Below are 143763 nucleotides of genomic sequence, written 5' to 3'. Positions count from 1 at the left end.
TGTCAAAGGTGCTAGGTTCTAAGTGGAGCTTCTTATTAGCCAAGTAATATTTCAGAATAATCACACCAAAGCTAAAGGTGTTGTTCCCTGCACCATTTCTTCATTGCATGATTAGAGGTTGCTTTGCTGATACAATATCACAGAATGGCTCTGGTACAAGGAATGGTAGTACTCTCGCTGCTACCTATGCTTACATGACCAGGACCCAGCCGAGAGTTACAGAGTTGCGTGTGGAAAGTTTGCAGATGGTGTTGAAGCACTTCCAAAGTGACTTTACATTTGAGGCAAGAGCCATCTGACAGCTAGACTAAATTACTTTCTTTTGTCTTGGTAGTGTCTGGCTAGTCCTATTGGCACAAGCTAAGATGTCACAGATTTCTTTCTACCTACAAAAATAGCAGAGTGAAAATTTAAAAACGTACGTTTTCATGTCCCTGGCCTTTTACTTCGTAGATACTGGATTTGTAGTTTATTATTATGTGTTTTAATATTTTTTGGGACGGGGGCAACATGTTACACACATTTATTTGGTTTAAAATAGGTTCTAGGTATTTTTTTTTTGTATTTTTAAAGTCTCGAAATTCACGACCATGACGTGTCCCTAGGGTACATTTTCCAACTTTCACGCTGTTTTTAGACTAATTATTCATGCCGAAATATATAAAGCCATATTTTTATGTCATCAATGGTTATTAAACTTACAAAAAAGGAGCATATTTTAATTTTATTGTCATTGCAAACTGACTTCCATGACAAAATAAGTCTGTCCCTCGATTTGGCGTCACGACCATTTGGGAAAAAATTTCAACTTTGGAGCACGACAGTGACATGCCTGGCGTCGATGGAGTCAGTTGGTTTTAGAGACTAGTTCGGGGTGTACGTCAGGATTGTAGTGCCGGTCGTTTCGAGTTGAAAGGAGGAATTACAAGATTAATAAAGGAAAGATTGTGTTTTTTGTAATTTTGGTGTGTCCATGACCGTGCGTAGTCATTCGATGAAGTAGACATGGTGTTAATTTTTGTTTATAAGATATTCAATAAAATTCAATAAAATTCAGATATTTCAATTGCTAGATTAACCTAGGAGTCCACTTTGTATCATCGAACATGAGGTGCAGGGCTACCGCCAGAACAGAGCCAAATAACACGTAATTTCACGACCAAAGTTTCACGACCATCGCGGGTTTTTTCACGACCAATCCAGCCTTATAAATTATAGTGTGTTTGGTCGTGACAATAACTTTAATATAATTGTAAATTGAACAGTTTAGTTCAATTGAAACACATAGTTTTATTATAACTACCTAACAGTATAATTGAAGGATTGTTTAGAAAGATTTAGATTATTCCAGACAATTCACGACCGTACCGCTTGGTCCCTGACCATCACGTTTATGATTTCTATCATAAAAATTTCAAAAATTAAAATATCGTAATATTTCAATGTTTTATACACAAAAGAAGTACGCCTCTATACAAACATAACGATTTTTCGGGTCTCAGGTAAGTTTTTTCGGAGTTATACAAACTTAAAAAAATTTTATTGGCTTTTTTCAATTTTTTGAGTTTTTTTATTTTTTTCTGGAAAGACCAAATACACCAAAAGCTCAGTGACCTTTTTATTGTATAATGGTCATAAAAGTGCGAATTAGTTTATAGCAAAACATAGTTATAAAAATAATATTAATTATTTTTAATATTCATTTAAACGTCCGTTATGGTCGTGACAGGATTTTGTGTTTTTCCACTAAAGATGCTCTTTAAAAAAAACCTACCAAAGATATTGCGTTACCATGGACATTTTATGAAACTTCAAATGTTAATGAAATAAAAAAAAATAATAAAAGTTTTGAAAAAATGGGGAAAAAATTTGCAAAGTGCTTTTCCTGAAAACGTACGTTTTTAAATTTTCACTCAGCGCAGTGCACAGTATTGTCAAAGACTGGCAAAAAGTTCTATTCTGTGCGATTAACTGTATACTACAAAGCCTGGTTTTCCATCGATGAGGGAGCCGTATGTGTACCAAAGGTCTCTGTAGTTCTGAGATAACCTTCCTTATGTTTCCATCCATCCCTGATGAGGAATTCAAGAGAGAAGGGATTGTTCATCAACTCTCTGTGTAATCAGGACGTCTGAGCTGAGGTCATGTCAGGCACATGACACGCAGCCACAGTTTTGGCAATGGCACAGTGGTGCCCCATATAGGCCTTCCAACCACAGAATTATAAATTTCAAACGGTAAGCTGCATTGAGGGCTTCAGCATTAATGAAGATGTCCAGGGGTAGAAGCCCAAGAGTAACTTCTAGAGTTGCTGATGGACTGCTCCTGAAGGCATCAGTCACTTGAAGCTTTCCAAGCCTTTGCAGACTTTCTAATTTGGCTATGACAGTTACCTGATTCACTTTTGTCCACTAGACGAGCGAACAAAATAGGTAAATTTAGGCCTCACTACAGACTCATAAAGGTAGCCAGAGTGCTGTGTGGGGTTTAATTGTGCAAGTGAAGTGGCTCCTGAAAATCTCCTGGACATCATGAGCCCCCATTTGGCCTTATGCAGTGCGTTATTCAGGTGGATTATTCCACGTCAGCTTGGAGTCAAGTGTCAGTCCAAATTCTTCTGAATTTTAAGTTTTTTTCTGGAATACCTGATAAATAAATAATATATTTACTAAGAAAAATTTAACACAATCGGGATGAGGAAAACCATCATTTAAACACATTTTCATAAGTTTAATTTAATTTGTAATACGAGATTTGTATACAATGATAAGCATATATTGCCAAGGAAACTTATTTGTTTCTAAAAAAGATCCTAAACTATTATAAATTTGCTTGTCTAGAAGTGAAATATATTAATTTATATAATACTCAAGATAAACCAAGAAATAATAGGTTTACTTCACTATTAATTACTAAAATATTAATAAACAGTAGGCCTACCTACTCTAGCATAAAGTATCCTCATTTTAGAACAGAACAAGTTAAAAGTAATACTCGATGTACGGTATACAGAAAGAAAATGACAAATAATTACAAGAGCCAAACCACTTGTCTTAAATGTACAAAATAATAAACTAGTAAACTGGTATAACTAACGCTGATCGTTCCAAACTAAGTATCAAAACGACGTATTTTCAAACAATAAAAATAAATTTTCATGTTTATTACAGCTTGATTTTAAACCAAACTTTTTAGTTTTAATTAAATTGCCTGATGTATATATATATTAGAATAGTATTATTTGAAGCACAGCTGGATTACTGGTTGTAGACTCTAGGATAAGAGAGTTTATTGTATAATAAATGCAGAAATAAAATGATTCTGAATACAAATACTAAGAACTTTTTAAAGAGCTCAGCTTAAAACTAAATAAACAACGAAATCTTATGTATTAAAAAATTTAGTTTTTCTTTTCCGAGTGGGGGGTAAACTTCGATATGGTGGACTGTATAAAAAATGAGGGATGTGAGATATATTATGTTAAGATCAGCTTTAGAGACACACTGTGAGCACAAAATAATAAACTTTTAAATAGGAAGAAATGTGATTTGGTACCTTCCTTTTTACTGAAGTGATGTCTAGTAGACCGTTGACGCACTTGATGTTTGCTGGCCAGCTTTCGCGTACGCGACCGGTAGTTGCACCAAGAACAGTTTGAATACAGTTTTTAACTATTCAGTTCACTTTTTTGTTAGGTGTGTCACAAATAAATACATAAGATAAACATACGATAATATAAGTTCAATTTATATGCCACAAATAGAGTAGGGGAATATTATAATACAAAACTAGGGAAAATGGCGAGAACATGATGCCGGGTTGAAGAGTACATGAGGAATGGGGGAAATTGCCAGACATCACGTGACAGGGCAAGGGTCAGAACAAAATATGAATGAAGTCTGGATTCACCTGGTTGCGTAGATGCTTGAATACGGAACATGCCGCCCGCCTTGAACCATACATGGTTCAACAGAGATTCATAAATTGATTCATTGACTCATAAATGGGCACAAGTAATACAATGTAGATATATATACACAATAGATAATGATGACACACCTAATTATAAGATATGATATATATGACAATTATAAATATAAACATGAAATAGGACATTAAATAGAAATATTTTGTGATTAGGGGAGCGGGTACACCTTGGTAGCAGGGCGACAGAAGATTCCTCTCGAAGTCTTGATGGAGACAACTCGAACGATGCCATCTGCTCCAGGTGATGTCTTCACAATGCGACCAAGAGGCCAGAGAAGTGGTGGTGTTTTTGGGTCATGGATAATGACTAAATCGCCTACTTCAAGATTCTTGTTTGGCTTTATCCACTTTTTCCTTTGTTGAAGCTGGTGCAAATACTCTTGGTGCCACCTTCTCCAGAAGCGCTGATGTAGAGCCTGAACTGTTTGCCAATGCTTTAGTCGATTGTCAGGAATATCGGATACATTTACTTCAGGTACTGCAACAAGAGATGTCCCGATGAGGAAATGACCTGGGGTGAGTGCTGTGATGTCAGATGGATCTGCTGATAGAGCTGTTAGTGGACGAGAGTTCAATACTGCTTCCACCTGCGTGACAAGAGTTATCAGCTCCATTAGTGTTAGAATTTGATCTCCAATTACTCTCTTGAGATGGTACTTTGAGCTCTTTATGGCACTCTCCCAAAGGCCTCCTTGGTGAGGCGCGGCTGGTGGTTGGAAATGAAAATTAATTGAATGATCGAGGGCAAAGTTCGTGAGAGCATCTTGAGTATTCCTTTCATCAATGAAATTCTGGAAGGTCTTATTCAGTTGCTTGGAGGCACCGACATAGTTCGTTCCACAATCAGAGTATAGGTGAGCACAAAGTCCACGACGAGAAACAAATCTTTTAAGAGCAGCAATGAATGAGTCCACTGAGAGATCAGTTACAACTTCCAAGTGCACCGCTTTTGTGGTAAAGCAAACAAATAGGCAGAGGTATGACTTAAGCTTTTGAGAATTCCTAGTGGTGTGTACTTTCACTTCAAAGTGACCGCTATAATCCATGCCAGTATGATAGAATGGTCTTACAGGCCGTAGTCGAGTTTCGGGTAAGTCTCCCATAAGTGGAGGTTGATTTGTAGGTTTCAACTTAAAACATCTTTGACATTTAAAGATTACAGATCTGATTACACTACGAGCAGATAATATCCATACTTCTTGAGTGAGGATCGATTGCAGCAACTGAGGGCCTGCGTGTAAATATTTGAGATGATAGTGCATGACCAACAGTTTTACAACATTATGAGATTTAGGTAACAGGATTGGGTATTTGGCATCTTGAGTAAGGTTCGAATGTTTCAACCTACCGCCTACTCTTACCAAACCGTTATCGTCAATGTAAGGTGATAACCGAGCCAGTCTTAAGCTGCACTGAGTGCCCTTTTTCAGAGCTGTGATGTCATCCTTGAAAGATGAAATTTGAATGAGTTTGAAGAGATTCATTTTAGCAGAAGAGATCTCTTTATAACTAAGTTGTCCAGCTAGTCGGGCGTTCCCACGAAGATAATGGATGAATCGTAGAACATAAGCAGTGACATTTACAAGTTTTCTAAAGCATGAGAATTTTTCAAGTAAATCAAATCTGTCATTTTCTAACTTTTCAACGTTAACTAGGACATTCAAGGGATTTGGTTTGACTTCAAGAGTGTCTTGATCAGTGATTAAACTGAATTCGGGCTTTGGCCAAAGATCTGATGACAAGTATAACCATTCAGGTCCCTTCCACCACAATTGGTGGCTTAAGAGTTGAGATGGGGAGAGTCCTCGGGTTGCACAATCTGCTGGGTTGTCTAGGGACTTGACGTAATGCCATGATTCAGGAGAAATTAATTCTTGTAGTTCTGAGACACGGTTGGCCACATAAACTTTTAAGCGATAGGGGTGAGTGCGTATCCATGTAAGAACAATGGTAGAGTCACACCATGCATACATCGAGTCAATCTTAATGTGGGACGAAAGAAGATTTGAACAGTATTGCAGGAGCTTTCCAAGTAGGTGAGCACCGCACAGTTCGAGACGAGGCAGAGATACTCTTTTTAGTGGGGCGACTTTAGACTTGGCCATTATCAGATTAATTTTAACATCATTCGATAAGTTGATCACACGGAGGTAGACTACTGCAGCATATCCTTTCTCCGAAGCATCGCTGAAACCATGAAGTTCTGCAAGCTTATGAGTTGAGGTAAAGATGTACCGTGGGATCCTTAGGTTTTGGATCACGGGTAGTTCTTCTAAAAAGGAAATCCATTTTGTTCTTATCTCATCTTGAATTGGATCATCCCATTTTAGACCTGTGGTCCAAAGATATTGAATGAGTGTTTTAGCCCAAAATATTACAGGTGTGAGAAATCCTGGGAGATCATAGAGTTTAGCGATTGTTGAGAGAATCATTCTCTTGGTTAGCAAGTGGCCTACTTCAACATTCTTTACTTTGTATGAGAGCATGTCTGTCTCTGGGGTCCATCTTAAACCCAATACACTGTAGAAGGCCTCACTACCATCAGTCAACTCCACTGGTGATTCTTTGTGTTCGACTGGAATCTGATCCAAGAGTTGGGGTGCATTACTGATCCACTTACGGAGTTCAAAACCGCCTTTAGACAGCAATGTTTTCAGTTCATTTTGAGCTGACATAGCTTTATCGAGATCTTCAGCTCCAGCTATAATATCATCATAGAAGATAGACTTGGTCAAGATATCAGAAGCTTGTGGGTATGGTTGACCTTCGTCCAAAACTAGCTGGTGCAAGGTTTTGATTGCAATAAAAGGGGAACAATTAAGCCCATATGTAACTGTATTGAGTTTGTACGTTTGGAGTGGATCATCTGGACTAGCGCGCCAGTATATCATTTGATAACTTTTGTCCTTATCAGAAACCAAGATCTGACGATACATTTGACGTATGTCACAGGTGAATACAATTTTATGACATCTAAAATACAATAAAACATCACTGATATCATTTTGAAGTTTGGGACCAGGCATGAGAATGTCGTTCAATGATATGCCATTAGTAGTTTTAGCGCTGCCGTCAAAAACAACACGTATTTTTGAATTCGGGGGATTCTCCTTGAAGACACCGTGGTGAGGCAAATAATAGTATTCAGAGGTAGGAGGTTCTTTACAAATAGTCATATGACCTGATTCAATGTAGTCATCCATAAATTCAGAATAGAGCCTTTGTAACTCGGGTTGATTAGAGAATTTCCTTTCCATCGAGCTAAGTCTCAATTGTGCTTTGGTACAAGATTCACCAAGAGGGGAATGATTTGGTTTCTTGGGCAGCTCGATTATGTAACGACCTGAGTCATCACGTCTATGGGTGTTTTCAAAATGTTGTAAACAGAGGGTATCTTCCTCAGTCTGAGCCTTGATCCGTATTGGGGGTTCTTCTAGCGTCCAGAATTTTTGAAGTGAATTATGAAGATCCAAATCATGAGTTGTCAAGAGTGAGATGGGAAATGTGTTTGATGAGTTTCCTGCTACAGAGGCTACAGGAGCGAGGCCCATCACAACAAAACCAAAAATGGTTCCAAGAGCTTGAGGTAAATTTTGTCCTAATCTATGCTGTTCGCCTGTGAGGGTTAGGGCAAATAAGTCTGCACCGATAAGTAAATCTATCTCTCCAGGCTGATCGAAACAGGGATCGGCTAGGATAAAATGTTTCAAAGATTCCTTAACCTGGTGTGAAACTGGTATCTGAGGCAGGGGTGATGTGATACTACTCAAAACCATACAAGGATGGTTTTTAGCCAAAGGATTTCCATTGATCGCAGACATGTTGACATGTACGATACCTCTAGAATTAATAACTGCACCAGAGATTCCTTTTATTTCATCATGGAGTCGAGTACGTGGGGCGTTGATGAGTTGAATAGCTTTCTCTGATATAAGGGTAAGTTGGGCAGCGGAGTCGAGCACAGCACGGAGTACAGTATGTTGACCATGTTGTGAAGAGACATGAACTAAACATGTACCAAGAAGGATTGTGGTTTTAGTTGGATTGAGTTGACTAGACAATCCTACAAAAGCGTTAACGTTTGTAGAAGCAGTAGGATTAATAGTTGTTGTATTCTTTGAAGATGAATTAGGTGTGTAGGTCTTATTTTGAGGAGACAGCTTAGTTTGATAGCTTGACTGTGACTGAAGTGAACTACGTGTGGGCTCATGCAATAGAGTATGGTGATGTTTGGAGCAAATCTGACACACTTTACTTGAGGGGCAGTTGATTGTGTTATGAAGATAACCGAGGCAGTTTGTACAAATCCTATTCTTGCGAATAAACTCAGATCTTTCACTCACACTTCTAGCTAGGAAATTTTGACACTTGTATATGTTGTGATCTGCAGCTTGACAAAATCTACAAGAGTTGGTTGTGGCGACAAGAGCAGTTTTTGTATGGTTGGTGAAATGTGGCTTACTTTCACGCGTAAACTTATTAGGCCTAGTTATGTTTGTAGGACACTTTAGGCCAGTGGAATACTTTGAGGTAGATGGTGAACTGAGACAAATACTAGCACCTTCTAAACGTTTGAATTCCATTTCAAGAAAGGTCATTAAATCATTAACAAGAGGGATCTCATTGTTTAAGGCGCGAGAGTCTTCAAAAGATTTTCTAATATCAGCTGGGATCTTCTTTAAAAGTGTTAAGACTAACAGGGTGTTTTCAGTTGTAATGTCATGATTTAAGTTTTTCAAAGCTTGAGTATTTTCCTTATATACAGTGAGAAATGATTGCAAGCTCTTAAGCGAACCACTAGTAATGGGCGACAAATCCAGAATTTTTGTAACGAGCTGAGTGACAATACGTCTCTTGTTTTCATAGCGATCCTTGAGAAGTCGAAGGGCTACCACATAGTTTTCAGGAGTAATATTAAGACTCTTAACCAAGTCTAAGGGCTCACCACTCAGGGCACTAAGCAAATACTGAAACTTATTCACTGGGGAGACAGAATTATTCGCATTGACAGAGGCTTCAAAAATATTATAGAAACTAACCCACTCTTCATAGTTACCACTAAATTTAGGCAACTCAAATTTAGGCAGGCGCAGAGAAGCTGGAGGTGGAGTAGGTGTTACAACAGGTTCAACTGGCAAAAGAACTTTAATGTCACTTATGAGGGCTACATACAAGTCAGAAAGTTCATCATGCATTGAAAATGATTCCTCCTCATCACAATCAGAAGCAGGGTCATCAGTCACAACTCTATTAAATAAAGTTTTAAAGTCAGTAAATAGATCTCTGACCTCCTCATTATAATTGTGTAAACGCTGTATATTAGCAGGAGTCAATTCTTGACCTTCAGTTCGAGGAAGTTGGTTTGACAAATATTTATTTATTTTCTGAAACCTGTTTTTAACAAGTTTTGCTTTTCTTTGTAGGGTAGTGAATCTCATCATGAACAAACAAATTAAATAACACACAACAAGAATAGATGAGTTTTCATAAAATAGCCCAAAATCTTAAATTAATAATGATCTCATAAATCTAGGCCTACTGAAGTGCATAAATCAATTTGCAATTCAACTTCAATAGTAAAGTGAAGTCAATTATCAATTTGTTATTATCACCAATAATCTCTGTTGACAATAATATTTACAATAATGAATAAAGAGAGCATAGCAATAACAATAATTACCAGTTTTCTCCAGTTCAGGACCCTTTTCAATTAGTATTTGATTAAATAAATAATGTCTTCATTTTTCAACAACATAAACAAACTTGCAGGTTATGTTGATATGTTTCAATTCAATATCGGGTTATATTTAAACAAACAGCTGATGTAGATGAACAGAGTTTTGATGAGTTGAGTTTTCAGTTTAATAGCAGACAGGTGATTGGTTCGTCCTCAGTTCCACCGTTTCACTAATCTTGTAGGTAATTGGTTGCCATGTAGCGCAGAGCGATCTGTTGGCGAAGTTGAGAACTACCAACTACCAAGGTGTATCGCAAAGGACAGAACGTTGTTGCAAAATGGCGGACAATGGGATAGAATATTTCAGGGAAATAACTACTAACTAACTTTGCAATTTTATTTATAAACCCAAATAATAAGACTGAATTGATTGTGAGACCTTATTATTTAAAAGGATTTTATGGATGAGATGTGAATAAATATTCAATCCTAAAAATGTTCTACGCTTGATTTATTTCAAGACAAACTAGGTAGGCCTAACTTGACGTGATTTAGGTGGCAGTGACAAAATTGAACATGAAAATAATTGTCTGGTATGAAACAGGAATGGACATTAAAATTGTTCGTAATAATGTTTCACAAGACAAAATATTACCAGTTAGGGATGTGACACTGATCATAAACATTCATTTGAGAAATAAATTATTGTACTGTACTGTATCAATTATATTTTAATTGGCAAATGTAGTCCGGGTCGACAGGACCAGCGAATGGGGGGTAAACTTCGATATGGTGGACTGTATAAAAAATGAGGGATGTGAGATATATTATGTTAAGATCAGCTTTAGAGACACACTGTGAGCACAAAATAATAAACTTTTAAATAGGAAGAAATGTGATTTGGTACCTTCCTTTTTACTGAAGTGATGTCTAGTAGACCGTTGACGCACTTGATGTTTGCTGGCCAGCTTTCGCGTACGCGACCGGTAGTTGCACCAAGAACAGTTTGAATACAGTTTTTAACTATTCAGTTCACTTTTTTGTTAGGTGTGTCACAAATAAATACATAAGATAAACATACGATAATATAAGTTCAATTTATATGCCACAAATAGAGTAGGGGAATATTATAATACAAAACTAGGGAAAATGGCGAGAACATGATGCCGGGTTGAAGAGTACATGAGGAATGGGGGAAATTGCCAGACATCACGTGACAGGGCAAGGGTCAGAACAAAATATGAATGAAGTCTGGATTCACCTGGTTGCGTAGATGCTTGAATACGGAACATGCCGCCCGCCTTGAACCATACATGGTTCAACAGAGATTCATAAATTGATTCATTGACTCATAAATGGGCACAAGTAATACAATGTAGATATATATACACAATAGATAATGATGACACACCTAATTATAAGATATGATATATATGACAATTATAAATATAAACATGAAATAGGACATTAAATAGAAATATTTTGTGCTCACAGTGTGTCTCTAAAGCTGATCTTAACATAATATATCTCACATCCCTCATTTTTTATACAGTCCACCATATCGAAGTTTACCCCCCATTCGCTGGTCCTGTCGACCCGGACTACATTTGCCAATTAAAATATAATTGATACAGTACAGTACAATAATTTATTTCTCAAATGAATGTTTATGATCAGTGTCACATCCCTAACTGGTAATATTTTGTCTTGTGAAACATTATTACGAACAATTTTAATGTCCATTCCTGTTTCATACCAGACAATTATTTTCATGTTCAATTTTGTCACTGCCACCTAAATCACGTCAAGTTAGGCCTACCTAGTTTGTCTTGAAATAAATCAAGCGTAGAACATTTTTAGGATTGAATATTTATTCACATCTCATCCATAAAATCCTTTTAAATAATAAGGTCTCACAATCAATTCAGTCTTATTATTTGGGTTTATAAATAAAATTGCAAAGTTAGTTAGTAGTTATTTCCCTGAAATATTCTATCCCATTGTCCGCCATTTTGCAACAACGTTCTGTCCTTTGCGATACACCTTGGTAGTTGGTAGTTCTCAACTTCGCCAACAGATCGCTCTGCGCTACATGGCAACCAATTACCTACAAGATTAGTGAAACGGTGGAACTGAGGACGAACCAATCACCTGTCTGCTATTAAACTGAAAACTCAACTCATCAAAACTCTGTTCATCTACATCAGCTGTTTGTTTAAATATAACCCGATATTGAATTGAAACATATCAACATAACCTGCAAGTTTGTTTATGTTGTTGAAAAATGAAGACATTATTTATTTAATCAAATACTAATTGAAAAGGGTCCTGAACTGGAGAAAACTGGTAATTATTGTTATTGCTATGCTCTCTTTATTCATTATTGTAAATATTATTGTCAACAGAGATTATTGGTGATAATAACAAATTGATAATTGACTTCACTTTACTATTGAAGTTGAATTGCAAATTGATTTATGCACTTCAGTAGGCCTAGATTTATGAGATCATTATTAATTTAAGATTTTGGGCTATTTTATGAAAACTCATCTATTCTTGTTGTGTGTTATTTAATTTGTTTGTTCATGATGAGATTCACTACCCTACAAAGAAAAGCAAAACTTGTTAAAAACAGGTTTCAGAAAATAAATAAATATTTGTCAAACCAACTTCCTCGAACTGAAGGTCAAGAATTGACTCCTGCTAATATACAGCGTTTACACAATTATAATGAGGAGGTCAGAGATCTATTTACTGACTTTAAAACTTTATTTAATAGAGTTGTGACTGATGACCCTGCTTCTGATTGTGATGAGGAGGAATCATTTTCAATGCATGATGAACTTTCTGACTTGTATGTAGCCCTCATAAGTGACATTAAAGTTCTTTTGCCAGTTGAACCTGTTGTAACACCTACTCCACCTCCAGCTTCTCTGCGCCTGCCTAAATTTGAGTTGCCTAAATTTAGTGGTAACTATGAAGAGTGGGTTAGTTTCTATAATATTTTTGAAGCCTCTGTCAATGCGAATAATTCTGTCTCCCCAGTGAATAAGTTTCAGTATTTGCTTAGTGCCCTGAGTGGTGAGCCCTTAGACTTGGTTAAGAGTCTTAATATTACTCCTGAAAACTATGTGGTAGCCCTTCGACTTCTCAAGGATCGCTATGAAAACAAGAGACGTATTGTCACTCAGCTCGTTACAAAAATTCTGGATTTGTCGCCCATTACTAGTGGTTCGCTTAAGAGCTTGCAATCATTTCTCACTGTATATAAGGAAAATACTCAAGCTTTGAAAAACTTAAATCATGACATTACAACTGAAAACACCCTGTTAGTCTTAACACTTTTAAAGAAGATCCCAGCTGATATTAGAAAATCTTTTGAAGACTCTCGCGCCTTAAACAATGAGATCCCTCTTGTTAATGATTTAATGACCTTTCTTGAAATGGAATTCAAACGTTTAGAAGGTGCTAGTATTTGTCTCAGTTCACCATCTACCTCAAAGTATTCCACTGGCCTAAAGTGTCCTACAAACATAACTAGGCCTAATAAGTTTACGCGTGAAAGTAAGCCACATTTCACCAACCATACAAAAACTGCTCTTGTCGCCACAACCAACTCTTGTAGATTTTGTCAAGCTGCAGATCACAACATATACAAGTGTCAAAATTTCCTAGCTAGAAGTGTGAGTGAAAGATCTGAGTTTATTCGCAAGAATAGGATTTGTACAAACTGCCTCGGTTATCTTCATAACACAATCAACTGCCCCTCAAGTAAAGTGTGTCAGATTTGCTCCAAACATCACCATACTCTATTGCATGAGCCCACACGTAGTTCACTTCAGTCACAGTCAAGCTATCAAACTAAGCTGTCTCCTCAAAATAAGACCTACACACCTAATTCATCTTCAAAGAATACAACAACTATTAATCCTACTGCTTCTACAAACGTTAACGCTTTTGTAGGATTGTCTAGTCAACTCAATCCAACTAAAACCACAATCCTTCTTGGTACATGTTTAGTTCATGTCTCTTCACAACATGGTCAACATACTGTACTCCGTGCTGTGCTCGACTCCGCTGCCCAACTTACCCTTATATCAGAGAAAGCTATTCAACTCATCAACGCCCCACGTACTCGACTCCATGATGAAATAAAAGGAATCTCTGGTGCAGTTATTAATTCTAGAGGTATCGTACATGTCAACATGTCTGCGATCAATGGAAATCCTTTGGCTAAAAACCATCCTTGTATGGTTTTGAGTAGTATCACATCACCCCTGCCTCAGATACCAGTTTCACACCAGGTTAAGGAATCTTTGAAACATTTTATCCTAGCCGATCCCTGTTTCGATCAGCCTGGAGAGATAGATTTACTTATCGGTGCAGACTTATTTGCCCTAACCCTCACAGGCGAACAGCATAGATTAGGACAAAATTTACCTCAAGCTCTTGGAACCATTTTTGGTTTTGTTGTGATGGGCCTCGCTCCTGTAGCCTCTGTAGCAGGAAACTCATCAAACACATTTCCCATCTCACTCTTGACAACTCATGATTTGGATCTTCATAATTCACTTCAAAAATTCTGGACGCTAGAAGAACCCCCAATACGGATCAAGGCTCAGACTGAGGAAGATACCCTCTGTTTACAACATTTTGAAAACACCCATAGACGTGATGACTCAGGTCGTTACATAATCGAGCTGCCCAAGAAACCAAATCATTCCCCTCTTGGTGAATCTTGTACCAAAGCACAATTGAGACTTAGCTCGATGGAAAGGAAATTCTCTAATCAACCCGAGTTACAAAGGCTCTATTCTGAATTTATGGATGACTACATTGAATCAGGTCATATGACTATTTGTAAAGAACCTCCTACCTCTGAATACTATTATTTGCCTCACCACGGTGTCTTCAAGGAGAATCCCCCGAATTCAAAAATACGTGTTGTTTTTGACGGCAGCGCTAAAACTACTAATGGCATATCATTGAACGACATTCTCATGCCTGGTCCCAAACTTCAAAATGATATCAGTGATGTTTTATTGTATTTTAGATGTCATAAAATTGTATTCACCTGTGACATACGTCAAATGTATCGTCAGATCTTGGTTTCTGATAAGGACAAAAGTTATCAAATGATATACTGGCGCGCTAGTCCAGATGATCCACTCCAAACGTACAAACTCAATACAGTTACATATGGGCTTAATTGTTCCCCTTTTATTGCAATCAAAACCTTGCACCAGCTAGTTTTGGACGAAGGTCAACCATACCCACAAGCTTCTGATATCTTGACCAAGTCTATCTTCTATGATGATATTATAGCTGGAGCTGAAGATCTCGATAAAGCTATGTCAGCTCAAAATGAACTGAAAACATTGCTGTCTAAAGGCGGTTTTGAACTCCGTAAGTGGATCAGTAATGCACCCCAACTCTTGGATCAGATTCCAGTCGAACACAAAGAATCACCAGTGGAGTTGACTGATGGTAGTGAGGCCTTCTACAGTGTATTGGGTTTAAGATGGACCCCAGAGACAGACATGCTCTCATACAAAGTAAAGAATGTTGAAGTAGGCCACTTGCTAACCAAGAGAATGATTCTCTCAACAATCGCTAAACTCTATGATCTCCCAGGATTTCTCACACCTGTAATATTTTGGGCTAAAACACTCATTCAATATCTTTGGACCACAGGTCTAAAATGGGATGATCCAATTCAAGATGAGATAAGAACAAAATGGATTTCCTTTTTAGAAGAACTACCCGTGATCCAAAACCTAAGGATCCCACGGTACATCTTTACCTCAACTCATAAGCTTGCAGAACTTCATGGTTTCAGCGATGCTTCGGAGAAAGGATATGCTGCAGTAGTCTACCTCCGTGTGATCAACTTATCGAATGATGTTAAAATTAATCTGATAATGGCCAAGTCTAAAGTCGCCCCACTAAAAAGAGTATCTCTGCCTCGTCTCGAACTGTGCGGTGCTCACCTACTTGGAAAGCTCCTGCAATACTGTTCAAATCTTCTTTCGTCCCACATTAAGATTGACTCGATGTATGCATGGTGTGACTCTACCATTGTTCTTACATGGATACGCACTCACCCCTATCGCTTAAAAGTTTATGTGGCCAACCGTGTCTCAGAACTACAAGAATTAATTTCTCCTGAATCATGGCATTACGTCAAGTCCCTAGACAACCCAGCAGATTGTGCAACCCGAGGACTCTCCCCATCTCAACTCTTAAGCCACCAATTGTGGTGGAAGGGACCTGAATGGTTATACTTGTCATCAGATCTTTGGCCAAAGCCCGAATTCAGTTTAATCACTGATCAAGACACTCTTGAAGTCAAACCAAATCCCTTGAATGTCCTAGTTAACGTTGAAAAGTTAGAAAATGACAGATTTGATTTACTTGAAAAATTCTCATGCTTTAGAAAACTTGTAAATGTCACTGCTTATGTTCTACGATTCATCCATTATCTTCGTGGGAACGCCCGACTAGCTGGACAACTTAGTTATAAAGAGATCTCTTCTGCTAAAATGAATCTCTTCAAACTCATTCAAATTTCATCTTTCAAGGATGACATCACAGCTCTGAAAAAGGGCACTCAGTGCAGCTTAAGACTGGCTCGGTTATCACCTTACATTGACGATAACGGTTTGGTAAGAGTAGGCGGTAGGTTGAAACATTCGAACCTTACTCAAGATGCCAAATACCCAATCCTGTTACCTAAATCTCATAATGTTGTAAAACTGTTGGTCATGCACTATCATCTCAAATATTTACACGCAGGCCCTCAGTTGCTGCAATCGATCCTCACTCAAGAAGTATGGATATTATCTGCTCGTAGTGTAATCAGATCTGTAATCTTTAAATGTCAAAGATGTTTTAAGTTGAAACCTACAAATCAACCTCCACTTATGGGAGACTTACCCGAAACTCGACTACGGCCTGTAAGACCATTCTATCATACTGGCATGGATTATAGCGGTCACTTTGAAGTGAAAGTACACACCACTAGGAATTCTCAAAAGCTTAAGTCATACCTCTGCCTATTTGTTTGCTTTACCACAAAAGCGGTGCACTTGGAAGTTGTAACTGATCTCTCAGTGGACTCATTCATTGCTGCTCTTAAAAGATTTGTTTCTCGTCGTGGACTTTGTGCTCACCTATACTCTGATTGTGGAACGAACTATGTCGGTGCCTCCAAGCAACTGAATAAGACCTTCCAGAATTTCATTGATGAAAGGAATACTCAAGATGCTCTCACGAACTTTGCCCTCGATCATTCAATTAATTTTCATTTCCAACCACCAGCCGCGCCTCACCAAGGAGGCCTTTGGGAGAGTGCCATAAAGAGCTCAAAGTACCATCTCAAGAGAGTAATTGGAGATCAAATTCTAACACTAATGGAGCTGATAACTCTTGTCACGCAGGTGGAAGCAGTATTGAACTCTCGTCCACTAACAGCTCTATCAGCAGATCCATCTGACATCACAGCACTCACCCCAGGTCATTTCCTCATCGGGACATCTCTTGTTGCAGTACCTGAAGTAAATGTATCCGATATTCCTGACAATCGACTAAAGCATTGGCAAACAGTTCAGGCTCTACATCAGCGCTTCTGGAGAAGGTGGCACCAAGAGTATTTGCACCAGCTTCAACAAAGGAAAAAGTGGATAAAGCCAAACAAGAATCTTGAAGTAGGCGATTTAGTCATTATCCATGACCCAAAAACACCACCACTTCTCTGGCCTCTTGGTCGCATTGTGAAGACATCACCTGGAGCAGATGGCATCGTTCGAGTTGTCTCCATCAAGACTTCGAGAGGAATCTTCTGTCGCCCTGCTACCAAGGTGTACCCGCTCCCCTAATCACAAAATATTTCTATTTAATGTCCTATTTCATGTTTATATTTATAATTGTCATATATATCATATCTTATAATTAGGTGTGTCATCATTATCTATTGTGTATATATATCTACATTGTATTACTTGTGCCCATTTATGAGTCAATGAATCAATTTATGAATCTCTGTTGAACCATGTATGGTTCAAGGCGGGCGGCATGTTCCGTATTCAACATTTTGGCATACATAACAACAAACTAGGCAAACTTAGGTTAGTTTGTTGGCTTTTCTACCCGACCGATTTTCACAAATTGAAGGTATGCACGCACAGATTTCACATCAAGCATCGGCATATATAAATCTATAGTCCCACTCGGCTTATACGTAAACGCAATTTGCTCCCCCATGTATTTTTAAGGAAGTTAAATTTGGGTTTTTCTGTTCCGAGTTCATTTGGCTCTTCTATCCAACCGATTGTCATAATTGAGAACTCAAATTGAAGATATTCAAGCATAGATTTCACATCAAGCATTGGCATATATTTATCTACTGATTTACTCAACCAAAAAACATAAATTTTTGAATTCTTACTTTAATTTAAGATGTATTTCACCAGTAATAATTGTGTAATCATATATATTTTTAACCTTCAGTGAAATACCGGCTTTCATTTAAGCTATTAGTTATTCAAATCGGACGGGTTACAAGCAAACACAAGGTGATCAACCAAATTAAAAATTATTTTTATAAGGATTTTCTATGATTTAAAATCAATAGCTCCAGTATTGTTGGGTCACCAGAATTTTATCCCCCTGGAATTTTACCCCCTGGGCAAACCTGACATCACTATGACGTAGTAACCTGAGCGCTCTAAAGTTTGTTCACGGGCGGAATTTTACCCCTGTGGATTTGGAAGTCTAATGAAAATAGACAGATTGTGATAAATTACGAGATTAGCAATAAAAACAGGAATAATTGCTCCCTGTCCATATAACTAGCGTTTAGGCAACTGTAGATATACGGCCCGGATTTTTACCCCCCAGAATTTTACCCCCGGATTTTTACCACCCGGAATTTGCCCCCTGGCCAGATATAGAAATTATTAAAAATAATAATTTTCTTCTTTCAGTTTTAATTTAATATAAACATTTTATTCTTAAGTCCCCTATCTTAATTTTTTTTGTAAACTCAACTAAGTAAACAGGTTATGCTGTTTAATTTTGATTTTTTTTTATTTGGGTTTGGGGGCCAACTGTTGGATAATATGTTTGTATAATAAACTAAGTATCTCATTTAAATGATAATGGGGTGACCAATTCTTAAATGATTGAATATACCACCGTAGAAAAACAATTTATTTTGTTTCTGTTGTACAGTAACACAATATGCTTTTTTTGTTTCTTCAGGCACAAACCACGGAGGTATGTATGGTTTGTACAAAAAAGGTCATCGCAATACCTATTGTACAATGTAGTTGTAGGCATCCGGTACAAAGTATTTGACCAACTGATGTTGTGCAACTCAAAAGTTCGTGGCCAGAATTTTATCCCCGTTGGTTTGAGACATCAGTTTTGCTCAGGGGGTAAAATTCCAAGGGGATAAAAATCCGCTACCCTTATTGTTTATGTTTTTTATATGTCTTGGACTTAAAATAATCAGTAAATTATAGGCTTTAATTTGAGCTATTGATCGTTTGAATCAGTTAAGTTCTCAAGATATGATATTTATTTCAACGCTGCGGAGCAGCATGGGTCCTCTAGTTATTTATTAAAATATATTCACTCTAAAAGCTAAAATTGCTAAATAATGTACTTGATAGCAAAAGTATATGTCCTTTTAAGGATGTCCTGGTAAGGCGTTATTTTGTTTTGTTATTAAAAGTATTTTCAATTTTAGTTACTGTTAAAACTGTTAGGCCTAGTGTCATATCATATGAAGGGCCCATATAATTTTAAATACTTTTATATTAATAAGGTTAAATTGTAAGAAAGGACCATGTGGACCTAGATTTGTCTCAGATAACTGAGTATTTTAATTAGTTCATTAATTTATTACTTAGAATAGTTTACTTGTATCGAAGGCCTGTTTCACATATACCTGGCTGTCGTGTGCTGGGTGTAGTTTAACCGGATTGGGTGAAGAAGAAAGAATACAGAGCCGTTTATATATCCACGACTTGGGTCGTTGTCGGTTAATCACTACCCGGCTGCCATGGACTCGTTGAAGGATCTTGGGGACCCTCGGTGAAGTACGACTGCCGGTGTTGGATAAACGAGCTGGCCGTGTTATTTGGGCTAGTGTCAAAAGTGACTGTTCACATACAAACGGCACTTGTCGTCTGTCTTCTGCATACAAGTGGTTTTTACTTTTGGATAATTGGTGTAGCAGTGCGCAAAGTTTTGATTATATCGGAAGTAGATCTTGAAATGCTTATTAGCACAAGGAACATCTAGTCTTATGGGACAAGACAATAGAAGCAATGAATACACAAACTATAAAGAAGAACACGTAGTATGTACAATATTCTAACAGTATTTTCAAATTTGGCGCGCGAAAGGTCTGTAGTTCTGCACTGAACCACCAGTTAGTGCTAGCGTCAAGTTTAGCACGCGGTGAAGTGCGAGAGAGAGCGACACACCATCTTTCTCTCTCTCTCTCTCTCTCGTCGCCTGGCCAGCCGTGTTGGTGAAGGTAGGGAGCAAATCGTATTTTCATTCCCGGTGGGCGTCGGGAGCCGCAATTACAATAAGAATGGGGATATTATGTTAATGACAAGATTTTTGGAATCAAACTTCAATTTTTGTAACGCTTTACTACATTTCTTGAGGTTTTGAGGTACATTTATTTGGGTTTGTTTCAAATTTGTAACGCAAAAAGGTGAAAAATGCCTTTTTTCAAATACAAATAAAAATTTCCAAAATATCTAAATAAAAAAGAGTTATTTTTAAACATATTTTTCATAATGTCAATACAAATATTTTTTTGCTTTGAGTATTTACATTATCGTGATTTTTACCAATTAATACTGATTCCAAAGAAAGGTTCCAATGGATGGGGTTATTAAACCTGTTAATAAAACACGTTTACAAATTAAAAGTAACAATGCATTCTTTGTATTTCGATTTTGTTAGAACAAATACTGAAATTTTAAAATCAATTTACCAATTATAACACGTAAATGGGGTGTTATTTTCATTTTAAAAGATAAAATCTTACAATAACACTTTGCTTGTTAATGACTAACTTATACGTGTTGAACATTCTTCAGCTTTTTGTTCAACTTATCTTCCTTGTCTTTCACACTGCTTCGTCGCTTGGATATATTTAAAAGAGCCCTGTCTCTTAGATCTTGCGATTTCCACTTAAGCGCGTAGTACAATTTGCACTTTACGAGGGTTGATAGCATGAAAAGTCGGTGATCTCGACACTGAGAAGTGAACCAGCCATGAACTCATTCAGTCTCTTCACTTATTTTTTCCACAAGACTGAAATGAAGTTTCTTCTCAGCTGCGTGCTCTTTGAACAGTTTGGAAAAGCACACTATTTGACCACGCACAATGTTAAAAAAATCAGCTGAAGGATGGTTTAGCTTTGCAAATTCTCCTGTATGGCACGTGAACGCCCTCATACGAATTAAGAAGTCTTCTTTGGGCGGTTCTAAGGATTGCTCAGCACAAAGAATGTATTCAGTGCAATTGCTGCAGTTAAATTTATCGATTGCCTTTTTTGCCAACCACCCAGCAACATACATGATGACGTTGTCCTCCATTGTTGAAGTGTCAGTGGGTGCTTCATTTGCAGCCTGCGGCATCGTGATTTGGGGTGTTTCATCTACAAATATAGTATGGCATATAGTATATATATATATATAGTATGGTAAATATAGTAATGGTATAGAGCTAAGTGTATTAAGTAAACTAAACATTTACGAATTGTTAGATGCCATATAAATAAATTTATGTGAAATTTGAAATAAACGTATTGCCAAATAAAAAGTCAAGAAAGAAAAATTTAAATTGTTATATGTAGTACAATAATAATATTCAATTATAATATAATTCTTTACTGCTTAGTGCTTACCAAGAACTTGTATTGGGGGGAACAGTTCTGTTCCAGTCAGAAGAGTACGCCCAGAAACGCCTGTTTCTTCGTTCATCACATTTCTTCATTCGGACATTTCATTCATTGCATCTTCTACATCTAGTGTAATGTCACAGTCCGGTTCACAATTGGCCGATCCAGGAGGGTTCATGAGACGTATAGACATAACATGCTGCAAATTTTGTCTAAACTGTCTTGCAGAGGGATTGCTGTTGTAACCTCCTCGTTGGCGCAGAACTCCGAACAAATTCTCAATTGGGTCTTGGTTAAGTCTTGCCGTTAGCAAATAGCTGTTGCCCTCTGATTTCAGTACAGTATACAGTGATAGGACACTTTTGATGCTCAAAAGAAGTCCGCCGAAACAAGGTGGATTCTTTTTAACATTGGTTAACTTCCACGATTCTACAAACGGAATAGCAGCTTCTAGGCATCTTATGACCTCTATGTTATCATCAGATAGTGGTCTTCTTAGGGGGCTTCTGTCGTAACAGTATTTGCTGTTTAAGCAGTCAAATATGTCATTTAGTCGTAGCAGGAATGATGCAGTGTCTAACGCGGTAGGGCTGGTCAATGTACCTGTTTTGCTTGCTGTTTGAATGCCTCTTGCAACTGACACACTAAACACTTGAGTCGCTAATTTAACACTCATCTTCTGGAAGTTTTGAGGTCTTATGTGACGTTCGGAAAGTTTTGGAGCAGCCCTACAGTCATTTGGACTGTTTTGTTCAATTTCGTAAAATGAACGAACGTCACTCCAACTAACTAATCTTCCGTTGACTTCAATGTCGTGATTAATTAGATTGTTTCTAATGCATTTTAATATGTGCGGAAAGGGACACTTCCATTGGTATTTTAGTCCCCGTAACAAAAATACCAGAGCGTGGCTTGCAATGTTAGCTGTCCTACCTAGAGGGCCTAAATCTTCAAATCCTTCTATTAAATCACATTTTGAGTTATATTCAAGAGCCTTTTTTATGCCCATTTCATCTAATAGGAGGACACACTGTTTCTCATCTTCAGTCATAGATAGTTCCTTAGTTAACTTTGCGACTACTTCTCCGGTGAATCCTGGAGACACGTTTTATACGTTGATCCATTTCCTGATCAAAGTTACACAAGGTAGCTTAAAACCAATATCTCGAAGAAAACGATAAGCACTTGGAGATTTATAGTAAATAGACAGAGCCATATTCTTCTCGTCTTCATTCCATGTTCAATATTTTTTATGCGTAATTTGCATTTTTACAAAAGTCAACGTTTCTCCTGAAATTAATATATTGGAGCTTTCTCAAGATTTCTTTTGTTTAATAGATTTCCCTTTTCTAAATGTTTAAAAATATAAAACCAAAGTATTTTCTTCTTTTCTATAAAACCGGTGTATTTTTAACATCATTAATCATTGTAATTATACGTTTAAAGTAAGTACAGTAAATGTAGTCTGAGTGACTAAATGTACTGCAAGTGTTGATAATAAAAAAAACTCAAATTAACTATTTATAGTGTATTCACGCTTTGGAACCAGAAAAAATAGCAATTTTGAAATGGTGAAAAGTAAAAACTTTATACCCCATAGCTAAATATTTCCTATTACTTTTAATTCAAGCATGTAACAAGTTTGTTCGAAGTCAATAAGATATCAGTTATTGTATAAAAATTCATACGGATAATTTTACATTTTATTCCTTTGACTCAGTCACAAATACCCTAAGTAAATGAGACCTACCTGAGATATAATGAGGTAGCATCTCCAGCAATTCATTTACAGTGTTTTTTCATCCTTCTATTGATAAAACATATTTTACTTCTAGCTCTGTTGAGAACAATTCTTTGTCTTGATAGAGATTTCATCAGTTTTCTCTTCCTCGGGGTTGGGCCATCAAGAGGATGTGGAGCTAGGTTTTTCCCGAAATTGCGGTGTGTGTTAGCGGTGTTCACATGCTTCTTGAATTTGTTTGGTGTTTGCTTGTTCTTGTTCTATGATATTAGTATCATTTATGTTTGTTGCATTCTCTCAGTCATTGTTTGGAGTAAAAACTGCATTACAATTATTATCTAAAGGTGGTGGTTAGGGTGAGTTGATTGGTTGCACTACAAAATGTGGTATTGGTACAGCATTGGGATGGTTTGGTAGCAATCTTTTACTCGTCGGGTTTGTGAATGCCTCATTCTTAAAATGTACCGCACACACTGCTCGGTGCTGTAGTTTATTATCTTCTAATTCTATTAGATCATCTTGGCCACAATTAACAATCCACGCGATGCACCTAAAAAGACATTTTCCAATGGTAGAAGATTGGCGTAAAACACCTTAATCGCACAGTTGTATATATGTTTTTTTTTATTTATTTATTTCTTTTTTGTTATGTCTACCTATGTGTGAAAGCCTATTATAGTATTTAGGGAAAGCTTCAATGTAATAAGGAAACTTTAAAGTGATAATTTATCCCACGAATGTCCTTTCAAGCGACTTGATGGTTTGTTTACTGGTAATAAGGTTTTAACTAAAACAAGTATGAGATCTATACAATTATACAGGGATTTCAAACAAGATGGGGACATATTTTACCTAGTGATTCCTTATGTCAAAATAAATAGGAAATCAAGAGTAACATAATATTATCCTAAATCATTCCGTTACATGTTGTTATTACATGTTGTTGTTATTTATGAGTATAATTATAATATAAGTAAGTAGTTATGTACTAGTAATGTAAGTAATGTAAGGAGTACTAGTTATGTAAGTAAAATCTTGTAAGAGTAACTGGACGTTTGCATTACGCACAATGATAGGATAAAATTTAGCCTTGGAATATATACTGCAGTATGGTAAAACTGAAATGTACTTTTACCAAGTAAACACTCGATTTCTCTATAGGTTTTTTGTGCTATAGTTGCAAGTTGATAAATAGAGCCATTTCCAAAAGTAAGAATCTATTATCAAAAAACGATATTGCGTCATTGAAAGTTACTAATCCACAAGCTCCCATACTCAGAGGCCTACCAAAGCTTCATATAACTGATGTCCCGATTAGGCCCCTTGTGAATTTCATGCCAAGTCCAGCTTACAAAATAGCCAAGAAGTTAGATCAAATAGTTTTAGAAAATAGTCATAGCATAAAAAATAGTCTAGAACTTGTTGATAAAATTAAGAACCATGCTGTCAAAGACAACTACAAATTGGCATCATTTGACATTGTCAATTTGTACACCAATGTACCCGTCCAAGAAACGATCACTCTATTGCACCAAAACCTAATTAAGAACTCAAATCTATCTACAGAGTCAATAAATGAGTTAGTTTCACTCACTAGATTGGTACTAAATCAGAATTACTTCCGTTTCAACAACGACTATTATTCCCAGAAAGAAGGACTGGCAATGGGTTCCCCCCTCTCCAGTATTTTGGCAGAAATTTTTCTCAACAACCTGGAAAATAAACACTTGTTTTCTGATGCCAACCGTTACAGGGAAAAAATTCTGTTTTATTTCCGATATGTAGATGATACTATTGTTTTGTTCAACGGCAACAGCAGACAGTTGTCGTTACTCAACTCCTACTTATGCAATATTCACAACAACATAAAATTTACATTGGAGGAAGAAAGCCATAATCGTCTAAATTTTTTAGACCTCACCATAATAAAACATCAAAATAAGTTGGAGTTCAAAATATTCAGGAAACCAACATGCACTGACCAGACCATTAACTACGAATCCCATCATCCTTACTCACAAAAACTAGCTGCGGACAACAGTTTTGTCTACCGTTTGCTCACAATTCCAATGAATGAACAGGATTATAATGAAGAATTAAATACAATAAAATACATAGCTGTAGCAAATGGTTATCCAAGCATTATTATTGATAAACTCATCTTCAAACATAAAAATAAAACAGGAACTAAAAAACAGAAAAACTACATCTCTGCAAAATATGGCACCTTCATGAGTAACAAATTTAAAAATCTTATGACAAAAAACAATATTACAGTTTCCTTCAGAACAGAGAACAAACTTGGCGCATTGTTAAAAGAGCGCAGTCCTTCATTGACGCAACCCTTAGACAGATCCGGCGTATACAAGATCAATTGTACAGATTGTACTAAATTTTACATCGGCCAGACGGCACGCTCCTTTACTAAACGTTTCAAGGAACATCTCCCAAAAGCGTCAACAGTACACCAGACATCATCTTTTGCAGAACATTTAATTTCTCAAGGCCATAATTATACCAGCATTAGTAACAACATGAATATTTTACATTTCTCTAAAGACAGATTTAAATTAAACACCTTAGAAGAGTTTGAAATTTATAAGGCAGTAACATCCGACCACGAAAATGTGTTAAATGACCAACTAACGTTTTCGTCCAATTTTATATATGACACTGCCATAAGGATACTGGAGAGTGGAAGTGTGTTAGGCAGGACTAGGACCTAACCTGAGGTGATAAGATAACGGACGTACACCACTGCAATGACCACCCGCAGTCTGGACTTAAACTCCGTCGGGTTAGCGTCGTCTGTTGTCGTAACTGATCAGTAAATGTTTCGTGTCCGAAACGTGTTTTGTGTTGTGTGTAAATGTTTATTTATTTTTACTTGTTAAATATGACGCTCTTCATATGAAGAAAGAAGAAGTCCTTGTACCGCCTGATGATGACTCCACATAGGAGTCGAAACTAGTTGCAACTGCAATTAAATGGATTGCTTAATAGCAGGTATTTAAACCTTTTTAATATTATTTGGCAATCCGGAGGCTACATCCACAATTAAAGCATAAATGCATAATCAATCCATAAAACACAATTATTAATAAATGAGAATTCAAACAACAATTCGTTCGCTATTTTATAGTAATTCAGTAGCTCACGCTCTGCTCGGCACCTGCTTTGCTGGGCCAGACGACGAGGACGAGAGAGAGAGCGAACGAAAACAGTGTATGTCGCTCTCTCTCGCACTTCACCGCGTGCTAAACTTGACGCCAGCGCTGACTGGTGGTTCAGTGCAGAACTACAGATCTTTCGCGCGCCAAATTTGAAAATACTGTTAGAATATTGTACATAGGGCGTGTTCTTCTTTATGGTTTGTGTATTCATTGGTAGAAGTCTATAAAGATTGAATCAAAACAAAAAGTGTCTGGATTGAGGTTTTTAAACATTTTAATGAAGGATTTGAGGAGATTGAACATGCACAAGAAGACCTTATTTTCTACCTTCTATACTTAAAAGTAACATTGCAACTGCTTTATTACGTTTCATTGCTATCCCTGGAGTATCTGTGTCGGCGTAATGTGATCAGTGCACCTGTGCAGGTGCCAATCAGAAATGAGGTTAACAGTATGCCAGGTATATGTGAAATGAGCCGAAGGTAACCGTTAACAATCCCGTAATTAGGTGAGTCGGTGCTCAGTCGGTAGGACTTTGTGCCCAAGGCAGGGATCTTGTGGGTTCGGATCCTGGTCACTGCCAAAAACATTTTGATCAGTACAGTTCACCTTTGTACTGTACCGTCTCACCCCTTGCTTTGCTGGATACGTTACACAAGCAGACAGTTAGCCTATGTGGATGGGCAAATGCAAAGTTAAAAGAGGGCGCTAACCTCTTTATAAAAAAAAAAAATAAAAAAAAAAAAAAAAAAAAAAAAAACAATAATTAAACTGTAAATTGTTCCTAACACTATATATTTCTTCAGTTTTTCTCCGGAATACCCTCTTAAAACATACACTGATAACCATCTTATAATAGTTAAATATCTAGCAATTTAATAATATTAATAATAAGGCACTCAAGTGTAACCTAAAGATTTAATACCTTTGACCATTTCTAAACCCAGGGTTTATTGATTTAATTATGCCTACTTCATCTCGCGAACTAAAAGTTCAAGTTATGGTTGTCACACACATACTTAATGGGCATTGAATTATGTGTTGATTGTAAAAGTCATGAATTCCTGAATAGGTGTTAAAGTTACAAATAAATTAGTTCCAGTCAAAGCTTAATACTCTGGTTACTAGGCACGCAGCTTCCCAGCATTTCCACCAAATAATAGGCATAATTAAGTCAATTCATTATTCCCAGGGTTCACAGGGTCTAGTCATTTTATCTCACTAAGTTACTTGTATTTGGTAACAAATCTTAAAAATAACTTAATTAGAGTTGCAAATGGAACTTTTGACTGGAAGACGTTTAGTGCAGAATTCCTTGGAGAGGTTTTGCAGTTTCTCTTCATCTTGAGTGGTCTTTCCTCACCACGGTTGCCGTCCACAATACGGGGTTGTCTGTCTCCACCGTGACCAGACCAGAGTTGTTTTCACTGAACAGGTTGCAAGCGCTGATCAAACCTCCAAACTGCATTTTGTCTTTGTCTGGAAAATATTTAACAGAGCAATCTTTTAAAACTTTAAACAAATACATTCTGGACACAGCTCCGTTATCGTCTTTAGGTGGTTTATGTTTCAGGGATTTTGTTTCTGCCTAATTAATTTGTTGCCATATACAGTAACTCTCGATTATCCATGAGTGAAACTGCATGTCTACACCCAAGGCTACCAAATGCTAGACGACTGTGTGCAATCTCTTTCTGTGTGGTTATTTACAATTTTGAAAAAAATACAAATATTTCACTCACTTAAACCAAAAGTCAATGTCAAAATTAGGCTACTTCAAATAAAACACCAGCAAAATTGCAACATAAAATAGAAGTGACCTCATATCAGTTTTCCATACTCCCCTATACCTCTGTTGGTAATGTTCATATGTTCTTTGTTTTTATTGTTATTGTTTTTTATTTACTTTTTAATTGAGTTTGTCTTGAGTTGTGATGAGAAAGTTTTATGATAATTATTACAATATTAGATTAGTTTGATATAAAATTTGTGTTACTTTATATAAGTATGGTTATCCACAACCTCTGTACTTTCTTGTACGTAATACTTTTGAGTATTGATACAACTAGCCATCCCCAAGTAGAGGCTGTCGCAATTTTTTTATCAAAACCGTTGTAGTTTATGTGAGCCACCGATAGATTGTGCTGATCTAAATTACTGATTTCTGTCGAGTACACAAACTTCATTACCAAGTCAAAATAATGCAATGATTTGGTGAGATGTAGCAACTCTGTTATGATCAATCAACTATGTTAGCAACAAAAAATAAGGTAGAAAATAGAATTTTAGACAGCGCATTCAGTGACTGGCTCACACAACTACGTCCATTTCAATAAAACGTTGGTGACAGCTGGTCCAAATAGATGGGATGTCTACTTCAGTGTCCAATAGTCAATGATGGTTCTACTCAATCCGTGGATGAGCTAGAAGCCACGTTTCCTGAAGTTTCAGATACAAATCACACCAGATCGCTACAACTTTACCTTTGATGTTACAGCGGCCGTCTAGGCCTAGTCTGAAGTAATGAGTAAAACAGTTCTGATCTAAAACTAACTTTCCAAAGATATTATGAAGGTGACATTTAAAATTGTTTAAACTCACTCAGGTTCCACTTTAATCCTGTAGTAGTAACCGTACAAGGCTCTCCTAAAGGTATAAGGCCACAATGCGCTTTAGAGACCACCAAAGACTGAGGCACTTGAATATGATGCAGCCCTGGTGCTAACAACCATGTCAACGAGTTAGACCCTGCAAAGAATAAACACTTTAAACAATACTCCATGTTGCAGAAAACTATTAATTAAGAGAACACATTACTATTTTTAACCTGTTGGTACGTAAAATTCATTTTCACAATTAAATATGTATCCTGAGTTGAAAAAAAAAACACTAGGCCTAATCAAAAATAATATCTTTAATTTTATTTTTCTTGCAAGACATTTATTTATTAAATTTATGATCAGACTATGAGAATGGAATTTTATGGGGTTAACGTTAGTTTTTTTCCTGATTTAGACTCAAAATACAAAATTTTGCAACTTCTTCCTTAATTAATTATTTTGTCAAGCTTACAAAAAAATATAATAATTAGCATACTGAAGCTTTAGAATGGTTGTAGAGAAAATTTTGAAGAAACTGTAAATTTTGTAATTCCTATGTTATTCTTACAGAAAATAAGTCAATTGTTGTAGTTTTCTTGTTTATGGATACATTTTAATCAAATGTTGCAAATTTATTGATTTCATACTGAGCTATTAACATTTATTAACAGTAAAAATAAACTTTATTAGGCCTACTTTCCTTGTAGCCAGGGCCGGATTTAGCATTTTTGCGCCCCTAGGCCCAAATAATTTTCCGCGCCCTAGTCTGGTCACAGTTAGTTACTTTCCTTCAAACCTTTATTAAAAACTATACCATGCCCATAGGCCTAAGTTAATTGCTTCACTCCTCGTTGGAATAATTGCAAGTTTTTTTGAAGAATTGACTTGTTTAGCCTTAACAAAATGCCGTCTTAAACACTTTTTGCAATTTTATGCTTTTAATAAATGCTCACGTTTGTGGCCGTGGGACTGAAACAAAACAACTCAACCCACCAAGCATTCCTGAAAAAAATATGGCCATTGATACCAATTCCAGGCCCAAAACATGAACTCCATACAGTATGTGATACCATAGATTAAACATACTCCTTTAGTAGATTTGTCATCATTTTGTATTAGCTGAAAACAATTCTTGTTATTTAAGGCGTATATTTTATCTATTTTTAAACCTAGTTTATCCAAAATAAAACTATATAATCATCAAAAATAGATCGTCTTCTGTTTATATTACAAGAAATTAAAACACACGTCATAGAACTAATCCTAAAATAATAGAAACAAAATTACGTCAAAACTAACGTCCAGTGTCACCAACATGAGCTAGACATGAACACATGTTGAATTAACAATGTCATAAGAAGTCGACTTGAGTTATATTTAATCTATGATGGTCGTACTGCATCTAGGTTATATTTCCAAAGCAAAACAGAGCAATAATCCGGCCAACCATACTAATCCTTAGGTCTGAGGAAAAAATGACAGCATTAATGGTGCTTTGGAGGGTACCTATTGAATTTTTCTATAATCCAATGCAAACCGAGATTAATATTTTTTTGTTCATTTTAAAGGTAAATTCATCGTTGTTTTAATCAACACAACTTATTATATATTTTAACTTGATCCTGCAGATTGTTGTAATGTAAACTAATCAAAAGATTAGTTAATAACTTTTTTTGGTGAGGTGAGGGTGGTAACAATGTCTAACACGCATGCGCCCCTAATCACTCTGATCAGTAGTGCCGAGCCCGAGCCAGCATTGTGGCAATGCATTGGCGATGCGAACCCCTTGGGCGCTCGTCAACGTCAACATCCCTACAGCCTACTCCCGTATAACCAATGTTCGTTACCAATTTTGTAACAAAATTGATGCGTAATTCTGAAAAAAAAATTAAATTTCCCAACAATTATTTCTTTTTATGAACTTCAGAATCACAATGTTTTGGAGTTTTTTTTTATCAACTATGACTATTTATTTTTATTTTTAGATACAGCCTATCTATAAAAAATTACTCTCGGCCGTGCGCCCTCTGGGACCTTGCGCCCATAGGCCCGGGCCTATTGGGAAATCCGGCCCTGCTTGTAGCAGCAAACGTAATTACTTATTGAACCTAATATTATTTTAAAAGGGAATAGATCTGACATGTTTAGGGGAATATTTAATTCAAAATCCAATCAGGCAAATGGAAATTTGTTTATTCAGCAGTTTTGCTGTCGGCAAAGGTATTGTTAAAATAATAATAAACAGCTAAAACGCGTAAAAGGATGCAAGCTTAAGTTCGAACTCAGTAATAAACAATTTAAGTTATAACAGTACAAGTGTACAACCCTCTATACAAATTAATAGGCTTATATGACGGAAAATGTGTGTGTATTAAAAAAACCCTTACCTACCCAATAAATAAAGCCGGTGTTGATGAGGTTCATAAAGAGTGTTCAGATTAGACATGATGTGATCTAGTCTACCAGAGTTATCTACAATCGTTATCACACTATCTATCTGTAACAAGCAATTATATCATGTGAAAAACAAACAGCCACATCCACATCCATAACTTCAGCAATAACTATCGTTACATTTTCTTTTGGCTAACTTGTTTCAGTACCACCCCTAGTGGGTGTTTGGCTTTTACCTGTGTTCTTTTTCTTCCTTAGATTTATAATATTTTTTCATAGCCTACACCATGTGGAAGGCATTCTCAGCATTTTAAAAAGGTTTACATAAATCTAACATTATTTAGTTGCTGTCCGAAAGCCTTGATAATCTTCTAGAATCCTTTCCAAGATCAAACTTAAGTTAGTGGTAAGTTTGTGGCTCGGTTGGTAACGGGACGGACTACAGATCCAAGACAGTGATGCCAGTGGTATAGTCGTGATGTCCAGTGTGGGAACGCTCACCTCCTTTGTCTAAAGCCGGGTTTACACGATGCCAGTAGGTGAGACAATTATCAGAAGACCACTGACTAAAACCACTCAGTTATTTGTAGGTTTAAAACTATTTCAAAATTTTAACTTTACCTCACCACCAGTCTCTTTCCAAATCTCCTCCAGGGCTTTGGTAAAGTCGGTTTTATCTTGGTCAGGTGTCTTTAACATTTTTACGTTGTTCTCCAGACATCTCTTAATCGTTTCTGGTTTCACTGAGTCAAAATCCCCAGAAATAAGGTCCGGATGTATTTTTTTTAGAGTGTGGTCTCTACTGGAGATACTTGCAACAAACTCATACCATCTGTCTGTGCCTCCGTCAGCTGTGGCTCGGAAACTTGCTGAAAGACAAGAAACAAAATTATTAAAACAACCCGAAAGTATAGGCAATACTTTAAAGACAAACTATGCAATTTTGATGATTGGTCATTGGAAATGACAGGTCATTTCACCTGAAGCAAGTGTTGCGAGGCAAAATGTTTCGCTGGGTACGAGCGCCCCATGTATTTCAATGGGAGGCCGCACACTGATCAAGCAAACATTGTGAGGCGCCTCGCAAAGAAATAGTGGCTTTCAAAATTCAATTGACCTTTTGTTGTTTAAAAAATAAATCTTCTTTAAAAAATGTATTTTGATGTTTCATTACAACTTAAAAATTATATTTTTTTAATTTCCATTTAACATAATATATTGTTGTTAAATTTTTCTTGCTACCACTTTGATAGTCATACAGCCCATGCAAAGTAGTGGATAATTAAAAAACAACCCAGGTTATTTAGTTCATTATTTATAACCATCACAACATTATCTAATATTACAGTAATTTCTAACTAGGCCTATAGTCCTGTAATTCTCTGGACACTTGTATATATAGCGTTATTCCTTAGGTCAAGACAAACACATTTCACCATAGGAACATGGGTCTATGGGGTCTAGTTTACCGACTGTCGTTACTGTATTTATGTGTTTTTTACAAAAAACCTAATAACTCCTAAACGGTTTGAGATACAGCTTTGATTTTTGCAAAAATTTTAATCTTATTAAGACCTATTAATGTTAGAATTTATAGTAAAAAACGATTAACCGTTTCAAAATGGCGGTCATTTAAAAAAAATGATGTCAAATTTCACGAAAACCGTTAACATTACAAAAAAGTCGCAAGGGACAAAAAGTTTGTAAATTTTATGTTGTTTTTAATGATACCTTATTTGTTAAGATTGAATAAATAAAATGTAATGCATTTAGGTTATTGAAACTATTTAAGAGTCCTTGGAGGCTAGCGGCCATCTTGGATAATTTCAAACAACTGCTGAAGAGTTATTTATAGTCCAATTATATTTTTTCAAACATCAAAGTGATTATAGGCTAATTTAGATGTCTAGTAACTAGTAAACTGTGAGATTATAAATGTTCTTTGTAGTTTTTTGATTGTTCTCCAAGGGAATCCCTGGTAACTAACGGCCCTCTTGGATTTGTTCGCCATAAGTGCAATGTAAATTTGATTAATTTCAAACAGCCCCTGAAGAGTTATTTACCATCTCAAAATATCTTTTTTAAATACCTACCAGAGTGATTAGCCTATAATTTAAATATCTAGTAGCCTACTGTGAGAATAGAAATTTTCTTTTTAGTTTTTTACCTAATTGTTTTACGAGCTAGAATGTCTCTGAGGCTCCAAGGTCTCTTAACTTCTTACCAACTTAACTGAACTCTTGGTTTGTAAACAAATGTTTCTGGTATCAATCTAACTTAGGCCTACTTCCGGTAGTGTCGATTGCACTCAGTTCAAGAACTTGCTGTTGAGAGCACAAAGGTAAAGCCATAAGACTTACTACCTAGCAAAGCTGACTTATTATACTTATTTTGTAGAGAGGAAGAACATTTTCATCTAAATGAATTAGTATAATAAAATAAAAGATTCTTTAAACAAGAGTTAAAAGTATTTACTCAAATTGACTTGTCAAGGAGGGTTTAGAGCACATCCTTGTTTATGGACATATTAACTTATTATTACCATATTACCAATTGAGATGGGGACGCACTTATGTGCATATTCTAACCCAAATATGAGTGTAGATTGAAGTGTGATGATCCATGTAGGCTACCTTTTATTACTGGCTAAGATCATCACATTTATTAGTCAGGATCATTTATTTAAAGCCCAATCATCAGGAACAGCTGGGTCTAGTTTTGAAACTTCAAAAAGCTACAGACCTTTCTCAGGATTAAACCGGCAATCTTTTAATTGTTAGGCGGGCGCTAAGCTATAACCACTCAGCTTTCCAGCTTGTTACATAACCAGATTAGGCCTACTAACCTCCATTCCAGATGTCCAACATATATCTCTTGGGAAGTGTTATAGGTTGGTTTAGAACCAATACAGCAAAACGACCTATATCAATGCAATTCTTTCCATCAAACCAGGTCAAAGCTTTCCATAATGTTGCCATTCTTCGTTTAGCAAGAATTACCTGAAACAGTTGAACAATTTTAATAACTGCTTCTTCAACAACTGACTTCTTTAATGATGATTCTAAAGTGTATTTAAGCCTTTGCAAAGATCCTAAAATGTATATCTTACTAAACTTTAAGTAAGTTTTATCTTTATACAACTAGCAAATAGGATTAATTAAAGTAACTTAGAACCCCTGTAAACCGAATTTGAGCTAACCAAAATGGTTTCATAAAATAATACAGGGCTGTAAAATGCTTTAGTAACCTCAGTTGTTTAGTTTAAAGTATTTTCTAACCCATTGTAACATTTTTGTAGGTGAAATAACTTATAAGTTAACTTTTTTCGATTAATCGGGGTTCTACTGTAGACGAGGCTATGTTGCCGACTTTACAATTACATTGGATAACTTGTCTACTCACAAGGCCTAGGACCTGACCCTGACCTAATCACAATAAGTCACATGCCCTATTCCCTAACCACTTGAACTGCCACACCTCAAAAAATATAAATGACAATCACACAATTTTTCTACAGCAAAGACTGGAGTAACTGTACAAAATCTATCATTGATATAAGTAATAGTTATTAATGCTCAATGAGCTTTGTCTGCAATCTATTTCGTTTTAATCCCAGAGGATATTAAAACTAGCCTAGGCCTAAGTTATGAACCGAGATTCAGAACTAGTCCAAAATTATTAAAAATTTTAATCTTACCTATTTGAATCCTCAAAATTATGTAGGTTAGGTGTAGTGTATGATTAAAATAATATTATTACGTAACTGTAGAAATCATCATATAATATTATAACACAAGGTTTTCTCCATCTCCACAACTATATGGATAGGTTATGTTTGTGTATTTTTGTTTTTGTTTGCTAATGTTGATTGTTGATATGTTGACGTTCCTTTCTTTCATTTTGCATTTTTTCAGTTTTCTTCTCTTTCATGAATTTTTTTTCTTCTTGGCTAAAAGGTGACCTGGATCTTTTACTCATGAAGCTGTGATGTAATGTTCACTGTTGAAGTTAGTTTAAATGAGCAAGAAAACTCGATTGATTTACATATTTATTTGAACATTTATTTTAACAATTACAGTTTTGTTATTGGAAAATGTAAAATTGACGTGCACGCGTTTTGACACCTTACTTACATCTCTTAACAGAACCAAAATGCACGCCATGGGGGTATATTTTGCTTGTTTGAAAGGGTGTTCATCTTGTAATTCGATTCTACTTTGTCCTCTAGTTCTTCGATTCCCGACGCAACTTAATTACAAGTGATCAGAACTTAAATACATTACATAAAAGGTGTATTAGATGATATCTTTTTCAGTGTCTTATTGATATGGTAGTTTGGTAGTTTGACTGTAACCAAGGCCGCCTTTAACTACAGGAGAATTGGCAACATCGCAAGTGGTGTTGTTCAGTGACAGACGACCCATAAGATAACATGGCAGACAGGTGACATCAGCTCATTAATTCGCACTTTATTGATTTAATTTTTAATTTATGAACATAAATTTATTAAAATATTGAAAATTAAACATACAGAATTGAAAATTGAAATAATATGAATTAAAATCTATATCAGTAAATTTTTAAGCGTAGTCAATATTGTCATAGTCCAGTAATCAATCTTTCGTAAATACACAAATACCATTAGTTGCTTCCAAAAAAATCAGCTGTTACAACACCACTTGCGACGTTGCCAGTTCGAAGGCCGCGGCCTGGAGTTAAAGGCGGCCGTGCTGTAAACCTATGTACATTTTAGTCAGCATGAGTGGCATCTTCAGAAAGTCTTCTTATATTATCTTCAGTAATGACAGGTGGTCGGTTAGTCGATGGTAATGACTTACACTAATCATTTAATTACCATATTTAAGATATAAAACACAAATTCCATAAAATAACAATTTAATTTTTGTTTACACAATCTACAGAAATCAGTAATTAACATCAGTCAATACCCTAACAGCACCCGATATCCATTTGAATATTCAAAGTGGTTGAAATATGTCTAAAGATAACTACATGTAATTAAATATATTTTTAAAATATCTTATCTAAGAAATCTGTAAAATATCTGTTAAGATATTCTTTAGATATTTAATAGATATTAAACGTTTCACAGTAGATATTTATATAATGTTTAGATTCAATATCCCAAAACTATGTAAATATCAATCCCACATTGACGATTGGAGATTGATTATAAAGACGATAAATGCTGCTAAGTGCATTATTGTTTTGTCAATAATATTGAATGTTACAGTTAGCCTTATTAAAACACAGGATCTAAAGTCATCCAACAAATCAACAAACACTTATCAAACTAAAACTTAATTGTAGTTTTAACGTCGAATTATAGTATATGTTGTCTCCGTTACCCTATCTGTGCTACGCGTTAAAAATATCAAATAGTTGTAATCAGCCCAAAGTGGACAATAAATTGAATTAGCGATGTTTACGAGAATGACTACACTTTTTCAAAGGGAGTGCTTCATTAAAGTAACATTATTTCAGTCAGAAGGGAAGCAATGTGCTTTACACCAACCGAACCAGGTAATATATAATAACACAAGGCTCCCACGATCCAAAAGGTGTAAGAAACCCCAAAGTACTGTTAAGCCGTTCCGTTTAAAACATTATACCATTGACTTTGAATGTATGATTAAACACCTTTTTAAAATGATAACTAGCTGTGTGCCCGTTCTACGCACGGTGGCAGTTAATTAATCTATATTCATATATCAGTATTCTCTCCAATCCCAGGAAAACAATTAATTTAACAGCTTGACGCCTAAACAGAATCATAGTATCAAATAGGCCTATATTTAAGTATTGCGACCATTGCAAGCTGTTGGCTCCTCTTTTACCGCTTGAAAACTACTAACAAATCAACAATCACAGTTAGCTGAGAGGTAAGGTAAGAGGCTCTTAAGTTGAGGGTAGCCTGCTCGAGGCCTGTCCGGGTATAAAACTTTTTTTCTAGTTGTTTTTTCTAAAATTGTTTATATGAACTATTTAATCAAAATACTCAACTGATAAAAGTGCTTTTCAGACTAAATCTTTATTATTTTGTGTTTTTACGTATTTATTACATATTTTTGTGATCTGGCAGCAGATATCCGTATAATATTCAGTTTTAGAAGCTCTTAAGATATTGATATTAAAATCTAATATCTGTTGAAAGTAGAAATTAGTGACATTTAAACTTCTTCACAATATCTAACAAACATAAATATCTGGATATTAATAATCTATATATATCTTGAATATCCAAGTGAAATGTTTATAAGATATTCTATAGATACCCAATTGTGCTGTCTGGGTAGTCTATTAAATAAGTCAATTTTATTCTAAAACTGGCTACATCCAGCTAAAACGGGACTGGGATGTCTACATCCCTTAGCCAAATGTTAGAAATAAATCCATGCTATTAGTTAAACATATTTAGCGATAAAAAACGACACGACTTAAAGAGTATATATTCTGTAGGACTTTTTAAACAAACATCCTCGGTTGAAATGTATTGAATTTCCCTGGTTTTGGTGTACCGAACTTGAAATGAAACACCATTAAGAAACTACTATAATCTGGAAAATCATGAGATGTTAAACATACGGTAAGTCGAAGATTGCTAGGAAAACTAAGCTAAGCATAAGTAGGTATTATCATGACGTTTGTTAAGTTAGAATGAAACTGACTACTTATTAACGTATACAAAGCTATAAAGACTGGAAACCCCAAATTGTTATAATCATATATTATTCTTCCACAGTGGTTTTTCATTCTCCTACTATTTTGAAGGTAATTTAGGTAAAAAGGAGAATCCTTATTTTATCTGCGCTGCGCAATAGCTTTCTTTCTCGACTTGGAGATTTACACGTGATATAGACACGTGAAAATATCTGTGAACCAGTCCATTGAAACAAACCAGTTTTCTGTCAAGAACCAGTCGTACTTTGGCAACAAGGAAAGTATTTAGTATTTCTTCGAAAAGGGCTTTGCACCCAAAACGTACGTCAGAAGGATTGTGAAAATTTGCGAAATTAGATTGAGTAGAAACACAACGTAAACCCCACATCGATGCGTAAACCAGTTTAGCAACACCACAGTTGAATTGCTGGAGAATCGATAAACACAGCAGTAATTATGGAAGATTGGAAAGTTATGATAAACTCACGATAATTATTTGCACTATAATTAATTGTTAGTAGTGAGTAACCAATTGGAGTAAACATTCTGTGATATTGACAAAAAGTGTACTGTATTAAGTACCTTAGGTGTCGTGTATGCAAGATAAACCTTGCAAATGGGTCTACCTTCTCACAGAGCTTGAGAATCTGCCAAGGAAAATTGTACTCTGCGATAGACTATCCTACAAACCTGATGAAAACTATAAGAAGCCTGTTTTTACGAGGTGATGTCCGGTCATGTCCAATCGAAGTGATATAAACTAAAATTTATATATTTATGAGTTATTCATCATACATTTTCCTGTTAATTATCTATTTATAACTGCATATTTATTTATTAATTTAAGATTATAAGTATCGTAATCATTTTTGTAATGGTCTTTGGCCGTTGGAATGTAAATAAAATAAAATAAAATGTATTCATTTATTAGCAGCACAACTTTACTTGTCAACAAATAATCATGGAGCAAGTGTTTTTAGAGTACCCATGGCCACGTTACAAATAAATATTTATCAACAAATAATATTTAAAATTTCGAATTTTTTAATTGTGCACGTAGTATTCACTTATATTTTTAAAGTAAGTGCTGATCCCAATTGATCTGGGCTCGTGTGCCGGCGCCGCGCCGTCACCTTACATTGATGATGACCGACCATTTGTGATCTGTAAATATTAGTTACTTAATTGTTTTCATATTCAATTTTATGTATGAAGTGTTGTTTAAATTTTATTGACATAACCAAACCAGTTTTCTCTGGTAAAAGATCACGACGGAAGGTTAAAAGATAAAAAGGTAAAAAAAGGACACTACATGTTAAGGATTGTCTGACGAAGTACGTCCTAGCCATTATTTGTCATAAATATAGTAAGTTGGTATTTGACTCAACACTTTGGCTCAATTTGAATACGTCCATTTGTATTCTAAAAGTGGCTAAATATTTAGAAAGCGAATGGAACGTCTACTTCTCTTCACACTTAATAATGGTTACCCTTTAAAGTCCATCGATGACGTAATGACCAAGCATAATCAAAGCTTATTGGTTGACACTAGGGCAGCCTACAAGACGTTGACTCCCAGTTCAAGGTCGAAGCCATGACCTTCCCTTCTGTTCGTTGATCGAGCGTCCATTGTCACATTATCCCAGGACCACGACGTGTCAGTTCTTGCCACGGTGTCATTTTCCTGGTTTTATTTAGTTTTTCGGCGATGCGTCGGTCGCCTTCCCAAGGACGTGAAATCACCAGCAGGATGTCAAGAAAAACACTGCGCAGTATCTGCAAAGAGGAAACGGAAGAAGCCATAGAGATCTGTTATATGCGGATCAGCTGTAAAATACACGTTGAGGAGGAAATGAAAATAGAAAAGTTTCTTTATTGGTGGCAGGATTTTTTGAATTTCTGAAAAACTTTTAGGAGGGGTTTAGATACCTTCTGCTTTCCCTGAGGAGTACGGTAAAGGAAATACTTAACTTTTCTAGCATTTTAGTTGCGGAAATTGGAAGAGTCTTAGTTAATGTTGGTCTTATGCTTCTGCTTTAGGCATACAAGTCACCATTGACGGTTGTCATTGTAATTTAGGGAAATAATCAGCTGCTGTTGAGCAATAGCTTTAACATGCCCCCCTGATTCATCTTTTTGGATCAGCTGACGGGAATTTCAAAGTATTCCGTACTTTTACTTCCTCTCCCTATAGTATATGTACATAGTATTGTTTTCGTAAAACAATTTGAGTTTGAGTTTTAAGTGGATATATCCATTTTGTGTCCCCTGAACCCAAAGAAGTGGTTTTTGAAGTGATGTCTGTGTGTGTGTGTGCTGAAATAAACACATTAGACTTTATGCAATTCTGGGACTTCCCTTTTGCGCTTGGTTCATGTTTTACCACATATTATGATACATATTAAATTACTTAGGGATTCCTATGATCGTAAGCAATGAAAGTTGCTTTTATTAGGTGGAAGTTTCCCACCACCATCATAAATATGCGTTTGCTCCAGTCTTTGACGTTATTCAAATCAGGAACTGGTTTTGCACCAGTTTGTAAAACCTTCCGCTAATCCCTACATGGGGCATTTCCTATACAAGAAGCCAGTTTTTGTTGATCCAATTTACCATTGACGCGAATCAATAAATTGTTTATCTTTTGTAAACGTGTGTAATTTGTTTTTAATAGATGCTTAAGGATATGCAGTGCGGAGACCAAATTCAATTTATGAAGAGAGTTGTGATTTGTTTAAGGTTAGTATATCTTCTGGTATGGGGTAATAAGTTTTAAAATTCGTGGAATAACAAAAAATAATAGTATAATTATTAATCCAAAATACACTGTACCGAAATACGGTTCAGAAACATAACCAAAACCTTTTCAACTTCCCTATAACTATAAAAATCAGTAATGGTGTAGGTTTTGATTTTAAAAATCTTGGATTTTATTCAAACCCTAACATCAGTTACTCAACCAAAAATCACTTGTATGTCAAACGAAGTTTGTTTTACCATTCCATTCAGTTCTTTGTTTTGAGACTACAGCAATAAACTTGTTTGTCGAACATTTGCTTAGTTAGAATGGTCCCGGCTTGATAAATAACCGCCAAAAATATTTAAATTAAATACAACCATGTAATTGTAAACCTTTGCTAATCTTCTAGCGTTTAGTATGAAAACGAAAGATCGAAACACGAGTTGGGAAATGTACCTTAAATTGAGAGAGGAACATATTCAGTTCACTAAAAAAATAACCTAAATGAAAACACATCGTAACGATTTAATTTTTTTAATGTAATAAAACATCGATTTGCATGTTTAAAAATCTGCCTTCAACCTAGCATTATTTCCATTTTCAGCTTATATCGAGTTTTGTTTCTGTCTACATGCAGATTGTGTTATGAACGTTATGATGATTGTATTTACATTTTTTGTTTCACCAACTTTACACTTCTACCATAATAATTATTTATTTGTAAAATGTTGATTTTCTTCTTTCATTATTACGAAGAAGTAAAAGAGCGCATTGCTAAACTATCCTAACATAGGAGATTTAATCGACACCATAGTCAATCGTGCTCCAACTCACGTTCTGCAAAACAAGCTACAGGATTAAGTCCACTAGCAGAACTTATCGTCAATTGCAGGATTCGATATTTTTATCCTTCCAAAATAGTTTTTAGGATGGAGACAACATCTATCAAAATACGAATTGGTTTAGTTGACCTTTTTGTTGTTTATGTATTCACTAGTCATAATTTCCTCCAAGGAAACCTCTGCCTAAAAGACTTGACATTTTGCTATAACGTGAGTTGGTGGTGTGATTACAAGGTAGCACACATTGTTTTCGTGACATTTCCTTGGGGAATACTCGGACATTACAATGTCGTCAAGTTCCCAAAGTAATTATATTGTAGTTTTATATGTTATAGGCTACTACAAAGTGTTGGACAATCAAAACCGTATCTTTAAAAATCTAAGAATAATTTCGGGTGGTTTAATTTCTCCAAGATTTCCGCCAGTGATAAACACCAGATGCTTCGTGTTGAAAACAGTTTGACAAAAAATGTATGTAAAAAGTGCTCGTGAAATTTTACTGAGAATCAATTTAAAATTTGAATACCATTATGTCTCCAATTTAAGATGACTACTGATATTGGTTGGAATCAACGACAAATTAACATACATAGTTTTACATACATAATTTAATATACTGTTGTATTCCGCGATACATTTTCCGTCCTGTAGTTAAGGAGACCTACTGTATAATTGTAAATATATTAAAATGTATTAGAATACGTCTTATATCACTCTTATTATCAATATAAAACACACCTAAAACAATTTTTAGATTTATAATGAGATAAAAAGTATACTTACATTTCACTATTGAAATTCAATAATGAAAGTTAGACAAATGTTTTATCAGAAAGCACCTAGTTTGGCATCACTTATTTGTCATAATGAAAATCGTTGGGATATTTTCTGCAAGAGATTCCGAATTTAGATACTGTTCTCAACTGATACATGCTTTTCTTGTCTTCCCTTATTGCATAGGGAATAGTAAAACCATTAAAGTTGTTAAATGTTTTAATCTCTGCATATAACACGATTTCTATACTATAGCTTTATTTTCACTTATCTTACTACTAGCTGTGTGCCCGTTCTACGCACGGGGATCTTATCATAGTCAGTTAAAACCTTCTTATATAAAGCACAACAGTTTGTTTGCATACTTTCAGATATGCTGACAAAACTATTCCTTCGCAAATACAGTATCTGACAGTTTCAAGCCAAAACTAATGCTTCGCAATTAAATGTCACCCGGATCTTGTTGGTCCATATGTTATATCCAATGATTAAACTAAATAAACGGTATCAGCATTCTGACACATACTTTCTCCCATAAGTTTGTCAACAACCTTTATCATGTGTAAGCGGTGAGAGTAAATATACGGAAATGGGATTTGTACAATTTTGTTCAGAATTTAAAGGACTATAACATAATGGTTAAAAGTATTTAAGGTACTACCTCAACCTCTTAATTTAACACTTTATTCGGGTTGACATTTTCATTATCAAGGCGCTCTTGTCCTTTCCGTGAAACATTGACAAACAATGGCATTAATGCGTTACCATCATACATACACACAAAAATACCGAACTTAATTAGGGAATCTGCTACGCTTTAAGCATAAAAAAGTACATATAAAATTAGTACTTGAAATCTTTATTGTAGGCCATAAAATTTGATCATAACAATTTATATTTGCTTGGACCGGAGATGACTCAAAATTCTGTCGAAATGCTATCTGAATCGGTTTGCTATATGAAAAAGTACAGTAGGCCTACTATAGACGATTTAGATTGGTAATTTGTAATACAAATTACCAAAATAGGCCACGAACGATTGATACATACACAACGTTCAAAGCGTTTGAACAATTCATGATGGTTTGCTGAATAAATGTTTTACTAAAATGCGTTATAGTTTTCTTAGCATAAACTAACATTTTGGAATCCAGACAGAAAAAAACAAAAATTATACAGTTAAGACATCAATTAAATTGAATAGGCCTACGCCTGTAATAAATAAGGTGCAACACCAACGATAACTAATTTGTAAATTACTGTGATGTGTATGTACGTAAAAATGATTCTTGCTGCTACTAAAGGTTAAGAGGAAAAGAACCAGTACCGTACCAAAAACCAACGTTTACAGTTAAGAACTGTAGTACAGCCGACCAATTATGCGTTAATCAAGGTTATTGATCTCTTGGTTTTGGATTTTCTCGTAAAAGGTTATCGGCAATCAAAGTTATTTCCCATTAATTGCTTTATTTGTACACAACTCTTAATGTAAACTTATCGGTGTCAGTTTGAAAAAAAAAACAACCTTATACAACATAACTTTCTGTTATTTAGTAGATTACGTATTCTCTAAACAATGGTTGCTGGTATATCTATTAACATTATAAGGAAATGTGACAAAAATCACACAACGTTGGGTTTTTGGACGTTTATAATTTTATTTCTTAAATACCTAGGTAGGCCGTGTATTCTATGGAAAGTACCGGTATCAAGGATCGTTGTCGAAAGGGTTGTTATAAATAATTGTGTAAGCATACGTACCACACGTACCCTAGAGAAGGGCTATGGGCCTATTGGCTGTATGGTCCAGCGATTGCATCACACGGTGAGTAGGAACTATTGACTTTATATAGTCAATGGTAAGAACAGAAAGTGACACATTGGAAAATCGAGTTCAGCATCATCCGTAAACCTCTGTTACAATCACCCACTGCAGTTGTAATTTTTTGCTTTACACTTTACACAACCGCCATTGAAGAGCCGTCAATGAGTGGAACATTGTTTCTAAGCTATTGGCGACGGTCATTAGTAAATTTAAGTTTCCCAGCCGTATACAACACTGATTCAATCTTGATTCAATGTCTTCTTTCTGGTTATCAAAACTCCAAAACAATTTTATACACATATCTCTGGTTCCTGGCCTGGATGATGCCTAGTTATACACTATATTAACACACTATATTATTCCACTTGCGATTAATTAAATCCTTTATGTAATAAAAACGTTTTTAATCTCACTTGGATGGGATTTGCCTTCAAAACGTGATCGGAAATGGTTGTGGTGTTTGTAAACAACATTTGTAAACATTTCAGTGACAGCTAGAAAAAATAATCTTGATCCGAACAGCTGTTCGTTATTTCATGGATCATTATGTGGAAAAAATTGGACGAAAACTTGACAAAAATCGCACAAAACTGCATTTTTGAACGTCAGTAATTTTAATTACAAAGTAGTGAGGCCATATTTTAATGGCTAAAGACACTCTCGCTAATCCAGTGAATACATTAAAATGACTTGGGTCTTGATAGGTACTCTCGTTTTCCTGGAGAAGATTGCGTAAAATACCATCTTGAGTGTGTCAGACAGACAGACAGACAGACAGACAGACAGACAGAAATTTAGATGAGACTTGTTTCGGCTTCTTTAATGTATAAAACGTAAAAATAACATAAAAATGTATGATTCTGAGCAATGTACAGACAAAACTCTAATTTTATTTATATAGATATCACTGACACACCTGGATTTCTAGGTGGAGTAAAGCTCACCTACCAGAAGGTTGTCAATTCGATCCGTCGAAAAGTCAACGGCTTTTGATGTACGAAACTAAGCCCAGCTGTCCTTGATTATTGGGATTTTTCTTGGCTAAAGAAAAGATGGCTGATCTTAGTCAGTAACAAAGCTATCATCTCATTAATTCAATATCTTCACCCATCTTAGCCTTTTAGTACCTACGAACCTTGATGTGTTTGCGTAGTAAAACATAATCTCCTGCAAATAATCTGATACAGAAAATTTACTCCTGTTCTTCCCATTGAAATAGTCTCTACCGTGTACCGCCCTGATCAATACCACGGAAGCTATCAATAACTATATCTTGTCTGTTGCTTAGAGTCGTGCCAGACGCGTCCTTCGCTTTTCTTTCTCCATTTTTTCGTCCTCCATTTTTCCTCCTTTCATTTCTCTCTATAGAGGTCTTCCGCATAGATTAATCTAATTTGCTTAACACCACTTTTTCTTACTTCGAACAATGTCATTTTCTTATAATGTTTTGTTACATTGATTTTGTTTGCCCTTGTAACTTTGTTTACACGGTTGAAAATGTATATGTGACTGAAATAGCCATTTAAGAATGGGAGTGTCGTTTTAATGGGCACGAACTGTGATAGTGTGTCAACTCCGTAAAAATCTGATCAAAAATTGTTCTTTTTAACATTCCTACTAACGAAACAAAATTACCCTACTAAACATCTGATTGTTTTAAAAATGGTGAGGATTTAAATAGATGATGAATGATTGTACAGTTAAGTTTTGCTTCTACGATAAAAGATGGGTGGGGAAACTGTTTTCTAACTTTGATTATTTAGAACTACGTTACACTTTTTCTTTTAAGCTATTTCCCCGTGGCGACGCTTGAGTATAAAGACATTGTTTTATTGAATAGGTAAGCTAATACAAAATCCATATGAATATTTGAGTTATGGAAAAACTTAAACCTAACTAAAACACAATAAATATTGTAGGTAAGTGGTTTTATGGCATAAATTAAAAAAATAACAATAAATTTAGACGATTTAAATGGTTAGGGAAGATGAACTTTGTCTGAAAAGAAGTAAACAAATCAAACATCAAAGTGCGGAACTTTGTTAAGTTATTAACGATATCTAAATCACGTAAACAATATAGCGGAACACTACGGTGGGTGACCTTGAAGCATGGGATGACGTCATTATCCCAAGATCTCGTGCTGTCTCCGACCATAACAGGGTTGCTAAACTAGAGAAAAATTACCAATGGTATTTCGATTTTTTATTATAAATAAAATTATAAGTTCACTATCACTTATTGGTTGTTGTGTCAATGTTTGAGAGTTAAAATGTATACATACAATTCTTTTATTTTTTCCCTCGTTGTGTGTGATAATCTGTAGAGTTAGGTGTTAAATGGTTTCCGATATGTCTTGTTAAATATGGTAGTGTAAAATATACATAGTAATTCATATATTTTCTCTTTTCAAGCTTAAAGTCTTCTCTTAGAGTTTTTGTTTTAAACATGTTACCTATTGTTTCGCTGCTATATCCATTTATCTTCGCTAATTTTGTAGCCTATCACCTTTTTTTTAAGAGATCCTGAAGATATTTTTACTTTTTTATCTCCGGAAGCTAGTCTTGAGCTTGTGTTCGTGGATATAATGTATTTTATTTTCTCTTTGAACTCTTGAAAGCCAACAAACGTGGATGCGTGACGTAGATAAGTATATGTTCAACAATAACAAACAGGAACCTAACCTAGATTCAACTCACCCCCTCATTGCGCACGCGCAGTGCATCATGGGGAGGGGAGTGATACTGCAGCGCTGTGTCGGCGCCTAGCGGCTGCTTGGTGAACTTTCCGCTCGCACAGTTGTAACGCTAGGCATCAGCGTTCGCAAGCGTTGTTGGACAGTTGGTCGTTCGCGCATTTGCACGACGGTTCCCTCGCGGTGTGGTGGCGAATAGTCAGTGTTCGTGTACGATTACCGGTGTTGATATCAGTTAACCACATTGAGAACGTAAGTAATTTTCAATTTTATTTTGATTAAATATATATTTTTTATTTTACACCGAAAGTTAAATTTGGTTTTATACGAATTTATCAAATTTTTATTTACAACAGTTATTATTACCCCGTGTGATGTCTAAGTAATGTATGTGAGAAATGTTGTGCATAATGTAGAATTAAATATGCACAGCACAAAAAAAAACACAGTATGATGTCATACATTATTTTCGAACACCATCATGGATGCGAATTAAATAAATATTCATACTGAAAATCCTAAATATGTGTACGTTTAAGATGGACTAAATTTTATTTTATCACGACAGAGCAGAAATTGTGACACATAATAAATAATTTTAGAATAACAAATTTTTATATACAGTAAGCCTTTCTTCATAAATTGTGTTCACAACGAATCAATCTTTGTTAGTTATAAATGTAATGAGGGTCACAGTATGTTTTCCATGCAGATAAACATTGACTTAATGAGAAGTTCCAAAATAATGAGGTTTTTTAGAGCTAATAAGGTGTTTCACAGATAAGATGAAGGCTTATACAGAAATCACAGACTTTGCAGAATGAAAAACTATTCATTAGCCAGTTTTACGTATGTTCCGATACATTAAATCTTGACTTTTTTATTTAACTTGCGTCAGTACAGTACGAAGCAAAAACGTCTAATTTAAAATAGATAAATGACACACTGCAAATGATAATGTTCGTTTGTATAATTTATAAATACTTTTAGAAGTGGAAACCCGTAGTTTTTGGTAATTAATTTTATAATTATTAATTGTAAATGTCAACAATTGATACAAAGACAAGGGTATTGACATGATCCATAAAAACGCAAAGTATTGCTTTTTGAACCGCAAAACTATGATGGTATCTAAAATAAAAATAATGTTATCAACTAAATTCTAGAAACTACTGTTATGTTGTCTATTTGGCTTTCGCAAAGACCGTGTCCTTTTTACACAGTCGTTTCTCAGAAATAAACTGTCAAAGTAAGCAGCCATAGGTTCGTTTGTCAACTGTCTACAAACCGGAATAAAGTGCAGTATGACAAGATAATAATCCTGGAACTAAATTAGTTTCCTAGAAGATTGAGCCTTGTCCCCTCGTTTCCTGAGGTACTCTAATCAAAATGCTAACACAAAATTATCAACTAAAGGAGATTTCAAAGTAATTCGTTCTGTTTGCTTTGTAATATGTTATGTTCCGATATGATTATTTTTCAAGATTGCATTTTATACACGATGAGTCTCAACATGATTTTTTCACGAACCGAAATACTGGCTTTGGAAATATTTAACGTTTAAAATGTGAATAGTAATGCTGTTTTCAGCATGGGGAGAAGAAAAATTTACAATAACGTATTATATTTACAAACGAATTGATTTATAAACCAATTATCGTTCTTACTGTGTATGCAGTCTGAACTGAAATTGTAAACGAAACTCCCTAGTTTTCTTAAATGAAAACCGTCTGTTTAAGTGAAACTATTGAGTTGTTATCTTAATTTCAAACTATAAAACAACGTAACTTTATATTTTATGAAATTTCTAGCTTTTAGTAAGCCCCAACAGATATTTCAGATACGTACGCTTTTATTAGCTAAATATAATTTAGAACCTTTCGTTTATCATGTCTATAATTTAAAACTTACATATTAATTTGACTAGGCACGATTTCTCAAATACAACTGTGTAGTCTGTGACAAATTATTTGGATTTTTAGATAGAATAGACTCCATTTCTATGGACAAGATTCATAATTTTAGTTTTCAAATATGAATAAGAACAAAATGACCTAAAGTAAAATAAAATTCCCTCTTAATAGTGTATGCAATGTTAATTTCTATGGAATATATAACATTTAAACGTTCAGTTTGGGTTCGATAAGAAGTTGGATAAAATAGAGTTCAATTAAATTAAATTATTTTTATAATCTGAAACTGTCGCCTTTAACGTGGGAATGGAATGTATAGTTCTATTTAAACATAATTAACATTACCGTCGATAGCGAAACTGTTATGCAATGTGTATCATTTATTCCCATCTGTTAAAACCTGGAACATTTCAATTAAAGTTTCGCTGTTTCACCTACGCGAAATCGACCTCGATCAATCTGCTAAGTATTTTAACAGTTCCAAAGCTTCGAAGTTGAAGTACTTCGACTGTTTTAGTGCCAAGTGACAGATTATTTACAAACACGTGCTTTCAAATTGGTTTCCAGCAATTAGTGAACTCGCTTACACCAACTGAAGTGCAGTTGGCACTGTAAAACCCGAATGATCTCATAGCATACCTACGCGGGGACAGTATGGGTTCAAGTAGGAAATAATAGTGTTGTTAAAAAGGGTTTATGACTTAAATTTAGTCGTAGATGTGATCTTACACATCTACCTAGCCACAACAAGAAGAGATACATGTTTGTAAGGCATTTAAACTTTTTTCTGTAGGACTATTTCCATATTCTTGGTTAGTTTCAAACTTAGTTTGTGTTTTCCTTCACTTCTACTTTGGAGTCATATAATAACGGTATACAATGTACACATTGTGCGTTACATGAATAATATGATTTGATTTGGTTTTTAACAGATTCATAAGTGCATATATTGTTTTATACTTCAACATAGAACTATTTTATTTGGTGCAAAATATTTTCTGGAATACACTTTGACGTAACAGTCACAATATGTCTAAAAATGTTACATATTAGTTGAATAATAAAACCACTTTGTGAACCTTACATATCAGGAGAACGTTACGCAGTCTAAAGAAATTGAGTAAATTAACTTCACAATATGAAATAGGATAAATAAAACACCCCCACAGCAGAAAGTGTGAAGTCTCCACACATTTATCACTAAAAAATTACCAAAGAATAGTTAGGTGTATTTACTATTTAAAAAACATTAGGTTTTATGAGCATGTAGGTTTGCTGCTACATTTAAGATAATGAAGTCTTTTTTATATATAGAATGATGGCCATGTGGATGGTATTTATGCCTCTGGGGACCTCAACACGAAAAATAAATTGAGGTCTTAACATGAGACCTACGGCAATAGCTTCATCTCCTATATAAATATAGAACATTCGCTAAAACAGAACATACTAATATAGTTTTTTAGTGAGTTTTTGTAAAATTGTTTATTTATTTTTGGACACCATGAAATCGTAGGTAATGCAAATCAAGAAATACAAATCTAATCAAAGAGATTGTATATGAGAGTCTCTATTTTTTAAGCTTTTGAGACCAATTATGTGATTTACAATATTTTATAAGATTTTAACGTGTATACTTGATTTCTTTTTATGCCGTATTGCCCTCCATTACTCTGAAACTCGACGTGCTGGGGTTTTTGTTTTCGTAACATTTCATTTAGCAATTTGTAACATCAGATAAAAATGGTTTTGTATCTTACATTACGGAATTTGAAATTTATTTAATGAATTCAGTAACCTTATACCTAAAATTATTATACATTTATTTGAATCACTTTAATTTGATTAAACTCAGGACAATATTATTATCTCAACAGCTGTATTATATGGGAATAAAATGTTTACCAGGTGACATTGACAATGGTGGCTTAGAGGTTAGTTCACGGGTAACGCTCCCGCTATTGAGAAACAGCTGATTTGTGACCTTGAAAAATCAGCTGATCATAACAGCTGGAAGTAAACAAAGGTTCATAAGTGCAATTTCCTGTGTTCTCCAAAAGTAACTGTACACTTAATTTCATTTTTATCATGGACCGGTTACAAAAATATAGCAGTAAATTTTGACAGGTAATTTTTTTCTATGCTGTTTACTTTAATTTTTAAATGCCGTTTTTGCACGAGCCAAAATTAATTAGCCTTTTTTACTTCTCTAATTTATCAAAATATGAGTAAAACGTTGACATTGATTTTGTTAAATTTTATTAAACAGCTGATCTTATTAAGTAACCGATATTAAGCAACAATGCATCTCTCTCTGTTAACCATTTTAAGCTTGTCTAATGTATTCTACAGTATTTATATTTGTTTAAAGCCAGTTGCACCCAATCTCAATTGGTAGTCATAGTAAAATTTTTGCGATTAATATTTTTATGGGATAATATTACATGTTCACCTATGTAAAATTACATATAATTTATTAAATAAGCCCATTTCATATAATTTCAACAGTTGTATGTGTATAAACTAAAACTATACCAACGTTACAACTCATTCAATGTGTTTACAATCTAGTTCTAGTTACCTGAAAATTGTTATATCGACGTTGTATGAAATAAATGTACAATTTGTTATTAATTGATATAAAATAAAATTTATTACGTAACTTATTTTCCCAAAGTGTCACGGTCGCCATTTCTACTGATCACGTTGATTTTAGAGATAAGCCTGCAATATCGCCCGAAATAGCTGTAATTATTGTGTTAAATTACTCATATGATTAGTTTGTAAGATAAATTGTCTGATTAGGATTTTACGTAGCAAGACTATCTTGATTAGTTATTAGGTTAATGTAAATTTTATTTTGTTAGTCTTGTAATATATGTATTCAATTATTCATGTGATAATGGATTTAAGTAGTTTTATGGTTGAGCCATTACTTACTAAATGTTTTGTTCCACTTCTTAATTAAAATCTAAATTAAAATACAGTATTTAAGGGTAGCAGGGTAGTATATTAAAGATGAATTGTTCTGAGACACATTTAGTGCAATTTAACCATGTAAATGTTTATACTATTGTTTGTAGTCCTACTTAAAAAGAACTCTCGTTATGTATTTGTGGTGGTAAAGTCTAAAAAAAATGAATCGAATTGAAAGTCAAATTTCTGGTTGGTGACGGAAAAATATGTTCTCCAAAAACATTTATCAAGCCAAATTACGTTTTGTAAAGAGCGCTTGAATATAGAAATCTGCCTCATAAATATGTCTACACATCTCCTAAACACATAGGAGAATTTATAAACACTTTTATAAATAAATAAATTTATATAGAATTTACTTCATAGTAATGATTTTGGGTTGAACCATTCTTAGTTTTCTAATCGCAATAGCTAAACCGAAAGTTAAAGTTTTTTTAATTTAATTTGTAGGATCACAAAATTTTTTACATTCACTCAGAAATAAATGCATTTTAAGAAAAAAGAAAATGTTTTCTGTATCATAAGTTTCCAATTCTGTATATCAAAAACAATTATATTTAATTTTCAATCGTACCAAGAGTGCGAAACTTCGGCCATGAAGACAGCGGGTTCGAATCCAGCCAAGAATCTTTGGTTTTAGCCATTAATGTGTTACCTAGTGGCTCGGATCCCACATTAACCTACTAGTCAACCTATAAATAAAAGGAAGGTAGGACATTGAAGTGAGGAAACCCATACAGCTAGAAGCCATACAATCATCAATTTAATGGAGCAATACACAGTTAAGAACATAATATACTACACGAGTGAATGTGGCGCATACATTACATGCCAATGTTTTCTAACCCCGCGAACAGTAACGCATGAAGTGTAAGTTACGAGTTGCACCACTCAATACCGTTGATTATATACTTTACTGTTGAGTAGGTGAGCTTCACATGGGCGGATGACTTTCTCACTTACTCCTTTCACTCAGGTCTTTGACCGAAATTGAATAAAAAGAGTTTGCTGGAAATAAGCGTGAATGAACTATATTGGCGAAAATTTATTCATAACCAGTTTTCGTATTTAAAACACTATGTGTAAGTTTAGAAGATATTAAGATATGCAATATTAACATTTTAATCGTGTGAAACCGAATGAGTTGCGATAAAATTGTAAATGGTATTTTTCAAATCATCAAATGCATTTAGTAGTATAATTACTAAACTATTACCATGCGTCCCAGCTCCATTTACATACAACGCCTACCTTGTCCCACCATGGTTATGCTAGAGATGACGTAGTTTCGCATAGTTCATTCCCCCTTCTTCAGGCTCAGCAATGTCAGCAGTTGTAGGCTTCGTCAGCAAAGTAGATACCGCATCTTACTGGTGTACACCCACACTTCCTAACTAGACCATTTAAATTTCTAAAAGATATTGTAATTAAACAGCAATGGATTTGAGTTTTTATATAAGTGTAAGATTGACTGAGTAAATGACTGGTATTTACTGTTTCAAGTGTAGTTAAAAACTGAAGTTAGTTCACTCCACGACAGCTGTGCAAAAGTTCCACGAATTTATGCATGGAACCGTGCTAAGGTTAAATGAAGGTCGGTTAAAAACCAGTTCAAGGGGAAATATTGTAATTGTTCCATCTGAATTTAGAGTGTCACTTTAGAACAACTTGTATGTACTTGTTACTTGAAATAACGTATACGATTGGTCTATATTTCGGACTTTCAATTTCTATATAGACCAGTCACAGCCAGTTTTATACTCAATTGTTGATGTTGTTGAAGGAGACCCTCGTTGCAAAAATATTGTAGTTTTATTTTCCAAATTGTTATCATAGGGAGTTGAAGATGCTGTATGACACAATAGGTTGCCTTTATAGTTTGACCAAATCAATCGTTGACTTTTCGATACTTAATTTAGACATTTCGTCTAAATAGACCAGATCTAGCAAATTTTAATTCAATTTAGTTAAGAGAGCCTCTCACAGAGGGCGCTACTATCAAAATTATACTTTATGTTTAACTTTTGATATGTTGTTAATTTATGAGACACAAAGATGGTTAACAGGAAGAATTTTTGTTTCCTTTTCTTAAAACCTGCTCGTATTCGACATAAATCTGTACTGCTCATCATCAACGCACTCTGACGGCGGTTCAATTCAACTTCGACTGGTTAAATTCTGCTGGATTCACTTTAACATAAGGATAGAATATCTAGCTCTATCAATAGTCGAAATTACATATTTAACATTGAAATGGGAAATGGGGGTGTAGGCTATCTCTAGACTCTAGTTACAGGTTGTACTCACATTAAATTTATAGACTCTTTAAGTTTATTGTCCTTTGCAATAAAACAACAGTCGTTCAGACTCTTTAGGTTCGTTAAGACATTCGTTGTCTTAAGACATTTTATGACGGAGAAAGCTGATTGATTTAATGGCAGCTAAAATTTATGTTTGTAACACCCAATTCCGCATACTGCTGTAAGTAGACTTCACATCGTATCGTTAAATCTGAAGCTGTTTCTGATGTGTGAAACATGTTCGATAGTGCTTAGGTGAGCTTATGCCAATTCAATTTTAATTTATGATTTTAGGGGAAATTAACCTATTTTGATCGCTACTCTTGAGTTATAATGTTAGAAGATAAGTTACTACAATGAACAAAAAAATATGCTCCATTTGTTCGCAATAGTTATTGTATTGGATAATATAATTGTAAATTAAGAATATAGTCAACATTATAACTCATTCTACCGGGCAGAAACACACCTTAACACTGTCCTCAGATGATCGACACCTCGACAAAGTACGAGAGAGTACAAAATTATATCAATAGTGTTTGTGTTATAGTAATAGTTGTCGTTTTACTATACTCTGTACCTTGAAACATGTCTCCTGTCACTCATTCCCAGGTAGACGGATAATCAGGCGACAGGTTCAATCATTCGGACTATAGTTATTGTAGATCGGTATATCGGACTATAGAGACTAAAATTTCAATTTTTACAGGTTGAGAAAATTATAAATTGGCTGAGGATTCACTTCCGTATAGAATTTATCAAAATAAACAATAAAGAAAGCTATAGAATTTGTCTGTAGTTTGATATGGTCCTGTGTTTAACACACTTTCTAACGATCAGATTAAATTCAAGAAACGAACCAAAAATTCAAGAAAATTCAAGAAATTCAAGAGATGAACCAAACTAATACTTGTAGTGGAGGAAATTTTACATTTGTTGATTAATATTAGTTGAAAAGTCATCTATGAGAATCAGACCTACCATGTATCATGTAAATAAATAGCAATTTTTTAGTCAACCAATCTTTCAGGAACATTTACAAACGTTTCCTGCTCTAGGATAACTTTGCTCACTGATAGTCAGTGAGTGACATTCAATCGGAACTTAATGAGAGAACTTATCAAGTTCAACCTCGACGGGTTTAGATTAACTCATTTTCAACTCTATCTGTGTTTACAGTATTAGTTTACGCGGCTTAATGGCTGAGGGAAAAGCTTTGTTATCATTTACAAAAAGCCATATTTCCCGCCGACAATATCAAAAAGGTTTTCTAAAGAATCGATTTTATAAAACAAAAAAAAATATAACTTGTTTGTTGGTGTTTTAAATGCTGTATTGTGAAACAATGAGCTTTACACAAGTTTTGTAACAGAAAGTTTACTTATCTGAATGATTTTTAAAGTGGCTGAAAAAACTGCTAGTATTAGGTATAAAAATTATATTGTCGCTACACTACTGTGAAATTACCTGTTTTCTACACTACTGTGAAACGATCTGTTTTCGTTACATGATTATCACCTGCGAAAATCTATCATAACATTGTTTACTACGGCAATAGTATATTTCGTACCTAGGGCCGAAAATGAGGTTTTGCCTGAGAGCTACAAAACCATTTTGGTCCGTGGTACGAATGCTATTTTTCACCACACAATACCCTATTACCACTATTCACCACAATAATAATGCACACTTATAATAGTCAACACAACTACAAATTTAAGGTTATGTGAAGAAATAATGAAGAATCAGCAAAAAAATAATAAATATTTGCTAGGCAGCGGTGACAATAAACTGCAATGCTATTGCACAATCAATCTATTGCAATGCTATGGATTTTGATTGTGTATTTAAAATGCATTCATGTTTTAAGTAAGTAAGCGGACAGCTGATTTTGCGGCCTCGGGCTGTAAAAACCTGCTCGGTCCCCAAGTTACGATGACAGCTGGCATGGCCAGCAAAACGTAACTTTCAGCCACCAATTAACGTATGTAATACAGCCAAAAACATCATAGTGTGGTGAAATAGTATATTACGTTACTAGTCCTAAAAATAAATGTTTACCGGACGAGTGTGGTCGTTCCCGTGCGAGACGAAGTCGAGTACGGGATTACCATACGAGTCCGGTACACACATTTTGGACGAGTTACGTACGATAGTTTACGCCATACTACTTAATTCTTACAAATTCTTATACAGACTGTCCCAAAAGTCCCGGACCGGTTTAATATTTTCTAAACGACAACAGATAAATCTATAAGATTTTGCACATCAACCCCACACTTAAAAATCTACTTTTTTAAGGAACTATCAATTTTCTGTCATATCATGGGGACGTCCCGCAAGGAGTCAGAAGGAAATCTTAAATAGAAGCATAGGTTGACATGCACATCAAATTGAAGACCTTTACTAGTAGATTACAATGCCGTAAATTCAAGCTCAAAAGAACGCCTGAGTAAAAAATGGCAGCCGTTCAAAGATTTCTTGAACGTGCCATTTTGAATCTTTGAACGACTGCAATTTTTTACTCAGGCGTTCTTTTGAGCTTGAATTTACGGCATTGTAATCTACTAGTGAAGACCTTTAATTTGATGTGCATATCGACCTATGCTTACGTTAACAATTTTTTTCCGATTCCTAGGGCTGTGCCCCCAAATGCAAATTAAATTAATCTTAAACCACTGTCATTCTTGACTTGGTTGTCCGTTTGAGTTCAAATTTGCGGCATTATATTCTGCTAGTAAAGACCTTTAATTTGATGTACATGTCAACCTATGCTTCCATTTAAGATTTCCTTCTGACTCCTTGCGGGACGTCCCCATAATGTGACAGGAAATTGATATTTCCTTAAAAAAGTAGATTTTTAGGTGTGGTGTTGATGTACCAAATCTTATTGATTTATCTGTTGTCGTTTAGAAAATATTAAACCGGTCCGGGACTTTTGGGACAGTCTGTATATTTCCACCAACTAAAGGACTAAACATCACCAGTCATAACCTCTAAGAGAAGTTATGTTTTTGTTTATAACCAATCATTGCCACGCAAATACAGTATAATCAGCTGATTGGTGTCCGGTAAAACCCATTGCAGAACAGTATTACGCAATGAAACCCCATTTGAATAAGCTGGCGGCAAACAGCTGTTTTCTGGACTAAATCCTTGCGTGGGAAGTTCGTCAAAATAATGTAGTGTGGCGTAAAAGAATTTTCACTATGCGAAAGTAATGTTAACTATATTTTTTGGATTTTGCCGACTAAAACAAACAAATATTTGTTATTGTTTTTCAACTGTTTAAATTTTTACTAACTAAAGTAAATATTAACATTAAGCCTTTAAATTGAAGGCATGACCAAAAAAAGCATTGAGTTTTGTAATAAAGAAATAATTATTCTTTGTAGTGAAGCGAAAAGTAACGTTCAAAACACGAGTGAAAGTGGGTCCATACATATTCTCAAGTGCTCGATTTACATGGTCTCAATATGTAATGAATTAATGAATAACTTTTTACTCTTGTTATGAAATATACTATAACTTTGCTGCTGTGTATTATAGTATTGTTACTGAATGAATAAACGTTAAGCTCAACAAAGCTTTTCAGTTAATTTGATTAAAGAGTTTCAAAGTATTAAATAGTGTAATCACTTTGAAAAGGGCTAAGTCCTCGGTTAAATTTAAGAATCGGAAAAAGGTCCATAATAATACTGGGTACTATCTGGGTATTATCTTTCATTACATTTTCAGAAAACATTGTTCAGTTTTTGTTTACCTTATTAAGTCTGAATAGTTAATTTTCTGTTTCCTTGCATTACACTGACCACTGGAAAGTACAGGTAGAGTTCGGAACATTGCTTAAGGTTATTTGGACACGAACCAACAACTTTCGCTTCATGAGAAGAATTCAAATAGGCTATTTAAACATTCTAAGAAAGCTGCAGTTTATTTAAAAGATCGTAGACGACTTAAGGTATCTAGAAAACTTCACAGATCCACTTGATGTTCATAACATAATATTGTTATTTGGGTAAGCGTAAGAGTATGGTCAGCTGTTTTAACAGGTCCTCAAATCTATTTTTAATGGTACATTAAAAAAAAACTATAGAATTTCAGATGCCCTCTAATAGATATGTTCCAAATTATACTAGAAGACATCTTTCTTATATATTAAAAGACTTTTGACAGCCAGCCTGACGATACTACTGGACCTAATTACACGCGGGTTGTTTCAAAAGAAAGGTAATCAGTTCTATATGTGCAGGTTTTATTTGTATTTTGAGAATATTTATGTTAATGGGTCAAAATGGAAATTCAACTTTTTTATGGAGATCTAACATGGAGCTAATTCTATATAGACGAGCACGTTTATTGAAAACTTTTTCTCAGCTCCTGTGCATTGCAGGGAAAATCTACGAATACTGTTAAAAAGATATTTGCCTGTAGATGTGCAGAATCCCTTTATAAATTAAGATAGAAAAAAAAACAAAAAAATTAATTTAAAAATTAAAAAAAATTAACATGGGCTTTATGAGTTACCGTGTTGGTGACGAAATAACAACAAAATATAAACAGTGAATGAAATTTCAATCACTTGTTTTATTTACAGCGTGGGGTGAAAATAGAGAAGTTTCCACAATACATACTTTTGGTCGAGTTTTCAACCATGGGGCGAGCTCTAGTATATTGTTAATTATGTTTCTTTTTTTTCTTTCTGGATGTATATGCCAGTGGCGTTTTTACTTAAATAGTTCCTAGAGAAAAAATGAAAAAAAGATACGGAAGAAGAAAGATTAAGTGGTCCTAACCCATGTGTTGTGTTAAACCATTGACTATTGGATACCATTATACTGTAAGTCAACCAAACCCCACATAGATTGTTACTCAATTATAAATAACATATTTTTAAACATAAGCCTAAGTCACAACAAGCTATATTCCGCTAAAATGATCAAGTGTATATAGACACTAAATATTCAGAAACTTCTGTCGTATCCCCTACCTAACCAAAGAAGCGTTAATTCACACTCGTGTTCATAATTTTACAAGGCATTAAAAATTAGTTGTTATTAGCAACTTTAATACATTTATGCATGTTACTCTCATACACCAGTGGGCTACACATTTAAAGGTGTCAAATGTCCTATACCACGAGGATGTGTAATTCATTATTACAAATATTGCCTCAGTTTTCGTGATAATTATTCAAATATAAAAAAATATTTCAAACCAAAACATAAGTAGCGATTAAATTATTTATTTTATTCACCAACGGCATACACAATCTTACGTTATTGGACAATTAAACTTAATGGAAGTTGATTGGACTTAATTTCTTTTCATTTGAAACAATTTAACATACAGATAACACACGATACCAACTGTCGTCAAAATTGACATAAGTGTGTACAAAATACAATAAAAAATGTATAATGAAACCTTAAAGTAGACAAATTCGCACTAGGAAAGTTTCCTCGACGCCTTCAACCACAGATTGCAACTGTCTTGTCCATGAACAAATGTGCGCAAATTACTCACAAGTATGAACAATAAATTCTGATTTTGTTCCTAAACAATTTCGAGGTTCTGTGCACGACTGCTGTAGGTAAAATGTTAATTTGTGTAGAAACAGATTCGAAATGGTAATTTGTATTTTTCATTTTAGCGCATTTGTGTTGGGTTTGTTGTTTTGAACGTGGTCTGAATATTAATTCTTACTACATTGTCGGCAACGTTTAAAAATTGAAAATTCGAATGTTGAACTGTAGGCCTACTAAAGTTTCATCGTCATTCCAAGCTACACTTGAAACTGCCAGCACTAGATGTAACTATTGTAGGTTAAAAGTGATTATCATTTAATCATTTCATAATTGTATTAAGATGGTGATTTCATGGCCCAGTCTACTAAACGCAGTAGAAGAACTTTTTATTAATTTTATTTATAAAAAACCCCCAGGTGAAACGTGTCATGAAATCTGTCAACTAACCAATATGGGAGCCGTGTCCGTGACTGGAATACTACTCCCCGCTAACAAAATGTGACGCTATGTATTAAAGTTAAATACGTAATAATTATCATTGTAATTTTAATTCGAGTAATTAATTTTCCGTTTGATAACAGAAAAGGCATGCGAGGCATATCATTTTGAAATGTGACAGCAAGTTTGGTTGGCTAGGTTAGTTTAGTCACAGAAAACGTACTTACGTTTTCTGTGGTTTAGTTTAGACAACGAAACTTGAGTGTCCGTGACTGGAAAACTGCACCCCGATCTCTGACGTCAACATGCCGTAGGAACCTGCTTGGGGGTAGTTGTCCGCGGAGCAGTCTTCCGGTAACTCGACCTAAACAGTTGTTAATTAAAACAATGGAACGATCATGTTTATAAGTTTGTTTCGATTTGGTTATTAAATTAACCGCGACGGACTTGTTCATTAAATTACACCCTGTAGTGATATAATCCGTAGTCAAATTTAGCCCCTATTGTCTCCAATCAAATTTATGAGGTATAATTGGGTGTAATAGATAATAATGGCAGTACTAAGATGCTACTATAACTAATTTTACATGACGTTTGACGTTTCTTTTATTGGTTATTCCCACAAACTCATACAGTTGTGAAAACTAACTTTCCTATGTACTTTCCAAACTATGTGTCACTTTTATTGCTCCTACACTTTCATTAATGTATTGTCACAGCTTATTTCCTCATTTTAGGAAACCTGACGTCACCATTTCTAGCTGTCACCATTTAGCCTAATGGTTAACCGATGTTTCTGACTCATCGACAGTATTGCTAGTAAGTTCAGCGCGTCACAAATATCTGTGGGGAGACGAGTCAAGTTCATGCGCAAAAGAAAAACCAAAGGTTTAGTTGTTATTAGTTGTGATGTATAGTTGTGATTACAAACTGTCGATTCGGTGGCTGTGGAACGTTTGGGATTTTTTATGTATTGCTGAGATGGTAAGGGAAATAGTTTATCCATACTCATACATAAACTTCAAGAAAATTACATAACATTTACATTATTTTCCTGGTTTACATTTTAATAAAGTAATTTTATCGAATCTGCCTCACAGCTGATTGAAATAAACCAGAGACGGTAGTATAAAACGAAAGCAATAGATTTTGCATAACCAATGGTGAGCTACTGTATATATTTTCTACAGTATATTTCTAGAGTCTTTTCTACGCATTTAATCCGATGCTAAGTACAGACAATATTGATATTTTTGTGAATTTTGTTTCTGATAATTGTACATTTAAAAACGTGTAAAATATGTGAATTATGGTAACTTTTTTTATGACAGGGGCTTTTTCATAATCAACTACAAGTTACAAGTTATAACTTGTAATTTCCATTAGATTTGCATTGGGCGATCTTCTGATTTACCAATACAGTACGGTAAAGGCGGTGACACACTATCGATCTTTTCCCCGATCAAGACCCCGAACCGAGCAGGGAGAAGGGAGAAGGGAGATAAATATCAGCAAAATTTTACTCCGAACATTTCCCCGAACATGACCAAGACCAGACGAATTCTACCGAGCGCGGCAAAAGGAAGTTTGGAGAGAGATAGAGAGTGTGTGCGAGTGAGAGCGCAAAATAAAATATTCTAGAAAGGATGCTTAGTTATATCTATTGATTTCTATTGGTTTTATTCATTGAAATAACGTTACAGAATGATCATTTTAATTGCCTTTAATAATATTAATGTTTATATTATTTTTGAAAGAATTTAAGTCAACATCAATTACTTAATTCAACCTTAATATTATTGATATAATTGATTTAACGGTTTCTACACTTTCAACCTTGACCAAACAAACCACAAACATTACATCTTAAATGATTATAATATATAACGGCAACATATTACCCAACATTTATTTATTTTACCAATTAAAGAGTTTAATTGCCATATTAAATCAGAACTATCAATGCTAGCGCAGGCGGCCGCTCGGTGCGGCGCTCGCGACGATGTACGGGGCAAAAATGTACCGTGACACACTATCGTACATCGGACCGTACATCGGACCGATCTTTTCTTTGATCTTTCGCCAAAAAACCGCCTCCAGAGCGCTCGTCTCCCTGCTCGGCCTGATGTCTTGTTCGGCGTCTTGATCGGTGTACGGACCCGTGACACACTATCGAACATCCTCCCTTCGACCTCCCTTCTCCCTTCTCCCTGCTCGGTTCGGGGTCTTGTTCGGGGAAAAGATCGATAGTGTGTCACCGTCTTAATAGTTTGATTATGAAACCGGCTCCAGATGGTAAGAAGGAAAATGGGTTGGACTCTTACGCTTAATCGAAGTCTTTATAAGGATCAGAACATCTCAATTTAATTTAATTTTAGATTACCGGTATGTAAAATGTCGTAGAATGTGTAACTGATTTTGATTAGAGGAAATATCAAATGAATCAATGAAACGATTACGCTGGCGTGCTGCGACCCGGGTAAACAATAAACATATTCTTGACAAGCTGTTTGAATCTTCCAAGGACTTTGAGGCGTAATTATTTGGCTGTGCTTGCACACGCCTGTTTCCTGTCACAATGTCACAAGAAATTACCTGTAATATACACGAGTTATACTTACTTTGAGGCCATACTTTAAACCCAATGTAGGATTGTAAACGAAAAATTATAGTTATTGCAACTATAGAGTACTAGCTGTACCCGCGGGCTTTGCCCCGTTTAGCTTCATATGTGAGCTCGTTCGCATGGCTCAATCACGTCCTGGTTGAAGTTCGTTCGCTACGCTCACTCACCTTTAGGTTGGAGCTCGTTCGCTGCGCTCACACGTCCTGGTTGAAGTTCGTTCGCTACGCTCACTCACCTTTTGGTTGCAAATTAGCTGTTGTCATAAATAAAAAAAAAATAATAGTGCTGCACTCTGTTGGTAATCCTTGTAACTTTAATGCTATTGAACATCACAGAACAGAACCAACTTGTTTAATTGAAACAGCTGTTATGATTCATTAATTCCATTTAAATATGAGTACTCATTAGGTTAACATGGGAAACTCCAGAGCCACTGGGGGCGGAGCCCGAGAGTCCGATCAGAATAAAAACCACTTAGTTTTCCTATTTAATGCCTAAAGAATCAGTGTACCAAATTTCAGCCTCCTAGGTAAGTGGGAAGTGGGAGAATTAGTGATGAGTGAGTGAGTGAGTGAGTCAGTCAGTCAGTGAGGGCTTTGCCTTTTATATATATAGATTATAAATTAAAGTTTGTATATTTCTTAATTACCTTAGGTCTGGTTATATGATTGGTAAGAAATATTATTCTAACGCAAGTGTGCGTGTGTGTCAGTATCGTCGATATGTGTGTACTAATTGTTTTATCATGTGTGTTAAAATGACGATTCTCTATTTTACCAGAGTTAAGATTTAATCATGCCCAAACCCCCTAGTGTTGATTATCTTAAATTACTCAAGTAATTTGTTTTAAAGCTATGATTGTTTTATGTAATACTATCCCTAAATATAAAATCAAATGTTTACTGTTACAGTATTATTACAGTATTATAAAACTCTTATTGCAATTATTTGGGAAACAATAATTTTTGTTAAACCCCTCTTTTAAAGGATTGATTGGGGCATTTCCCACAGTTGATAAGTAAAACAAAAGGTTTATGAAGAATGTTTAAGATACAACGTTTCTTGAAGTTGTCCTACTATACTTAGGTTCCTTTCCACCGGAAGACGAGGTCAGTTTCCAAAACCTCGAAAAAAATATCCGCTGATTCTGTTAATAGTTTACTTTAAACCAGCATAAAACAAATACAGAGAGAGACACTATACAAACTCCATCACTAACAATAACAAGGTAACTAATTATGAATATTGATATTTTAAATATTTATCTGTAAATTTAAATATCATTAACACCTTGGGGGAATACTATTACGTAAGTAACACAGTCATAATATGTGCAGTAGTAAATAGTGCTTTAGGACAAGGACTGACTTCGACATTGTATCTTGATTAATTCTCGTACAGAAGACGTGATCCGAAATTAATGATGGCACTAGCATCTGTTTAGTTTTACCTTATTCATCTTTGACTAAAAATCTATATATATAATGCGCTAAGCCGATTTTTGTAAACAGAACTCCTCACACATTTTTGGACCGATTTTGATGATTAAAATGTCAAAACAATGGCCCTGATCTGTAGTTTTGCAAAGTGCTTTTCGTTTTTTTATATCTTTATTAGTTTGGGCAGGATCTTCCATCAAAGTTGGGGTTTCTCCCATAAGATTAACATGGGGGAATCTAAATATTTAATTGGAAACTTTTTCTCCACTAATTTGGGAGAACGGCTGGGCGTAAAAACTTTATAGAGGTGTCCAAAGAAAGGTCTTCGTCTGTAGATGAGTTATCAAAAGATAAACGAAGTAAATTCGCTTAGGGCTCTGTCCCAGAAGCCTTTAAAGATCCCTCGACAGCTTTGTTTACATTTTGGCCATATAATACTTTTTAATGAAACAGCTGTTAATTTTTAAATCGTGTTTTAAACAACACACATTTATTGGGAGTTACCATAGATAAAACATACTCCCTTAGGAGTTACTGAGTTGTCCAGAAGAAGTATTTGCAATGTTATTTTCTGATTTTAAAATTGATTTTCTTCTGTATCATGTCATATTTTGCAATATAACGTTTCATTACGAAATCAGTGGAAATTCCTTTTATCACAGAACTCTTACAATAATTTCTTATTGAACTATCTAATATCTGTTGTACGGGCTGTTGTCTGCCTTTTTCACCACTTTTGTCTATATTTTATCATATTATTCTACAGATCATCATAGGTTCATGAGATTATTGTCATACATGTTTTCAATCATTGGAAAATTAGTCGAATGTGTAATACAATACAAAATAATACAAGTGCAGAAGGGCACGTTGTCCATTTGAGCCGTGTCCATATTTTGTTAAATTAATAGTAGTTTACAGCAACTCGATAAAACATTTTACAATATTTATGTAGAAATATCTGCACGATTTTGAAAGTCATTAAGCTGTAAATCTGCAATTTACTACAGACTTTTCAGAGAGGTTGCAAACCAACATCAACCAAGAAAAGGGGTAAGAAAAAACCAACAATCAAGCAATAGATCAAGAAATAAACCCCATAAATCAATGCAATGCAATCTCCCATAATAGATGACAATCTGGACCAGTGGCAATCGCAAACATAACCTAGAACATTTCGACGTTTCCGTTACTTTCTCCCGTCGTCATCAGGTTGGCAGGTTGATGGCCAAGGCCGGGACCAGTTGACGCAGGTTCTAGGTAAAAGTAAGAAACTGGTTGTTAACCTCCGAGAGGGGGGAAATAGGGCGTTTACGGTACTACAGTACAAACTGTCGTACATAAACTATCAGAAGGTCAGCACACTTGGACACGAGAAACACTGTTCCGAAAACCTATCAATAATTCATGAATTTGATTCCAGTTACATTTGTTGATATAGTTTGCTGTGAACTTAACCTTGCGAATGTCCATTCGCATTTTAGTTCTCTTATTAACTTTATCAATGAATAGTTTCCTGTTTATTTTAATTTATTTAAGAAGGTCAAGCTGGTAATTTAAATATTTGTTCGATTTTCATTTGTTGGTATGATTTTCTGTGTATTTAATTTATGTGTCTGTTCGGAAAACTTGGTAACATGTATTTAACACTGTTTTACCCACTGTACACATCTTTTCAAAGTAAGTGTTTACAATCATATTTAATTGTGAAAATGAAAATATATGATACATCAACCAGTAAATAGAACAGTATGTTCTATTGTAACCATTATGAGAATATCCATTGATCCGACTCGAAGGACCAATGGATGGTTACAGAGGAAGGACTAATATTCATTATCTGGGTTGTGGGTACTAATGTTTGGTATGGTAATCACATGTTTTTAAAGAAATTAAAGTTAATTATTGAGATGCAAGAGAACTAAATGAGAAAAGCCAATGGTAACAAGTTCAAAGGACCAGAGGGCTAATTTATTTACGGTTACACCATTTTTACAAGGTTGACATGCTGACATGACAATAAAATATTGAAAGATTGAAAATATAGATGAATGAAAAGTGAAATATGAATGCGTGTGAAATGTGAAAGGATAACATAATGTTTAAACTAAAAGAATATGTGAGAGAATGACAAAATGGACACACTTTTATAATGGTTACATGAGAACAAACTGTTTCATTTACTTTTTGGAATAAAATAATTATGTTTTAACAATTAAATAATAAAATATGGTTTGTAACGCATGTTACTGGAAATACATAGTTAATAAAACAAAGAGTGTTAATTGAATGTTTAAAAGTTTATTGATCAGGGTCCAAGGATTTAATTCACGTATTAGTTTCCTATTTATTGCGGTAGTTTCCTGTGTATTTTTTCTAGCATCTGTCCATTCAAATTGTTTAACACATGCAATTGCTGTAATTTGATCTACTTGATACAGTTTCATGTGTATATTAACTTCCATCTTGGTTTTTTATGTTAAATTATGAGTAGCCTGAGATACATTATTGTACATTCCTAATTTAGACATGTCTCACATGAAACCAGAACATTCCTATGAGTAACACGTGTTCATAGCCAATTATTATTACATAGACCGCCTCACAATTGTTACAGTTAAACACTTGAGTTGCGTAAATAATACAAATTCATTAGAGTTCAACCACAGTTCGACACATAAACTCACATTATCTATTGTTGGTAATCTGAATTATTTGCAATTCCATTATAAACTCTTTCAAGAAAATGAAATGATTAAGATTATACGGGTATTTCCATCGACGTGAGTTGGAAATCGCTATTTTGATTATTTAAATGCAGTAAGTACAATATTGCGATTACTTAACAGGGGTTTTGTCAGTAGAGAAGCAGTTTTACAGAGCAACGCAAAATAAAAAGTACACTAACCAAACCCACATATAATGAAAACCTCTATAAGCTGACAAAATATAATTTAGCTTGGATACTATACAAATCATGATTTTTCAGTAGCTTTTTCAGTTTGATCATGAATGTGCCACATGCCATTTGACTTCATGGTACCTTTTGTTATTTTTCAACCGACCCTATGAAACTATTTGTGTTTAGGCAGGCTATGTAATTTATACATATAGGTACTTTTAAACTATCTCGACCTGAATTGAAAAGTACTACTTGTACAGTTTTATGCTGATAACATTTTTTATTCAAAGGCTTTTGTGACTTCAGTGATTAAAAATGGACATCCTTACTTTGAAGAGGAGTTCTAAGTTTTAGCCTAGTTCAAGTAAGGAATCATGGATTATAATATATACATGTATATGTATATATAATGATAAAACGTGTGTCAACAAACTCCAAACGACGACACGGCTTATGCTAAATAATATAAATTCTAAAACTTAATGTTATATTCATCGAAGAATAAATATTTAAACTATCACGAGTTTACGTTGAAACCCACAAAATTTCTAAAAATAGCTGTTATATCTATCGAAGATATAACACTAACTTTCTCATAAAGATTCAATGTGTATCCACTATAAGTACGTACCCTTTGCATAAATATTGAGATAAGCTAACAGTGCGGTATTGTTCGTGTTATCTATAGCTATGCATCTTTCTGTTGATTAGCATTGCGAATAAAGTGAAAGACAGCTTCTTGTGTATGTTACTCCCGTACAAGCAATCACAATATGGTGAATTGTGTATTCCTCGTGCATTCTGTGCCAGAAAAATATTTAACTATACACAACATCCTACCTATAACCATTGACTATATAACACTACTAGTGTTATATAGTCAATGCTATAACCTAACAGTAAATAAAATATACCTGTCCTAAAACCCTAGAATACCCTAACCCCCCTTTTAAATCTCGAAACCTGCCCTATTAATAGGGTAGGTTAGTTGTTTTGTTGAATTGCTCTCCTTCTAATATGAAGGATACTGGTTCGATTCCAAGTAGGACTCAGGACTCCTTTGTAATATTTATAAAAACGACGGAAAAGAGGAAATCAAGAGGAAGAAAGTAAACGGTATCAGCAACCTGACACATACTTCCTCCCATTAGCTTATCAACAACCTCCAATCATGAGTAAGCTGTGTGAGGTACTATATCATTTTATGGGGAAATCACAAAAATTGCAAAAACTTTTGAACCATAATTATTTTATCGATCGGGGTTGTACCATTTTTTGTTATTTATAAAAACAATTACATACCGAATTTTAGTAAAAATCGTCTTGGCCATTATGGGTAAATGTGATTTTCCGTTATTTTATGGGTTGTTATGGAAAATCACTAAATCCAAATAAAACAAATGTAAAAAATCCTCAAGATACCAAGGATTAGTACCCCACATACCAATTCACGCACAAACAGACATCACTTCGAAAATACATTTTTGGGTTCAGGGGGACAAAACCGATATATCTACTCAAAACTCTAAAATACTTTCTCCATAATACTATGTATAAGGGGAGAAAGTAAAAATCTGCTAATTGAGATGACGCCATCATACGATATTCTTGGAAGTGGACCCTACATTAATGAAAATGCCAACAGCACAATGGCAAAATATTGTTTCTCCGAATCTACTAAGGAGTACGAGAAGAAAATTGTACTAGTTTTTCTACAGTGTGCAACGTGCAACTTCTGAGAAAATGAAGTGATTTGTTCTCGCTCGGAGCATCTTCAGCGAGTTTTTCTGAGCAATTTGATCGGCGTCAATTGTTGTCGTACATTTGATTTATTTCTACATTCGTTATTTGAAAGATATGTAATATTTGATTATTTTTAGTTTTCTGGTTTATTCCTGAATAAATATTGAAACAATTAAAGTTGACGCGATTGGATATACAGGTATCGGTCTCTGTCTTTTGTGCTAACGAGTTCATTAGTCTATACAATTCCAATGCATTTGATTAAAGACCTATAACACTAGAGCACGCCATTGCTCCAAAATGCATTACTACACGCCGAAAAACGCTTCTTCGAAAGGCTCTGCCGTTTGAAACCGTCCTTGGTTCCCAAATAAATATCTTGAGTTCAAAAAGTTCAATAGGCTAGAGCTAGTTTTATTTTTTATACAACAATAAATATAAAATCAAACATGAAACATTCAATCAAACCTCGTAATAATAATTAATACATTTAAAGACTAGACAGAAATATCCATCCATGAGTTCAACCACAAATAGTAAACTTACTCTACTGTCTACCTTTTGATCTGTGGTTTCACCTCAACTAATTCGCCGTGGTTACAAAAGGAGTAACGGAATACTACCGATGCAATGAATGAAGCTTCTCGCTTACGAAACTATTATTTAAAGCTGGTTAATGCATAACAATGATAAGCATCGCGCATTTTCTTCTTAACCCATCTTTCGTCACAGACATTTAAAATGCTAAAGTGGGATGATTCATTCTTTTGTTGACAAACCGTTAAGCCTGATGAATGCAAAACTGTGGTAATCTGGACAATAGTGTGCTTTCTCCAGTCACTTTTACTTTCGTTTGAAAATGCAAATTTCAAAGAAATTTGTCGCTTACTTAATTGGCACACAATCTTTAATGTATCAGCTATGGCCGTACATAAACTACAGTAAAGTAGACATTCAATTCAACAAATTCCACGTTAAAGTTGTATAACGTTTATAAATAAAAAGAACATTCAATTGAACAGCCAACAGTAGGTAGGCCCGTGATGTAAAATATTTATTTGTTTAGTTTCTTACATGATTTTTTCCGAATTGGAAGGGCAGAGGAATTTCACTCATACGATTAGAAACCTCTGTATTGAAGACATCTCTTCATTAAATGCCAAAGGATAATTTCATATCGATATTATTGCATCGAATTACATTTTACTTAATTTCCACACTTTCATGTCAAAGTTCCCTCTCAAAGTGATACGTTCTTGAACCTTCGACCCTCGGATCATAATCTCTATCTTCGATTGTATCTCCAGATACAGTTATTTCGTCATTTGCTTACATAAGATAGAATCAAACATTATGTAATCGATGTAAAATGAGTTTTGAAGTACTGTACACTTTTACTAGTAATTGTGCTCTCGTATGTAACACTTGGCTTGCAGTTTTGTAATATAATACCCCCGCCGCAGCAAACCTGCAGACTAAGCGAATTTCTATTTGCCTGATTGGATTTACACTAAAATGCCTCATTAAAAATATCATATCACATTTATTCCCTATTTAAATATAATTAGTTTAACAAGTACTTAGGTAGGGTTTTTGTAAAATGTTAATAGTTTACTAAGAAATGAGTGTATTTTCCAAATTCAATCAAAATATGTTCATAAACAAGCAAACTACAACAGTTGACTTTTTCTACATAAGAATAACATAGGAATTTTAAATTTACAATTTTTTTGAATTTTCTCCTTAGCCATTAGGCGCACAATAACGCTTCAATATACTAAATTTGTTTTTTTAAACTCTACAAAACGGTTTGGAAATAAATTGTGAAAGTTTGTGTTTTCAGGGTAAAAAATGGGAAAAACCTATTTTTACCCCATAAAACCCCCCATTAACCCCTGTTCCCATAGCCCGATCATGCTGGTTCGCGAACTCGTTCGAATAAATGTAGGTTTACACGTTTATACCAAATTTAATCAAAATCGATCATTTTTGCTCGAGTTATCGTGCTAATGGACACATATACACATATAAATATATATAAATTTGAACGGATGGTGTTTTTGGACTCTATGGACCTCAAAACGAAAAAGTAAATCGGTCCCGGGTCCAGGTCTTACCATGAGTACTATGGTAATAGCTTATTCCCTATATGGGAAATTCGCTAAAAAGGTTTACAAGAATATAATTTTTTACGAGGACTTATGACTGAAACATTAAAAATAGCCTATTAGATTTACCATCCCTAAAGATAATCTGTGACTATTGTGTATGTTGTAAATACCATGGAGATTCCGGAGAAGTGTAGACGCTATACATCTATATAGCTTTGTTGCGTGATAGCTACCTTAGCTACTTCACAAAGGTACAACACTGTGTGAGCTAAAGTGCTTTGCTAAACACTCCGACTGAAAAGTTTTCTTACTTTTTATATTTAAATAAATACTCACTTTTTTACAATCAAACAAAATTATTATTCACAAAACTAACACAAGATTCTTAAACACATTTTACACATAGTTTATTTCACACCATTTAATTGTTATATTGTTATTCTAATAAGTTCATTACAGCTGTTCTTTTTCTAGTATAGGCAGGCTTAAACAAACATTTTATTTTTATATTATATTTAACACTCCCCCTTAAGAATAAAATGTTTTATATATTTCTCAAAGCTAGATTCTTGTAAACCCATACTGCTAGCTTAGTTAATAATATTGTTTGTGTTTTACAAAGTTGAAAAACTATTTTAATATTTGAAAATACACTGTTTTTATTAGATTGTCTATTTATAGTCCATTTAATTTAATGAATAATATTTACATTATATTTACAGTACATTGTTTACCTCATCATCTTATTTCTAAGTTTCAACTCAAAATTAGGCTAAACTTTTAATGAGGATTTCTTTGAACTTTTGAAATTTAGGGTAAGTAAGAGATTTTGTGAAAATGTCACCCAACTGTTCATCAGACCTACAGTATTGGAGTGCAAACAGGCCTTCATGAAATTGTTCACTTATGAAGTAATAGCGTACATCAATGTGTTTGCTTCTGCGGTTCATTTGACCAGATTGAATCATTTTCATTGCGCTTTGATTGTCTATGTTGAGTGTTATTTTCACTGGCTTGTTAGTAAGTTCACTAATTAGAGTTTTCAAGTTCCTTGCAGCATTCAGCAGCGGAAATATATTCTGCTTCAGCTGTTGAAAGTGCTACAATGGGCTGTTTTCTTGAGCTCCAAGTCACAGGTCCACCTGCGAACATTAATACATAACCACTTGCAAAATCAGAATCACAATAAGCATTCAGCTCAATTTTGTCACGTTTAGGGCCTAATTGAAGAGAATCTTATTCCATGGGTTTGTGTTCCTTTTAGATATCTTAGGGTTCTCTTTACATTTTGGATATCATTTTTGTCAGGATTTTCCAAGTGTCTACTTTCATAACTGACTGAAAAACTCATGTCAGGTCTGGTTTTGTTAGTGAGGTAAAGCAGACGTCCTACTGCTTCTCTGTAAGGAAAAGCTCCTTTAGTAGTATTTTCATCTGGAGTTTCAGTTGTTTCTTTCAGGTTAATTGGTGTCTTTACTTCTTTGCAGTTCTTCATATTGAATCTTTCAAGAATTTGTTTTGCATACTTTTCTTGGCTGATTAAAATTCCGTCCCTGTTACGTTTGATCTTCATCCCTATATAAACTGTTGGATTTGGACTGATCGTCATCTCAAATTCATCTTCAAGTTGCTTTAGTAGGTTTGCAATTTTTCCTTCATTTTTACCAATCAAAATGCCATCATCTACATGGATAGCTAAGTAGAGATCGTTATCGGGATTCTTAAAAATACACTGATCTGACTTCAGTTGTGTCAATCCTTGACTTTTAAGAAATGAAGTAAATTTCTTGTTCCACAAGCATGGTGCCTGTTTTAAACCATACAATGATTTATTTAGTTTACAGACTTGACCTTGTTCTTCAAAACCTTCTGGTATCAACATATACACGTCTTCTTCCATTAGACCATATAGAAATGCTGTTTTTATGTCAAATGTTTGTATATGCATGTTTTCTTGTGCTGCTATAGCAAGAAGTAATCTTAGTGAAGTACTGTCCACTACAGGACTAAATGTATCTTTGAAATCTATTTTCCCTTTTTGCTGACATCCTTTAACAACAAGTCTCGCCTTATAGGTTCCATCATCTTTGACTTTGAAAATCCATTGAGTTGTTAAAATTTGCTTTCCTAAAGTTTCTTTTCTGTCAACAATTTCCCAAGTTTCATTTTTCTTCCGAGATTCTTTTTCATTATTTATTGCAATTTTCCATTTTTCTTTTTCATCTCCATTGATACATTCATTGTACGTCAAAAATGCGTTAAGATCGTAGTCTTCATATCTGACGGGTCTTTTTATGTTGTTTCTTTGTCGAAGATTATATCTTTGGTTTCTTATTCCAGGTTCTTCTTCATCAGTATGTCCATTTTCGTCTTGATATAGGTCTTCTGGTTCCTTTTCATGTTCTTCTTCGTGTTCAGGTATAGTGTCTTCTTCTTCTAGTTCTTCACTTTCATCTAGTACAACTTCTTCTTTATCTTGTCGAATTCCACTTGACATTTTAGTTAGTTTCTTCATGCTCTCATTATTTAGGTGTCCTAACTTTTTATGCCATATTTTCATTAATTCCCTAGAATTTTCTTGATTTTTAGGTTCATTTTTATCACGGTCATCATTTCCGTTACAGTCTTCATTGCTTTCACCATTGTCTTCTTGTTGACTGTTGATATTTACCACCTCACCTGACTGAATTGTGACATTGCTGGTATTACCATTAGAGAGACTATTCTCACTACAAATGCTGCTTCTTAAATTGACTATGTACAATCCCTGACTATTTTTATTACCTTCAAGTACCATTTCATCGTTTTTAATAACTTTTACTTTATTTTTAGTGAAAACAACTGTGCCACCTTTTTCTGTAATGGCATTTACAGACATTAAATTATTCTTAAGTTCTGGTACGTAAGAAACATTATTTAAAATACACTTGTCTGTTTCAATGCTACCAATACCTAGAGAAAACATTGACTGGTTTTTCTTAGCGACTGATATTTCCTGTTTGAACTCTTTTAGGTTATTTAAAATATTACTGCAGTTGGTCATATGGTTTGGGGTGCAACCACTGTCAACAACAAAAGCCTTGTTAACTTCATTTACTTCATTTATAAGCTTAGGCATACTTGGTTCAAGGATTAGGCCTACCTGTTCCTCCTTAACCTTGGTCAGAAAAACAGTTTTATGGGTGTTTTTAGGATCCTTGTTATTGTTATTTTTACTAGACCTATCTCTAAAAAAACAATTCTTAGTATCATGGTTACTTTTCTTACAAATAGTACACATCATTGGCCTATTTTCCTTAACTTTATTTTTAAGATAACAATTTGACTCATAATGGTTATTCTTTTTACAAAAAGAGCAAAACTTTTTACTAGGACAATTCTTTTGAATGTGACCTATCTTTTGACAAGTGAAACATTTTACATTATTAGGCTTATTAAATTTAGTCATACCTTGTTCATATTGAGTAGAGCTAGCCTTAAAAACTGTAGGCCTACTTTCATTACCACTACTGCTGTCCATAGATTTCATCTTACTTTCCTCTTAAACGAGTCGAGCTTTCAGGTTTTCGAGTGTCCTTTCCGTAGCTGATGTCGAGTCCCAGGCACTGTTGAAATGTCTGAAGCTTTCTGGTAGTATCGTCAGGATCTTCGTTATCACCATTGTGTCATCTATTTTCTGGTCGATTTGGTTTAGTTTATAAGTTAGGTTCTGTATTAGGCAAAGGTTACTCATCATATCAATTTCTCTATTGTACTTGAAGTTGTAAAAGTCCTGAAGTAATGCACATTTTTGGGTTTCAGTATCTTTTTGAAAAAGTCTTTTTAATGTTCTAAACATTTCATGGGCGTTTTTACAAGTTAAAATATGAGGTTTAATTTGGTTATCAATTGTTAGCAATATATAATGTTGGGCCTTGGCATCCTTTACCTTCCACTTTTTTATTTTTGATGCATCATCACCTTGTTCATCTAAGGTTTCAGTTCCGTCAACTACATCTATCAGTTCTCGTGCTTTGAACAACACACTAATCTCAAATTCCCACATAGCAAATGTTTCCACGTTTTAGCGAATTTCCCATATAGGGAATAAGCTATTACCGTAGTACTCATGGTAAGACCTGGACCCGGGACCGATTTACTTTTTCGTTTTGAGGTCCCTAGAGGCCAAAAACACCATCCGTTTAAATTCATATATATATATATATTTATATATATATATATATATATATATATATATATATATATTTATATATGTGTCCGTTAGCGCGATAACTCGAGCAAATATGATCCGATTTTGATGAAATTTGGTACAAACGTGTAATCCTACGTTTATTCGAACGAGTTCGCGATCCAGCATAATCGGACCATGGGAACGGGGGTTTATGGGAGGTTTTATGGGGTAAAAATGGGTTTTTCCCATTTTTGACCCTAAAAACAAAAGATTTTGCAATTTCTTCCCAAACCGTTTTGTAGAGCTTAAAAAAAGAAATAATTTAGTATATTGAAGCGCTGTTGTATGCCTAACGGTCACGGAGAAAATTCAAAAATAGTGTAATTTAAAATTCCCATGTTATTCTTATGGAGAAAATGAAAATTGTTGTAGTTTACTTGTTTATGGTTATATATTGATAAAATTTGGCAAATTTATATATTTCATCCTATACTATTGACGTATGGTCAAAAAACACTTTTTACCTTCCCCGTAGCAGCAAACCTAAGCACTCGTTAAATATAATGTTATTTAAATAGGGAATAAATATGTCTTATTTATGGAAATATTTTAGTAAAAATGTAATCAGACAAGTTGAAATTCGCTTAGTCTGCAGGTTTGCTGCGGCGGGGGTATTTAAGTCTTTGAATAGTGTTGTAATCATTTTCATTGGTCATTATTAGTAAATGTTGATATACTCACGCTAAGAGACAACTTCAAACTTTGTTCTTCTAGTTTTAGTTTTATGGCATTAATAGCCCTGTTCTTACTTGGTTTTATTTTATGGCATGAGCAGCCCTGATTGTTAATTTTTATTTTTATGGCATGAGCAGCCCTGATTGTTAATTTTTAGTTTTATGGCATGAGAAGCCCTGGTTGTTAATTTTTAGTTTTATGGCATGAGCAGCCCTGGGCCCATAACCTGAAAAGTTTTCTTACTTTTTATATTTAAATAAATACTCACTTTTTTACAATTAAACAAAATTATTATTCACAAAACTAACACAAGATTCTTAAACACATTTTACACATAGTTTATTTCACACCATTTAATTGTTATATTGTTATTCTAATAAGTTCATTACAGCTGTTCTTTTTCTAGTATAGGCAGGCTTAAACAAACATTTTATTTTTATATTATACTAGCTGACCCGGCGAACTTCGTATCGCCTAAGTTATAGGTTTCCCCTAAGACAGACCGACCCGGCAGACGTTGTCTTGCCTTTGACTATTTATAATTTAAGTACCGTTACGTTTAATTTTCAAGATGATCTCGTTCGCATCGCTCAATCACGTCCTGGTTGAAGTTCGTTCGCTACGCTCACTCACCTTTGGGTTGGAGCTCGTTCGCTACGCTCACTCACCTTTAGGTTGGAGCTCGTTCGCTGCGCTCACTTGCCTTCAGGTTAGCTCGTTCGCTACGCTAACTCGCCTCCAGGTTGAAGTTCGTTCGCTACGCTCACTCACCTTTGGGTTGGAGCTCGTTCGCTACGCTCACTCACCTTTAGGTTGGAGCTCGTTCGCTGCGCTCACTTGCCTTCAGGTTAGCTCGTTCGCTACGCTAACTCGCCTCCAGGTTGAAGTTCGTTCGCTACGCTCACTCACCTTTTGGTTGCAAATTAGCTGTTGTCATAAATGTAAAAGAAATAATAGTGCTGCACCCTGTTGGTAATCCTTGTAACTTTAATGCTATTGAACATCATAGAACAGAACCAACTTGTTTAATTGAAACAGCTGTTAAGATTCATTAATTCCATTTCTCATAAGGTTAACATGGGAAACTCCAGAGCCACTGGGGCGGAGCCCTTTTAAGAATTTCGAAACGGGAAATAGTTTACGTCCGATTCGCATACCTACAGAATTTACACACCAAATTTCATAACGATCGGTGAAGTCGTTCTGGAGGAGTTTGCAGACAAACACTGTGACACGAGAATTTTATATATTAGATTTAACACCGACAACGGTATGAGTTCCTTTCGCATTTACGATGTTCGTGGTAACACACTTTTATTGTATAGAACCATATACTAAATTAGTATAGACATATATGTCTACTCCTTTAATCTATGATAGAACTACGGGTACTTATGTACCACGCTTGCGGTATTGGAGTTAGGCCATTTCTGTAATCTCACCAATACAACACTAGATACAGACTTAAATTTGAAAGAATATCTTTTGGCAGTTCTTCAATTGAAAAAAAAATGTATTAGTGCTTTCAAAGACGTGTCTTCTGGACCAAAGAGTTTCGGAATAATGATTTCCGATGAGATTCAACGCTGTGTATTACAAAAAAAAAATCGTCTTGCGGAACAAAAATGTTCAGAGCTATGCTAACAGAAACGCAGATATAAATCCACAAACCTAATCTGGTCCAGTATCAAACCATCGAGAATTCTTCTTCTCCAAGAAACAAATCAGAGAAATCTCTAGTGAATGTGATTACATGTTCAGCAAATTGTCACTCATTGTACATACTCGTTATCTGAATTTTCAAACCCAGAATTATTATTTTAAGAAACGAACCCGCGAAATTTCTAGTAGGCCTACATGTAATAGTATTTTCAGCAAACTGTCACTCATTGTACCTACTCTTTAGCTGAGGTCTCAAGCATTTAAGAATAATTATTTTTTTCAATAAACGATCCAGCGAACTTTCTAGTACCTGTAACCATGTATCCATCAATCCTTATCTGGTTGTACCTAGTACTCTTTGGCTGAAGTTTCAAACCTCAAAGAAGTGTCTTTCTCAAAAAACCAAACCAAGTGAACTTTCTAGTACGTATCCGCAGATAACTACTGTATCTGCAAATTGTTACTCTTTGTACATTTCTGTATAGCAAACCCATTCTTCGGCCCTGAACAGAACAGAACGAATCCTCCTTCATTCTCCTCAGACTGGTTGCAATCTCGATACTGCAATGATGAAAGATAAATGTCTATTCAAGGCTAAGGTTGCTAAGGATTGCTGCCTCAACGCAGTCGCAACCATTGTTGAGCGGTGCAATACGCATGTGCACGTCATCATGGCAGCCATATTGGATTTGGACACTGTAAGACAATGTTTTAGTAAAGTATTGATGTGTATGGATTCCATCACAGTTTAGTAAATCGCTAGTTTCACACTATGGAATCTTCTCTCGGTTTAAATTGGAAGAGCAATACAGAGCATGATCATTATTTCACTGCATAGATATTTTCTACGTTTTTTGACCACCAATACGTTATTTTTCAGCAGCACACAAATATTAAGGGGTTAGTTCTATAAGAATAAGCAGATTTTGCTGTTGTTTTAGTAAGATACGAAGAATGGAGTATATAGCACAAATACTTGAACAGAACCGGTATGGATCATAAACAAATGACGTTGCTGGCCCGAATCCTAGTAGCATTTACATAATGTTTTGGCAGTTCCATTTAAACAATGTTAAATGTAGGATTTTCGGGCTAGTAACATAATTTGTTGATGTTGATCCATACCGTGTCTGTTCAAGTATTCGTGGAGTATAATACCCGCGCAGTTAAGACATGTACTGAATATTCAGTTGATCATTGTACAGTACTAAAAGGCAAGTTCCTTTCCATCAATAATTTCCATATGTTGAGCCAGCAAACATAATTATGAGAGCCGAAGCTTCAAAGAGGCATTCTCTAAGAATCGAACCGACTGACGAAAACTAAACAGTCCATCAAAACTAGGATCGAAGAACACATTATGGACAAAAAATTATATCAACGACTCGAAAATAAGCAGGGTTAAAATTTAAATGTCGAAAAAGCAAGTTATAATCTCTCTAAACAGCAAAGTATCATTTGCAATACAGTAAAGTATTAGAAAACAAATACTACAGTTTAAAAGTCAAATTGTACTCTCTTTCCACAAACAAATGTTTTGGATATAATTACGTTGGAAAAGCTGGCGTAATATGTTTTGGAGTGTGTATGACCTTTAACCTTTTGGTAATAACTACAAAAAGCCTTTTGGTCATAGGTAGGTTAATACTCTTAAACATTTCCCACGGCACTTTTTTGCTACCAACTTACGAATACATCTCGCAAACCTTTCTTTCCTTCATAGGTCTTTCGGGAGATCATCTTCCTTCTAAGTACTGTCATTTTTATCATAATCCGCAATTATTAAAATTGATGTATACAATAAAAGTATACGTTTATAATACAAAGGAACGTAAATGTTTAATTGAATAAAACATCAATAAAACACGCATATTTTTGGGTAGTAACAGAAGTTAAAACAATGTTCTTTCCACTATTATTTTAATTTAGGAAAACCCCGCCAATCAAAGAGGGGTTGACATAAACAACAGATGTCATATGTTGAATGAACAGACACCCCACGTTAGGTTAGGTAGAGGTTATGATGTCACCGGAAGGGCGGGAAGGTCGCGCGGGAAACCAATCTGTCAGCTGATTGTAACTAAATGAATAGCCACCTGCTGGCTGCACATAGAGTATACAACAATACAAGATGTGTATTTTGAGTACCGGTATGTATAAAGTTTCATACCTAAGAGTTTTACTCGTTATTAGCAAAACTTATAGAACACAAACTTAAGTTCAATAACTAAATTGTATTAGGACTTTGACGAAAGATATAACTAGGCATTCCATTAAATATCCCACTTTAGAATATTTTTTATTTTTTAAGAATAAATAAAATTAGCCACACTCTATAAAGAATTTTTAGAAGAGTAATAACAAGCTTTTACAAACTCTTCACTTTAGAGCAATATAACAAAAGGAGTACGATATCAACTGTTAGTCAATAAAAAATAATAGCATATTTTCTTTGTCATCAAGATTGTCTCAAATGCTTGTCCACCTTAAACTTCCCGCATAATTGAAGTATCTAGAGTCAATGATATTGCTTACATAACTAAAACCTTGAATATACAGGATATTTTGCATCACTGACCACTTAGTGTTAGCACGGAAATTGATAAATACTGTAGGTAGGGATGTTAGTATGTTTCTTACATTTTACGATACTTTAACTATGTGTAAAATCTGGAGCCTAAGTGTTTCATGGTTTGGAACGTTTTAATGAAATGTTTTCAATTAAAATTATCTCATTTAAGGACCCATTTCATATGTTTGCCTCACTACACGAGCAAAACTGTTCACGATTTTATTTGCAAAAAATGAGATTTTAGTTACAAATATGTAGGTACTAATCTTTATCCTCTTGTTTGTTTCAGATATCGAACCGTACACCATGGTTGGTCCTCCGAAAATCCCCCAGTGCGGATAAACTCAGTTCACATTTTCAAACTAACAGACATTCTCTAGTATTATTCTGATCAATCTGCTTTTATTTAGTGATAATGCGATCAATTCGTTCCTTTTTGTAGATAGGTTAGTACAAGATTCACAATATTTTATTAACTAAAGGTAGCTATTACTGTGTAAATAATTATAGACCCATATCACTTTTACAACCTTTTTGAAATTGCGGCCCACAAAAGTGAGTTTGTCGTTTTCAAAACCCGAAATTCCTCGTAGGAAAGTGTAGTATTCTTTAGAGTTTTAAATAAACTGTGCACGCACTTGGTATTTCCAAAGTCTAAGTTCGAACCGAGAGCGACATGACGAGGTCGTAGACTTCAGTAGATGTTCTCAAGACAAGAATACAACATGACTGGGAAAGGAGGATACGGAGACAACTTGAGTCAGGTAAATTAATTAAACTAAGATTATAACTCAATAATTTTTTTATTGTGAAAACCTTATACAATCGTTTTGCAATAAAATTATATTGAAAAGGACGATGAAGTTCTATTTTGAATTAGAAGCTCAGTAAAAAAACCTAAAACATAGTACAAAATTGTACCATGCACCATTAACCAATTCTGTTTATGACCAACCACTTTTTAAAGCTGTTACTCGTGGCACTTTAAAACAGTTGTTGACATTATTCAATCATTTCATCGACTTTTAACAATAGGCCTAACTACCCGACCACTCTAGTTTTTGTTTACTTAGGAGTCTTTGGTCTCAACCTGACAAAATTTAAATAATATCATACCTTTATAATACACGGGAATTTTTATAACTCAATTTATTTCTAACAAAGGGAATCAAATTAAATCAGTTCCAAGATAGTATTTAAATTAGCGACTTACTGTCTCTTTCAATGAGACTTTTCTCCACCTTGCACAGAGTATAATAACTTCTTCCCTATTAAACGTTTAACTGTATTATGTTTGCCAGGTGACACTGACGGGGTTCCTACAGAACGAAGAGGACTCGCCACCCACCAAGGAGAAGCTGCAAGACCACGGAGGAGTTGTAAATAAGAGCTTCGAGATGCCAGCGGATGACCTTCCAACCAACGGACTCACCGGTCAGTTTCAACAATTGCTTTCTATTGCTTTAGATATCAATCAGAAATTATTTTCCAGCATTACAACGGGTATATTGGAATCCGCCAGGCCAGCTTGCGGTTTTAAGTAGGCCTACTTGACCAATTTAAACCCCCTACACAAGGAAGAAGATGTGCCTATTTTGTATTGTCGGTTTTATGAAGGTTGCCTCAATGAGAAGTCTTAATTGTTATCAAATAAAGTTTGACTTAATTTGTAGCAACACTCCAGTATGTTGGGTAAACTGTTATTATTCAGTGATTGGAAGATTTAAAGTCGATAAAACTGAACATGCGCATTCTGACGATTACTTGAATCCTCGAGGTTAAGATTTTGACTGCAAAGCTTATATTTGGGAGGGGTATAGAAAGTGTTTACGTTTCGATACAAAGAACGCCAGAAACACGAAACTGCTCATTGTTTCTTTGTGGTATGGCAGTAGAACAATTTAACTTTGGGATCGTTGCCTCAATTTCTCTATTTAGATTTTTAATGTTAATCCCAACGACATGATACATCTTAGGTATTCGAACCTTAAGTTAGTTTGAATATTTTTTAAACAAATTTCTCTTGTAAACAACAAAAAATACAATACAATAAATTAAAGAATAAAGTAACTAATGATCCACGCGTCGCATTCTGATTTGAATTACATCTAGTATGCGAGGCCGAGTGAATATTCCTTGTGAATACTGAGATTAATTTCCACTGCAGGAAACAGTAACATCCGGTAGTCACCCGTCACAGAGTTTTCTTTTACTTCATTGAAATTGTTTTTACTCCATGCAAACTCCTGTGTGAACAATCACAACAGTTATTGCACATTCTGCTACGAAAATCCACGTTTCTACACAATAAATAAAGATAATGTACTTATTCGTTAGATGGCATGGCCAACTAACTGTATTTGCCAACAACCATAGTTTTGTAGAATAGCTGTAATGCGCAGAATTCAACTCGTTAAATTTAAAACGGAGAATATTTTCAAAAAGAAACTGAAGGCTTTTGACCTATCTGGTGGTAAACCTACGTAGGCTCCACAAAATTGACCGTATCGTATCATAACAAAGAGAAAAATCTTTTCCGTATTTTCTTTTCAAACTTATTTCCTCCCTGATAGGCTTAACTAGTCTCACGTACCGTACATATGTGGGTAATCGAGGACAAGTGAGAAGTATGAAGAATAATGAAGTTTTTTTCACATAGCTACGATGGTGTGGACACATGAAGATAAATATCTTTTTTTTGGTCCTAAGAAATAGAAGTCAAACGTTAAGTGAATACCTTATTAAAATTCATTGTTGTAGCCCCGGAACTGTAATGTATAAAATATTTGGTTTTACAATACCTTTATCAGTTCCAAAAGAAACGTATTAACTTAAAGAAACTTAACTTAGCTTTTGGAACTAATAAAGGTATTGTAAAACCAGATATTTTGAATACCTTAGTTTTCTTCTATCAGTTGCAACTTGCAAGTTGTTGTTTTCGAGTTGCCAACATTCAACATTCATTCATGCAACATCAGCTCAGTAAGTCAACAGTAAGCAACATTAATTCAATGTTGAAAGCAACATACTTTTATACAATCAAAGGGGTTTTACTGAATAAAAATTCTTTCCGAAACTGTACCTAACTAAATGACTTTACGATATCAGTTTCATTTTAATTGAACTCACTAAAAATTACCAGCTTTCAAGTAAACTATTATTTGAAATTTTTAACTTGTAGAAGACGGAAGACTTTAATTGGAATTGACATTCAACAAATCTAGTGGACTCGTGGAATACTGTACCTAAAAGCGCCCTCTATTATGTTAACGACCAAGAAAACCACATTCAAGATAACCAGCTATAATGAAGTTGTAGGTTAAGAGCTGGGGAATATTCATAGTTCTAGTTTTATTTGACAGTGATGAGCGATAAAGGATTTATGCTTAAAATGATTACGGGTTGTTGGCTAAACAAAGAATGATTTCTTGGAAAAACAATCTGATTGGTTTTGAGTACGACTATAGTTTTCAGTTTACGAAATTCCCACTAGTACGTTTTATTACTTTGACCTGCAGTTAGATTATTCATAAAGCTCAATTAATTCTGTTTAAACTACTGTATTCTCTCATTAAAGTACAACAACTTGGCACTACTTTCAGTAAAAATAGGATGGTTGTTTCTTTTAACCATTCGACCACAAAAACAATTTTATAAGATATCGCCATAGCATTTATAAACATATAAAGTTTAATATAGTTTAACTTCATTTAAGAGTTGCTTGTCATTGTGAATTTCGTTATACTTGGTGTGAAGCCACGTCAAGGACTCCTCAAAGGAAGCTATTTTAGCCTTACAATCATTAGGTTCGGCGTTAATCTCTTATCAGGGGGTTATATTTAAATAAGTAATCCAAATCATGATACAATATCTTAAGATTGAGTAATGTCACTACAGAAATCCAAACCTCTAATCTTATAAAATACTTTAATTCGTTGATTTTGTTTCTCATCATCGATTAGAGTTAACACAAATTACTTGAATCGTTACGGCTAAAACAATGAATTTCCCTTGATTTCTTGCATTTTTATAATTCAAAAAGTAGAAACCACAAATACTTGAAAAGAAGTCTTTTATAGTATTCATAGTAGGAACTGATAACTTACAATAACCTCCACTGAATAAACTTTCAGATGTATATTTACACTTTTGTGGATGCAAACATATCAGGGAAACATATCATAAGGAGCAGACATATCATTAAGGTAGGTTTACTCGTCTATGATATTACGTAAACAGCTTACAAATTTGGGCAAACTATTTATTGTTAAACATCAATTATTGTGACATCAAAACCTTCTCCCACAGTTATTTTTTCATCAACAACCACGTGTAATATTATGTACACACATCATAATATTTTAACAATACAAATTGATGTAGGATAAGATAAAATTTCAACTTTTGCAACAAACTACACTGTTTATAAATATGTACCTATAAAATACCATTATTTCTGTTCATATTGCGTCTTCGTCTGTGTACTCTTCTCTCATCTTGGAATCTTTTCCGTAACATGAAGCGTGGATTTAGGATTAAGTATTTAGGATTCCATATGGATAAACGATTAACTTGGAAAACACATATTTGGTGTAAAAGACAACAAATGGACTTCAAGGTTCGTAAACTCAACTGGCTTCTAGGCAAAAAATCTAAGCTTTCGTTGACCAATAAACTCACACTTTACAAAGTTATGATCAAACCTATTTGGACGTACGGGATACAGCTTTGGGGAACGGCAAGTAAATCCAACTTAGCAATTATTCAAAGATTTCAGTCAAAGGCGCTACGAAGAATAGTTGATGCTCCGTGGTTTGTTTCGAATCGAACAATCCATGAAGATTTCAGAATACCTACAGTAATTGAAGAAATAACAAGAATTAGCAAGAACTATCAAGAAAAACTCGAAACCCACCCGAACAATATAGCCGTTAATTTGCTGGACAATAGTGATTTTCCCAACAGACTGAAAATTGTGAAAGTTCTAGAACTCCCATACCGATTTGTATAGTTTTAGTTATGACATGACTATTTAATTTTGCAAGATCTTTCACAGGGAAGATTCTTGGTCAAGACACTTATTTATATTATCCCTTTTACTAATTGTTCAAAGTACTGAACAGATTGTAAAATAAAATTAAGTAAAAAAAAAAAAAACTTTTGCAACAAACTACACTGTTTATAAATATGTACCTATACAATACCATTATTTCTGTTCATATTGCGTCTTCGTCTGTGGACTCTTCTCTCATCTTGGAATCTTTTCCGTAACATAAAGCGTGGAAGGGGGAACATCCTTTGGAAAATGTTGAAATACAAAACTCGATACCTCGTGGCCAATATTAGTAACAGAAGGTATGCGATGATAAACTTTCCATAAATTTCTATAGACACGTTCATGTTGTTTTCATTTTCTGTCACTTTTGCGTTCTAATGTTTGACGTGGAAAACAAAAAACAAACAAAGGAATCAGCTGATTTTAATTCGTGATAGAAAGAAAACTTTGTTATAAAGATTTTTACCCGTCGAGTTTATTTTTGACCATGAACACTAACTTCAATATATATAATATTATATTATTAAACACACGACTGTCCAAATAGAATGTTTAGTAGACTTTAATAAGAGTCGTCTACTGTGTGAATACATCAACAAAATTCGAATTTACACTGTATGGTTTAAAAGGAATTACGTTTGTGACCAGATATTAAACCATAGAATAAACACACTCTCTTTAAACTTACGTTCTTATAGGTTTTTGACAAAACAGTTTTAGGCAATTTTAAGAGTTGTATCCGTTTATGTAAAGGATGGTTGGTGTTTTTTATTCTAGTATCATACACTTATGAAAAATATTGTTATTAACGAACACGACTTAATTATAATAACTGATAAAACGATGTCTTTTTCTCTGGATGTATATTCCAACAGTGAAGCAAAACTCTTAAAATCAGTCCTAAAAAGGAGGTAACATTTAGTTGACGAATCGTAAATCATTATCTTAACTAAACAATATGTGAAAAAATTAGCCTACGACCATTTTCATATAGTACACTTTGCTGGAAATATTATTCATTACCTTAGGTTGGCAACACTGGTAATTTCAGTCCAGTCCAGAAGTGAGTCAAGGTAGGTTAGTGTCGATGACCCAAACAACAATACTTCTACCCTTTCATTTCCCTCCAAGGACTAAACTGGGAAATCGCACGGTTTGTGACTACTTGTCCGATTTCTATGTTTAACCTCGAATTTATTATATAGTACATAATACACTATCGATACTAAATAGTACCTTATTTAATTTTGTTGTTGTGGAAAATAAGTCTTAAGACTGCTGGGATTTTAAATCCCTACAATTGTGTTTAAATTATCACTAGAGGTCGACCAGTGGTCAAAAACTTGACCAAAAATGTGTAATTTACAGACTTCTCTATTTTTACCCCAGGCTGTAAATAAAACATGGGGTTGGAATAATTTATTCCATTTGTTTTGGTTCTTTGTATATATTCCGTTGTTATTTCTTCACCAACATGGCAACCCATAAGGTCCATTAGTTAATTTTTTTTAATTATAAATTCTTTTTTAGGCATATTTTAATTTATAAAGGGGTTCTGCACGTCTACAGGAAAATATCCATCGAACAGTGTGCATATATTTTCCCTGCGATGCACACTAGCTGAAAACAGGTTTTAAAGACACATGATTTCCTATAGATTAAGCATACAGTACTCCCTTAGTAGATTTGTGATCCTTATGGATCAGCCAAAGACGATTCTAAGTGCCTTGAGGCGTGTGTTTTTTGTTTACCATTTTTGATTCTTGTTATTTCGAATCTCGCTTAACCAAATAAAACAATCTGATCGTAAACAAAAATCTTCTCCTGGCTAAGTAACCAATAAGTAAAGCACGAATCACTAAATTAACTCTAAAATAACAGAAACATATTTCGTTGACGGTTTACACTACCGACCTGTGTCACCAGCATGAACTTGACATGAAGAATAATCTATGGGTTTTACAATGGGATTAGAAGTCCACTGTGTTTTTTTGGTTAGTCTATGTACATAGTTTCCTGAGAAATGGAATCAAATGCAAGTTAGTTGGTTGACTTAAATAAAATCATAAGATGTCTCACATAATAAAGAATGCAGTAATTCTTCGTGATTATGCACATCCTGAACTATGTTTTACTTTACACTTTGCATTTGAAAGTTATGGTTTAAATCGCCAGTGGAAATTTCCGAATAATTTACTATTCGTCTCCTTATTCGTCCAGTTTAATGCAGTACCTCTCTCAAACCAGTTATTCAAATTTATTTTAATAACCTGCAATCAAAAGGTTGGCAACCATGAGCAAAACATCGAACCTAACCTCAAATCGTCTGCTGAACAGCTGATTGTTGTTTGTTTGTTTACCTTACCACCAACGCCCACAGATCTTAAAATTAAGTGACAGTTATGACTACTTTCAATTATTAATTATGCCCAACAAGTAGCTTTAAGTTTTAAAGCAAGAAATGTATTCGCTTCCACGTGCCATAATATTGTTATTTTGACTTTGCAATTTTAGGGACTCTATTTTGCTTCTGTTCTTCCTTGGAGTCTCCATGTCTCTTTGGGTCTTGAAGAACGAAGAAGTATTGAGTATAAGGAAAAGGGCAATAGGTGCCTGTCTTTCCCCGAATGAAATAAATATGGAAACTACGAACATACTGATTTGATCTTTCCTGATATAATTGTTAATATATATAGTTACAGTAGTACATTCAGGTTCTATTTTTTCCCTTTGAATAAGACCACTAAAACTACTTTTAACATATGTGTCAGTATAAACCACGATATATTATGTATAGAAAATATCAAAGAATTGCAATCACTTATAAACTTGGACTCTGTGCCTTCTGTAAAGAGCGCGAAATTTTTGTTTTGGAAAACTAGGTTCGAATTTGACCAATCAGCAATGAATTATACTGTGTAGCAATAACACAACTCGGTAGTTCTGAGTTCTCACATATGTATAAAACAAGTAATAGGCCCTAGTCCTTTCAGTTTTGCTAAATCCCTTACTCAAACCCATGTGAAAAATCTTTTTGTACACACTTCCAGAAGGCATATAACTTAAGTAGTTCAGCAAACGCAAAACATTTAAACAAGTAAAATTAGTATTACAAAAGTTTCAAACAAAAACTCTAGTTTACTTTTTCATCTTCCACGTGCTTTTGCCCTTGAAGCATGCATAATTGAAAGATTAGTTTCCATTACCTATTATTCTCAGCCAACGACATCAATTAAAGATCCGGCCGTTAATTCCGCAGCCTGCAGGTAACTTGCGATTATCTTTTAGTTGATTTACAATCTGATTGCATCATTGTTTTATGACAATTGTAGCAATTGAGTAAGAAGAACCTTGTACTTGACTAAAGCATTCATCCGGAAAGCCACGTGTATTTCGATTATTTCCGGCCATTTTCTGCTTACTCTGTAGTAAAATGTCCGGTACGGTAGGTGTAAGAAGAGGTTTATGGGAAAAATAAAATAGGCCTAGATAGCAGTTTTAGGAAGGATTGTAATCAAAGACACTAAAGACAGCATTCGTGTTAATATATGGATACTTTACTTGCGTATCAAATACTGGTGAATGAAGAACAAACAAAATATTTGTTTCATTCTCGTTTATAAAACTAACCTGTATTTGTATTACCAACCCTAGCTTACAAAGGATATTATGTACTAATAAATGAAAGTAAATGATGAATAGTATGTTTAGGTAGGATAGAAACAAATCACTGTAAAATATTTGATAATAAATTGAACAGATATTTTTAGTTTAACAATACATTTTTATGTGTATTGTTCCTTCAAAATTCAGTGGGCTTTATCGTAATAAATCTTCTTTATACCCAGATTAGCCATCTTCTAAAGATCAGTTGGAAACAATTTTATAGTATTTTTCTGTTTGTTATTTTATATAGAGGTTTTTTAGGCTCATTACATATTTTCGAGTTATAAATCTATTGTTGCCAAAATAAATTTATTTGTAAAAAAAACTGTTAAGACTGTTGAGTTATAACAAAAGAATAAAAACCTGACAAACTTCAGTCTTTTAACTAGAAACACATTGAATTGTCTTCCACGCTATCCAGTCTCTCCTAATATTAAACAGGGCACTTGCTTCGGATGTTAAAATAAATAGTATCAGAAGTATAATTCCAAATTAGATCAAAAGCGTCCACTAAAAAACTATCCATTTGGAGTCACACATGACAGCCAATAATGTTTAACAACACAATCAGCTGTTTTTATTCGTCGGGTCATTGGCAGCACTGGAGTTGCGTCCTTCTCCACAATGGGGAGTTGAACAACAATGGATTTAGTTCACCCCTCGAGCAAATCCTTCGAACTATTCGTACTAAAACCTGTGAGTCAACTGTTTATTTAAGATAGTTCAGAAGAAATTCACTGTTAGTCATGACATAACTATGAGAATTTGGGGGTTTCATGAAATTCATTTACCCTATGATTGTTTGTAGCTGTTTTACAATTTAACAGGCAATCGTCGTACGATTACATTTTGCAAATGCAAATGTTTTGTATGTTTTTATGTTCGTAAATCAACCACATAAAAATACTGGATTGAATAACACATATTTATCCAACTAAAATAAACTAGTCACCCTGACTATTTTAAGGACTGGAGACGGAATAAAAAGGTACGTAACCTATCATATCATTCGTACATCAGTCCTGGTGGCAATAATTTTAAAATAAATCATCATCCAATAAAAACTGTTAGTTAAGAATAATTACTTGTAGTCGAAAGACTAGTAAAGTTCAATAGTATTATGACAAGTCAGTGGAATTTAGATATTTTAGCTATCAAAATGGCGTCCCCATCATAATTGATTGATTTATTGACTTGAGTTCATTCGCAGGTTATAATATTTAAGAACCTTATCCCTGACAACAACCTTCGGTCCCGGGTTCAAATCACCAATGAATTGATCTCAAAGCGATAATGCCGCAACCCGCAACCCCCCAGTCTAAACTAACTGAATTAATGTAAACAACAATTCCGGGCTCGTGCATAGCGTCACAAGACAAAAAACTATATAAAACGCAGTTAGTTATTATCAATGTTTTTTATCATTAGGAGAGTAAAAGTAAAAGTACACTAATTGAAAGTAGTTTATCGAAGGTAAGACTTTTCCTAAAGAGGATAATCGCAAAACATGCGTGTTTTGCGCATGTTTTACGGGACAATGTGTGTTATTGCTTCCAAAAAGCAGTTTTCCGTCATATGCAATTTTAATTAACAACTACATGAGAATTAAAAGTCCCCTGTCCTACCAGATGGTGGGGTAGATTGTTGAAGACAGGGAATATTCCGTTCCATCTGCTTAATCCTTCTAGTTTATTCCCCAGACCGCCTGGCGCCGCGCCGGCGCGCCATGAGGGCGGAGCCCTATTCATCATTTGAGACAGCATCCGAACAAAAAACGTAGGAAAGTTCCGTCAAATGGCCTAGCGTGGGTTTGTTTTAGATTTAGAGGTTAGACTGAGGGATTTTTAATCATAGCAGGGATTTTTATTTTCCCCAGGGATTTTTACACCTTAGTACTTAAAATTCAATTGAATTTATTTGATTGTTTCAGGAGGGGTGACAATAATCTATTCCTATTAGTGTATTTATTAATTTTAAAGAACTCTAAATCAAGTAAGAACTAACCAAAATATTATTATTCTTGTTTATTATGTGGGATGAAAGTAAAAATTCTTGGTATAAAAAAAATGTTTGTACTTGAAACGAGTCACTATTCCTATCTAGACTAGAATAACTCTAGTTATTCAATCCTATATTATTGGATTGTTATTATCCTTATTGTTATTATCCTATATTATTGTTATAGGCTTATAACAATCGAGCTTAACTTTATAATTGCAGTAACTCTTAGAATTGCAGGGCTTCAAGATTCTATTTGTAGGGAAAGGTTTTTTTCTAAATAGTAAGAAGAAAACTGTAAATAAATAGATGTGGATTTTTAATAAATATAGACCCGGTAATTCATAAGTCTCGGGTTATTCTAGCAAAACAAATTTTAGGGATTTTTAGGGAAAACTGGGACGAAAAGGGATTTTCAGAGGGCGAAAGGGATTTACCCCAGTGGGTGAACCTCACCCGCACCCTTCACATTCTTCAGTTAGTTAGTCTACAGGCGCGCCCTGATGATGATGTGTAGTGCGACTTCCGAAACTTTCAGTAAAAACCCAGTGACTTTACAATCTATATTGGTTCATCAGGAAGTGAATGAATTCAGGACTCCTTTTGCAAATAAAGGATAACAATGACGAGTAAGTTATGAATTATTGTCAACACAATTTATTATAACAAGTAAGTGACATTTAATACTGCTAGCATTGTATATTGAAACTGCTTGTAGGTTACTCATAGTAAGTTTACCAATCGTTCAACTCATGGTTCAACCTATGTTTTAATTCCATGAACACAACTTACTGAAACAGTTGTTGAACTCCACTCAAAGTTGTGATTGTGCAACTCCTAATTGCGAATTCTAGAATCGTAGAGTTCCAAACCAATGGGTTTGTTATGGTATGAAATTTTTAGCCAATTAGCTTTTATGACTTATTATTTTCGACCGGATATTCGTAGTCATGGTCACTGGATTTACGTCCGAATAACCGTGGTGCGAATAATCTACGAAACATGGGTTATATGAATTCTTGTTCTCTAAAGTGGTGATTTGTGTACCATTTAAAAAATCATCTTTTAAAACAATCACCGTACCTAATTGTATCAAGTTGTATTCTCCGTTCTACCGTGTATTGTAAACACTGAGTGTGAACTTTGTTCTTTGATTGTAATTCCACCAGAGAATTTCAAGTAATTATCATATGGGTCGTTTCATTTTGTAGAAATATATTTTAATTTGTGAAATAACATAAAATAAATAGTGAAATAAGCATACGCCGGGGAAGAAATCTGAGCAAAATACACCGGACAGACTAGTCCAAAATAATGGAGAATATTGTTAAGTGTAACTATATGTTGTATCTATGTTGAGGATTACGTAATCATAAAGTAATTAAAAAGTGCCTAAAATATTATTATTTAGTATATCATATATATTAAGTAGGCCTATATTACTTATTATTAGTGAAAATATTTATCTCTGGCTCTTATAGTCAATCGTGAAACATCTTTTTGGTGGTTCGATTACATAGAACGATGCATATTAACTATGATCTTTAACTTTTTGTTTCTTGAATATCACGATATTTCCTAACATCTGGTTGACTAGGAACCGAATGGTTTCCCAATTCTGGATCAACCTTTAAATAATAATAATAATAATATAATAATAACCTTTAATAAGCTTACGTCTTTAAGAAACCATTTGAGTCATCTGAAGAGAATTTAAAGAGGTATTTAAGTCCATAATAGAACTACTAATTACTTTGACTATTTTTTTTTAGATAAAGCAATATAAGCTCAAATTGTACTATACACTTTAAAATAGAGAAAAATGCACAAACACAAGCGCACTGAAATGTAACCAGATAATATCTATATAAATAAAATTAAGAGTTTTGTCTGTACATTGCTCAGAATCATAAATTTTTAGGTTTTTTTTTACGTTTTATACATTAAAGAAGCCGAAACAAGTCTCGTCTAAATTTCTGTCTGTCTGTCTGTCTGTCTGTAACACTCAAGATGGCATTTTACGCAATCTTCTCCAGGAAAACGAGAGTACCCATCTTTATCCAATTCATTTTAATGTATTCACTGGATTGGCGAGAGTGTCTTTAGCCATTAAAATATGCCCTTACTACTTTGTAAATAAAATTACGGACGTTCAAAAATTCAGTTTTGTGCGATTTTTGTCAAGTTTTCGTCAAATTTTTATCACATAATCATCTATGAAATAACGAACAGCTGTTCGGATCAAGATTATTTTTTCTAGCTGTCACTGATATGTTTACAAATGTTGTTTACAAATACCGCAACCATTTCCGATCACGTTTTGAAAGCAAATCCCAACCAAGTGAGATTAAAAACGTTTTTCTTACATAATGGATTTAATTAATCGCAAGTAGAATAATAATTTAGTGTAACCGTAAATGAAATTAAATAACTAAGCATCATCCAGGTCAGGAACCAGATATTCTTTATGTATAAAATTGTTCTTGAGTTTTGATAACCAGAAAGAAGACCTAGAATCAGTGTTGTATAGGGCTGGGAAACTTAAATTTATTAATGATCGTCACCAATAGCTTACAAACAAGGTTTCCACTCATTGACGGCGCTTCAATGGTGGTTGTGTCAAGTGAAAAGTAAAAATTCACAACTGCAGTGGGTGATTGCAACAGAGTTTTTCCAGCATGTCTGAAACTATGCAAACCAACTGCTGTTCTTAATATAAGAAGGTTTCAACTGACTACTATAAGATCCCCGGGCGTAGAACGGGCACACAGCTAGTACTAAGCTAAATAACCTCCGAATTTACTACCATAATGTGTAAAATAATCACGCAATCTGGATGTTATTATTATTTAACTTAAAACATTGTCGATCTTCAAAAATATTTGATCTTGAAATAGTTTTCACTCTCTGCAGCCCAAAAGGCTCTTAACAACCACTAACCAAAACTTCCAAATTCGTGACGGCAGCAAAAATTGCTGTATTTAAACCATTTAACGATTTATTCCTCAATGATGTCAAATCAAATCTAATCTTACACAATCGTTAATCTAATAAATCTATAACATTAAAGGCGTAGTAATTATGCAATGCTGAAGGTCTCGTCAAATGACGCATGAATAGTATTCCAGTCAGCGGCGAGTGTAACGGCATCGCGCATTGCTTGGTGCTCAATCGGCGCAAACATCTGCGCAAGACCGCGATATGCTAATGGCTAGGCGAACTAGGCACTGCAGATGCAAATGGTACAAAGCCAGCAAGGTAGATCGAGCAATAAATGGGAAATGGGAATCGTATAAGGTAACGCGAGTCTTCGAGGGTTACAGGAAATCGAATAAAGGACAGATGAAATGAGACAAACCAAATAGTCATAAACGATATTCTTGGATTGTGCGACCTTATAAATCGAAACATTTGAAACCCCCTAAATATCTAGATCTACGTATACTATTCAGCATGTGTTGTTCAGGATGAAAGAGAATGAAACACACCAAGAGGCAGGAATGAGATTTTCATTTCATTGCTCATTAAAGTCGTGGTGTTTTCTGGTAGATAAAGTCTCCCAAGTGATCATATATGGTGTAAGCCAACGAAAGTTTTTCCGATTGAACTACGACGACCCCCCCCCCCCCACGACAAGTCATATCGTTGACATTGTCATAGGAACAATCCTTGTAGATTCTATGAAGAAATCCAGATGCAAAAAATAATAAACTTGCTAAGTTGTTTGTATTCCAGAGATAAATTGCGTGGTAAAAATCATTTGTGTGTGATTTATAAAAAATTCAGGGTACACCATAAAACAACTTAAATATTAGGTTCAATCAAGAATATTAAAACCGAAACTGTATGGATCATAATCATAAGCAAATTATGTCACTGGCTTGAAAGCACATAGATCCAAGAGAGCGGATAGTCTGAAAGTAATCATGTTTATTGATATTTCAAATCAAATCAAATCAAAATTTTCTTTATTCATTATGTACACATAGAGTACAGAATGGCGTCAACAAGTACTATTATAAACTAGTAAGTACAAGTATATATAATACAATAATAAATTAAAATTATAATCACTGTAAGAAATTAAATTAACTGTTACAGACGACATATGCTTAAAGAAAATCATTAAAACCGTACAAAGGTTTAACATTAATAAATTACTTCAATTTCTTTTTGAAGGACCCAAAATCAGTTATACCTACATTTTATGTTGTCTGGTAATGAATTAAAAAATTTGATGCCTGGATATGTTGGCTTCTTCTCATAAAACGTTAGCTTATGTCTATTAAAACAAAAATTATTCTTATTTATAGCTTCATATCTGTGGTTAAAACCTAGCATACAATGACTGTTTTGATTTTTTTTTTAATCCACAGAATTAGATCATAGATTAATTGGCTGTAAACTGTCATTATTCCTAAATTAGAAAAATGTTCTCTGGCTGACTCAAACCACTTAAGTTTCATTATTATTCTTATTGCTTTTTTTTGTAATATAAGTATCATGTTTAAATTTTTATTAGAGGTGTTGCCATAAACCGACAAACCAAAAGAGACATGAGAGTGCACAAAAGCAAAATAAACTGCTTTAAGGGTTTTAATATCACAAAATGGTGATAATTGTCTAAGAATGAAAATACCTGTTGACATTGAGATTTATATGGAACTGTCAAAAAACTTCTACACAAACTGTTGCGGCTATCGCTGTAGACATTCAGGCCAGTGACGGTGACGTCATTTTTATGTTTAATATCCATACCGTTTTGGATCTTATATTAATGGATTCAATGATAAAATAAGATATAGTTTGAGACGATAAAATTGAACATTTTGAAGTCATTACGGTAGTAAATTCAAAACCAAAATAGCCGCAAATTGATATACCTTTAATGATAGTGGGTCCTAGAGTCAACAACTGCGAATTAGCATTGTTATGATCAACACGCGCTGAAGTGTTGACAGGCACGCCTAGAAGTGAAGAAAAAGCTGCAAATTGTCTAGATTGGCGCGGCTGATGGAAGAAGAAGAAATTGCGACAAGATGCGATCTGAACGACATTCCAGCACGCCAGCTTTCACAGATTCCCTCAGGTGTTACTCTGTGTCCATAGAGGAAGCAGATTTGTAACGTACATAGAGTAAGAGGAAACCAACTTGGGCAATGGCAATGAACGTGCAACGGTGCAATGGACCTGTTTTGCATGAAATATTAGGTCATTGAAGTTAAAAACTTATAATAATCTTTTTATTGATTGTTTAGTAAATAAAAATGTGTATTATGCATTGTATAAATGGTGATGAGTGCCGGATAATTCTATAATTCGTCTTCTCTCAAGTATGAGTGAAGGATGAGTGTAGAATGGTGTGTGATGACCTGTGTAGCATTGTAGGTAGCATTTCATTAAATTAATTTTAAGTAGCAGGATGGTAAAAACCTCCATTGATTACATGAATACTACGCGCGTTTAGACACGATAATAGTATAATAGGAGGAGTTAAAACGTGCAAACAAGGAAAAATGGAAGATCCTCCTTTGGCAGATGCATCGAAAATAATTTATTCCTCGTACAATTTACTACGATTGACGCAAATACTAACTTATTTAATTACGAACGGAATGTATGTTTTTACCGTACTTTTACAGTAATAACGATTGATTGCTTGTGCTCAGCATTCTTCTAAGAAGATGTCGTAGGTAATCACTAGTGTTTTATAAAATAAATTATTTTCTACACTACGTATTTGTTAGCAATGTATCTATATCATAGAGTAGAAGAGATGTACACCTTTGTTGTTTGTTATTTACGTACGCTAAAACTACTTAATTTACAGGGCTGAAGTTTTACATAAATGTAGATCATGAACGCAAAAAGCCTATTCATGCCATAACAATTACCTAGGGTACGCTACGGGTATTTTGGAAGTAGGTTTCGAGTGGGCTTGATAACAATAATATGAAAAACCTTCATATTTTTCCTTTACTCTATTTATAGGCCTACTTTGATTGGTTTACATTTTTTTCAAGTTGGGATTTTATTTCGTAACGCAGATGATTGAAGAAAATCTAAGATAATTACAAAAGGTAGGCCTACTATTGGGCATTCACACATTCAATAAAATTATAAAAATTAGGTACAATAAAAAATATGTGAATATTATTTAGGATCAGGACCAGGAAACTATTGACACTAACGTAAAAGCTAGATCTTTCTAAGACCTTCTAAACCGTAGACCACCAGCTGATTTGGAATGGAAGGAACAACAATGACGACGTTATCTGATTTAGAAGGCAGTGGCAGTGACCCGGCCATTGTCACGGTGTCGCCGTGAATTTCAAGTTGAGGTTAGGATTTACCTTCTTCTTTAGTCTTCAAACGTCGAGGACATGGTCGGGAATGAAATTAGTAACGATTGATTACCTTGCAAAAACGATTACGGTGTTCCCCAAGGTTCCAGATTAGGCCCCATGCTGTTTTCAAGATTATTGCTATCATATTACAACGATTGGCTAAATGTGTTTGGAATTATTATGTTAAGCTGTATCGTCGCTGAAGTTCTGTTCTGAATCTAAAATAACTTCTTCCGCTACTTCTCTTATTGGAAGATTCGCAAAAAGGCTTCTAATCTAAGGTTACAATTACTCATAAATTCAACTCTCAGCAGATGGGTTGCATTATCGTTATAGCCCCGTGCAATTCAATATGTGCTACAAGTTGTCTGGTGTTTTCATTTTTAGTAGCTAGCTATGACATAAAAATATATGTATATATTACCGTAAGATATGCATTCTTCGACAGTCGCCGCTTTAGCGGAACGAGACGAATGCCTCTAACGAACAATAAATTATTAGACAATAGCCGTAGTTAAACAATGACTATAAAACATGAAGCAACAGACGAGACACGTTCAAACCGGTTGAAGTGCCTGTACAGTACCGCCAACCTATACAAACTACAATACAATATACATTACACTATATTAAATGAGTTAACACGTGACTACCAAATACTCATGTCCTAAAACTGACGACTGATTTAATGCAATTGATTAGGTTTATTTGATGGCAGACAAACTCACGATTTTTCGGCTAAGCGTAGTTCCCGAATGACATAACCTGAAACTAATCTGACTGAAGACACCGAAAAAAGCGCGACCAATCCTGACCTTAGCTTCTGCAGACAGGAAACAGCTGTTAGGTGACGTCACGGTCACAGCTGATCTTATGTCATTTTACCGCCAAGGACGTCTCGTCTGACCGCCATGATGTAACCAAACCTAACCTAACACAAAAATGTAAACATTGGAAGTTCACGTTGTTGTCAGTTGTCTTGCGGTATTAATGTACTTTTTCCAACCATAGATCAAAAGAGAAGAGTATACAAATTATATAAAATTGCTTGTCAAATAACTTTGTTCTTAGCAAACAATAATTAACAGTTAGTTGTTCACTTTGTTGTATTGTTTTATATTGATGTACAGTATAAACCCTCTAAATGGATTAAGAGCTACAAAATAATTTCTTAGTAGCCATGAAGAACCGTGGATTAACACTTTCTAAAGTAATCTATGTTTAGAAGCTTATGCTTTTGTCAACTGCAAGTATTTTAAAAACAATAAATCGAGACAGTTATGATTTTTTTCGTATCTTAAGTATGTTTTCTGTAATCTTACTGACAACTTTGATAACTGATGTAGTTCCAAAGGGACAGTTTTCAACCAAAGTAACATTGGGTTATCCTTAAAAGCATTATCTGTTAAATAACACAACTTCACCGACTACAATCTTAATCTTATGATGGATTTCCCAAGGTAGAAAGTGTTTTGTTTAAACATGCAATATGATGCTCTAATATCCATGTGTTAAGGATATCCGTGAAACCAGCTGATCCTATAATATCGTGAGAACAGCTGATTGTTCTCAACCGGTCTGTTACTAACAAGTTGTTAGGGTTTGTATGATGCATGTGGAAACCATTACCAGCTGATTATAACTATGAACAACTTTAACAGCTCAGCTAATCTACCTATGTTAGTAAGCTAATGAATTCAGATACAGCTCCTTAGACCTGTATTGATGTTTCACAGACTTTAAAATGTATTTACACTATGACTATCAAATTAGCTACATCCTTTATTTTATTTTTGGTCCCTGATGTCCCGGGTACAAATCCCGCTAATCACAAATGTTTTTTATGTCAGTGATAACACTGCGACCCCTAGGCCTAAAAGGAATGTGAACAACAATTCCGGGCAACCTTGTAAATGTGTCACATTATTATGCTTCATTCCTGTTACAACCTCTGTTTTGTCCCCAGGCAAGTCCCAAAGTGTGACAGTCACGGTGTCCGAGGGACGATGTGATCGCGGACCTCTAGACTCTGCCCTCTCCTTCTGCAGCCACCGTCTCAGGCGGGCATTCACCAGGAAGAATCTGTACAAGAGGGTGAGTCCTAGATCAAGTAGTCGTCATTTGAAGTACAGTAGCTGTGTTGCAATTCCATGGAAAAAGAAGCCTGGCCCTGTAAAAAGTGGTAAAACCCTTGAGAATTTTATAGAGCTGTAACATTGACAGGTGCAGTGTGTCCCCAAACTATTTTGGCATCGTTACTAGACGAAATACAAACTAAAATATAGTGTTAAAAAAATCAACTCAAAAGTTCAGCCGCTGTTTTGTTGGCAGCTGTATTTTTTAGTTTTGGAATTGTTTACACATTTTAGTTTGTCTTTAGTCCCGTAATGATAACTTAAAAGTGTGATTGAAAGTTTGGGGACACCCTGTATATTCTTGACAATACCATCAGGCTAGATTTAGTTACTGTGGGTTGTGGGTTATTGTGGGGGTATGTGGGTATTCTAATCCAAAAGTATCTTCAGGGATATTTTCTTGGAAATTTTGTTTTTTAACGGAGATTTTTCAATAAAAACCCATAAAATAACAGAAAAATTAAATTTCCAAAAAAGGGTTATAACAGTTTTGTATGTTATAGTCTTTTAACTCCTAACAAAATTTTATGTTTTAACCCCATCACTGTAAAAATTACGGCTCAAATGTTATTGCATCTTTTGTGAATTTTCCCATAAAAATCATAGTCACTCCCACCACTCACCCATAATGAGAGTTGTTGACGAGCTAATCAAGGAAAGTATGTGTCAGATTGCTGATACAGTTAATTTTTGCAGGTACCGATACTAGGCTGGTTACCCAACTATACAAGTGAAGACGCTATCAGTGATTTGGTAGCAGGTGTAACTGTTGGACTGACTGTGATTCCACAAGGCATAGCTTATGCCAATGTCGCTGGTATCCCACCACAGGTAAATTACATGATTTTTTTATGGGGATTTTTAAGTTACAGTTCATCTCTGGATTTCTACTGGTGTCGACTTTTTTTTAATTGATAGCCGAATGACAAAAAGAATCTGAGTCCAGACTCAAACCTGCCACCTTCTCATTTGAAGATGACCACTATAACCTCTAGGCCATTCTGCCAATTTTTTATACTGTACTTAACCTGTAAACATCCTCATGGGCATTTACATCTTTTGGGGGTATGACATTTTTAAAGACTTATTTTTGCCCAGATCATGTAGATTTTGCTTTAAGAATTTCTATCGAAGTGACTATTTTATCTGTTGTAATTTTGCCAACTTAATAGTATATTTCGTACCTAGGGCCGAAAATGAGGTTTTGCCGGCTCGAGATAGTTTTTAAGTTCGAGACGAAGTCGAGAACTTAAATCGATCGAGAGCTGCAAAACCATTTCGGTCCGTGGTTCGAACGCTATTTTTCACCACACTATTTCCTATTACCACTATTCACCACTATAATAATGCACACTGATAGTCAACACAACTACAACTTCAAGGTTATGTGAAGAAATAATTTGAGGAATCAGCAAAAATAAAAATAAATAGTTGCTAGGCAACAGTAATGCTATGGATTTTGATTGTGTATTTAAAATGCATTCATTAAGTTAGTAAGGGGACAGCTGATTTTGCGGCCCCGGCCTGTAAAAACCTGCTCGGTCCCCAAATTACGATGACAGCTGGCATGGCCAGCAAAACGTAACTTTCAGCCACCAATTAACGTATGTAATACAGCCAAAAACATCATAGTGTGGTGAAAAATTATTTTTCAGCCAGCAAAAAGAATGATTTATTACCAAATTTGCTCCAAATAGTAAAAATCACACTCTAGAATTTAACCTAAAATTAGGAGAAAAATTAATTAATACCTGTGAAGTTAAATGTAACTGAAAATAAAAAATGTGCTTTATGTTTAACAATGTAGGATGAGCCTAAATGCTGGTTAAATACTCTTAACTTGACATTTTAATCTTGTAGAGAGCTTTCTTTTATGGACAAGTATATATTTTTTGACACGATTAAGAAATACAGTCTGCTTTCAATGATTCATGCTCTTTTCATTAATTAGGCGATTTAAAATATTACAGTCAACACAATAAATCAATTTTGTATATTAATACAAAAAACTTTTACTGTCAGTTAACTTTAACTTAACTTAACCTTATTATAACATTAACTTTATTTTTTTATACAATAAATTTTAACTGTTAATCTTTTATACACTTTCTCACTGGGACAAAAAGTATTTTAATCTCTTGCCTAACTATCAAAATTACAGATATAGTTCGGCCGCTTAGAAAGCGACCTGCGCGCTAATGCTAAACCAATGCTAGAGGAGGTCGTTTTCTTAGGCCCAGCGCACACGGTGTGACTGTTTTACAACAACTGTTGCAAACCAGTTGCAACTAAAACCAGTTTGCAACTGAAACAAAACTTCTGTCCGCACACGGTGTGACTGTTTTACAACTACAGTTGCGTCTATTGTGCAATCAGTGGAGTGTCAATTTAGTGCAGTTACGTTGTTTTAAAGCCTAAGTGCGCTTTCTATGTCAGATTCAGACGAAGAAGACGTTATTAGCTATTATCAATACCGAAGACAGCGATGGGTACTGAGAGAGCATTGGGTTCACCCTTATTTGAGGAAGAATGTTAGTCCTAGGCTGTTTGTAGCAGCTAGAGCTAGTCAGATAGGAAATTATAAACACTAAAAACACTATACGGCCGTCAAAATACCACCAAAATACCACCAAACACCACAAAAACACCCCGTGGTCTCATGCAACAACTGGTTGCTGCAACGTCGGGCCCACGGTTGCATGTGACTGGTTTCAAACTTTTTTTAAAATCACATACAACCGGTTGCGTCGTGTGCGCCTCCCCATTGCAATACATTGCCGAGGTCACAAAGCAGTTGCAAGCGCAACTGGTTTGCAACGAAAGTTGTAAAACAGTCACACCGTGTGCGCTGGGCCTAAGCGGCCGAACTATAGCATTGTTATTAATTCTTGGACAAATATTTAAAAATGTGAAGGAGCACTATGCAATATGGATACTGTGTCTGTTTTGCATCAATATTTTTGCAGGAGTTCTTTTTCACTGCTAAATTGACTCAATGAAATAAAAAACAAGTTTAAATTTGTTTTAATTACATTGGTAAAAGTTATGTTTTCAACTTTACTGCCATCAGTATAAATATTGTTTATTAAATTATTGCAAATATTTTCCATTAAGACACATTTACACGAGGCCAGTTGGCGGGCAGGTTACCTGCCTCAAGGTGTCTTGAAATATACTAGAGGACACAAAACAATCCTGTCCTGTAACCTGCCTACTCACAATTACTCAATGAAACTTAAAAGCAGATTATGAACTTAAAATAAAGATCTATAAATATTGTTACATTGATAATGAAATCTCACAAATCATGTTGAGTACAATTGAATCAGTTTGTGGGTTCAAAAAATGATGAGTTTTGTTATAAGAAACTATCAGCCACTTTTCAGTATCACTAATCAATCAAAATACTAATTATTATTAATTACTAGCTGGCCCGACAGACGTCGTCCTGTCCTATTGTGGTTTTATGTCACATGCTCGTTCATTTTCAAGATGAGCTCGTTCGCATGGCTCAATCACGTCCTGGTTGAAGTTCGTTCGCTACGCTCACTCACCTTTAGGTTGGAGCTCGTTCGCTGCGCTCACTTGCCTTCAGGTTAGCTCGTTCGCTACGCTAACTCGCCTCCAGGTTGAAGTTCGTTCGCTACGCTCACTCACCTTTTGGTTGCAAATTAGCTGTTCTCATAAATTAAAAATAAATATAGTGCTGCACCCTGTTGGTAAACCTATTAACTTTTTAATGCTATTGAACATCACAGAATCAAATTGTTTAGCTGCACCAGCTGTTAAGATTCTTTAATTCCATTTAAATATGAGTACTCATAAGGTTAACATGGGAAACTCCAGAGCCACTGGGGCGGAGCCCTATTAACGGATCTGCACCAAACTTCACACAAACCATCCTTGAATAATGCTTAATAATGCCTAAAAGTTTCATTACAATCTGTCGAGCGGTTTCGGAGTCCATAAAGGACAAACATACAAATATACAAACATACATTGGATTTTATATATATAGATGACTAACCATAAAACAAATCCTATACTCTTACGGGATATGAGCAATGTTTATTGTATATATGCATGCTTGTATGTATGCTTGCACAAAGATCTCGTAAACGGCTTCGACGATTTCTTTCAAATGTTGTAAATAATTGATTTCTACCATAAAAACGTGTTTACTGCAATCAAAACTGCCAACAAAAATATAATTAGGTAAAAACAATTAAATTTAAAGTAAAACATTTTGAACTTTGACCTTATGGTTTGCCAAGTAACCATGTTCGTTGAACAAAGTAACAAGGAAAAAGTAAACAAAAGTCTTGAAAACATGTGTTAATAACAAGCGATCCACGATATACTAGAATTGACTATTGGATACCGAAGTTGTATTAATAGTCAAAGATAATAGCAAACAACAAAATGCAGTACAAAGGAAAAAACATCAGTTGTTACTATTGAGCAAAGATTGCACTGAAGATCATTAGATATAGGAGTACAATGGAAATAAACTATATGCCAGCTCGGTCTCCAGTTACTTGTTACAAAATACCAAATCTTTATTCAACTGAAATTATTGTACAGAACCTCTCAACCACTCAACACACTAATTTAAACAATTACAGGATTCTTGTATTCACCATAAAACCTAATAGAAACAACTTATTACTGTATCTCCTTCGATTTTACAACTGGCGTGCAAAGTAACATGGTGAAAAATTAAAATCACACATTTCCTATTCTTATTTAAGCTTTGTAACTCCCTGATGGAATATCAGGGTAAAATTTCTAATTGTTTCTAATAAACCAATAACACGTAAGATGTGGGCTGGGTCTACCCCGCCCACTATACATTGTGACCCGGTTATTGACAAACACCCGGCACCCGGCGGGGGGCTGATAGGTGTTGTGGTTCCGGGTAACCAGGTCAAATGACAGTCATTGACTCTGGAAGGCCCAAGAGTGTGTACACACGTGCAGTTAGTATGGATACATAGTATAGTATACAGGTGATATACTTGTGTAAGAGTGAAAGAACCTATAGTAGCTTATGTATGGAGAACAAAGCTTCACAAAATAATGTACAAGGATTTTTTAGGACAGCAGTATTATTTGAATGGTGTATCTGCACTATGAAATCTCAATATTTTTTATGTTGCTGTTTTCAATAATAAAAATATTCATTTAAAGAAATAAAGAACCCACTCTGGCATAAGAAACATAACAAATCAAACTTTTGACTATGTGAAAAAATTTGAATATTTAAAAGTCAATTTCACACTTTCACTCATTTTTTAAATTTTTATATAAGCAATAAAGTTTCTAATTAAGTTACTGTATGACACTTTTCGCATGGCTTTTGGATACTCAAGTTCACATTACCTCCATATAGACCAGTATTACCTAGTAGTAATTTTTTACAAACAAATATTGTAGTTGAAAAATCTACTCTCATAATGTGTTACTTCTCCCTAAGTTTTTGTTACTGTGATAGTTCATTTTACATTAAATATGCTAAAGCTTACAATATAAGTCAAAATTCCATTTTATACCTTATTTTTTTCATACTTTCATGAATAATTTATATGACATGAAAATAGCTTAGGAGGTGTTTAAATCAGTAATATATACATCAGCACACTGTTGTTAGCTCGATTTAAGCATGTTCAGTTTATTCCATAAAATTGACTGTACAACTTAACAATGGGAATGAAATGTCTAGTTCCACCAATAGTCGAAACCTGTTCTCAAACTAAACATATAATTTACAAACTATTCTAGTAACTTGTATGTTGACAAACCTGTGTGTTGCAGTATGGCCTTTACTCGTCGTTCATGGCGTGTTTTGTCTACACGTTGTTCGGCAGTTGTAAAGACTCTCCTCTCGGACCGACGGCAATCATGGCGATCCTGACGAGAGAAAACCTCCACAACACCGGCCCGCAGGGTGCAATACTGCTGTGCTTCCTGACAGGCTGTGTACAGCTTGTTATGGGCGTACTGCAACTGGGTATGTAGTGGCTTAAAACTAAATAATTATGATAAGGGTGATTTAGTTATAGAGTTTACAATTTAAAATTTAAATATTACATGTTGCAGTAAACTACTAGGTATATTTTTGTTTTGACTCAATTGTTGAGAACTGACATTAACCCTGAAAAAGGACATTTGTCAAATTATCACCATGTATGGTTCTTCAGACTTTAGCCATTGACTATTGGATACTGAAGTAGATATCCCATCTATATGGAACAGCTGTTGCCAATTTTTTATTAAAAAAGAACATAGTTATGTGAGCCAGTCACAGAATGTGCTGGGGTCTAAAATTCAATTTTCTACCTTGTTTTTATCGTCACTGACCAAGTTGATGGGTCATAACAGTTGCTATAGCTCACCATAGTTCATTTCATTAGTTTGACTTTGTTAAAAAAATCCATGTATTTCACAGAAATTATCAATCATTTAGATCAGCGCAATCTATCAGTGGCTCACATCAACTACAATTATTTTGATTAAAAAACTGGTGACAACTTTAACATGGGAATTGAAAGTCCAGCTGTATTAATAGTCAAAGCTTCAGTACTTTTGAAATTTTCCATTTTCTTTCTTGTTAAACTGTTGTGGAGTTAGAAAACATTGTCCTTTGTGTTTGAGAGGGGTCTGGGAAGCTTTAGCTTTGCACCAGCAACTGCGGGTTTCTTGACATATAGCCACATCTTGTTGAAACCACAAGCCGTTCAAACTGTTATTAGCACACTACTCTTCCAATTGCTAAAGAAAATATTAGCTTATGATCTCCCGACAACGTTCTCCTAACCGTTACTGCATTGCCAAAATGTTAAAGTAAGGTCCATTGTGTCAAATAATCCTATTTTTTTTTTAATAAAAGGTTTTATTAATTCAAACAGTTATTTTCTTTAATTGAATAGCGCCCCATAGCAACAAATGTCCACAAAAATGTCCAATCAGCTGTTTTTTCTTGCATAGACTCCGAGTGTTATCAACATAAACAAAAAATTGTACCCTCGAATTGACCCCCATTTAAAAGCTTATACAGTTTATTGTAAATCAGTGTTTTTATAGCCCCTGAGCTGCTGGAATAATGTAAAACTAGACTTGTGTAATTATTCTGTCATTACATTATAATGTTAGTCACATTTTTATAAGTTTCAATGTTAGAACATCATTGTTAACAGCCGCAGTTACTCATGAAGTTCTTTAGCCTGTGATGTTGTCAGATAGTTAAACACAATAGGCGAGGTTCAGCTTATCAATTGATTGTATTGTTAATGAGGGAATCGAACGTTAAACGCAAGTTGAATCGTAGTTTCTTGTTATAGTTATAATATATTCGGTATTATTGTCTTTGAAGCTTTAATATTTATCTTGTATTTTACTAAAGTAGCCATTGTTCTACCTTTTTTTGCAAGGCATTATTATTTTTTATTACCGGTGAGTGATAAATATCAAGTAAATGTTGACCAAAACTGATTTATCAAGATAGGAATGAAGCAAGGCTTTAATCAATCTTGTGTTAAATCCTTGTTCTGTTTGACCAATATAAACATTGGAAAAGTCCAATGTCTTGATAACAGGGACGATTGACATTTATATTATGATTAAACCAACTTATCAACCAGTTAAATATATTTAAATAAATTAAATATATTTAAAAATATAATTTAAATTATTTAAATAAATTCCTTCAAGTCTATAGCAAATACTTATGATCCATACTAACATTTTATAGGCGCTCTCAGATACTCCCATTGTAAATAAAGACTTTTCTTCTCCTCATTTCAAGGCCAATGCCTGGCAGATTTCATAAACAATAATAAAGCAATCAGCAGAGTCAAGAGTAAAGGTTCATTACCTTGGCCTTGGGCAGGCAGTGAGCGAACTGAGACAAAGAAGCGATGGTTATCAAGTCTTAAATCAGAGTTTGGCCATTGAATGGCTGCATCTTGTGATCTTTGATTGTTTCTTCCTCATCATCATTTATCATGTTCAAGGTCTTGGACGGTTCTTGAGGTGTCCATTTTGTAAATGGAATTTTAACGTTAGAGCATAATCGGTAAATGTGGGGGTGTAAAGAGGATTTAGCAACGCCGTATATTTGTTGGATATATAAAAATATTTGTTTTGTATGCTCAATTGAAAAATTAGATGAACAATTTTCATTAACTGTTAATTATTTTACACTTAATAGTTGGATACAGCTATTGTTGATAGATAACTATTAAACAAATTTGAAACTCAAAACCACTTGATCACATAAAACTGTGTATACCTGCCTGGAACAACCTCTTAATAAATCGTCAAGAGTACACTTAATCACAGAGAAAAAAGGCAAAGAGGGAACTCGCTTATGGGGCAACCGTATGCTTTCAGCTCTGTTATGATTTTTGTGACGAACAAGTAAGAGCCTGAGCGGCGAGCACAGAGTAAAAATCACTTAGGGGCTTCCTCCTCCATGAGCATTGAAGTACATAAGGGCAATTGGGGACTTTTCCCTGGACACCATTACTAGTGCTAGACACCACTTAGGTTTAGCATTGAACATTTCCTCTGTACCTTTCTTCTCAGTGGTTTAACAATATAGTAGGTACAGTATCCATTAGTCGATGGCAGTGCTAAATCAAGTTATGATTTCAGGGTTCCTAATCGACTTTATCTCTGGACCAGTATCTGTGGGCTTCACTTCCGCAGCTGCCATCATTATTGCGACCACAATGCTCAAGGTAGGTGTTCCACAGGGCTCTATGTTGGGTCTTTACTTTTACCATTAACTTTGAATAATGAAGTATTTATTTACTCCATCTGAAAAATAAAACTGTAAGATTGGATTAAATACAAGAGTATTCTGACAATATAAAAGAGCAAATTGCATATTGTATCTTTTCTTGTTGCCTTAGTACACTTTATGGGAGGTACAATATTAAAGTATAGTCCATTCACAAAATTTAGGCGGTTTGAGAGAAAGTTTTTTCTGGGTTCCCCACCTCTTTTCCTGTAATACATACTATGTTACATCTGATGGATGATTTGAGCTTATTAACAGCTGCCTATTTGTTGTTTCAAAGGTTGGGCAAAGTGGAGGTTGGATTTACTTTCCCTACAACCGCCTAAATTTTGTGAACATAGAGTATAAGTTTTAAGTTAAAACTGGCTACATGAAATAATATACTCCCTTATACATTTATAATTTGTTGTTGATCAGCCAAATACAATTTTTTGTAGGAATATATCTACAATCCAATCGGTTCAGCGTGTGTCAAAAGCTAAGTCATCTGTTCACCTTGGATATTATTGTTCAAATTGGTGAAAAAACTAGTTTCCTCCTACTTTACCAATGTTCCATGTGCAGGACCTATTGGGACTTCAGTTTACCGCCAACAAGTTCGTAGAGACACTGGAGGGGGTGGTCACACACCTTGGTCACGCAAGGCTAGGTGACGCAGTTCTGGGAGTCACGTGCATGGCTGTGCTGTTGTTTCTCAGGGTAAGTAACTAAAGAGACTGTGTAGCCGCCAAATTGTTGTAGTTAACATTCTTTTACACATTTCTTTGTAGCTCAATCTGGAAACACAATAGTTTTTACACAATATGACAAAAGTTCCCTAGTGGATTATGAATTCACGTATCAGTATCTTATAACTACAAAATTTGACTCTAGCTCAAGAATTTGACTGTACCTACAAGACATAAGGACTAGTTAGTATTTCCTTTATTAAGCTATGATACTTAGAGTTGGTTTAGTAAATGGGCCCAGGCCCAAGGGTGCAAGAGGATTGAGGTTTTTGGGGGCGCAAGGAAGAGGAAAATTCCCCCACAAGGAAGGGATAGTCAAAACAAATAATGCATAACCTACCATTAATGATTATTTGTAAAAATTTTTCAGTCACAGCTTTTGTTTGATTGTATGACTGAATAAAACAATCTTTACTGGGTGATCATTACCACTAAAAAAATAGGTGGAGTTGTCCAAAAACTTACAGAATGAAAATTGTGAGACTTGTTGTGTCTAGAAAATCAAAGACCTTCCAGTTGGTCCGGCTGATGTCAACAAACGAACACCTTCACAGAGGTTCCTCGCTCAGACGCTCTGGCTCGTCTCAACTGCGAGGAACATCTTGGTGGTTCTTGTCTGCGGAGTACTCTCATACGTCTTTGAAACTCACAACCTCAATCCATTTATCCTTTCAGGTATGAACTGCAATGTAATGTAATACATACAATGAAATGTTCAATAAAATTTTGATGGTGTGTTTGACTTTAAAACTTTTCAATTATGTTTGTCATTGCATAATATTGGTAGTTATAAAACTTCCTGAAATTAAATCTTGCATTTAGGTAACGGTAACGTACAACAAAGAATGAATCGTACAATTTCCTACATTCAATCAGATGTGCTTGAAAAGTCAATACAATTCAATACAAAGTCAATACCTACAATCTACAGAGAAATAGCAATATTTGCTTCCTAAAGCAAATATTGTACCGGGTGTGTTTACAGGCTTCTTGCTGGATTTTTTACAGCTTGTAAACTAGCCATGGACTTGGGTTGTGTACTTGCTCAGTAGCTACAACTATTAAAAACATCTAAGGAAAAGTAGACTCTGCCGATGACTTTACTTGCTACTCACCTTTTTGAGTGAACAATTGAACTATACAAGTGTACTCACCGTTGTTTGTGAATGAACAACAAGTAGGATTATAGTCCGTTCACAAAATTTAGGCGATTTAAGGGGTAGATTTCCTTGGTTCCCCCATCACTTTTGTTAACTTAATGTATATATCAGCTGTCGGCTGTTGTAACAGAGGTAGGGATAGGTGGAGGGGGTGAAATCGCTTCCTCTCAAACCGCCTGAATTTTATGATGGGAGCATAGTCTTGATGATGTCACAGGAGTTGATTAATAGTGAGAGTTGTATGCTGTACTCTCCGACAAGCCAGGTTTTTTATTCGTCTGCTAAAAGCAGACACAGCCCACCATAGAGAAACTCATCAACAATTATACTTTAATCGATTTAATTTACAATAACATCTTTTTCTATAGCTCATGTGAAGGGAGGTTTGCCGATGTTTGAGCCGCCACCATTTACGATCACGTCACAGAACGTTACATACAACTTCCTCGACTTGACGTCACAATTCAGCTCTGCAATCATTGTGCTGCCCTTGTTGTCCATATTGGAAGACATCTCACTTGCCAAAGTGTTCTGTAAGTATTAAAAATTCATTATATGTTTAGAGTTTCATCTTTTGTAGTTTTTTTTTTCAAGTTTTTTAACTTATTGATGGTTTGAGACTGGACTCAGCGGTCCCTGATCATGGGCTTTAAAGAAATGATCCTGGTAATGATAGCTGATCTTAGTCAGTAACAAAGCTACACAGATCATCTCACATTCTACACTCATCCTTCCATCATATTTGGCTTAAAATATGTAACTAGGTGGTGTCCATTGTGTATCCATTCCTTCTTCCATAATATAAAACATTAATTTTAGAATCTTTAGTTCCTTGAACGGACTACAAGTCTGTGCTTGGTGATATAACTGCTATCTACAGAAATTTAAAATTGTCATCATACAAGGTTTTAATATCTAATAGATTTAGTAGGCTTAACAAGTTAGTTTACATAATTATCTGTCAACAGCGGCAGGAAAGAGTATAGACGCCACACAGGAGATGTTGGCGCTAGGTATGTGCAACTTGGTGTCATCCTTTGTAGGCTCAATGCCCGTGTCAGGCGCCCTGTCTCGAGGAGCTGTCAACAATGCTAGCGGTGTGAGGACTACGTTTGGCGGAATATACACAGGTTAGTAAATAATTGTGATCAAATTGGAGATATAATTTTCAAGGCATAAAAGAAACAAAATTTTGTTGACACTAGCGCCCAGTGTCACGAACATAAATTAGACGTAAAAAACCAGAGCTTCAAATTTTACAATGGGATGAGAAGTCACTTGCGTTGGTTATGACTAAACTCAATGCTTACATAAGCACATTTTCTATTACAAAAAACCTGACAAAAATGGCTGAAATCTGTTGATGACGTGTGCTGCCTGGGAGTCAAGTTCGGAACAAGTCTTGGGCTTTTGGTTGACCAGCGCTTTTGCTGCAGTAGACCATGAAGTCTGGTCAATGGTCAAGCGGTCTAATGTGTCATAAATCTTTATTGGTCGTTAAATTAGAAAGTTATAATAGACCTCGTCAACAATGAATGGACTCTAGAGCAAAAGGGCCTTTAGATTACCTAATAGTTCATTTACAGCCATCATTAAATATCATTAAATCTGTCTCTCCGGCCAGAAGAACGAGGGTTCAAATTCTACTTGGTCAGGTTTGGTGTGAAAATCATAAGGAGTGGATCAGTTTGTGGGAGAGCTGGGTTGGGTAGTGGAGAGGTCAATGTATAATAAAAGGTGAACATTTTAGGTAAAAGTTAACAAGATGAGTGATTTCTTCATCCCACCTCAAGTCAGGCATAGTGTCTGTGTGTCTACAAACAATTTTTAAGCTAATAAATTGAATTTGAATGTTTATGAAGAGGAAAACATGATAATAACAGGCATAATTAGATCACTACATAATGACTGCGTTTCAGGTATCTTGGTACTGCTGTCCCTGTATTTCTTCACCCCGTATTTCCACTACATCCCCAAAGCCTCCCTGGCTGCTGTAATCATCGCAGCTGTCGTCTTCATGGTGGAGTTCCATGTAATCAAACCCATTTGGAGGACTAACAGTGAGTAAAACTATAAATATTTAATCTAGAAACATTTCTATAGAACTCTAAAACTCAAGTCTATATTTGTTTACAATGTAATCTTCATTTTTGCAATAGTTGCTCACATGAAAATGTGCGGATCTAATCAGTGTTAAGAAATGAATTAACTTATACATAATGCGAAAAGCAAGTAAATTTTAATTACATGCTAAAATTATGATTAACAATGAAACAACAAATTGAACTATAATTTTAACATGTCAAAAAATGAAACAAGTTGATGGGATCAATGGGCAAGTATCACTATTAGTTCTTTTATAGAGAAAACACGCTTATGGAACGACCGTGCCCTTTCAGCTCTGGTATGTTGTGTTGGAAATATACTTGTGACAAGCAAGGAAGAGCCCAAGTGGCGATCACTGTGAGGAAATTCCTATTGCATAGGGCACAGGATCTTCCTACACTGTGAGCGTTGTAGTAGCCTACACGAAGGCGAGGGGGATGGTGATGAACTTTGCCTTAGACACCAGCGACTAGTGCTAGACACCACTTAAGTGTACCATTGAATGTTTCCTCTGTACCTTATTTCTCGGTGGTTCTTCGGAACCTGGTGTGTAATTATTTCATACAAAATTCCATTGTTTTTAAGGAGTAGATTTGTAAATAATCTATCTAGTAGCTGTAAATCTTGTTAGCTCATATACTGGTTTGTTTCAGAAATGGACTTGATCCCAGCAGCCGCAACATTCTTAAGTTGTCTACTCATCAGGTTAGAGCTGGGGATTGTCATTGGGATTTCCATCAATGTAATCTTCCTTCTGTACGCATCCGCTAGACCTTCAGTTAACGTGGAGAGGCTTAAGGTAAAGAAAATCTCAGTTCTGTAAAGACACCTCAGACAATTTATTACTACAGTTCAATTATTTAAAAATCAAAATAGAAATATCAGGGAAATTTCCAGGATATTTAGGGTTTTAAAGTGTAGTAGACACACTGCATTGATAAAACCAAAGTTTGAGGTTATCTCAAGTACTGGCCTTGAATTTTAATATGCTCAACAAGGCTTCGGTTGACTTTTGAGTCCGCTCCTCATACAATATGTTTGTTATAACAAGGTTTGCCGGTATGTTTCTTCTCTAGACTGACTGGGGATGTGAATACCTGATGATTACGCCAGACCGCAGTCTCGTCTTTCCTTCAGTCGAGTACGTCCGCAGCACTGTGCGCAAGATAGGAGTCAAGCAAGGCTCAAGCAGTATTCCCGTGGTCATAGACAGTCGACATGTACAGGGTGTTGACTTCACTGCAGCCAGGGTGAGTAAACCTAACCTCACTGTACCTACTGTATAAGAAAGCCCAATGTTGTGTCTACTTTTGTATCACAAAACACATAGCTGGGCTCCTGAGTGGTTATAGTGTTTGCCTGGTAATCAGAAGATGATTTCTTCAATCCCAATAAAAGTCATTACCTTTTTGATGTTTCAAAACTGAACCTGGCTGTCCTTAAAGGGGTTTTAATAAATGGTCCTGGCTGGAGAACTAACGGATCTTTTTCAGTAACAAAGCTACCATCCCATTCATGTAAAATTCATTCCTCATTAATTTCAGCTAAAAATACACGAGAAATAAAAAAAGTCCCTTAGCAAAATAATTACTACTATTAGAGGATAGGCGTACCTAATGAACACAATGGTGTCCTTTGAGGATTTGTTTGTTTCTTATTTGGACTACTATGCAGTTCTCCAGTTCTCTGTGTGGGTTTTCTTTTGTAACTATGCATCTTTGGCTGGGTTGGTGTACAAATCTTTAAGGTACTCTCTCACCAGAGGCCGGATCAAATTGTAGGTCCCAAAACATGGTGACAATTTTTTTCTTCACTAATTATGATGGAAAGTGTTTAGGATTATTTTCATTTGTTTCATGTTGTGTTTTTCAGGGGGTGAAGTCTCTGATAGATGACTTTGTCTACCGCAACCAGCCTCTATTGTTCTACAACCTCAAGCCCAGCGTAGTTGAAGTTTTTCAGGTGATGCAACCCGTCAGGTTCCTACACTGCAGTACTGAACAACAGCTGCACTCGCTGCTCAGAGGTTGGTAGCACTGGTATAACCTCAAACTTGCTTTGTCTTTTAACCATTAGTGTAACCCCAGAGAAGTAAGGTACGGAGGAACTGCAGTATTGAACAACAGTTGCACCCGCTGCTCAGAGGTTGGTACCACTGATATAACCTCAAACTTGTGTAACCACAGAGAAGGAAGGTACAGAGGAAACTTTCTTTTGGATGACCTTGCGCTCGTCGTCTGTTGTGTGTGCGCATATGTAAGTGCTAGGGCAATGTACTTGTGACAAGCAAGGAAGAGCCTGAGCGGCAAGCACAAGACTTAGGGTCTTGTCTTAGGATCTTCCTCCGTGACTGTTGTAGTAATCTGAGGGTGGAAGGAGTGTGAGGGGGTTTGAACAGTGTTGGAATCTGATTTAGGAGTGTATAAAAATCAACATTCTTGGGAAATTAGAAGTTCATAGGGCAGCATAGCTATTTGATGTAGGTAGTATTGTATTTTATAAAACAGTACTTACTCGTATTTGGGTGTTTGTCTATTAAAATTGGGACTTTTGGCTTTTTAAGGTGTGGAAAATTTGAAAAAATGGGCATAATTAAATAAAATTAATGAATAACCCCTGTGGCTCAAAGGTATAAAAAGGACAACTTATAAACTGTAGTATACAAAGATATCAGTTTTTCCCATATAATCAACTATCAAAATTTGTTTCAGAACATTGTACAAAGACCCCACAGCTGCCTTCTAAGTAGTTTTCTACGAGATGCTGCTGTCAAAAGACTCATAATTTTAACGAACATTGTGATTTAGTGTAAATTAGCATAACTATTAGTGTGAACAGTATTTATTAGTAAATTAAATATTGTGTGTTTTACTACAAAGTGTTTTAATAATCCCTGTATATTGTCTGTGGAACCATTGGCTTAAAGAAACTGAATAAACATTGAGTCTGTATGGCTGTTTCTTGAACTATAATGAACTGAGTTTGATTCAACAATACCATGGAAATGAGATGTCCACTTAGTGTAGTGGAACCTTGATAACGAGTCAACCTTGATAAGTGATAACAAGTCTTATTTAATAAACCCCGTGATAGTCTTGTTATTGAGGTTCTACTGCATTAGGATTTCTATAGTGAAAGGGTTAACCTAATTTAGGGAATGCATAAATTGGTGATTTACAATTCCTAGTACTTGGAGAAAACGATTAAAGCTGGCCTAAAAAAACTACATTTAATTCAAAATGGACAGTTGTATATACATGCAATTATAGTATGTAGTCGGTTGTGTTGATTGTTAGAGGTGTTGAGGTTAGAGGTATTTGCATCACTGGCACAGTAACAATGGGGCCTATCCTTGACCATTGAGCTTTAAATAAGTAATCCTAGCTAAAACAAAACTGCTAATCATAGTCAGGAGCAAAACTAGACTACAACACAAGTTAATTAACTTAATTTTATTTTCACCCGGCATTGATATTCAGGTTTTGTGCTTGCCTCAATGTGCTTTGCTGTCTTAGTAAGCGGTTGAATTAGTTTTGAAAAAGTTGGGTTATGATTTCAGAAATTACTGCTATTCTTAAATCTACACTAAACAAATCTTATTTGTCAACATGGAAATAGGATTTCAAAAGAACTCAAAGTTGTATTTTCATTACAATTATTACGTAAAAAACAAGCTCTGTGACAAATTATGTAGGCGTAAATACCACCACTAGGTATGTTAGTTATGTGTTCATTAGATGGCTGAAGGATATTAAAATCAAAATTTGTACTTTAGTTAGGACATTTATATGTTCATATAGTGAATCATAAAGATGTTATTTCTACCAAAAACCCAAGCATACAATCCTACATCTTATTCAAGTAATTTTAAAAGGAGAGAGGTAAAATGATTCTGAATTGAAAATAATAGTTTTAAATTTCATTATATTTACAACAAAACTAAACAATAATCAATCATTATTTTACTGCCTGTATGAGGCACCAAATGTCTTTCATACTAGTAAACTATACAGTATATTTCAATAATCCCTTAATACATCTAATGCTATTATTTACTAAACAATAATCTACTGATAAAAGATAATAATTATTCACGTAATAATATATAAATGTATCTTAGTTATTCAAACTTCCATCTACATGTTTTTTTTCACTTATTTGCTTTTTGAGATCACGTCTTTGGTTTCACTATTAACTTTTACAAATATATATTTAATGGTAGTGTGAAATCTGTCTAGTTTTAATGTTTGTCAAGGCCACATCACATTTGATCATGTTGATGTTGGCGAAATGATTCTCTCTCGTGTTATAGTAAATTTGAAGTGAGCAATAAACTATTTTGTTGTAGTACTGGAGTACAAGCAGTAGCTTATAAATGTAATATTCTACTTAGTTATAATTGAAAAAAAAGAAACAAATTCTAAAAATAGTAAAGTAGGCTATCAACACAATAAGTTAACCAGGCATAAACATTGTATTTGATACATGAGAATTAAAAAGTATAGCCTATATAAAGCTATTTTTGGAAAAGTAATATAGTTCAGCTAAATTACCTGAGAAAATTATCGAGACCAGGGGTGAACACAAAACATAACACTGATATTTCGTCCTGAGATAGGACTTCTCCAGAGTACGTTGAAGAGAAAACTCAATATTAGGAAATTGGTTTCCCTTTAAAATAAAAATGTATAAATGAGTATGTTTTACATTTTACTTTACTTTCATTTTGTTACTTTAGCATTAAAGTAGTTAGTAATGCACATTAATGTAAGATTATCACTGGGACACAAAAAATATGTAAAAAATTATAAAATATTGTAAATGTTATAAAAATAATTTACACACACTTGTATTTTTATTATATACCCAACATGTAAAAAATATATAAACCATAGACAAAAGATTATGTCTCTGACAAAGAATTTGATATTAAGTTTTAATGATCCCAACTGCAAAGCATAATTCTGCAGTAAAAAGTTGAGTTTGGGCAATGGCTCTAGGCAAAGATTGTGGTTTTTTTTAATGAAGAATAGGTAGTTTTATTTTTGGGTCACGGTTTCTATTGATCACATTAATTGAAACAGTTTGTCTAAGATCATTACTGGCCTGTTTTTAGCATGACAGTAAAGTAGATACCCTGTTAAACCTTAACTTAGACAGTCTTTACCAAACCAGGTGGAACAGATAGGATCCCGATTTTGGATGATAAAAGTAGCTAGCAATATGATCTATTGCGATCTATTATGATCACCTCATATTGAGCCAATCAACATAGATGTATCAGTAAACATTATGCTCAGCTTTGCGAAAAGTTAATATTTGATATTTTAATTTTTATTCCTAGCATCTTGATTGGTATATCGATTTCTATCTTTCCAAAACTCAATAAAGCGATAAGGAACATAAACATAAAAAAAATAGTGTAATACAAATAACAAAGAATTTCAACTAAAACTACTATCACAAATATTGGATATACAAGTAAATTTGGAATGGATATAAAGCGACGCTTATGATTATCGAATACCGATTGTTCGACAAATGTCTTGCCATAGTCTTAGAAAGGTGGGACTCCTAGAAAGTCCGACGGCCACAAGTACGACAGCGTACGTAGCCAACGAGGCGGCCATCTTGTGTCGGCCCAGCCATGACAGCAAGCCAGAGTTTCTTTGGGTTAATCTGCAAAAAAATATGATTGGTTGGTAAAACGGTGTGTTTACGCTAAACCATAGAAGTAATCCTAAGTTTTGCATAACATTTATTTTGCATTTATTTTATTTTATTCATTAAATAAAACCTTACTGAAAAAATATTTTCTTGGACACAAGTTGAAAAGTTCACATATTGCATTGACTATGTCTTTTATTGTAACATAACTATAAACATATTTACTGCTAAATTAAAGAAAGTGATGCTGGAATAAACCTAGGGGTTTTGAGTGGCTGATGAGTCTTGGACAGAAGGCTGCAGAGTCTAGACTTAGTTTACTTTAAATTTATTTTTCACTACCAAACACTGTTCTAATAGACTTACACATATCGATAACAAAACTGTGTCTGCGAAGATTGTGCAATTTAAAACTCACGATTTCAGCATGATTGCGAGAGACAAAGTTGATGACAATGGAACCTTGGAAGAAGTTCACGATTTTGATGTGGTCACTACAATTTTACCATGACTGCAGATGACATTCACGATTTCACATTGACCGCTGAACATTTTATTTTGCTATGATCTTGTAAGACAATGAAGATATTTCATGATTGTGGGGCGCGACCATATAAAATGTTCATAAACTTGACTAACAACACACAAATAATCTCCAACAAAGTACCTTTGGCTGGGGAAAGAGTTGGAACGTTCTGTGTTAGGCTCCAAGTACAGCTTGTGAGGAACCTCCTCAGCTAGGCTATCCTGTGCTCTAGACTGTGACTTGTTCTCTTCACTACCTGAACAATTCATCTCTAACAACCTACCTTTGGCTGGGGGAGGAGTTGGACTTTTCTGTGTACACCAGCAAGTACCTCACTTGTATTAGGTCACTGTTAGGCACCACGTACAGCTTGTGAGGAACCTCCTCAGCTAGGCTATCCTGCGCTCTAGACTGTGACTTGTTCTATACACTACCTGAACAATTCATCTCTAACAACCTACCTTTGGCTGGGGGAGGAGTTGGACTTTTCTGTGTACACCAGCAAGTACCTCACTTGTATTAGGTCACTGTTAGGCACCACGTACAGCTTGTGAGGAACCTCCTCAGCTAGGCTATCCTGCGCTCTAGACTGTGACTTGTTCTCTTCACTACCTGAACAATTCATCTCTAACAACCTACCTTTGGCTGGGGGAGGAGTTGGACTTTTCTGTGTACACCAGCAAGTACCTCACTTGTATTAGGTCACTGTTAGGCTCCAAGTACAGCTTGTGAGGAACCTCCTCAGCTAGGCTATCCTGTGCTCTAGACTGTGACTTGTTCTCTTCACTACCTGAACAATTCATCTCTAACAACCTACCTTTGGCTGGGGGAGGAGTTGGACTTTTCTGTGTACACCAGCAAGTACCTCACTTGTATTAGGTCACTGTTAGGCACCACGTACAGCTTGTGAGGAACCTCCTCAGCTAGGCTATCCTGCGCTCTAGACTGTGACTTGTTCTCTTCACTACCTGAACAATTCATCTCTAACAACCTACCTTTGGCTGGGGGAGGAGTTGGACTTTTCTGTGTACACCAGCAAGTACCTCACTTGTATTAGGTCACTGTTAGGCACCACGTACAGCTTGTGAGGAACCTCCTCAGCTAGGCTATCCTGCGCTCTAGACTGTGACTTGTTCTCTTCACTACCTGAACAATTCATCTCTAACAACCTACCTTTGGCTGGGGGAGGAGTTGGACTTTTCTGTGTACACCAGCAAGTACCTCACTTGTATTAGGTCACTGTTAGGCACCACGTACAGCTTGTGAGGAACCTCCCCAGCTAGGCTATCCTGTGCTCTAGACTGTGACTTGTTCTCTTCACTACCTGAACAATTCATCTCTAACAACCTACCTTTGGCTGGGGGAGGAGTTGGACTTTTCTGTGTACACCAGCAAGTACCTCACTTGTATTAGGTCACTGTTAGGCACCACGTACAGCTTGTGAGGAACCTCCCCAGCTAGGCTATCCTGCGCTCTAGCCCGTGACTTGTTCTCTTCACTAGCTAAACAATTCATCTCTAACAACCTACCTTTGGCTGGGGGAGGAGTTGGACTTTTCTGTGTACACCAGCAAGTACCTCACTTGTATTAGGTCACTGTTAGGCACCAAGTACAGCTCCTCAGCTAGGCTATCCTGTGCTCTAGACTGTGACTTGTTCTCTTCACTACCTGAACAATTCATCTCTAACAACCTACCTTTGGCTGGGGGAGGAGTTGGACTTTTCTGTGTACACCAGCAAGTACCTCACTTGTATTAGGTCACTGTTAGGCACCACGTACAGCTTGTGAGGAACCTCCTCAGCTAGGCTGTCCTGCGCTCTAGACTGTGACTTGTTCTATACACTACCTGAACAATTCATCTCTAACAACCTACCTTTGGCTGGGGGAGGAGTTGGACTTTTCTGTGTACACCAGCAAGTACCTCACTTGTATTAGGTCACTGTTAGGCACCACGTACAGCTTGTGAGGAACCTCCTCAGCTAGGCTATCCTGCGCTCTAGACTGTGACTTGTTCTCTTCACTACCTGAACAATTCATCTCTAACAACCTACCTTTGGCTGGGGGAGGAGTTGGACTTTTCTGTGTACACCAGCAAGTACCTCACTTGTATTAGGTCACTGTTAGGCTCCAAGTACAGCTTGTGAGGAACCTCCTCAGCTAGGCTATCCTGTGCTCTAGACTGTGACTTGTTCTCTTCACTACCTGAACAATTCATCTCTAACAACCTACCTTTGGCTGGGGGAGGAGTTGGACTTTTCTGTGTACACCAGCAAGTACCTCACTTGTATTAGGTCACTGTTAGGCACCACGTACAGCTTGTGAGGAACCTCCTCAGCTAGGCTATCCTGCGCTCTAGACTGTGACTTGTTCTCTTCACTACCTGAACAATTCATCTCTAACAACCTACCTTTGGCTGGGGGAGGAGTTGGACTTTTCTGTGTACACCAGCAAGTACCTCACTTGTATTAGGTCACTGTTAGGCACCACGTACAGCTTGTGAGGAACCTCCTCAGCTAGGCTATCCTGCGCTCTAGACTGTGACTTGTTCTCTTCACTACCTGAACAATTCATCTCTAACAACCTACCTTTGGCTGGGGGAGGAGTTGGACTTTTCTGTGTACACCAGCAAGTACCTCACTTGTATTAGGTCACTGTTAGGCACCACGTACAGCTTGTGAGGAACCTCCCCAGCTAGGCTATCCTGTGCTCTAGACTGTGACTTGTTCTCTTCACTACCTGAACAATTCATCTCTAACAACCTACCTTTGGCTGGGGGAGGAGTTGGACTTTTCTGTGTACACCAGCAAGTACCTCACTTGTATTAGGTCACTGTTAGGCACCACGTACAGCTTGTGAGGAACCTCCCCAGCTAGGCTATCCTGCGCTCTAGCCCGTGACTTGTTCTCTTCACTAGCTAAACAATTCATCTCTAACAACCTACCTTTGGCTGGGGGAGGAGTTGGACTTTTCTGTGTACACCAGCAAGTACCTCACTTGTATTAGGTCACTGTTAGGCACCACGTACAGCTTGTGAGGAACCTCCTCAGCTAGGCTATCCTGCGCTCTAGACTGTGACTTGTTCTCTTCACTAGCTAAACAATTCATCTCTAACAACCTACCTTTGGCTGGGGGAGGAGTTGGACTTTTCTGTGTACACCAGCAAGTACCTCACTTGTATTAGGTCACTGTTAGGCTCCAAGTACAGCTTGTGAGGAACCTCCTCAGCTAGGCTGTCCTGTGCTCTAGACTGTGACTTGTTCTCTTCACTAGCTAAACAATTCATCTCTAACAACCTACCTTTGGCTGGGGGAGGAGTTGGACTTTTCTGTGTACACCAGCAAGTACCTCACTTGTATTAGGTCACTGTTAGGCACCACGTACAGCTTGTGAGGAACCTCCCCAGCTAGGCTATCCTGCGCTCTAGCCCGTGACTTGTTCTCTTCACTAGCTAAACAATTTAAGAAAGATAAAAAAATAGTTATTGAAATTACATGATATTATATTTGGCCAAGTAAATTAACAAAAGTTGTTTTTTATATAAAAGAGACTATTTTTACCTTGGCTCAGAGTCATTTACTTGTCTTTGGCCAGTGTATTAAACCTTTGGAGCAAAGCTAAAGTTGAACAAGGGCTACAGTACAAGAATAAGAACTAACACTATTCTGGAAAATAGAAGTTGCAGCATCAGGATACAAATCACAACATAATTGTCATTGATAGTAGTCTGATGTGCTGCCAAGTGATGGTAGTTTGGTCAAAACTTACTGTAGGTACTTTACTGGAAACAACTAGTTTTAACCAACTAACAGATTACCTTGTTCGTTCTGGCAAAGAATGGTTGGGTGGTCAATGATTTGACACATAGCAACGACGCTGCAAGCAGACCCTAGACAGCTGTGCTTCCATAACAACCCTGTCCTGCTGTAGGGCAGACACACCAGCAGCTCACTGGAGAAGTACACTCCCTGCCCAAACAGGGCGTTCTGTGGACAAATCAAAACATACAATACAACAACAACATCAGTAAAAACTAAACTTCTTGGCCAATTACTATATGGGTTGACTCAAACATTAAATTATATTCATGGCCGTTTGAATTTTTCGACGTGTTAATGTTAATAACAGACAGACAACTTAGCCTGGGTACAGAAGAAATGGCAGTGCGTTGTAGTGGCCCTCAGTAATAGATGGAGTTTTACACATAATCTGCATAGGCAAGCTGGGGAAGTGAAACCACAGCGATTCAATGGATGCAATTGTGACCTAATCAAATGTGACTTAGACTCCCAAAGATGAAAAATGAACAAAAAACAAAGTGATTAACTAAGAAGATTTATTGAATTATTCACTGAAGGAATAAAATACCCCCGCTACAGCAAACCTGCCGACTAAGCGAATTTCCATTTTCCTGGATTGATTTTCAATTAATCTATTAAATTAACATTTATGTTTAACGAGTGCCTAGGTTAGCTGCTACAGGGAAACTAATAAAGTGTGCTTTTTTTATTAAAATATCAATAGCTTAGTATGAAATAAATATATCCGCCAAGTTTGATCAAAATATATGCATAAACAAGCCAACTACAACATATTACAATATTCTCCATAAGAATAACATGGGAATTTTAAATTACCAATTTTTTTTTAATTTTCCCCGTAACCATTCACTGTACAAAAAGACTTTGATATACTAAATTATTTGTTTTTTTAAACTCTTAAAAAGGTCTGGAGAAAAAAAATTTAAATTTGGTGTTATAAGGGTAAAAAATTAGAAAACCCCATTTTTAACCCATAAAACCCCGTTCCCATGGTCCGATCATGCTGGTTCGCAAACTCATTCAAGTTTATCCCGCCTTACATCTTCAAACCAAATTTTATCAAATTCGGACAAAAATTTCTTAGGTTAACGTCCGGACGGACACACACACACATACACATATATATATATATATATATGTAGATAGGCCTATATATATATATACATATAAAAAATTGAACAAATTGTGTTTTTGGCCTCTGGCAACATCAAAATGAAAAAGTAAATCGGTCCCGGGCCTAGGTCTTACCATGAGACCTACGGTAATAGCTACTTCCCTATAGAGAAATTTGGTAAAATATGTAATATGTTGTACATAAAGACAAGAGTAACCAAAATGTGGCTTTTATTTATTACTAGCTGTACCCGCGGGCTTTGCCCCGCTTAAATTCATAAGTATTCGCATGGCTCAATCACGTCCTGGTTGAAGTTCGTTCGCTACGCTCACACACCTTCGGGTTGGAAATCATTCACTGCGCTCACTTGTTTTCAGGTTAGCTCGTCATGTGCATCGACATGTGTTGCCCAATTAAGGTTCTTCGTAATGTGTAGGCCCAAGTATTTGGTTTCACTACAGGTTTCAAGGGGCACCCTGTCCAAGGTCAATATCGGAGGTGTTTCAGGCTTCAACACAAACGAAAGAGCTTGCTGATCAGTATGCAGTTTGAATTCTCTCCCAATGAGGAATGGTTTCCATTTTCTTAGGGCTTCAACGATTGCAGCGGCTTCTTTTGAACTGCGGGATATCATTTCTCAGATCTATTTAGTCCTGGAGAAAAAAGCTATCGGTCTATTATTTTGACTTCAGAGCCACATCTGAAGCATCTGTTTCCACCACGACAGTTCTTGTTCATCTCTTGGAGTAATAAGTGCATTGGCTATGTCTAGCTTCAGATTTTCAAAGTCTCTAACCGCTTCATGTGACAATGGTAATGAGCTAACTTGAGTCAGATTCCTTATCCTGTCTGGAAATTGGTGGATCCATCTATATATAAAGCCAAAAGTACCCATGAACTTTTGAGAAAACTATAAGTCACACTCAGTATATGATTATAAGCCATATACTTAAAATGTTCGTCATGACGAGAAACCTTGCGCAAAACTATCCATTATGTCTTAAATTGCTATTTAAGGTCGTAATTCTTTTTTAAAGGGAACTTTTCATATACCTAATGTTAAAAAAACCTCAGCTGTACTTATTTGTTTGTTATTCTTTCAAATTTATTACCTTACTAGCTCGCCCGACAGACGTCGTCCTGTCCTAATGTGGTTTTATGTCAAGGGCTCGTTCATTTCAAGATGAACTCGCTTGCATGGCTCAATAACGTCCTGGTTGAAGTTTGTTCGCTACGCTCACTCACCTTTTGGTTGCAAATTAGCTGTTGTAATAAATTTGAAAAAATAGTAGTGCCGCACCCTGTTGGTAAACCTATTAACTTTTTAATGCTATTGGACATCACAGAATCTATCTATCTATATATTAATAGGCAAGCATGTTTCTTTAAAACCTTTTTTCTCAGCTCGTGTGCATCACAGGGAAAATCTACGCATACTGTTGGAAAGATATTATCCTGTAGATGTGCAGAATGCCTTTAAAAATTAAAATAGGCTAACAAATAAGCACAAAAAATGAATTTGAAAACTTCAAAAAATTAACATGGACCATATGGGTTGCCATGATGGTGATGAAATAACAACGAAATGTAAACAGAAAATCAAAACAAATGGAAGGAATTCCAATCACATGTGTTTTTTACAGTGTGGGGAGAAAATAGAGAAGTCTGTACATTAATTATTTTTGGTCGAGTTTCGACCACAGGACGACCACTAGTCAAATTAATTAGTTGAACCAGCTGTTAAGATTCTTTAATTCCATTTAAATATGAGTACTCATAAGGTTAACATGGGAAACTCCAGAACCACTGGGGCGGAGCCCTTTGACGGATCTGCACCAAACTTCACACAAACCATCCTTGAATAATGCTTAATAATGCCTGAAAGTTTCATTACTATCTGTCGAGCGGTTTTGGAGTTCATAAAGGACAAACAAACATACATTGTCTATATATATAAAATCCAATGTATGTTTGTATGTTTGTATATTTGTATATTTGTATATTTGTATATGTGTATGTTTGTCCTTTATGGACTCCGAAACCGCTTGACAGATTGTAATGAAACTTTCAGGCATTATTAAGCATTATTCAAGGATGGTTTGTGTGAAGTTTGGTGCAGATCCGTCAAAAGGGCTTCGCCCCAGTGGCTCTGGAGTTTCCCATGTTAACCTTATGAGTACTCATATTTAAATGGAATTAAAGAATCTTAACAGCTGGTTCAACTAAACAATTTGATTCTGTGATGTTCAATGGCATTAAAAAGTTAATAGGTTTACCAACAGGGTGCAGCACTATATTTTTTTTTAATTTATGAGAACAGCTAACTTGCAACCAAAAGGTGAGTGAGCGTAGCGAACGAACTTCAACCTGGAGGCGAGTTAGCGTAGCGAACGAGCTAACCTGAAGGCAAGTGAGCGCAGCGAACGAGCTCCAACCTAAAGGTGAGTGAGCGTAGCGAACGAACTTCAACCAGGACGTGATTGAGCCATGCAAACGAGCTCATCTTGAAAATGAACGAGCATGTGACATAAAACCACAATAGGACAGGACGACGTCTGTCGGGCCAGCTAGTATTTTATATATATAGATTAAAATCATATATAGATTAAACATGTGTTAATAATTTAACAGCTTATTGTTATATTGTTATTTAATTGATTTTTCTTTGATTAAATGTTGTTGTTAACAATTTGCATTTGTGTTTAAAGTGAGTTCCTTATGTTAAGTATGCAATTCTAATGTTATATGCTTAATCTGTACCATTAATATTAGTGAGTAATGTGGTGTATGGATTTCACAACCATTATTTTACTTGAGACCGTTGTATTTAACCACAACGGGCTCTGTTGCTAGTATAATATAAGTCACATAATATATACGGTAATATAATAATATATAATCACCACATAATATATGATTTATTTATGATATAAGCCTACTTATTCATAAATATTAAACCATCTGTGCACCCAAAAATTGTCAACATTTTCTCCCTATTTTTCTTGCAAGGTTTTAATTATTTTGGCTTTTTTGGGTAGGAATCTTTTGATGATATGCTACAAGCCGCGATTGCAGAAGATTACAATGATGTTCTGGAATTGTTATTGATCCAAAGTCTCATGAGAGGTTTAAACTTTTAACTGGCTCTAGCTATTTTAAGGTTCAACCACAAAATTAAAGAAAAGGTTTTCAAAACTTTATGAAGATTTTCTATGAACAGTTGAACACCCTCATACCAAGGTAGTTTTTTTTTTTTGTAACCTGAATTATAATGTTCAGTTTAGCAAATACTACCAATACGTAGCTGCAGCAAAAAGTGATGTTCATATTGATTATTCCAGATAAAATTGTAAGTGTACCTAAATTTTCTTTTATTGATAGTGCACACATCAAAGTTGACCGACACTAAATATATTCTCTTTCACATAAGCCATTGATTTCTAAGTTAAACTATTGCAATTGCCCTGGAAATTATTGACTTCAATCAACTAACACCCTATGTTGCTTTAAATGTAAACACATTATACCCACCTTTGTTAAATGCTGCTGTAATCCATGATGGAGGATTGAGTGGAAATTATCCACTCGGCTGCCGTGGAAAGCGTACAGTGAACCATGACGTTCCTCCTCCTTCTGCCATCTTCGCTCACTTGCTGACCCCTCGTAACTTAACCTAACTACCAGCGAAGGACGAGGAGGCGCCAGCTCACACGAGACCAATTGTAAAACTTCATCTACCTGTGGATACATCACAGTATATGTTCACATCTTAGTCGTAAATTATAACTAAAAATAGGTATTTTCCTTCGTCTACAGCTCAATTTGTGGTAGCTTGTGTTACGGCCGTTTTGGCATTAGGCTATAGTGCCATCATCCGACGTGGAATATCCAGCTGAAGTAGCGTCGTCATAGTTAAAACACACAACATGAATAACATTTTACATTTACAAAAATACAAAGATTAAAAAGGCCTGTCACACATTGGTACCGGTTGACATTGCCGTTTTCTGAACTGGGTACCAACTAGAGGTTAATCCTGCATCACAAATTGAGCTGCAGACGAAGGTAGATACCTATTTATAGTTATATCCAGCCCAGGGGCTAAAACACAAATTTTAAAAAAAATTATAATTCAACACATTTTACTATTAAATAAACCAATGACAAAAAGATTTTGGATTGTTCACACTAAATACTAGTATTTGTAAACATTTTTTGTAACATTATTTTTTAAACACCAGATAAGATTTAATAATACCGAATCTGCATGTAAATTATGTACTCTGTGTGGCTTAAAAGAGTTGTTTGAAGTAAGCTCCGCCCTAGGTGTTTTAAATTTTATGAGTTTTCCAACCAAAATAAAGTATTCATAGGGTAGGCATTATTCATTTGTAGGTTTAAAAAGTAAAACTTCTTGGTTACCTCTGATTGGTTCACGGTTGACAGTGAAGGTTCTTTAAGTTCCAACAACACCCAGTACAAAAGTAGAACGGCTGGTTTTGCCAAGATAGAAGATTCTAGGTGATGGAAAGCAGGTATAGACTCAATAGCATTCATCTGGAAAAATACATTTGAAACAATTGACTTTATGAATTAGTAGGCTGGTATCAACGCCTGCAGAGTTGGTTTGCACCGGCCAGCCTGTTGCTATGGTAATAACAAACAAATATAACATAAACATTGCACAGACGCTTCATTATAAATTAGTGCAACAGCTGTTGCGGGACAGCGGTGTTGCCACTTTTGTCTCGCCACGGCCTTGTATTAGAGGAGGTTATGCTAGTAGGCCTATTCATTTTACAATAGAATCAACAGTAGTATTCCCAATTAGTCTAATTAGGTTAAATTAAAATTGCATATGATGTTGTTTAAAGGGTTACTGTACCACAGATATTTCCAACCTCTGATTTGTGAAACACAAGTACCACCTTGTTTTTGGATCTGGAAACTGAATCTATTTCAGTTCCTATTCCAGTTAATGCTGTAAATACTTTCAACTGAAATGGCGACCATATGAAGGTAGGTATTTTAAGCCAAATTTGAATGGAGATGAGTGTACGATGAGTGGCGAATCTTGTCCAGTTCTTACAGACGGTAGCTGCTACATGTCAAGATTAGCATATAAACCGAGTAGCCTAGCATCAGGATTAACACAATAGCCTAACTGAACATAACTTCAAAAACAAAAAATAAAAAAGACTGGAATTTTAAATACCATTTATTATACGGGTTTGCAAACACTTAAATATTATTATTAATATGAATTTTATATTTATTTTATTTTAATATTATTATTATGAATATTATTGGAGGTCTTTCTTCCTCCATGACTTGTCTTTCCAAAGGTACTTGTCTTTCACGTCATGATCGTCTTTCCACCTCACGCCATGACTCCGTCGCGTGGTCCGATCAACCATTTAAATAAATGATCCTGGCAACTGAAACAGCTGATCTTAGCCAGTAAAAAATCTATAAAGATTATCTTACTTCATTCTACACTCACTCTTCACTGACATTGGGTAAAATTAAGGAGTCGCCGTCTACTTGTGCTGGCGTCTAGTTGTACCTGATGCATTTTGGCGACAAGCGTCTAGTTGTACCTCGTCCAAAATCTGTAGATACAACTTAACGGTGGCGCATGCGTCTACTTGTCTCTACGTCTAGTTGTGCCTATTAAAAATCTGCAGGTACAACTTGTCGGGTACACCACTGTCTAGTTTTACATCTACGTCTGCGTCTAGTTGTACCTAAGACTAGTTGTACCTACGTCCAGTTGTACCTACATCAAGTTATACCTATGGCCAGTAGGGGGACCCAGATTTATCACCTTGTAATTTAGTAGGCTAAATTGAAGTGTTTTGTAAAATATTTGTCATGGCAAGAATTAAAAAAATTGCAAATGACTATGTTAGGCTATTCTTATGCATAAAAAGTTAATTTTTGTAATTTGCTTGTTCATATACAGGTGTTTATATAAAAACTGATTGATTTTTAGCTTTGTCTCACACATCCTGTCATTCTACACTCATCTCCATTCATACTTGGCTTAAAATACCTACTATGTATGGTCGCCATTTCATTGAACAGTACTGTATTAACAGAGGTAGAAACTTCTAGTTTTCATTATTTGTTAGGAAAACTCAACAATTTTTATAATCAACTGTTTTGATAAGCAGTACCTTCTTACATTGTTGTGGGATGAAGACACACAAAACAGTAACATTTTGTTAACAAATCGTTGGATTGGTCGTGACGGGCCCATACCTTGGCCACTGAGATCGCCAGACATTAACCCTTGCGATTTTTTTGTTTGGGGATTTGTTAAATATCGGGATTATGCTAACAAAGTCAGACAGCTTGGAAGAAATGAAGCGAAAGATCAGAGAAGCATTTGATGAAATTGATGTCCCAATGTTATTATTTTAATCATTTTATAAATCCTGTTGGCTACTAATTACATTTTTTAATTTTAGAATAATTCTAATAATGCTTAGTTGCCTAAGCCTATCTGTTTTGGCTCCCTAGAAATAACTTACTTACTTAATACTTGAAGTGTTGCCACTGGAAGCGCTGCTGCGCCGTGGACGTCAGTTTTTTTTTTGTTTTTTATTTTTTTCCTCTTTATATTTATGGACCTGCCATAAAGTCTACAATTTTATATAATGGTGATTCCGTTAATATATTCTTCAATTTTTCTTTTGGTAGTCTATTAAAAATGTTTACACACTGATAGTGAGGGCTATTTCTTGCTAAAGTTGAATTAATCTGAGGTACATGTAAATTTTTCTTCTGCCTCGTATTAATGTCGTATTAGACGTTGCAATTTTGAATAAAGCATTGGGGAGATTTCTTAACTGTTACTGCTGCTTCAAATATGTAAAGATACGGAAAGGGTAAAATTTGCAGTGAATTAAAAAGGTACACATGGTGTTAAGTAATGTTGCTTATAAATTGTTCTAACAATTCTATTCTGTAGGATAAAAACTCTCTTTGCATCAGGGCTATTTCGCCAAAAGAGTACACCATAGGCTATTACACTCTGAAAGCACCGATAGTATATTTTTAGTAATACTTCTTGATCAACTATGTTTTGGAGTCTTCTTACTAAGCAGAATACAACTTTCAAACGTTTTATCATACTATCAATATGTTTAGTCCAGTGCAAATTTTCTGTAATTGTAATTCCAAGATGTTTGGTACTATGGTTGATTTTGAGGCTATTTCTATTCATTTTGAGTAAAGGTGAACAATTTGGAATTTTCCTATTGTAAAAATGAAGAACATTTGTTTTGCTTTGATTTAGTGTTAATCCATTTGAGCTGCACAATGAAACAATCTCATTTACTCCCTGTTGAGCTTCATCAATTACTTCTTTCATAATTTTTCCTGTAAATAGTTGACTGATGTCGTCTGTAAAGAGCCAAATGTTACCCTTTGTCACTGAGCATGGCAGGTCGTTAATAAAAAGCAGGAAAATTATAGGCCCGAGGTTCGAACCTTGGGACACCTGTGTTTATTGAAGGAGAAATTTTTGACTTGACAAATTTTGATGTCTGGTTTGAATCTGTATATTTTATAGAAACTACTTGAGTTCGATCTTGAAGAAAAGACATTATCCAATCTAAAGCTGTATTTCTTATTCCCATACTAAATAGTTTATTGTTTATGTCCAAATCTTGGTTAAGTTTTAAGTTGAGGTATATACAAAAAGCATCAATAGATGATTGATTTATCTTCCTTTTAACTATATACTTCTTTTTATAGTTTCATTTTTGTTAACTTTAAAAGACATCATTAAAAAACAATGGTCGGACTAAAATGTAGGTCTAACTTCAGTATTACTGACTTCTATTCTGGGGTCAACCACAATGTAGTCTAGTAAACTACTAGATTCATTTGTTATTCTTGTTGGATGTTTAATTAAATTTGAAAGTTCATAAGAACAGAAAACATCATTCAATGCTCTCATATTATATCTATCCTCCATACAATTTATATAAAAATTCCCTGTTAACAGGAAGGTCAAATTTACAGCTCAACATGCTCATTGTTTCGTCAAGTTATTCAATAAAATTGTCTAAGTTACTCTCATAAGGTGGACGATATATTGTCAAGACAACAAATTTAAAACCTATGTTGTAACTAATCAGTGATGCACAGCATTCAAATTTTCCCTCTAAGGCTATCGAGTTCTTACATTCAATATTTGATGCCTTCAATAATGGTTTGTCATTTATCAAAATCATTACCGGTACTCCTCCACCAACTTGGTTCACCCTACAATAGGTGGCAGCCACTCTGTACCCCTCTATTTTAAAACACTTAACCTTTTCATCTGTAAGCCAAGTTTCAGCTACACATAAAATCAATTTTCTTAAAAATAGATCTTACATTAACAAAACCTATGCTAAGTAGGCCTACTTGCCTAGATTTGATCATTAGCCTAGGCCTAGGCCTCACTAGTTTTTTTGACTATCAATGGAAGCCACTGACCTTTTTTGTAAGTATTTGTTATCCAAAATACCTTCAGGCCAAACTTCAGATTTTGCCAAGATTTCTGAGTACCTATTCACTTGGTATTCCTATCTTGAAGGACGAGTACGTTGGGTAATGAGTCCCTAGTTTCTCGCAAATTACATCGTTCCCATTGCAAAGGTTTATAACAAATGCCTTTACATCTTCAGCAGAAACTTCAGGGCCTAGTCTTGACACAAAAAGCCAATTTATTCTCTTTATTACGTTTAGGCTTTCATTTCTTGCAGCTTTCCCAATAATTGGTTTAGAAATTCTAGTTTTCTTCTGAATTTCATTATTTACATTTTGATAAATGTTTTTATTTCCAGGTTGAAACTTTTTTTCCAATTTCCGTGATCTCACAGTTTTCCATGAATCATTCAAAGGATAATTGGACGTTTTTTTTTCTTCTAAGAAAGTGCATATAATAATTATAATGCACTACGTAACTTTATAGTAGTGGATTATACAATTGTCTACAGGCGTTACAGGCCACTGTTATATACCGCAATATAACAGCTTGTATGATGCCGCTTTTTCACAACTAACAGAAGATTTTAAAACAAAAAAGCTAAAAACACTCATCTGTTCACCGATGGGCTGCTTCCGGGACCGGATTACACCTGCTCATTTTGCTGAAAATATTAAAAAATTCCAGCAAAATACCGGCGCTTCAATCATTATTGTAACATACAAAAACAGCTTCAAGTACCTGGGAAAAAAACAGCTAGATCGTATGACACAACCCAACCTGAAGGCACCATATGATACATCACAGCATCCAACTACTGCAGACCAACCCCCAACTCTCACACAACAGTTAACGCCTCCTACTCAGCCATCATCTCAACATCAACTGTCTCTTGAAAAAAATGAAGAGTCTGTGAGTGCTTGCAATAATGATAAAAGTTCCATGATCTCAGATGTGTTGAGTGAAAGCAAAAGCTCCAAAAGTGAATCACATGTCAGTGTAGGAAGTAGTAGTCCTGTTACTATCAACAACCTGTTAAATTCTAGTATTAATAGTAATTTTTTAGTAATAAGTTAGACAACCATCACAATAAACCATCACATGATATTGATAAAACTAAGATAAATGAATTCAGTATTTTTCACCAAAATATAAGGGGTTTTAAATCAAATGTTGATTCATTAGAGATAACATTAGCTGAAATAGATCCAAATGTAGTCGTGTTGAGTGAGCACAAACTGACTCAAACATCCATAGAGAGAATTAATATTAAAGGGTACAACCTAAGTGCACATTTTGCTCGCAGTAACAGCCGTGGTGGGGGGGGGGTAATCATTTTATCAAAAACTTTTATTAAATCAAAAGAAATCATTTTAGAAGAAATAAATCATCTATTATCTGAAACAACATTTGAATGTTGTTTAGTAGAATTTCAAAAGATACTACCGCCCAAAAAATCTAAATTTTTGTTAGTTGGCCTATATAGAAATCCTATTAAAAAAACTGAAGTAGAATTTATTGATAAAATAAATATTTTGTTGGGAATACTTTCTCAAAAATACCAACACATAGTATTAATGGGTGATATAAATATCAACATGATGAATTTTGAGGATGGTAATAGAAATAAACTTAACAATGTTGTTCTTGCAAATGGTTTCCAGTCAGTTGTTAATTTTCCGACAAGAATTACTGAAACAACAAAAAGCACCATAGATAATATTTTTACTAATATAAATAATGCCTATTTCGATGTAATTGGTTTCAATACTCAGCTGTCAGACCATGATGGTCAACTCTTTGTAATAAATAGTAAAAATGATAGTCCTGATAATGCTGTATATCTTGAATATTCTAGGAACTTTAGCACTGCAAATATAGATCACTTTATTGAAGTTCTTAGCCTTGAAACTTGGCTTAATGTATTTTTTGCTCTAGTTGAGTCAAAGTATGATGTATTTCACCAAACTTTTATGTATTATTTTGAGTTGTGTTTTCCTAAGAAATTATGTAGAAAATATAGACATAGAAGCAGGTGGTTTACTGAAGAGCTAAAGATTGAAAAACAATCAATTATTGAGTTTGCTAACAATGCTAGAATGTTAAAAAGCAAAACCATGTACAAACAACTAAGACAGAAGAATAAAATGTTTAGAAATTATTATCAAAATAAAATAAACAACTCAAGTAACATGAACAAAACCAGCTGGCAAATTATTAACTCTGAAGTCGGTAAGGCAAAAGCAGATAACCACATTACTAGTGTTCATATTAACAATCAATGTTGTTCAGACCCTTATGTTATATGTAATTCATTTAACAATTATTTTACTGATTTGGTTGACACAAACATTGTTCCTAATTTGGATTCACTTGTTGGGGATGTAAAGGACAGTGTAAAAGTAGTTGAGTCAGATTATATAATTCCAGGTTTTCATTGTATACCTGTTGATGAGAAAGAGATTGACGAAATAATAAGTCATCTTAAAAACTCATTTAGCACCGGCTATGATGAGGTCCCTGTGGTGCTCATCAAAAAAGCAAAATTACCCCTCAGAAAACCTATAGCTCATTTAGTAAATTCTTCCTTTGTATCAGGCATTTTTCCTAATAAACTAAAAATTTCTAAATTAATTCCACTATTCAAAAAAGGAGATAGATATGAATTATCAAACTACCGTCCAATTGCTCTGCTTCCGGCCATGTCCAAAATATTTGAGAAAGCCATGTACAACCGTTTATATAGCTTCCTGGAAAGTAATCACCTTTTTGAGGACTGTCAACATGGATTTCGAAGTGGTAGATCAGTTGTGACAGCTGCTACAGAGTTTTTAGAATCAGTTATTGATTGTTTAGATGCAAAACAAAAGGCTCTTGGCATTTTCATGGATTTAACCAAGGCATTTGACTCTATAAACCACAATCTACTTTTAAATAAATTGTCAAGCATCGGAGTAAAAAATAAATCTCTTCAATGGCTAGAATCATACATTTGTAATAGAAAACAATTTGTAGAAACTATCCAATTCAATAATCAAATGAAAATTACTCACAAGTCAAAAATTATAACTATTAAACATGGTGTACCACAGGGATCCATCTTGGGTCCCCTTCTATTCATTTGCTATGTTACAAACCTACCAGGGCTGACTAAATCTAGCAAACTTTACCTTTATGCAGACGATGTAAATCTTACAGTTACCGCTAATTCTGAAGAGGAAATTGAAAAGACAGCTAATGCTAATCTAGATATACTTTCAAATTTTTTCCAAAACAATCAGTTACTTTTGAATCCAGATAAAACAAAGTTCATAAATTTTGAGACCCGTCAGACAAGACTTTCAATTAATCCTTCACTAGAAATTAATCAGAAACCTATTGAAGAATTAGAAAATATTAGATTCTTAGGATTTGAAATTGACAAAAATTTAACTTGGAATTCTCACGCAAACAAAGTAATAAAAAAAACTGTATCTGGTCTATTTGCATTAACTAGATTAAAAAATCTTCTTGATCAAGTAACATTAAAATCAATATACTTTTCGTACATACATTCTGTTATTTCTTTTGGAATATCTCTGTATGGCGCTACATCTATCAATAACTTAGAAACAATCCTAAAATTACAAAAACGAGCTATAAGAATTATTTTGGACCTTGACTCGAGAACTTCAAAAGAGCATTTTAGATCATTAAAAATAATGACAGTATATGGATTGTACATCTATGAAACAGTTCTATATGTTAAAAACAGATTTTCTCAATTGGCGTTAACTGGTGAACACCACCACTACAATACCAGAAACAAAACCAACATTGCTCTAAACCGCCACAGATTAGAACTTTACAGTAAAAAACCAAGTTATACCGGCTCCAAATTTTACAACAAAATTCCAAATGAAATTAAATCGGCAAAAAGCATGGTCGAATTTAAGAGGGGTCTTAAAACATTTCTCATCAACAAGGTATTGTATTCCCTTGATGAACTTTAAATTTTTTAGAAGGAGCATTCATTTGTAATTTGTATAAACTTATGTTAGATTTTAAGAACTTTGTATCCATAGAATATAACATTGTAATATAAAAACATTTAAGAGAATGACACTATTCATGTACTTTGTGCTTCAATGAATAAAGAAATATTGAATTGAATTGAATTGAATAATATTATAGAGGTAGGTCCTAATTAGGTTATAAGACTATGCCAATTAATTAATGACTGATGTCAACTCGTTCCCCACGCACAGGCTTCGCCTATGTCCCCCTATTCATTTCCACAAATTATGCAATGCTGTAATTATTGTTTTTTTTTTATGATAAGTTGCTTTTGATTTTATTTATTTGATTCAATTTTCTTATTGTATTTTACAGGGCAGATTCCAGTAAACAATTCGCAGAGCTCGATTAATTTAACAACTTAAAACAAAAACATTCAACGATAGTTATCCGAAAAAATATTTTACTAATATTTGTTTTATGACTTGATTTCCTACAAGAAAACTTATATGTAAGATAGTTGAACAAAGTAAACTTGCACTACAAATGTAAAGATGGTTGTAACAATTGTATGAAATTGCATGATAATGTTTAGTATCCTAAATAACATTTTAATCACCGATTCTAAGTTGAAAAAAAAATAATAAGTTGAATAAATACAAAATAATTTTTCAAAGCTTCCCAATTGACACGGAACACGAAGTTTCTGATTTAAATAAGGGTATATCATTAAAACTATGTAGGCCTACTCATTCAGTAACCATTTAAAAAGGTGATAAATCGAAGGGGAGATACAACTAGACATAGACTACAAGGCACAAGTAGACGTAGGTACAACTAGACATAGGTACAACTAGACCCATCCATATTAGCTGGGCGATACAACTTGACGGTGGCATACATGTCTAGTTGTACCTACGTCTAGTTGTACCTCTTAAAAATCTGCAAGGTACAACTTGTTGGGTAGGCCCCCATCTAACCTACCACTGGTTGTCCCTAGGTCCGAGGTACAACAGACGTACGGACAACAAGACGGCGGTACAACGAGACGCGGTTCCAAATTAAGCTCTAGGTGACATCAGTATCTCAATTAATTGATAATTGATAAAATGGCTTGACTGCAAAACTAGTGACCGTGTGTGTGTCAAATATCTTTTTTAATAGGGTACAGTAATAGACTATAACTTAGTGTTAGTGGTAAGGAGATAAATTAAGAAGATCCCTGAAGATGCCACACAAGGTGGAAAAATGCATAGGGTGACTCAAAAATCTTACACTTACCTACAACAACTCAGGCAACAAACACAGAGGAAAATATAATATAAGAAAGTGCTTCTCATGTTCGATGCCGTTTGAAGTGTGGGAGCGGGACTTGGCCAAGACTTCAAATGGTCGAGATAAGTTAATAATAATTCTGTCTTCTGGGTGGATTATTCTAAAAAACAGTCTTTTTGGGGTGTAAAAACAGTCTTCAACTAGGCCTGTTTAAAAAATGTAGCTGCCTAATCGACAGTAGTTAAGTTAAAAATGGAATTAAGAAACTTACCAAACCACCAAAATCTTTGTTTCCATCTTTGACAAACATCGGTGGATACGGTCGTAGACAGGAGTCATGCTTGTAACTCTGACTGGCGGCTACAAATAAGCTCCATTTCAAGTCTGCAGCCACTAAATCCCTCTTGATGAAAGAAACAACAGTTTGAAAGTGATTGGTTTCATCTTCGGTCATTGAAGAGATTTCAGTTATGTCTGAGCATGTAGATTGCTTGGATTGCAGCGTATTGGTCGGGTTGTTAACAACTGCTTCGTCTTCCATTTTCTGAAAATGTAGCTTTAGCTTAACTGTAAATCCATAAATACCCCCAGCCGCACCAAACCTGTAGAATAGGCAAATTGCCATTTGCCTGATTGGATTTACACTAAAATATCTCCTTACAAATATCACATTTATTCCCTATTGAAATAGAATTAGGCCTAACTTAGTGGTATTTGTTTACTTTATTGGCTTCTAACGAATTTTGAAAAAAAAATTGTGTAGCCTAATGTTTCTTCTCATTAACTTATTTGGCCTATTTTTGAAAACTTTTTAGCTACATTCAGCACTTTAGGGGCAAAAGCGCCTTAAAATAGCAAAAAGTGCTAAAAATTTTGCACAAAAAAGTGCATTTTTGTTATATTTACTTTTAAGTAATGTGTTTTTCTATTATTTAGGACATTTAAAGGGGTCCATATCTGTTGGCACAAACAACAGAATGAAAATATCGATCGATATATCGTTTGGTTGGTTAGGTAAGGTTAACCTTCAATAGGATAGGCCTAGCCTATCCGAAATCAAATATTCAAAATAAACTAACCCTAATTTAACTTTTTGTTTTTGAATTGCTGGAAATGAGACCTACCTTGGACTATGCTTGGACTAATATAAAGTTTAGACAAATTGAAGAATCTAAGCTAGGCTACTCAAAACTGGCAGAAATTGACAAATCCATATTTTTTTTACTGTTGTCATAAATAAACCCAAACAAACAAATAATACTCAATCCGTTAAACCGTTGACTTTTCTAACAACTAACAAGCACTTTCAAGTTTAAGCAGATTATTTTGACAATTGAATTAATTATTGACAATTTGGATGGGGAAGGGGAATTGGATCTGTTACTAGTAGGTTAGGGTTAGGTTGTATCGTTGTATCCTGTAGTTTGCTATCAGCTGTGTAATATTTACAGATTCTGAGGAAAAGCAAGAATTTAAATATACATTGATCATAGATGGTAGGGGTAGGTTAAATTATACGTATAGAAGTATACATTTCACACTAATCCACCACGAATACGCATTAAGATACGCATTATTGAAGGTGAAGATGTTATAATTGAACGTTGAACTTAAAAAAACTAGATTTTATTGTTGCCTAAGTGGGTAAGATGTAAGATGTGTGAATAAGACAAGCGTTTACAGCCTGAGCTGAGCCTGACTGATCACTTATTGCAATGGAAAATACCCCCGCCGCAGCAAACCTGCTGACTAAGCGAATTTCCATTTGCCTGATCGGATTTACACTAAAATGTCTCCTTAAAAATGTCACATTTATTCCCTATTTAAATAACATTAGTTTAACGAGTACTTAGGTTTGCTGCAACAGGGAGGGTAAGAAGGTGTTTTTTTGTAAAATGTTAATAGTTTAGTATGAAATGAATACATTTTCCAAATTTGATCAAAATATGTGCATAAACAAGCAAACTACAACAGTTTACTTATTCTCCATAAGAATAACATGGGAATTTTAAATTGACCGATTTTTGGAATTTTCTCCGTAACCATTAGGTGCATAATAACGCTTCAATATACTAAATTATTTGTTTTTTCAAGCTCTACAAAATGGTTTGAAAAAAAATTGCTAAATTTTAAGTTTTTAGGTTCAAAAATGGGAAAAACCAATTTTTACCCCATAAAACCCCCCATAAACCCCTGTTCCCATAGTCCGATCATGCTGGTTCGCGAACTCGTTCGAATAAACGTAGGTTTACACGTTTGTACCAAATTTCATCAAAATCGGATGATTTTTGCTCGAGTTATCGCGCTAACGGACACATATAAATATATATATATAAATATATATATATATATATAAATATATATTAAATATTTAAGTAAATAAGTACAACTGAGCACCCTGTATATTATATTTTATAAAAAGAAGTGACATGTTTCGGACATTAGTCCATTTTCAAACTTCAAAATACATTATACACTTAACTGTTGTTTATATTGCTTGTTTGTAAATAAATCTTACATATGATTTATAGAACTAGACAGGATTTGGAAAAACATTTTTGTTACTGATTATTTAATTTTAAAATTTGGTCAAAGATTGGGTTTCTTGAAGGAATTTGGCTATTTAAAATATGATTTGGATTTTTTAGATTTTCTTCGTATATGAAATATTCTTCAGTTGAATCCATTCGATTTCCTTTGTTTAAAACTTTTAGAATTTTCATGTTGTTTTTTAAATTTGTGTAATTGTGGTTGGTCGATAAAAGGTGTTCAGCAAAGTTTGATTTCATGGAAGTTCTGTTGTTACTCTTAAGAGCTTGAATGTGCTCTTTGAATCTAGATTTAAAAGAGCGTCCTGTCTGACCAATGTAGAAGTGTTCACAATCAGTGCAGTTAATTTTGTAAATGCCAGATTTGTCATAGATTTCTTGATGTTCTTTATTTGTATTAATATTATTTGTTATCATATTGAAAGCGTTATTTTTTGTTTTAAAGCCAATTTTGTATTCAGAATTTTGAAAAGTTTTTCTTGTAGTCCTGTTAAGAGTTGTATTGAATGGGATACTAATGAATTTCTCTTTCTTCTTTCTTTCTTTGTTGTGTTCTTGATTTTGATTTTTCTTTCTTTTGATGTTTCTAATCATATTGTAGATAATGTTTTGCTTATATCCATTCCTTGATGCTAAGTATTTAATTTTATTTAATTCTATCTCGTAATTTTTCTTTGTCATTGGAATGTTCAAAAGACGATTTAGCATGGATCTGAGAGCAGATAGTTTGTATTTCCAAGGATGGTTAGAATTTGATGGTATCATTAGGTCTGATTGAGTTGGTTTTCTGTAAATTTTGAAATCGTGTTTGTTTATGTTTTTTGAAATAGTTAGGTCGAGATAGTTTATTTCATTATCGTCAAATCAAATCAATCATAATCAAATATAAATTATATATAAAATATAATCAAAATCAAGAACACAACAAAGAAAGAAAGAAGAAAGAGAAATTCATTAGTATCCCATTCAATACAACTCTTAACAGGACTACAAGAAAAACTTTTCAAAATTCTGAATACAAAATTGGCTTTAAAACAAAAAATAACGCTTTCAATATGATAACAAATAATATTAATACAAATAAAGAACATCAAGAAATCTATGACAAATCTGGCATTTACAAAATTAACTGCACTGATTGTGAACACTTCTACATTGGTCAGACAGGACGCTCTTTTAAATCTAGATTCAAAGAGCACATTCAAGCTCTTAAGAGTAACAACAGAACTTCCATGAAATCAAACTTTGCTGAACACCTTTTATCGACCAACCACAATTACACAAATTTAAAAAACAACATGAAAATTCTAAAAGTTTTAAACAAAGGAAATCGAATGGATTCAACTGAAGAATATTTCATATACGAAGAAAATCTAAAAAATCCAAATCATATTTTAAATAGCCAAATTCCTTCAAGAAACCCAATCTTTGACCAAATTTTAAAATTAAATAATCAGTAACAAAAATGTTTTTCCAAATCCTGTCTAGTTCTATAAATCATATGTATATATAAATTATATTTATTTACAAACAAGCAATATAAACAACAGTTAAGTGTATAATGTATTTTGAAGTTTGAAAATGGACTAATGTCCGAAACATGTCACTTCTTTTTATAAAATATAATATACAGGGTGCTCAGTTGTACTTATTTACTTAAATGTTTAATATATCAGCAGCCCTTACGTGAACACCTAAATTAATACATAAATATATATATATATAAATATATATATATATATTTGAATTTGAACGGATGGTTTTTTTGGCCTCTAGGGACCTCAAAACGAAAAAGTAAATCGGTCCCGGGTCCAGGTCTTACCATGAGTACTACGGTAATAGCTTATTCCCTTATGGGAAATTCGCTAAAAACTGGCCACGGCCACTGAAAAAGAAGAACCTGTTGATGACTGCGTAGAAAAACTAGATTTATATTTTTGTTGTTGTATTTGATTATTTTGATTATTGAGTGTGCTGTATAAGAGCTTCGCTTGGGACGCTCGCTCCGCTCAATCACCGTACGAATTATTTCTGTACCTTGTCCTTGTGTAGCATATCTTCAGGGGTCTTCTCTATCAGGTGGAGTCACTGCTCTTTGTTCTCCTCTTGTATTTCTAGAACTGAGGTAGTTGGAATTTGAATTTGGATTTCGTTACGCTAAATCGTTCCAGAAAAAAATATATTTTTACTATCTCTCTACCCATTAAAAGCCGAGTTTCAAATATGAATAACGTTAAGCAAATAAACCACTTTAATGAAAATAAATTGCAATAATTACAGTAGATGTATTGAAAAAAATAAATTATGGCTTTCAATAGACACACGTGCTTTTAATTAAAGATTTCTCCTATGAAGGCCGCTAATCCCACCCCCAGGGGTTTTGTTCAGGCAAATGATGGCAGCACTGCTTAAAGCAAATCATGGGGTACATGTACATCACGGCCAACTTTAACTCCAGGCCGCGGCCTGGTAGAATTGGCAACGTCGCAAGTAGTGTTGTTTAGTGCCAGGCAGACAGGTTACATGAGCTCATTGACATTTTTTTGTCCTAGGACACTAGGCACGAGTCTGGGATTGTTTTTCACATTACTTCAGGCTAGACCTAGGGGTTGCGGCATTACCACTTAGATAAAATCCATTGGTGACTTGGCAGGGATCGAACCAGGGACCTCGGGGACTGAAGTCCCACGCTCTAACCAGTACGCCAGCTCGCTACCCCTCATTGACATTAATAGCTATTTACCTTACAAGTGTAGTAAAAGTGTTTTTACATCACGCAGGTGAATGTTGTGCAACGAGCGGAAGCGAGTTGCATAATTCACCTAAGTGATGTAAACGTGCTCTTGCGTAACGTGTAACGGACAAGATTTTACCTGACCCGACAATATACAGGGGGTTACGTACAATATTTTTCATTATCCATTTCACTCATCTTCTAAAAGTAACGTTTTTTTACAAACAAAAGCTAGGTTAGGAAAATTCTTTAAGGCATATAACAATAAATTTCAAGCGCTCAGCTGATTTCTAGCGTTGAACGTAGTTGGCTCCATAGAGGTATTTTTTTTTTTTAAGTTGAGCACTCAATGTTATTTAAATGGGTTTCATTACTTCACCGAGTGAGTTTTTGAAACTTTACTTCACTCGGAAGTAAAGAGGTTGTTTACATCACGATTTTTGGCATAGGGAAGTTTCATGGCGGGTTGGGTAAAGGTAAATAGCTATTAAATTTAAATTTATGAACGTAAACTATTATTAAAATATCGAAAATAAAACATTCGGAATTGAAAACCAAAACAATATGAACTGAAAACCTATATTAAATTACATTTAAATCTGAGTCAATATTTTCATAGCCCAGTAACCAAGCTTTTGTAAACACCTGCTTATACACAAGCTTTCGTACCATTAGCTGCTTTCAAAGAAAACAGCTGTTACAACCATTGACTATTGGAGGGGATGCGGAATTCTATCCCCCGGAAAGCTACCCCCCCAGGTGAAACGTGACGTCACAATATCTGCTAACTAACCAATATGGAAGCCGTGCCCGCGACTGGAATACTACCCCCGCGACTGGAATACTACCCCCCCTAGACAAATCATGGTATGTAATTTTAATTTTAATTCAAGCAATTCCGTTGGGGTTGGATAATAGAAAAGGCATGTGGTGAATATTAAACAGATTTTCGAAATGTTACAGCAAGTTTGGTTGGTTAGGTTAGGTTAGATTAGAACTGTTTGACAACTAAATTTGAGTGTCCGTGACTGGAAAACTGCCCCCCCCCCCCAGTCTCTGACGTCAATATGACGTAGGAACCTGCTTGGGGGGTAGTTTTCCGGGGGCAGTCTTCCGGCGACCCACTATTGGATACTGAAGTATTAATAGTCAAAGTTACAACCCTACTTGCGTTGCCACTTCGAAGGCCGCGGCCTGGAGTTAAAGGTGACGTGGGTACATAGGTTGCATACTGGTACCAGTTAACAACGGGAACCTTATTCAAAATTCATTGGCATAGATTAAACCTGTGTTGGTTAGTCTATGGCCTGGTCTAAGTGCTATTGCTTTTATACTGCTTAATCAATTACAACATTACATTTTAAAAATTAAAAGAATATTAAATATACTGTACTTATGTTTATATAAAAATAGGACAAAATATCAT

At 34.9% G+C, this 143763-nt stretch overlaps 6 protein-coding genes across 6 annotated transcripts; 2 read left to right on the top strand and 4 right to left on the bottom strand.

Annotated features, from left to right (window-relative positions):
- Positions 1–4136: 4136 nt before the first annotated feature.
- On the bottom strand, positions 4137–9182 carry LOC129000321 (uncharacterized). Its single transcript, XM_054427283.1, has 2 exons — positions 9044–9182; positions 4137–8050 (listed from the first exon to the last, which is right to left on the bottom strand). The coding sequence occupies exons 1-2, from the start codon at positions 9180–9182 to the stop codon at positions 4137–4139; spliced, it is 4053 nt and encodes a 1350-aa protein (XP_054283258.1).
- Positions 9183–10853: 1671 nt separating this feature from the next.
- Positions 10854–17541, top strand: LOC129000320 (uncharacterized). Its single transcript, XM_054427282.1, has 3 exons — positions 10854–10885; positions 12444–12634; positions 13628–17541. Exons 1-3 carry the CDS (start codon positions 10854–10856, stop codon positions 17539–17541), a joined length of 4137 nt encoding a protein of 1378 aa, XP_054283257.1.
- Positions 17542–27438: 9897 nt separating this feature from the next.
- On the bottom strand, positions 27439–35242 carry LOC129001623 (thiamin pyrophosphokinase 1-like). Its single transcript, XM_054428989.1, has 6 exons — positions 35199–35242; positions 34347–34500; positions 32123–32370; positions 31499–31604; positions 29109–29255; positions 27439–27986 (listed from the first exon to the last, which is right to left on the bottom strand). Exons 2-6 carry the CDS (start codon positions 34477–34479, stop codon positions 27847–27849), a joined length of 774 nt encoding a protein of 257 aa, XP_054284964.1. The 5' UTR covers positions 34480–34500; positions 35199–35242; the 3' UTR covers positions 27439–27846.
- An 11945-nt stretch (positions 35243–47187) lies between these two features.
- LOC129001536 (sodium-independent sulfate anion transporter-like) lies at positions 47188–115043 on the top strand. Its single transcript, XM_054428862.1, has 16 exons — positions 47188–47310; positions 80464–80938; positions 81476–81608; positions 99208–99335; positions 100073–100207; positions 105191–105386; positions 108032–108117; positions 108744–108878; positions 109405–109582; positions 110436–110600; positions 111036–111197; positions 111987–112127; positions 112827–112972; positions 113250–113423; positions 114046–114199; positions 114885–115043. Exons 2-16 carry the CDS (start codon positions 80876–80878, stop codon positions 114920–114922), a joined length of 2034 nt encoding a protein of 677 aa, XP_054284837.1. The 5' UTR covers positions 47188–47310; positions 80464–80875; the 3' UTR covers positions 114923–115043.
- A 1048-nt stretch (positions 115044–116091) lies between these two features.
- Positions 116092–118991, bottom strand: LOC129000319 (protein mono-ADP-ribosyltransferase PARP16-like). The gene is made up of 3 exons (XM_054427281.1): positions 118828–118991; positions 118650–118772; positions 116092–117852 (listed from the first exon to the last, which is right to left on the bottom strand). Exons 1-3 carry the CDS (start codon positions 118989–118991, stop codon positions 117690–117692), a joined length of 450 nt encoding a protein of 149 aa, XP_054283256.1. The 3' UTR covers positions 116092–117689.
- Positions 118992–121659: 2668 nt separating this feature from the next.
- On the bottom strand, positions 121660–138418 carry LOC129000318 (protein mono-ADP-ribosyltransferase PARP16-like). The gene is made up of 6 exons (XM_054427280.1): positions 138179–138418; positions 137326–137598; positions 127721–127855; positions 126830–127036; positions 122181–122349; positions 121660–121814 (listed from the first exon to the last, which is right to left on the bottom strand). The coding sequence occupies exons 2-6, from the start codon at positions 137593–137595 to the stop codon at positions 121660–121662; spliced, it is 936 nt and encodes a 311-aa protein (XP_054283255.1). The 5' UTR covers positions 137596–137598; positions 138179–138418.
- Between the last annotated feature and the right edge of the window lie 5345 nt (positions 138419–143763).

This window comes from Macrosteles quadrilineatus, unplaced genomic scaffold (assembly GCF_028750875.1).
Source record: "Macrosteles quadrilineatus isolate MER2022 unplaced genomic scaffold, UCM_ALF_1.0 Scaffold_8__2_contigs__length_117827958, whole genome shotgun sequence".
Lineage (NCBI taxonomy): Eukaryota > Metazoa > Arthropoda > Insecta > Hemiptera > Cicadellidae > Macrosteles > Macrosteles quadrilineatus.
The sequence above is the reverse complement of the archived record's forward strand: the minus strand, read 5'-3'. Positions and strand labels throughout refer to the sequence as shown.

What these genes read in the sequence shown, in the direction of transcription:
- LOC129000321 (XM_054427283.1), bottom strand. Translation starts at nt 9,182, where the DNA reads ATGCATGATGAACTTTCTGACTTGTATGTAGCCCTCATAAGTGACATT. An exon ending in TGAGTTGCCTAAATTTAGTG is followed by an intron (nt 8,051 to 9,043) that starts GTAACTATGAAG and finishes ACGCTTTTGTAG; the next exon opens with GATTGTCTAGTCAACTCAAT.
- LOC129000320 (XM_054427282.1), top strand. Translation starts at nt 10,854, where the DNA reads ATGGGGGAAATTGCCAGACATCACGTGACAGG. An exon ending in GCCAGACATCACGTGACAGG is followed by an intron (nt 10,886 to 12,443) that starts GCAAGGGTCAGA and finishes TTTATTTAATAG; the next exon opens with AGTTGTGACTGATGACCCTG. An exon ending in TGAGTTGCCTAAATTTAGTG is followed by an intron (nt 12,635 to 13,627) that starts GTAACTATGAAG and finishes ACGCTTTTGTAG; the next exon opens with GATTGTCTAGTCAACTCAAT.
- LOC129001623 (XM_054428989.1), bottom strand. Translation starts at nt 34,479, where the DNA reads ATGGCAACATTATGGAAAGCTTTGACCTGGTTTGATGGAAAGAATTGC. An exon ending in GTTGGACATCTGGAATGGAG is followed by an intron (nt 32,371 to 34,346) that starts GTTAGTAGGCCT and finishes CTTGTCTTTCAG; the next exon opens with CAAGTTTCCGAGCCACAGCT. An exon ending in GGAAAGAGACTGGTGGTGAG is followed by an intron (nt 31,605 to 32,122) that starts GTAAAGTTAAAA and finishes TGCTTGTTACAG; the next exon opens with ATAGATAGTGTGATAACGAT.
- LOC129001536 (XM_054428862.1), top strand. Translation starts at nt 80,876, where the DNA reads ATGTTCTCAAGACAAGAATACAACATGACTGGGAAAGGAGGATACGGA. An exon ending in CAATCCATTTATCCTTTCAG is followed by an intron (nt 109,583 to 110,435) that starts GTATGAACTGCA and finishes CTTTTTCTATAG; the next exon opens with CTCATGTGAAGGGAGGTTTG. An exon ending in CTCACTTGCCAAAGTGTTCT is followed by an intron (nt 110,601 to 111,035) that starts GTAAGTATTAAA and finishes ATCTGTCAACAG; the next exon opens with CGGCAGGAAAGAGTATAGAC.
- LOC129000319 (XM_054427281.1), bottom strand. Translation starts at nt 118,991, where the DNA reads ATGAATTGTTCAGGTAGTGAAGAGAACAAGTCACAGTCTAGAGCGCAG. An exon ending in AACTCCTCCCCCAGCCAAAG is followed by an intron (nt 118,773 to 118,827) that starts GTAGGTTGTTAG and finishes GTCACAGTCTAG; the next exon opens with AGCGCAGGATAGCCTAGCTG. An exon ending in AACTCCTCCCCCAGCCAAAG is followed by an intron (nt 117,853 to 118,649) that starts GTAGGTTGTTAG and finishes ATTTTTTTGCAG; the next exon opens with ATTAACCCAAAGAAACTCTG.
- LOC129000318 (XM_054427280.1), bottom strand. Translation starts at nt 137,595, where the DNA reads ATGGAAGACGAAGCAGTTGTTAACAACCCGACCAATACGCTGCAATCC. An exon ending in CAACCGTGAACCAATCAGAG is followed by an intron (nt 127,037 to 127,720) that starts GTAACCAAGAAG and finishes ATGTATCCACAG; the next exon opens with GTAGATGAAGTTTTACAATT. An exon ending in TACAGCAGCATTTAACAAAG is followed by an intron (nt 122,350 to 126,829) that starts GTGGGTATAATG and finishes ATTTGTCCACAG; the next exon opens with AACGCCCTGTTTGGGCAGGG.